At 41.8% G+C, this 144,179-nt stretch overlaps 1 protein-coding gene and 1 long non-coding RNA gene across 4 annotated transcripts; both read left to right on the forward strand.

Annotated features, from left to right (window-relative positions):
• The first annotated feature begins 19,484 nt into the window (after positions 1-19,484).
• On the forward strand, positions 19,485-113,336 carry CACUL1 (CDK2 associated cullin domain 1). 3 transcript variants are annotated; one of them, XR_012160069.1, is made up of 10 exons: positions 19,485-20,015; positions 32,593-32,719; positions 41,060-41,162; positions 64,471-64,566; positions 80,995-81,097; positions 93,470-93,559; positions 101,187-101,325; positions 106,780-106,823; positions 107,926-108,380; positions 113,130-113,336. XR_012160069.1 is itself a non-coding variant. In XM_073354238.1 (9 exons), the coding sequence occupies exons 1-9, from the start codon at positions 19,694-19,696 to the stop codon at positions 107,964-107,966; spliced, it is 1,065 nt and encodes a 354-aa protein (XP_073210339.1). In that variant the 5' UTR covers positions 19,485-19,693; the 3' UTR covers positions 107,967-111,554. The 3 variants fall into 3 exon arrangements, 2 of the variants coding, with proteins under 2 accessions (XP_073210339.1, XP_073210340.1); XM_073354238.1 differs by lacking the exon at positions 113,130-113,336 and having other exon boundaries at positions 107,926-111,554; XM_073354239.1 differs by lacking the exons at positions 93,470-93,559; positions 113,130-113,336 and having other exon boundaries at positions 107,926-111,554.
• On the forward strand, positions 49,706-53,125 carry LOC140915003 (uncharacterized). Its single transcript, XR_012160070.1, has 2 exons — positions 49,706-50,120; positions 52,791-53,125. It is a non-coding gene; the product is annotated as an uncharacterized lncRNA (long non-coding RNA).
• Positions 113,337-144,179: the final 30,843 nt, after the last annotated feature.

Here is a 144,179-nt window from a genome sequence, read left to right on the forward strand (position 1 = left end):
ACCTGTCTGCCTTTGTTTCAACTACCTCTGAAAGCAGAATAGTAAAACTTAGTTCACAGTAATGTGGTAAGGGGTAATGCTTTGGAAAGGTGCTAACTGTTATGGTAGAAGGCCCCAGTTCAGCAAAGCATTTAAGAACATGATTAACTGTAAGCACAGGAGTAGTCTCATTGAAGTTGCCCCCTGGATAAATTTGGCTCATTATATGGGTGGCCAAGGTCTGGAGGACCTGAGTCTCAGATCTGAGCCACATTGGACAGGTGAATGCAGTAGACACAATGGGTGTTTTAGTCTGTGCAGAGAATGGGTGGGGTAGACCTGGTTCTCTGAGATACAGTGGATAGAGTATTGTAACTGTTGATACTACGTGAGGCGTGATCTCTGGCCCATATCAGAAAGATGAACTGTGGAAGGTTGGCTTCAGATGCAAATACTTTACAGTCTTTCTGGATTGTATAAACAGTAGGTATTCCACATTTAAATGAGATCAGAATCTGACTCATTTACTTTATTCTTCAGGTCTATTCTTTACATATTTTGCTTATCCAAATAATCCAGAAGAAACCTAGAGACACTTTTGTATTTGAAGCCATTCCAGCAGGCTGGGTAAAGGCTGCTTTTATTAAGTAAATACTTTATTAATAGTGTTTGGTTAAATTCTGAGAAACAAATTAAACCCACGATAGTGATTTTCGCAGAGCACTTAACTTATTGTATAAAGCAGAGTGTAGAAGTTCATTTACACAGTATGATACTCCACATTTCACCTCTGTGAAGAACATTTTAAGAAAGCCACATTAAAGATAATTAGATTTAATTTAGATTTCCTGCTACTACAGTAAGTAGCCTGTAAGCTTTTTTTGTATCCACTCCATCAGTTGCAGCAGTTTTCATGCAAAATTGTCATACATCTTATGCCAAATGGGTAATAGTATTTTATTTTTACTGCATTTTTCCAGGTGTCCAGTTGTTCATAGTAAATAGGGCCTTGGTGTCAGAACAGGTTTTCTTTTGTTTTTATTGCCCTTACATTGTTTTCCATTTACTCTATTATTCTGCAGCACCTTAATCCCAATATTATATCTTCAGTGATACCAACTGTGGTCCTGTTCTTGAGCCACATCCTCAGGTGGTGTAAATGATTTTCAGTGAAGCACCAGTGAAATCAATGGCTTTTCACTAACTTACACCAGCTAAGAAGCTTCTTGAGTCTTCAGTGCTTTGCCTTCCAGAAAGTTAACACTATTGATGCTCTGTAATTTAGCCAGCAAAGGTTGCTTTAGAAAAAGAGTGCTGGTTTGAATAGTCGCATTAAAATAAACTTGTTCTCAAACCGAAAACCACAAACTTCCACCATATATATGCAAAATGGATTATTTCTGCTGATTGAATTGTGCTCTGGCATCAGATGACGCTTCTATAAAGCCAAGGTGATAGGATCCTAAATAAGAAACCACATGTGTGATGGTGAATGATTCTTGGAGCCCAGTATGTGGCCAGGATGGAGAGACATTCCAATTGTCCTACAGCATATTTTGCTAACACTGAATTGATTTATCAAACTATTGGTTACTAGTTTTAGAACTACAAGTCAAATTACTTGATGTCAAGTTGACTGACATATGGCCCTAAAGCTCATGCTCAAATAAATTGGTTAGTCTCTAAGGTGCCACAAGTACTCCTTTTCTTATGGCCCTAAAGTGTAACTTACTTTTTGTTATTTATGCTCTTTGTTGACATTTTGCATTTGTTAATCTTGGAAAATGAACTAGACTAATCAATTTCATCTCTTGCTCTCAGAAATTAGCACAGTACTGTAGTTTCAGCTCTGTGGCAGAAGTGTTTTAAATGGGGGAGGCGGGTAGCTGTTTTCAATGGGATAAAAATGAGGGTGACTGTTTTCAATGGGATATAAATGAGGGTTTTTTTCATATTGGGTTTTGTAATCTCTTCTGCCCCCCCAACCCAAAAGCATCTGAAAAATTTTAGGCTTAAACTTCTTGACATTGTCCCTTTAAATAAATCCTATTTACTATACTCCAAAATACTGTTGGAGTTAGTTGTATTGTAAATCCTTTCAGAATTTTTTTCTTTACATAACTTTAATTGTTTTGGCATCCAAAGCCCTTTTTATATTTTAATTATTAGATTCAGAGAAAAAAACAACCCCTGAATCCACAAAATAAAGAACCAAAATCATAGTGGTAAAGTGCTGGCAGATTCTCAGAAAGAAAATCTAACCTAATTTATTCCCTGATTAAACTTTATTTTACCAGAACCAAAGTTGTTAGTTAAATGCTCATGCAAATCCTTCAAATAAGTGAGAAAAAATGAAAAACGTAAAGATACAAGAAAAAAACCCCTGTGTTCCTGAGAAGGCTAGGGTTTCCTTTTTGCTTTTAGTCAAGAAGGACTTGAATGATAAATGGTGTGCTTTTAGAAAGCTTACAATAGACTGGACACACAAATGAAGGTTTAGTAATGGCAAGGGAGATTACTAGGAGATAATGGAGCAAGTCAAATTAGAAAACATGATGAAACAGCAGAAAATGTACATACTGTTTTGGTTGTCCCCCCTGGCAAAAATAAGACCACGGACATTATTATGTTTGTAGCATTATTATACATTAAAAAACTGTGTTACTAGTTTCCGGGTGCTAATGACCTACAGAGCAGTAGCCAACCCAGCAATCACTCTAGTGAAATATGTTTATGTTTAATGTAAGGCCATGAAAAACAAGGTCACTTGGAATTCTGAAATATCATCTGTGGTACATTACCACATAAAACCTGCCAAACTCTCATAAAGAATCTAAATATGTGATGCGAGCAAAAATAATATATATATATATAGAGAGAGAGAGAGAGAGGTTGGCCTTAATGAAAACACATTGGTGCCAATTCAGTTCCTCTGGAACACAGGTGGTGCATATTATGCAGTGAAATCAAGCCAACTCATTTTGATCAGGCAGGAGTGGGCCTAAGCCAAGCTTCTGACAGGCAGCTAGCCTTTCAGAATGGAAATCTGAATGAGAAACCTACAGCGCACTTGGTTTAAAGCTACTGATTTAAATAAAGTGTGTATGCAAGTTGCATAATGTAACCATTTTCATTGTGTATAAAGATGTTTCATTTTAGTTGTGAAACGTAATGGCCCCCTGGTGGCTATGATTGATAACAAAAAATATGGAGCATGCTTTACAGTATTCTAGTATTGCTCCACTGTCAATACGTTTGAGTTGAGTGTTTTCATGAAATATTTAAACCCGTTTTTAACATCCAGCATGTTAACAGATATATTTGATCTTATGTTTTAAAAGATGGTACTATAAAGGACTTTCACTTTGTCTGATTATGCAGAAACCAAAATGGACACTCTGCGTTCAGCTATGCGCAAGAAATTGGCACTTTCAAAAGCTTCCCATCTCCCCTCTTCACTTCAAAGCCCCAGAAGATCCCTGACCTATTACATATTCAAATCTTGGGCTCAGCAAGAAGGATCCCTGTGAGAGTAGCTTTAATTGTTTTTGTATTTTTTTATAATACATAAGCACTGATGTGCACAAGGTATCCTTTGAATATTAGGCTTTTCACATATTTGATAAGCACTCAGCTGCTTTTGTAATTTATTGAACGTGCCATGACTTTTCAATGAGTCCATGTTACTGCTTGTATTGGTCCAGTGCAGTGGAAAGATGGTATTTGTAATTGTTAATTATTATTAGGGTTTGTGGCAGTGGCTCTGTGTGTGGTTGATTAAGTGGCAGGATTTAAAAAGATCAGTTTGTAAGAAATTAAAGTGAGATTAACAGTGAATTAAATAACAAAATGTACTAACTATGGGCTCAATCCAAAGCTCCCACAAAATCAACCTATGGGACTGAATGACACAGGAACAGAGGGTGTGCAAAATATTTGCAGCAAAATAGCCTTTACTCAAAATATTAGAGCATTTCACATTCCATTATAAATAAGAAAATTCATAGCTTTTTCCTCCAAAAAAAGAATAATATTGAGTGGAAATTTAACTATTGGAGGGCGGGGAGAGCTAATTTTCAAGTGAAAATTGAGCTTCTTTTTGAACGAAGACAAATTTTGCAGTGAAAAAATCCTAACATCTTCCAAGGGGTTTGATATGAAAAATAACCATTTTGGTGAATTTTTACAGAGTAGCACAGTTCAGGAGTACCTGCCAGAAGTGTGAAAACCTAATGTATACATGGCTACAAAATTAGCCTGCAATGCAATGGCAAAAAAATTCACAAATATTTTTAACCTCTTATTCACACTTCTGCTCAGGAATCTGGCAAAAGGGATTCGTATTGGCCTGAATTCTCAGTTATTCTAAGGCCCCTTTACATTGATTTGGTGGTGTAATGGGCACCCAACTTTATACCAGTGAAAAGGGATTTTAAAGGCGCCTTAGAATAAGTGAGAATCAGGCCCATTATATTCATCTGAGCTTGGTTGTGAGCAAAATTGCCATCTGCTGGCATATGTGAAATGAATTTGTGCAGGTCAGGCATCCACATCATGAAGACTCACCAACACACTTTGCACCTCCTGCTGGCAGTCTCAGCAGAGAACTCAGAGCTACAGACTAAGGGCTTGTCTCCACTACAGGAGATTGATGCTGCTACAACTGATGCAGCAGGGGTCGAGTTAGCGGGTCTCCAAGAAGAGTAAGGGAAGTCGAGCGGAGAGCATCTCCCATCAACGCAGTGCAGTGAAGACACTAATTAAACTTTCACTAAGGACTTCTCTTCACTACCGGGGTAAGTCGATCTAAGTTACACTACTCCAGCTATGTGAATAACATAGCTGGAGTTGACATAGCTTAGGTCAATTTCCCTGGTGTCTTCTCTGTGTCAATGGGAGACGCTCTCTGGTTGACTTACCTTACTCTTCTGGGGGAGCTGGAGTACCGGAGTCGACCGAAGAGCGTTCTGCCATCAATTTAGTGGGTCTTCACCAGGGCTGGCCCACAACATTTTGTCACCTGAGGTGGGGAGCTCAAACGACGCCCCCATGCTCCCTTGCTTGGGCCAAAACTTTGAAAGGTCTCAATTCTGCCTTCTTCCTGTTCTCCTCCTCTCATGGTACTGCTCTGCTACTTACTTAACAACTTAAAATGCCTTGTTCAAAAATTTTAAGTAACACTTAACTTTTGAATGTCTGAACAGTAAATGTAACTTTTCTTGTCTGCATCGTAAACACTGGCATTTTTATCTGTTTGAATAATCAAAGTGGTGCTTTCCGTGCCTTCTTGGTTGCAAAGATTTGAACTGCTTCCTGAAGGTCCATAGTCTGGGCCAGCTCATGCTCTATTGAGATGGTTGCAAGGCCGACCAGCCTCTCTTGTGTCATTGTGGAGTGCAGATGTGTTTTTATTAACTTCAGCTTGGAGAAGCTGCGTTCTCCACTGGCAGCTGTTACAGGAAGTGTTAGAAGTATGCGCAGAGCAACAAAAGCATTTGGAAAGAGGATGGTCATCTTATTTGTGCACTAGGGTGACCAGATGTCCCGATTTTATAGGGACAGTCCCGATTTTGGGGGCTTTTTCTTATATAGGCACCTATTAACCCCCACCCCCGTCCCGATTTTTTACACTTGCAATCTGGTCACCATATTGTACACATATATTCCAGAACAGCCTTTGGAGTTGATCCTGCTGAAATGTATCTTGAAATGGCTTTCATTCATCACCTAAATCACTTGCATCAATATCATGCATGTCATCATGTGTCAACACTGTCTCTAGTGCCCTGCATTGCTGGTGTAGGTCTTCTTCAGGTATAGTGAGGAGTTTTGGAATATCATACAACATCCCAAATATACTGCTGTGTTCTTTGAGCTGCATGAAACGTTCTTCAACTGACTGTATTGACAATCTAGCATCTGGTTAAAGAATTCAACTTTGAATTGTTGTTTGGGGTCTCTTATGGGATTATCCCATGCCTCGTAATCAAAATGTCTTCTTCTTCGGTGACTCTTGTATTCTTGAATGGGTGGGGAAATAGCTTCAGTGTGAAGTTCCTCTGCCAACTTCTGTGCACTCTTCAGAATGTTCTGAAATCGTGCATCTGACTGGTAAAACTGTAGGTATGACTTTGCTTTGTCCAGTTGTTTCATTGCTCCAGATATATAAAGGTCAGCACCTTGGAGTCTTTTTCTTACATTAGTTCAAACAGTATGTCATGCCACAACACTAAGCCACACAGAAATTTGAAGTTCTGTATGTTTCTGGTGATTCCATTTCCCTCTGCCACTGTTCTCCCATGAACAGTTCCTATCATAGTATTATCCTCCATAATGGCAACTATGGCATCAACTATCTTCCCAATTTGGTGTTTGGTAGGCTTTATCGCTTCCACTCAACTTTCCCATCGTATGGCAGTCAGTGGTTTCAGTGTTAGAGAGGATGTTCCCAGATGTTGCTTCAAAATTTGCCATCGATGAGTTGATGCAGAGAAAAATACATAGATGCTTTGAATTACATTAAAAAATTCAGCAGCCTCACTAGAAGCTGATGCTGCATCACTGACCGCCAAGTTCAATGAATGAGAACTGCATGGGACAAAAAAAGCTTGAGGGTTTCACTCTTGGATCCGTGTCTGCACTCCTCTGTTCTTTCATCTCATGATGGCACCATTATCGTAGCCCTGACCTCTCATGTCAGCCATCGCAATTCCCATATCTTCCAGCTTTTTAAGAAGAACCTTTGTCATAACAGCTCCTGTAGTATCATCAATGTCAATCAATTCTAGAAAATGCTCTCTGACAGTCACCATTGCAGGGACATTTTCACTCGGTTCTGTTGTTGTTACAAAATGCACCATTAAAGTCATTTGTTCCGTATGGCTGATGTCAGGTGTGCAGTCCAGAATAACAGAGCAATATCTTGCAGACTTCAGATCTGCCAAAATCTTCTGTTTGACTTTTGTTGCCAGTAACTGTATGATCTCATTTTGAATTGTTTTTCCAAGGTAGTGGTGTGTATACATTTCTTGGGTGGTTTCAGAGTAGCAGCCGTGTTAAGTCTGTATTCGCAAAAAGAAAAGGAGTACTTGTGGCACATTAAAGACTTACAAATTGGGTGGTGACTCTTCTTAGATGCTCCTGGAGTATAGCATCAAACTCAACCATCAGCTCCACAATTTTAAGGACGTTTCCATTGTTTGGCACATACAGCTGATCTGAAGTGCCACACAGTGTTAGGTTTTGCGTAGCAAGCATTCTCACAATGGCAATGAGCCTTTTCAGAACATTTAGCCAGTAAAGAGACTCTGATGCAATCTTCTCTTGATGCTGATCATCTGTGGTGGCCTTTAACCTTAGTCTCATCTCAAGCTCTTTACACCTGTGGAATGCTCTCTGGTGATTTGTTGCCTTCTCATGGCATGCCAGATTTCTAGCCAGATTTTTCCAGTCCTTTGTTCCTGTAAAACCCAATGTGGCTGGAACATTAGACTGGAAGAGTTTGCAACAAAAAGAATATGCAGCATTCTGGGTTTTTGAGTACATAAGCCATGGCCTCTCCACTTTGTCACCATTGGGGATTTCACACCAGCAATGTGTTGGATGGAAACCTCTATTTTCATTGTCTTTGGGGAACATGAAGTTTTTCACTTGCTGTGGCCCATGCAGTACAAGGAAGTCCCTCAAGCTACTGCTCAACTGGGTCCACAGTTCTGGATCATCTAGACTTAAGGAACTAAACTCAGCAGCAGCTGTTTCTTGCACCTCCACCACACTCTTCTCTGATCTACACTTTTCTTCAGGAATGTGCATGGTTACATCCATTTGAGATGGAGATATGGATGCTGCAGTAGCTGCCAGGTCACTTGAACTCTGACTAACTGGAAGATCAGACATCTCCTCATCACTCACATGGGGCCAGAAGGCTCACCATGAACATTTGTGTCTATGTATCTCAGGAGAGCTCCTTCCTGCTTAGATAGAAAAGCTTCCTTTGCTTTCTTTTTTTTTCTGAATGCTGCCCCAGAGGGACATTTTCTTCTTTCACTCATGACTGCTGTTCCGTGCCAGCTATAGTGGCTCTCAACATGCAGTTGAAGGGGACAAATAAGCAGGCTGGTAACAGGGCTGGAGTGAGGGAAGACATCAGCATCTTAAGGGCCTAACGGGCTCCTACTACTTTGGTTGACTGCCTGTTTTCTTCAAGTGGGTTCAGGGAAGCAGCAGGAAACAGGAAGTTCCCTGAGAAGCTGGTGTTAATCAGTCCAGGCTCCTGGGGGTGCTAGAGTAGTACATAAGAGGCTCCTCCTCCTCTCTCTCCCTGCAGCTCCTGCTGCTTTCTGTTATTCCCTCTCACCTTTTCTCCTGCCTGCCTGTTATGTCTCTTGTACTCTCCTTCCTCCAGCACAGCACTCCACCATTTCTGTGCATCTAGAGCAGAGAGAATACATATGCACCAGCAGCAGACACAATTTTCTACACTCTGGGTCCTAGTGGCACCCCCCAGTCTAGCACCTCAGGTGGCCACCTCAGTTTGCCTCATGGTAAGGCCAGCCCTGGTCTTCACTAGACCCGCTAAATTGACACACACTTGCATCACTTGATCTCCCTGGTAGTGAAGACAAGTGAAGAGTGGGGGCACACTGGCAGGAGTGATGTGGGGAAACCTGCACTTCTACTGCCTTTGCTGTACTTATTCTATGGATGAATAGAGGGTTGCAGTCTCTAGGGCTGTCAGCGGGGCATCTTTCACCAAGGGCTCCATCCTCATCTTGAAAAGATTGGTGTAGTTCACCAGTACTAAATTAACCACTCTCCAACAAATCTGTCTCTCACACATATAGGTGAGGCTGGCAGCATCCCTTATTACTAAGATTGCCCAACACTTTTTATTATAAGACCCTGTTTTCCTGATTATTACTTTGCCATACTGTTTGGATTGAAATTTTTCAGGCTGGGTGTCTGCCCCAGGCTGAATGCTTTTGGAAAATTTCAGCCAAAACAGTCCAGCCATTTATGAGAACAAGGTTAGAGAAAAATATGTTGTTTTGCAATGATAAAAAAAATTCAGATGACCTTTTATTTTGAGATGCTTTAGTGCCCCCATGCTTTGGACCAGGGACTTGAAATTTCTTAGGGGAAGAGGATGACTTTGTATTAGGGATATGCCTTTTGCTGTTTCTGTGAAAAATTGGCCAAGTTATAAACCTTTGAAAAAAATCTCAGTTTGCACATGCTCAGGAGAGATCTCTTAGAGTTTAGCAGCTAAAATCTCCAAAGATTCCATCCTCACTGAGCATGCTCCATCCCCTCACAGCTCCTTTGTATGATCAAAGTGCAGGTGTACCACGTCCAAAGCGCTGAGTTAGCAAGCTCCAGACCAAGGCTATTGGTGTGAAGCTAGACTGTTGATGTGTGCCTCAGTTTTGCCACTTGTCAAATAGGAATAATTATCTGCTTCATAAAAGGAACATGTAGCTCAATTCTTTAATGTTTATGAAGTGCTAAATTACTGCTAAATCTTATTACTAATTCTTCTGTCACAGGGCTTGTCTTCACAAACACTTAGTTTGTGGGAAAACTGGGGTTTAAAGATATCCCGCAGTAGCCTGCTGCACACAAAATGTCTGTGTGGACCTGCTGCCATGTGCTAACACTTCCCTAGTGTGATTTAATTTACTCCCATTTCAAAGCAGGGTAACTCAAAGTGCATGAGGGAACTTTTAGTGTGAGGCAGCTGGGTCCATACAGCCACTTAGTGCATGGCAGGCTAGTGTTGGGTAGATTTACACCCTAGCTTGCAGCAAACTAAGTGGTTGTGTAGACAAGCCCTTACTAAGTCATAAACCAATTCCAAAATACAAATATTCCTTCATATTGGTGAATATAAGTAGACAGAGAAAATAATCGATATGATTGATTATGACTAAAATAGTAGGTTGCGATTGAAGTTGGAACTCAACTCTTACTGTAGGCTCATTTTCTGTTTGTGAATCATCCATAAATCTTGAAGGTAATTGCTATATACCTAGATGGAAACATAAATCCTAGGCCCATGGGACTGCCTAAGTGTGCTTAAGTGCTTTCTGGATCAGGGCCGCTGAGAAGAGAATAAATTTCTGCTGAATGAACCAGTCTCACTTTTGGACTAAGAGATTCAGTCACTCAGATATGATCTGACATTCTGGCCTGATGTCACTTGAAGTATTAAATAAAGTAAGCTCTTGGCACATCTCAATTGGGGATATGAGTGCTCTTTGTGCTCCTCTATCTCAAGGATGTCCTGCTGCCCCATCCATTCCAGTTATGGCAGTCAGAGATCGCTGTGGTACAAGAACTCCCATCCTGGCACATGATAATCCAGCCTCAGTTATTCACAGCTCTGTCACTTCTCACCCTATAACGATGGGATATAGCGAGGCATGCAGCCAACTCCATCTAGTACAGCACACTGCAATGTATCTCCTCAGCAATATAGGCTATCACAAGGACATCAGATCCATTCTCTGCTCTCTATACTGTCTTCCCATAGAATCTGAATCAAGCTCAAGGGCTCAATCCTTATTTTGAAGGTGTTCAATTGCCTAAGCCCAGGGTATCTAAAAGACTGCCTAAAGCTCCAGGATGAAGACTGTGGTCAACAACTACACTCCTCTGGCACAATGGAACTCTCTCTACAATAAAAGTGAAGTTCGTCGGTGTAGGAGAGAGAACTTTTTAAGGGACTCGTCTGAGACTGGAATGAACTTCCCCAGAAGCAAAGGACCGACTCAAACCTTACCACCTTCTGCTCAAAGTCCAAGGCACATTTCTTTGACCTTGCCTTCTCTACATAAATACATAGAAACATATATAATGAAACAAAATCACCTCTCCCCCCAAATCGTACCAAAATAAGATGTCCCACTACACATGCTTCTCCAGCTGGGGGAGACTATGAGAGAACAAACACCACATGACAGGTGTGTGGTTATGTTGCTTATAGTACTTCTGGAAGGCATTCAGATAGAATGGTGATGAGTGCAATAGAAGAACATATATAGAATAGACTATATTAATATTAGCTCTTAAGGACAAGACTAAATTTTCGTTATATAGAGCTAAACAAGCCCTAATATATCTATAGCTATCTATCTATCCATACACACACACACACACACACATACAGTCTGTCATATCAATTTGTCAACAATGACAAATATTTATTTTTAAATGCACTGTTCATCGTAAGTGATGTGGTTTCTAGCCAGCTGTTGAACTAACGTGTTAGTGTTTTCTCTTTATAAATTTGTGAATGGACTTTATTCCTGGAAGTAGTTCTTGGGGCAGGAGAGGTCCCAGGCTCTTTCTATTGTCTTTGTTTTGCTAAGTTTAGTTTGCTGAATATTTATCTTTCAATGGGATAATAAAGCTGACATTATCATCAAGGAAGAGTAAATTAACAAAAACATACATGAAAAGGAATACCGAATGGAAAGTACTCCCTCGAGTGGATACATGTATACATTGTAAGAAAATAATCTCCAAATGCAGCCTTGAATTATTTACTCTCTTTTAATCCTCTTAACTTCAAATCAAGATAATTCATATTGCTTTAAAGTCAAGCTTTCAATTGTGTGTTCACAAATAATTTCCTTGTCATTCACTGCATTGAACAAACTTGTAATCCACTCATGTTTTCAACATGGAATCATTTGTCTGTTTAGCCTACAGCCTAACAACTCTCATCTTCATCCCTACTTACTTACTCTTCTCAAAGTCATGTTTTCAAGTTCTCTGCCCAAATTTCTTTATGCATGAATAAAACTGTCAACAGTAAATAGGAAACTGAATGCATTGCTTCTGTTTTAACCACACCTGATATGAAACAGCTTTCAGGTTGTAACATGTTCAGAAAACAGCTAAGGAATTCAAAGTTGGATTTGACAGTCTACTTTAAGAAAAGAAGCATTTCAGGGATGGTTATAAATTTGTATTGCTTAGTACCTGACAGTCTGGAATAGCCCCAGAACTGTTCTTGTTCATTGGCTAAATATGTTTTGAGGGGGAAAAATTCCTCTTCGTGTCTGGGGATTTGCATGTATAATTCCTCACACATCCAAGATGAGAATATGCCCTTTTGGCAGTTTTTACTGATTATTATTTATCAGAGACTAGAGTCTTTGATTAAATATGTATTTTAACACTTTTAACTACATTAATCTTAGAATGATTCTGGATGGTTAAATATATGATTTTGCAAATACATACGGATTAACTGTTGAGTTATGCAAACGTAAGTACATAAAACAGGCAGTAGGTGTCCTAGGATTATACAAAAAAATCTCCTTATGTGACATAATTACATCTCACATATATAGCAGCCAGTTTTCAGACTGTTTGCTTTCCATTCCAAAAAGACCATATAATGTGTTTGCTTATCAAACAATGTATTCTTCAGCTGTGAAAAAAGCCCCTTGAATAAAGAGGTTTTAAAACACTCACATAACTCAGAAATGGCTAAACATAGGCTGTTTTTTAAATTTGGAAAAAAATCATTGGTACTGGTCTGAGACCTGATTGCTGTGTTTGGGGCTAACGTGAAATGCTGTATTCCATATATAAATCAGTTAGCTCACATCTAGTGCACAGCTGAGTGAGTCTCCATTTCCCAATAATTTCACTGGGAGTTGAGGACACCTAACACCTTGCAGGTTCTGAAGAAAAGAACCAACAGCCAGAGCATCCCAGCTGTTTTATGCTGCCATAGGGGGACATATAGTAAAAGATGGTTTCTTAGATAGTTGGGTTCTAAACTATTCAGGGCTTCACATAGAATCACCAATACACTGACTTGTCCCTGGAAATTAACAGAAAGGAAATATATATACTTGAGCACCAGTGCTCAGTTTATGCCAGCATATTAGAAGGAGGCAGGCACAAACTTTGAGGGGTTTTCAAACTCAGTTTTAAGTATAATGTATTGGAGTAGTATAGCATATAGGTACCAGGAATAAATAACCTTTGTGAAGTCTTCAGTAGAAAGGAATGGTAATACCACCTTGACAGCAGTAAACAATCAAAGGCATTATGGACCATTTTCACTACCTGAGAATCTAAGAACAGTGGTGGATCACTAGACTTGCATACCATTTGGGCAAAAGGAAGGCATACACCCTCAATAGTTGGTACATGTCCTCAATAGTTGGTACATGTCCTCTTTTAACTTCTTTATTAAATGCCTTCCTCTTCCTCCCACTTAGCAGTATTAAATCTTGGCCCATTTACTTTCCTTTAGATATCTTCCTTATTCAGTCATGGAGGAAGTAGACTGTAAAATCTGAGGAGTACTTGTGGCACCTTAGAGACTAACAAATGTATTTGGGCACAAGCTTTCGTGGGCTAAAACCCACTTCATCGGATGCATGCAGTGGAAAATACAGTAGGAAGATATATATACACAGAGAACATGAAAAAATGGGTGTTGCCATACCAACTGTAACGAGACTAATCAATTAAGGTGGGCTGTTATCAGCAGGAGAAAAAAAACTTCTGTCGTGATAATCAGAACTTAGAAAAGTTCTGCTGTTCTGCATTTTATAGATGACAAGGCTGAGGAGAAAGCTCTTTGCTTTGATCAAAACTGCTACAAAAAACAAAGAAATTCAATATGGAACAAAGTTTATCTTGCTTGTAGCAACGTTTTCTTCACCAGTACTCGAGGATTCTCCAACTGTGAACCATTGTGCCCAAGGATACAATGTGAGGGGGGAAACAGCATCCAGGTGCCACACTGTCAATGTCCCTATGCAACTAATATTTATAATGTTCCACTAGCAATTAAGATGTGCAAACATCATTTACATATCTTTGTGATTAGTAGAAAATAGACACACTAATCTAGTCTAAAAATTGTTTGCTGATTTAGATTTCACCATAACATTCATTATAAAGGGCTCTCTTCATATTAAATATTACACACCACCTGCTGCACAAAGAAAGCTGTGATACAGAGACACAGCTCAAGTTAACAACAAACAAAGTAAATGATCAGTCCTTCATCTTGTCATGGTCAAGACATAGCAACAGATCACCAAAATGGGATGGTGGGAGAAGGACCATTATCTATCAAAAACAACAAGGAGTCTGGTGGCACCTTAAAGAGTAACAGGTTGCATCTGAAGAAGTGGTTTTTTACCCACGAAAGCTTATGCCCAAATAATCTGTTAGTCTTTAAGATGCCACCAGACTCCTTGTTGTTTTTGTGGATACAGACTAACACAGCTACCCCCTGATACCTTACATCAGTGTTTCCCAAAGTTGGGACTCCGCTTGCTTAGGAAAAGCCCCTGGCAGGCTGGGCAGGTTTGTTTACCTGCCGTGTTTGCAGGTTTGGCCGATCGCGGCTCCTACTGGCCGTGGTTCACCGCTCCAGGCCAATGCGGGCTGCGGGAAGCCAGTGGGAGCCACGATCGGCCGAACCTGTGGACGTGGCAGGTAAACAAACCGGTCCGGCCCACCAGGGTCTTTCTCTGAACAAGCAGCTTCCCAAGTTTGGGAAACACTGCCTTACATTATCTATCAGTAATCTGAGCTCTACAAGAGATATGCCAAAGCCATGTTTGGCCTCTGAATCATTTAATGACTCTGTGGGAAACAGAGAAATTCCAGAAAGCTGCAAACTACAGCTTATTGAATTTTGGTCTGAACAAAGCCTGATGGAGTCGTTTTTATTTCTGCCAAACTGATTATACCTAGATCAGATATATAACAAAAAAACATAACGTGGCCAAATTGTTTTAATCACTGAATGCATCCAGGCCCCTCACAACAGGCCGGTTCCAATGGCCATTGTAGTCTAATGGTTTCAATAAGCATGGATCAGACCCAGTGTCATTTTGGCCAAAAAATGAATGGGCATGAATCCCGAAGTACCTTCACACCTCTCTAGAGATTAGGATTTACGTCAGTGACATGACAGTGCGGAGGTGTTTGCACTGCTGCTCTTCATGCTATAGTCATTTTGTACATAAATAGGGGGCTTGTGCTTTTCGTGTTGTCAGGACGGACAAGCATTTAAGCAACTAAAAACCAGCATTACTGAGGACTGGAGATCATTATAGCAGGTAGGTATACATTGTATGTAACATTATTAGTTAGAAGAATATTATAGAAGCTATTCTCCTCCATCCACACACAGTAAGACAATTCCGTCAAATAATACGATACAAATAAAGACAAAGTAGGTTTGTAATAGAGATGCTAGAAAAATGCCAATCGTTTTTTCATGGGAAATTTTGGAAAAAAAAAAAAAAAAGGTTCCTTTTTTGGTTTTGTCAAGCCTTCTCACAATTTTTTTGGTTGCTTTTTCAGTGAAAAAATCAAACCCATAACATCCGCAGCTTTTGATAAATTTTTTTTTTCCAGTTTTTCATTGAAAACCAGAAAATGTATTTGAAAATTTGTTTTCCATTCAAAGATTTTTTTTTGGCCAAAATTACTTTTTGACAATTTTGTTTTTACCCCTTCTAGTTTTAGTTCAATCTTCAAAGAAAAGTTCCAGGGTCCTCTATGATTCGAGTGCAAATACAGATGATTTTATGTACAATCTTTCTGTCTCATTTGTCTGATGTTGACTGAAGCCGACAAGGATCTGAACTGCAATTATGCATAAGCTGGTAGCAAAAGACACTACCTCACACTTCACCATGGGAAACCAGCTTGTCAAGTATATCCTGAGAGATTCTAACAGAGATAAGTCAGTGGCAAGTTCAGCCATGTCAGTAAAGTGAGTTTGGAGTCAGACACAACAACTAACAGCATCATGCGCTCACTCATTCGCAAAGGCCCTCACCCTGTCTCAGGTCGGTGGCACAATTTGAATGACAGAGATTGAAATTTTAAAAGGACTCGATCAACATAACATGACAATTCTGTCTGAAATGTTTTACCTACTATCATTATTATGGCCATGTCTTCACATACAGCGCTGCAGCGCATCTGGTGAAGACGCTCTATGCCGATGGGAGAGAGCTCTCCTGTCAGCATAACCCCCCACCCCGCCTCCCATGAGCAGCAGAAGCTATGTCAGTGGGAGAAGCTTTCCTATTGGCATAAAAAACATACCCCTGCGAGCGGCAGAAGCTGTGCCAGTGGGAGAAGCTCTCCTGCTGACATAGCACTGTGCATGCTAGCGCTTATGCTGGTGTAACTTATGTCACTCCGGGGGTGGAATATTCACACCCTGAACGACATAAATTTTGCCGACATAGGTGGTAGTGCAGACATAGCCTTAGATTATAAACTCGTTGGGGGCAGGGACTGTCTTTCTGTTCTGTGTTCGTACAGCACCTAGCACACTGGGCTTCTGGACCATGACTGGTGCTCCTAAGCACTAAAATAATATAAATAAATAATAATAATTGCAAGTAACGCCTAAGATTACTGTTTTGCATTGGTCAGCACTCTGCACATAGTCAGCGTCACTGTATCACTATAATCAGTTCCCCCTGTTATTTGTGTGGGTTTTTTTTTTATATTGTAATATGGGAGCGGGGAAGAAAACATTTAAAAATGGGAATATTTTGAAGAAATTTTAAAATCACAAAAATTAGGAGGGAGACAAGGTGGGTGAGGTAATATTTTTTATTGGACCAACTTGGTCCAGTAAAAGTTATTACCTCACCCACCTTGTCTCTAACATCCTAAGACTGACATGGCTAGAACAACACTGCACACAATAAAACGGCAGGGGCTGCCTAAGGCTGGTATAGTGCCTGAAACTACTTTAAACTCAGTTTTTAAAATGGACTAGATTTCAATCTGATGATGTTCTTTTACTGTCTCATTTCAACACTGACCTAGAAATCACATGCCAGCAGAGGGCGACCTTTCCAAATTGCCTGAAACTGAATGTGTCTTTTTGCTTCTAAATAAATGGGTTTCTGCAGGCCTTGAACTGATAAATACGGCTGGATGCTAGTGGGTGGTATTGAAAGAGAACTCCTGAAATTTGCTCTTTCCTCACCTTTGTTAAAAATATACTTTCTTAGTTACAGGAGAAATATTACTCCCCCTCCCTCACCCAATAACTAGAGAAAACTTCTGAAGACTAAAATTCCCTCCCCCCTTTGCAGTGATAAAACAGATCAGTTTTAACTCTGCCGCAGCTTGGAAAGGCTCTGAGCAGCAGCAGGGGCACTAAGACTGTTTGTAGTCTCTTTAAGACAGTCTGCAAGCATAGGTGCCGACTTCTTCTTCCGCTGGTGGGTGCTCGACTCTCCTCTGCTCCCCAGCCCCGCCCTGACTCCACCCTTGCTCCACCCCCTCCTGCCCCTGCCCCACCCCCATTCAAACCCCTTCCCCAAAGTCCCTACCCCAAATCCACCCCCCTCCCTGCCCCTATTCTGACTCCTTCCCCAAATCCTTGCCCTGGCCCCGCCTCTTCCCCACCTCCTCCCCTGAGCGCGCCATGTTCCCACTCCTCCCCCTCCCTCCAAACGCGCTGCCAAACAGCTGTTTGGTGGCGGCAAGGCGGGAAGCGCTGGGAGGTAAGCAGAGGAGCGGGGATGCGGCGCGCACAGGGGAGGAGGCGGAGGAGGAGGTGGGGCGTGGGGATAGGGGAGCTTGGCTGCCAATGGGTGCAGAGCACCCACTAATTCTTCTCCGTGGGTGCTACAGGGCTGGAGTCGGGGCCTATGTCAGCAAGTAGGGTTGCCAACTTTCTAACTGCACAAAACCGAATACCCTTGCCCTGCCCCCGGCCCTGCCCCTTCCCTGAGGCCCCGCCCTGCCCAGCGCCTTCTCCAAGCCCCCCCTTACTTACTCCACCCCCCCCTTCATTGCTTGCTCTCCTCACTCACTTTCATCATGCTGGGGCAGAGGATTGGGATGCGGGAGGGGGTGAGGGCTCCGACTGGGGGTGTGGGCTCTGGGGTGGGCCCATGGATGATGGGTTTGGGGTGCAGGAGGGGGCTCCTGGCTGTGAATGAAGGGTTTGGGGTGCAGGAGGGGGATCAGGGCTGGGGCAGGGGGTTGGGGTATGCGCTCAGGGAGGGAGTTGGGATGTGGGAAGGGGTCCCGAACTGGGGCAGGGGGTTGGGGTGCAGGAGAGGATTATGGGTTGTGGGCTCCGGCTGGGCGGCACTTATCTCAGGTGGCTCCCAGTCAGCGGCGCAGCAGGGTTAAAACAGGCTCCCTGTCTGCCCTGGCCCTGCGCGGCTCCCGGAAGCGGCTGGCATGTCTGGCTCCTAGGCGGAGGGATCAGGGGGCTCTGCATGCTGCCTGCAGCCACTGCCCCTGCAGCTCCCATTGGCCACGGTTCTGGGCCAATGGGAGCTGCAGAGCTGGCACTCGGGGCGGGGTCAGTGCATGGAGCCCTCGTGCCAGACCCTGCACCTAGGAGCCGGGCATGCCTGATGCCTGGCAACCCTATCTACAAGGGGTAGGCAGATAATGAGCTGAGACTCTGCTCATTATGCATAAAAGTACTTTTTAACTGTTACCTCTTCCTTCCCTCTATTTGCCTCAGTACTGCCAAACCCAAGTGTTCAAAAATCACGCGAGTGGCTTAAAAATCATGAGATTTTCATTTTAAAAAACTACCATTTGAGGTTCTTTGTATTTGCCTTTTGGGTTTGACCTTTTTTGGGGGGTGATACAGTCAGATCACTTTTTCAAACTTTTCATCCACAACCATGAGGGCGTTTTAAAATGAGAGCCGCTTGTCTCACAGTCACGTGATTACAGGAGCTGGGACTTTAAGAAAACCACCAAATATGGTGAGAGGTGTGGTGAAATTGAGAGTGGGCTACACTGCGTCTGTTTCATTGTGTCTTGTCATGAAGCTAGGTTTGTATGGTCTCTGAAGCAGAGCACAATGGGGACCTGATCCTTGACTGGGCCCACTAGGCACGACTGCAATCCAAGTTACTAATAATTGGGTTACACTCAGTTCATATTTGGAAGGTTTTCTTTGCCGCTAGGGAGGGCTCAAAACCCTTTTTATATGACAGCTGAAATTCTGCAGAGGTTAATAGCCCTGGCCCAGCACTTCCTCCTCCCGCGGATTTTTCAAGCCCTGTCTCAGGGGAAATCACAAAGCCAAGCCCTTCCCTGCCAGAGAGCCCACCAGCAGATGGCAAACAGGGAGTCTCCCCCAGAGTAACAATGTCCCCATTTGGAAAAAAAGGGGGCACCTTCCCCAAAGAAAAGGGGGTTCCCTCCCCAGAAATGAGTCTCCCTTCCCCACCCCTCACAACAGGAAGAATGAATTTCCCTGACATGCGGGGGTCTTTTCTCCTGCACAGGGTCTGTCCCTCAATTCACAGCGAGGGTACCGCCCGCACCACCCCCGATGTGAGGCTGAGCAACTCGCCCGCCCCACGCCTTGGCCCTTTGCCTATGGTGTCATGGCGTCGGGAACAATGGCCGCGGGCCACGTCACGTGACACAGCCTACCGCCTCCCTGGCCCGGTAAACTACGATCCCCATAGCGCTCCGCGGCGGCACTGGGCGGAGGGTCCGCTTGAGCCACCGCCGCAAAGTGCCGCGGCTTTGGAGCGGCGTCCTTTACGGCTGAAGCTTGAGCTTGCTTTTCCGCAGCTTTGCCCTGCCCTCCTGAGCCGGAGGTTCCGAGCCCTGGGATGTAACGTGCAGGATGGGAGGTCGGTCTTGAGCTTCCCCCCGCCTCGCCGCCCCCCGCCGGACCGAGCGGGGCCCCCCTCCCCCGGGCAGGATGGAGGAGGAGAGCATGGAGGAGGAGGGGGGCAGCAGCTATGAGGCCATGATGGACGATCAGAACCATAACAACTGGGAGGCCGGTGTGGATGGCTACAGGCAGCAGCGCCCTGCGGGCCATGCCCAGGCCCCCCTCGGGGACAGGGCCCTGCAGCTGCCCGCGGATAGGAAGGGCCACCGGGGGCAGCCGCAGGAGGAGGAAGAGGCCCAGATGGTGCCCGAAGCCAATGGCCTGATGAAGGGCTGTGACTCTGCAGGGGCTGCTGGCAAGGGAGGAGCCGTCGCTGCTGCCACCATCAACACCTCCACCTCCAAGTTCTGTGAGTGACAGAGCCTGGCCTGGCCTGGCCCGGCCCGGAGAGGCCTGCACCCCACCCCGAGAATGCCCTGGGTCCCACCAGCTTCCCACACATACACCCTGTGACCAGGCGGCCCTGGCCTGGAGTCTGTCCCTGTGTCGCCCCTGGCATACTCTCACTCTGCGCCTGGGGTCCCCAGCCTGCCCTTGTGTTACACGTGCTGTGTCCGGGGCCTGGGAGTCTACCCTAACTGCCACTGCCCCACCCCTTCTGTAAAACGGGGCTGAAGCTGGGACTTCGCTTGTGTGTCTGAGCTATGCTTCCCTCCACTTCCTGGAGTCTAGGCTGAAACTGTCCTCTCACCCACCATGTGTTTGCCCTTCTCATCCTGCTGCTTAGCTAAAACTGTCACTGTCTTTCGCGCCTCCTTCCCTTTGAACACTCTCTTTCCCCCACATGCCTGTATGGGCCTTGAGTCCGTTCTCAAACTGGTCCACTTCCCTGATTATCTCAGCCCTTGCCTGTATCTGAACTAAGAACAAAAATATTTGAATGGTTGACTGAGTTGGAAGTAGAAAGCATCCCTTCGCCCTCATGCTTCCCACTTGCCTCAGAGCTGGGACTTCCCATGCTGCTTGGCTACTCACCTGGTGGGCTCCAGGTAGTTTGGTATCAAGTATCAGGTTAGCCGTGTTAGTCTGTGTCCACCAAAACAATGAGGAGTCCAGTGGCACCTTAAAGACTAACAGATTTATTTGGGCATAAGCTTTCGTGGTTAAAAAATCCAGATGCAGTTGCATCTGAAGAAGTGGCTTTTTACCCACGAAAGCTTATGCCCAAATAAATCTGTTAGTCTTTAAGGTAGTTTGGTAGATTCAGAAATATTTCAGAAAGGTCACAATGGAATGGTCATTTCAGCTTCTTCTGAATGAAATTTATGAATTCTGCAAGAAATCTTGAAATTTAATTTTTCATTCTGTTTTGGAACAATTTTGTTAAAAACAAAATTTCAGAATTTTCTGTGTAATGTGAATTCCAGTTTTCAGACAACTCTGTTTTTTAGGTTTGAGGGTGAAGGAACTGCTGTGTTTGCTTTTGTGTTGTGTGGGTCTCCTAAAATATAGATCTGTCATTAAAATGGCAGATTTCTTTTTTTAAGCATATTTGAGCATTTGTTCTCAGAGCTCCCATGAAATAGCTATGTACTAGTAGGTATGCAGACCTTCACTTATCTTCAGAATTCCCTTATCCAGTACTGCTATGTAAAAACTAGTAAAATGGTTTAATCAAAATATTTATGAAATCACGAACAAATGTTTGGTTTATTAGAACTCCTCAATGTGATCATCAGTGGTTCTCAACCAGGGGTCTGAGGCCCCGTGGGAGGCCATGAGCAGGTTTCAGGTGGTCCTTCAAGCAGGGACAGCTTTAGACTTGCTGGGCTCCATGGCAGAAACCTGAAGCTCCACCACATGGGACTGAAGCCTGGTGCCTTGAGCCCTGCTATCCGGGGCTGAAGCCGAAGTCTGAGCAGTGTAGCTTTGTCGGGGGCCCCTGTGGTGTGGGGCCAGGTAATTGCCCTGCTTGCTACCCCATAACGTTGGCCCTTGCTTTTATATGCAGAAAAACAGTTGTTGTGGCACAGGTGGGCTGGGGAGTTCTTATAGCATGAGGGGGCTCAGAAAGAAAAAGGTTGAGAACCCTGTGATAGATCATCTTGGCCTATGACAGATAAACGTTGGTGGTATGTGTACATGAGCAACATAGATCTTAGCTTCTGCAACTGCTGCTCAAATGGCATAGTCTATAGAGGCACTGTGATCTGAATGCAGGGCCAGGAACTCCTTTTGTTTTAATTTTGGCTCTGACACTGACTCTATTCTTGGTCTTGGATAAACCATTTAATCTCTCTGCCTTAGTTTCCACATCTGAAAAATGGGGATAATAATTACTCCACAGGTATGTTCTGAGGATGTTTTGAAGAGATAAGTGTGTGGGAGTGAGGAGATGGAAGAGGAGGGACAACCCAACAATTTCTCTCCTGCCTTCCCCACCTCAGCAGCAGCTTACTGTCTAAACCAGGGGTTCTCACAACAAATGTTTTGGTGGCCTCAGAGTGTGGCCACTAACTCTTGCTGGTGGCCACTCTGACAATTTTTCCTAAAATATTTTAGGAAAAACAAATAAATATGCACATATACACGTCCAAATCATTGTAATTTATTTATGCAGTAGGAAGGTGGTAGGAAATAGAGCTCCCCATTCAGTACACCCAGACTTTGCTTCTATTCTTGTGCTCAGTGTGTGTCATGGAACAGGAGTCCCTCACCTTGCTGGGGAGCTGCCAGGCCTGTTGAACAGCTGTGGTATCTAAGGCAACTGTAAACAGCAGGTGCGGCCCCAGGCAGGGAAAGTGCCAATCCATCTCTCTGTTCCTGCCTCCTCTGGTGCTTCAGCGAGAGCCCTCCGTGGGGAAGGTGGGCTGGGAACTCACCAGCCACCGGTGGAGTCCCAGGCTTCCTGTGCCCCAGCTGGGTGGGAGCAGGGGAGATGCCCAGGGGAGCGCCCCAGTGACCGAGTGCCACAGCTGCCTCCACTGACAGGAGCTGCCTCCGACACTGGCCCCACTTGTTTCCAGAGGTGCTGCCCAGAGCCCCCAAGGAGGTTGTGCAATGCAGGGCACCGATCCCCACTGGCAGCGCCAGCGTAAACACCAAAGCAGTACATCTCGCTGCCCTTGGTAACAGCTACTCAGGAGCAACAGCTGGATGCTGCAGGGAGGGGCTGCTGCTTTGCCAGCACCTCCTCTCCCCCCCCCCCCGCCCCCATCCCACTCTGCCCGTGCTTTAGAGGCTGTCATGGCTGCAAAAAAATCCACCTTTGGCAGCATTTGAGAAATGCTGGTCTAAACTACTCTTCAATCTTGCAGTTTTAAAATACATACAGGAGGTCAAATCTATTTTAATATATAAATGATATTCTGGTAAGGTTGGTAGACCTAAAACTAGATAGACTTGATGTTGCATATTTAATTTCACATTGTCCTCCTTTTGTTCCTATAAAAGACTTAAAAGAAGTTACTTCTCTGTTGCGAGTTTTGTTGTACATCGCCAGATAGATGATTCTAAACCTAATATTTATAGAAGCTGTTCATTTTATAGTGTTTTTTTCCTAAGGTCATTAGAGAGTCAGTTCATGTTGTTTTACTTAAAATATTGAGAACTTATCGATTGTGTTTGTAATCAGATCGTAGGATAATTGTAGAGAAAATGGGTAAAGCGCAGTTTGCATCAACGCACAATGCGGCTGTAAACTGTTTTAAGTTTGGCTTTAGCTCTGCTTGCAAACATGGCTAATATGGATTTGTTGCTCAGCTTAATAAATCCTTGTTTGGCAGTGCAGATAGCAGCAGGATGATTGAGATATGCTGATGTATGTTTACCCAAATTATGTAAGAACTTAATTATAAAGCATTCTGTGTTCATTTTTCTGTGTAAGAAATCCATTGATGTAGACAAAAGTTTGAAATTTACTCTTGGTAAGCATTTTGAGTAGTGAGTGGGAAGTAGTGGTGTGTAATGCAGCCACAGAATGGATTCATAATTTTGCTACGTTATGCCAGGGTATAGCTGGGGAAAAATGCCATTGGACATTCTTTTAACATTCTGTACTACTTTGTTTAAAAACAAAGGACAATGGGGAATGGTCATCATATGAAGAGCAGCAATTTCTACAGGTAAACTCTTCATACAGTATATGACAGAATGTTTTCCAAAAGCATTCATTCTTAGAACTAATTTGTTATAGTTGTGAATGGTGATTGCAAGAGGAATACTAGAGTTATTTTTATTCATACAACAATAAAAGAAAAGTATGAGATGCAAGGTGTGCTTGGATACAGGTGAGTCGCATCATACGTGCATTTAACTTAAGCAAATTCAACTATATGCGCTCTGCAAAAAAAAAACAAACAAAAAAAACAAGATACCTGTAAATAGTGTGGGCGATTCCGCCCACCATTCCACTCAATGAGCTTATGCCCTGGAGTGAGCGTGAGATGGGAAACTTGAATCTGCTGTTCCCTCAGTCAGTCTCAGTTCCCGCATGCCTCTCATAGTGTGAGCATCTCGCCACGCTGAGTGTGATTCTAGTGTTTAAAGATACTGTACGTATTTTTCGTACAACATGGCCCCTAAACGCAAGCCAACTACTTCATCTGGTGCTCAGCTGAAGAAACAGCGATCTGCTCCAGTGCTGGAGGAAAAACTGGCTGTGTTCGACTTAGAGACGGTATGTCGGTCTCCAACATGGCACGTAAATATGGCCGCAAAGAATCTAGCATCAAGATTAGAGAGAGAGAAATTCGTCATGCTGTGGCATCAAGTGCTCCAAAAACTGCTAAGATGACAAGCCAGATGCATGATAAGACTTCAGTGAAGACTGAAAAGGCATTAAACTTATGGCTGGAAGACATGAACTGTAAACGTGTTCCTATCGATGGCAACACGTTGCGAGAAGAGGCTCTTAGCCTCTGTGTGCTGTTCAAACCTCCCACCAAAGAGGGACAGCCTTCTGATGAGAAGGAATTCAAAGCCAGCCAAGGCTGGCTTAACAGTTTTAGGAACTGCTTCAACGCAAAAACGTACAGACTACCGGTGAAGCTGCATCTGCCAGTGAAGAGGCAGCAAAAGCCTACCCTGAATAATTAAAGAAAAATCGTAGAAGAAAAGAGCTATCTTCCGGAACAAGTTTTTAATGCTGATGAGACTGGGCTCTTCTGAAAAAAAATGCCCAACAGCACTTACACTTCGAAATCAGAAAGACAAGCCCCTGGCTTCAAAGCAGCTAAAGACCGTGTGACTGTGTTGTTTTGTGGTAATGTGGCTGGGCTTACTCTACAGGGCTGCAAATCGCCGTGCCCTAAAAGACAAGAACAAAAATCTACTGCCAGTGTCCTGGCAATTAAATAAAAAGGCTTGGGTGACGTCAGCAGTATTTTTGGATTGGTTCCACAAGTGTTTCATTCCAGAGGTCAAGCTGTACCTCGAAGAGAAAGGACTTGACTTTAAAGTGTTGCTGATTGTAGACAATGCTCTTGGCCACCCTGTGGCACTCTGGTTTGCGCATAACGATGTTGAAGTCGTCTTTCCCTCCCCCAATATCACCTCCAACCAAGGCGTGATTCGCTGTTTCATGGCCACGTACATGAGGTTTACGTTCTCACGGATACGTAGCGCTATGGATGCCGGTCCCAATCTTAATGTGATGGAGTGTTGGAAGTCCTTCAACATTGCCAATTGCATCACTTATATTAAACAGGCAATGGATGCAATCAAGCCTGAAACAGTCAATTTATGTTGGCAAAACCTATGGAAAGAATGTGTGAATGATTTTAAGGGTTTCCCGACCATTGACAAAGAAGTGAAACTCATTTTTCAGGTGGCCAGGCAAGTGTGTGGTGATGGCTTCGTCGACATCCTTGAGGAAGAAATTGAAGAATTATTTGAGAGCCACAGAGAAACGTTGACTAACGAAGAGTTAGAGGAACTGATAAAATCGTCTACAGAAGATGAAGATGATGATGATGACCAGGAAGAGCCAGCAAGTTGGAATCTTCATAAATTTTCTGAAGTGCTCCAAGCAGCGAAACACTTGAATGATTTAATTTCTGAATATGATCCCTCTATGGAACAAAGCCTCAAAATCACACATAGTATTATGGACGATTTGAGACCATATCAAGAAATGTTTGAGCAGCTCAAGAGACAACAGCGACAGTTGCCGATCACCATGTTTTTCAAGAGAAAAACAACCAGCAGCAGATGAGACTATGCAATCAACTTCTCGAGCTGAACCAGAGCCAACCACTTCGTCTATGACTCTCCATCACCTCTGTCTCCTGGGCTGACATCAAGCCCTGATGACCCCCTGTAATTACCCACTGTAATTAAAAATACAGTACTGTAAAATTATATTTTGCATATATACTCTTTATTATTTACTGTCTACATTATACATGTATACATATTACTGTACAGGGTTGTATACACAAGACCATGTACAGTATACTGTACTTTATGGGTGATTTAAGGGATTTTTAAGGGTAATTTTGACTATATACGTGATTTTCGCCTTATGTGCTAACTTTAGAACCTAACCCCCGGGTAAGATGTGACTCCACTGTGTATTGGTATATTTGAATGACACTATCTAGCAGGCTTTGCTAGTTTAGTTGGAATTCTCTCAACTATGCTTTGCAATTGCCTAGAATGCAGTTTCTTCCAACTGGCTCTTCCTGATCTGAATTACCTAAGACCTATTAAATAGGACTTGCACTGTAGTTAAGAATAAAGATTTACATTACTCTTGGAGGCCCTGTGCAAACCAGTTTCAGTCAAGCTTTCACCTCTCTCATTTAACACTGCTGATTAATCTTTCTGCATTTTCAGCTTTCCCCCTCTCCTCTTATGCTGACTTTGTTTTGGAATAATGCACTTCACAAATCCACATGGACTGTGAGACCTTTGTGAACATCAAAAGACCCAGAACATATGATTTAGCATTTAGCCATCATGATAGTTTGCAACCACTGTTTGGATGCTCTTTCTGAGAAGGAGTGGGTCCCCATAGGTGATTTAGAAACTGTAATCACCTTGCATTCATGTCCATGTTAACTCTTTCAGTTTTTCCTTTTAAAATTTCTTCACTTGCAGGATCTATTAGTGGATCTGTGAATTTAAATCTGTCTGGAGGACAGTGTTTAGGGACAAAGTGCTTCAGTCTTTTTTTAATTTGTCACTTTGTGCTATACAGGAAGTGAGGTTAGCATAAAAAGAACTTTGCAGATTTCTTATCAATTTCAAGTTTATTTTATGACAATTAGTGATTGCTCTTTGCTGCTTCTTGGCATTTGGACTGCTTCTGAATGAAGTTGATGTGAAAGAGTTCATGGAAGGCCTGGAACGTGAATATTTTTTGGCAGTATTTCAGTTATGACCGTGACATTGAAAATGCTTGTTGCAGTATAAAACTCATCAGCATTCTGCTTTTCCACTTTAATAGACAACATTTAATTCACTGGCACATTTGACTTTAGGCTCTGAAGAAACTGAATGCTCATCTCAAAAAGTGTAGAAAAATTCCTTTTATCTTGCTACTTTTCAAATCTTGGCAAAGTTTACAATTTACCTGGGAGGAATTGTTTGGTTTACTTCTGTCCCTTTAATCACCAGTTTTCTATCACTTGTTTCAACAGTAGTCATAGTGTGTCAGATAAAATCATACAGTGATAGCTGGTAATCAGTAATTTGCAGTATTGATCAGCAGTTTTCACATTTAGTATGGTTTGAATGTGAAATAGCCCCGGGATGAATACAACACTGAAAAATAAATAAAAGGTTGCCAGATTTATGTAGAACCACGTTATCAGCTGCCCTTTGGAGAATTGTATAGCTCATACCACACCAGAATTTTCTTCTGATATTTTAGAATGTTTTCACTTACAGATTGAAACTGGAGCCTAATGATGGTGGTGGTTTAAAAACAAAATAAAAAGCAAAAAACACTTACTTTCAAATATGTGCGATATTCATAAACAAATGGAAAAAATACAAATTATTACCCTAAAAACTCACTGAGTTGATCTTCCCACCCCCATCCTGCCCTTGCTCTCGATAAAACCGTTTGTGCAAAATCTTGATGTTACCCCTACGGAACTGATCATCAGGCAGTATTGTGCTAATTCAGCATTTATTTGGTGTGAGTAGATATGGGTGGGAAGAAAGGGATGTGATGTATATGAGAGCAAGAGTTCTTAGAATTCTGGAGAAACTTATTTTTTTTAAGGGAAAGAATAAAATTAGCAGGAATTGGACAGTGCACAGTCCTTGGACCGTTTGATATATAAACATTTTGGTTGGCTTCAGTTGAAAGCTGTGTGGTGGCAATCAAGTGCACTTTACTCCTGAATGGACTAAATAGGGTTTGTAATAGCTTTCTAATTAAAATCTACTACACAATACTCCCAGAATCTATAGGTTCTAGCCAGTTAGTACACTGCAACCGCTACCTCTGTCAGAGGGTTATTCATAAAAGTGTCACTTTACCCCTGCCCTCTTAAAGACTGAAACGGAATAGGTTTTCAGGTTTCTAGTGCTTAATTCTTTGTGGTGCCACAAAAAAGTTGATAGGACTTATCACTCCATTTAAAAATTGATTCCATGTAGTTCCAAATTAGTTCTTAGGTCACTCGATCTCTTTGTCAGGGTAGCATAGTTAATTACACTCAAATCTACACGAGGATTTGGACTAATATTTAGTGTTGGCTGCATGGAGGCATTATTTTTTGGATGAGACTTTAAATGAAAGTCTCTTCTTTCTCTGGTGACCAAACCATTCTTTTTAATACAAGCAGATTAGGCTGTCCAAAGCTACATGTAAGGTTTTGTTGAGAACAGCTACCCAGATACTAGACTATTATGAGTCTTAGGGCTAGATCCATAAAGCAGTTTAGGTACCTAATTGCCACTTTGAGCACCTAAATCCAGAAATTAAATCCTCAACCCCCCTAGTCAGCTGCCACCTAACTATGTAGGTGCCTAAATTCCCACCTGTAAAGTTCCCATGACACCTAAATTTCTGTTGCTGGCCATGTACACAGCTGCCTTGGTCCTGACACCACTGAGCAGTTTGGTGATTAAGCCTTGGAGGATGCTCAGACTAAATATTTCCCTGCCTGTCTCTCCTGCAGGGCCAAATCCTGTAGACATGTTCCCAGGCATCCTACTGGATCAGGCCATGCATAAAAATCCAAGGAGAAGGAGGTGGTCTCTCTGTTATGCACAATAACCCAGGGGTTAGAGCATTCACCTTGGATGTGAGAGACCTGGGTTCAGGTCCCCCCCCTGTCTGATTTGGATCAGGCTCTTGAACCCAGGTCTCCCACCTCCCAAGTGAGCTCCCTAAACACTGGTGTGGGTATTATTCTGTCAGGTTGAAGCTGTTCCATTTTGTATAAATTACTTAAATAGTCCTTGTGCCAGAGAGAGCGAGACTGATTCTCTAGCGCAGTGGTGGAGGCGTTCACCTAGGAGGTGGGGATTTGAACTTGGGTCTTATATTCCAATGACTATTTAATTATTTATATTGCTCTCCTCAGTGTTTGCTGTTGGCTAGCTTAGGCGGCTCCCCACTCAGCTTGCTGGCTTTTGTGGATCCCATTCTTAGATGCCTCACGTTCCCCATGCATTGCATAGGGAGCTTGGGTGCCCAGCTTGGGGCCGTGGATTCCACTAAGTGACAGGGCACCTAAATGTTACATATTGTAATGCTGAGTTTGTCCCCTTTGTGGCTCTAGTCCTTAATGTCATAGATAACTTTTACTTCATTGATTTGCTGGAGTAGAGTGGCGTGCTGTCAGAACGAAGGTTTAGCTGTGGCTAAGGCAGGCTACAATACTCGATAGGCATGCTATGTACACTGCTGAGTGTCCTAAAGCCTCTGGTGTCCATCCATTTGCAATGAACAGAATGTATAACAAATATTAAGCAAGGGTGAACAAATAGTTTTGCCAAGATGGGCTGGCAGTATAGCATTTTAGTGTTATACAGTCAGCAAAACTGCTGAATCTGAACTAAATGTTATAAGAAGAAATATGTAAAGTACCATTCTACTGAGAAATCTTTTCAATTCAGTTCTGCTTTTGATGCTGCTATTCAGACACTTGCTTGACTCGCACCTCTTTCCATGCCCTTTGTATCTTTCTTTTCTTGTGTTTGTCTTCTTTCATGTTGCAAGTTTTGCCTGAAATCCTCTCCCTCTTGTTGCATTAAGCTACCATGCTCCCTTCATTCAAATCCCAAACTCAAACATGTTTAGTTCACTAATCCCATCAATGTTAATCCACCAAAGAGAGTAGTGATGCTATATTTAGAAAAGTATTTAAAATATCTTCATGGTTTCTGACTATATCCCTCTCCAAAATGTTGTTTGAATTTATATTGTCCATTTAGAATGTGAGCTATTTGGAACTGAAGCAGTCTCTTCTTGTGTTCTGAGGAGCATAGAATATCAGGGTTGGAAGGGACCTCAGGAGGTCATCTAGTCCAACCCCCTGCTCAAAGCAGGATCAATCCCCAACTAAATCATCCCAGTCAGGGCTTTGTCAAGCCTGACCTTAAAAACTTCTAAGGAAGGAGATTCCACCACCTCCCTAGGAAACGCATTCCAGTGTTTCACCACCCTCCTAGTGAAAAGGTTTTTCCTAATATCCAACCTAAACCTCCCCCACTGCTACTTGAGACCATTACTCCTTGTCCTGTCCTCTTCTACCACTGAGAATAGTCTAGAACCATCCTCTCTGGAACCACCTCTCAGGTAGTTGAAAGCAGCTATCAAATCCCCCCTCATTCTTCTCTTCTGCCGACTAAACAATCCCAGTTCCCTCAGCCTCTCCTCATAACTCATGTGTTCCAGTCCCCTAATCATTTTTGTTGCCCTTCGCTGGACTCTCTCCAATTTATCCACATCCTTCTTGTAGTGTGGGGCCCAAAACTGGACACAGTACTCCAGATGAGGCCTCACCAATGTCGAATAGAGGGGAACGATCACGTCCCTCCATCTGCTTGCTATGCCCCTACTTATACATCCCAAAATGCCATTGGCCTTCTTGGCAACAAGGGCACACTGCTGACTCATATCCAGCTTCTCGTCCACTGTCACCCCTAGGTCGTTTTCCGCAGAACTGCTGCCTAGCCATTCGGTCCCTAGTCTGTAGCGGTGCATTGGGTTCTTCCGTCCTAAGTGCAGGACCCTGCACTTATCCTTATTGAACGTCATCAGATTTCTTTTGGCCCAATCCTCCAATTTGTCTAGGTCCCTCTGTATCCTATCCCTGCCCTCCAGCGTATTTACCACTCCTCCTAGTTTAGTATCATCCGCAAATTTGCTGAGAGTGCAATCCACACCATCCTCCAGATCATTTATGAAGATATTGCACCAAGCTTCCTGCTCAGATAATAATACAATTTTGAACAGATCAGTTCAGATTTGGTAAAAAACGTGCTATGTATTGTATTGACTATTTGTGTCTTTGGGCTAGTTGGAACTTGCGTTCAAGCTCCCTGTGAGCAAGAGCTAGCAAAGTGGTTCTACTAATGCAATACACTATGCATTTTTGAGGGAAAAGGTGTTGTTCATTCTAGAACAGCTGGAATTGTTCCATGGGCAGTTAATCAAGCTTCCTTGTCTGAGAAGAGAGAGCTTTAATTTCAGATGTTAGGGGCTTGACTGTGCCTGTGTGGATGCCCAAAGTGTGTGGGGAAAAGGACACAAGGAACAAAAGTGGGATGGTGGTTGAGCTCAGTAGTATATATAGTCCTAGGTACTTCTGTCCCCCATTACCATAATATCTGAGTGCATTACAATCTTTAATGTATTGCTTCCTGCAACATCCCTGCTAGGTATGGGTGTACTATGCTTCTCTTATAGAAGGAGAACTAAGGCACTGAAAGATATAGGGGTTGTCTACATGGTGCCTTATTTTACACCCCAGCCAGTGTAGACTAATATTCACTGGTGTGTTGTGCACTAACTGGCTCATATGGCCCCTTGCTGGCATGCACAAAAAGTTGCCTAGTGCGTGTTAATGGTCTACATCAACACACACTAGGGAACTTTTAGGATATGTCTACACTGTTTTAAAACTGGTGGCAGTGAGTGTAGAGACTTGAGCTCAGGCTATGGCACTAAAATCAGTTGCATAGATGTTCAGGCTTGGGCTGGAACTCAGGCTCTGAAGCCTGGGGAAGGGGTGGGTTTCAGATCTGGAGCTCCAGTCTGAGCCCAAATGTCTACACAGCTTATATTTAGTGCTGTAGCATGAGTCAGTGTTTAGATTTGGGGTCAGAGACTTGCCACAGATTTTGAAACACAGAATGGACATGAGTATGAGTATGCACCAGCAGGATCCACAGTGGCCAATTAATACACAATATGCTGGCACACATTGGAATTTACACTACAGTTAGTGTGGACTAATGCACCATGTAGACAAGTCCTAAATTGTCGCTGCATTGACCCATGAACCTTGTAGTCAAGAGTGTTGATGGTCCATTGTAAGATGGTGTGGTTCGCATACCAGTTGAGAGGGAGTGTTCTGGGAAACTGATGCTCCCAGCCTACCCTTGTTCTTCTGGTGTGGGAGAGCTTAGTGTTAATCTTTAATTCTGGTTTCCCACACAGTTACATAATTTGTCATATGCTAAGTCACTGAGCCACTTTCTGTTTTTTTCATTTTGTCATTATTGGAGCTTCCAGGATGGTGATTTTCCCTTTCACAGCAGAATTGGTAACTCTTTTCTGGGGCCACAAAACACTGACTTAGCAACTTTTTCATTTGTAAACCTCAGATACAAATTAGGGCATAACCTCTATTGTGCAAGATGGGTGTATCCTGACAAAAATTAAATGCAGTTATTCATAGGGAGTTCTCTGCCTGCTTATCAGTTGTGATCTTAAATTGCTGACAGTTCACCAGCCTCTGAGTACCTCAGCTAAAAGTGCAGTAAAACACAGTTTTGTCTTTTTTTTTTCCTTACAGTAATGAATGTTATAACCATTGAAGATTATAAGAGCACATATTGGCCAAAGTTGGACGGTGCCATAGATCAGCTTTTAACTCAGAGTCCTGGTGACTACATCCCTATCTCCTATGAACAAATATACAGGTAAGGAACCCTTTAAGTACTACGTAACTTCCTTTCAGTTGAACTTATGTGTAAAATCCTCCCTTACAAGCTACATATGTTATTGATTTTGTTTATTATATAAAATGCAATCCATTTACTACTCATGTGGTTAGAATGGGAAAAAATAAGCTGTAAAAATATCCTTGCATCTTCTGTCAGGGAATACATGCATTTATGCTTGATCTACGTAGAGCAAAACCATGATCATCTTGAATAAGTGAAAACTATAAAAATAAAATACGGTGCCCCTACAGAATTTTGGTATAATACACCCAGAAGTGTGTAACGCACCATTAATTATGGCAGTTGAGGGAGGCATCATGGTAAGAAGTTGAGTGAATGCCTCAAGTAACCTTTTAGGGTATGGTTACACAGCAAAAAAATCCCCATCTTAACAAGTCTTGGGGCCTCTGTCAACTGACTTGAGCTCGCCCTTCAAGGCTAAAAGTAGCAGTGTAAACATTCAAGCTTGGGCTGGACCCAGGCTCTGAGACCCTCTTCCCTCACCAGGCTTCAGAACCCAGGCTCCAGCATGAGCCGAAATGCTTACATTGCTATTTTTGGCCCTGCAGCATGAACCTGAGTCTTTTGACCCAGGTCCTGAGTCTCACTGCTGTGGGTGTTTTTTTGCTGTGTAGACATACCCTTAGAAGCCTGATCCTGCAAGGTGCTAAGAGTCTCCTCTAGAAAAGGATTAGTGATTTATATTTCTAAATTTGGGATGAAAGGGAGTTTTTGCCCTGTGGGTGGCAGCTATTCAGGGAGTCGGAGAAAAGCTGGTGAGGAGAGATGCAGCTGCTTTTATTGGGTAAGGGGCTGACTCTTGCTAGTGACACCAGCAGATTAAAGCCACCTTCCATGTTCCTTAGCAGAGGACTGGGTTCTAAGCATGGGTGCCAGGAATGCAGTCCTATTTCAGCTCTATTTCATGAGGCTTATGGCCTCTCAGCTCTTGTCTACTGCCCCCGCTTGGACATAGCCTTCCACTTCTCCATCCCCATTTCCCCAAGCTGGATCCTTAGAAAAAAGAGCCAGATGGGGAAAATTAAATTACCTGCCACATTGCATCTAGGGCACTGCCTGTTGCTGCCTTACTGTTTAATAAAAGTATTTATAATTTTTCAATAATTACAAAATTAATCACCTCTACCCTGCTCTTCTCTCCCGCTGCCCTGCTCTTAGAAAATGCTCTCCTCAGTCTCTGGACTGCAACATCTGTATCAAAAATTAAGAGGGATAAGTTCACTTTAATTCATTAGATGGTAACTGAATCTTCATTCTTTAGAAGTAACAGGTGTTCTCCCCATCTAGAAGTCTCAAATGAGCACAAAGCCAACAATAAAGACAAGCTTAGCACCTACCAGCATTGACCTATGATAAACAATAAACACAGCAAATCCAGACCATTTTTTCCCCCAGATAATTAGACTAACTCTTTACTCCTTTAGAAATAAAAATAATTGGTTTATTGTTTATAGATTTGGAGAGGAAAAACGGTCTTCTGGTTAAGGCACTGGACTGGAACACTTCTGAATGAATGATATATTTTCATGAGAAACTAATCATAAGGATAAATAATTTTAAATTGCTCCCAAAGGATTTTAGTCTCAGAAGCAACAATTAGTATTCAGATTGTGATGGTGCCTACAGGTCCCAACAGAGATCAAAGCCTTAGTGTTCTAGCCCCCATACAAACACATAGTAAGAGACAATTCTTATCTCACAGAGTTTACAAGCTAAATAGACAGGGTAGATCAAGCATAGGGGAAAGAATATATATATAATATTTTTTATACTGACACACAGAAAAATGAAGAGACAAAGTGTTGCAGGAATTCAGTAAGAGAGCCAGGACTTGAAAGCACATCTCTTGTTCCAGTCCAGTGCCTTAACCAGAAGACTGTTTTTCCTCTCCAAATCTATAAACAGCTACGCATCTTTATCTTTCTCGCTGTCTGAGAAAGAGATGGGAAAAACAAAGACCTTCTGGACCTTAAAACCTAAGTTGTACTAAATAAAGTAGCCAATCCTTCTCTCACACACAAAGTACTTACATAAAGTCTGCCTATACACTGAATATTTTTCCTGTATCCCTGAGGAGTTAAAAATAAGACACAATCTGTAGAGAGCATCTCTCAGAGGAAGAAAATCTGAGGTAGACGGATCAGTTGTACTTCTAGTACTTTTTATAAGCTCTCTTTAAATCTAATTAAAAATTAGAATTTCAATCACCATTATTCAACAGTAGAAAATTTACAAATCTCAGATTATTTTCCATTCAGTTATCTTCTAATTGTTCTATTTGGGGAGTTGATAATCTCTCATTGAAGTGTGGGACTGTGCTAAAAGGAACATCAGTCTGGTAAAATTCTCTTTCAGCTTCCTTAGAGTGATATCAGAGCAGTGGTGACTCAGACTCAGTCTGCACTTGGGAAGTGAGAACAGGATCTGAAAATGGGAAATAAGTTCTAAAATAGAAGTCTTCAAATAAAAACTTAAACACACACACCTATATTCATATACTAACATTGTCTAACTATAGCTGTTTAACTACATAAAGGATTGCAGAAATTCAGGGCAGGAGTAGATATAGCAGCAATTCAAAGTACATTCCTGCAAAATGTCACGTAGAACTTTGTAAAATTACGTACTATTTCAAATGAATCAGTCCACTTCACTTATTGTGGGAGTGGCCACATATTGTGCTGTGTCTGAACAAATAAACCCCACAGCCATGTGCTGTCTTTATCTAAATGTCAGTTTGACACAACCAATCTCATCTGCCTTATTCTGTCTCCATTTCTCTTCATCCAAATTACAGAAATGTTGTTTCTGACATTAATGTATTATATGATATGTTTCTACCTGGTCATTCCTTCTTTAGACTTTATGCTAGAAGATTGAACTCCTCGGTATGGAGGAGTAAACATGAGAAACTATAGGGAGTTGAGTTGAAAACCAAGTATATGTAAGAGGAGGAGGAGCAGTTTTTAAGAGACCTGTTGGATAGGGAAGTTGCAGTGTAGGTGGCCACTGGAGGAGCCCTAGAAGGGGATGGACAGATGTGTTCTATAGTAAAAATTGTTGTCATACTTTGTAATGTTCTGAAGGAGCTATTAGTCTGTCATGACAATTCTACCAAAATGCGTCTTCAGTGGCCTGAGAGCATGACATAGTTACTGAGTGGGCTTCCCTTTTTTCACCTGTGAAACTGTGGGGTTAATTCCTGACATTTCACCAGTGTTATTGAGTTCTTGGAGATCTTATCCTATGATTCATTGTGTGATCCATATTGCATGTTTATTGGCATTGTTAGCCTCTGCTGAGGGGGGACGGATGGGACGACGACAAAGAAAGGAATTGGAGAGTTGTATACTCCTGAGGGCATTCTGTGCCAAAAAATTAAATTCTGCAACAAAAATAAAAATAAAAATTCTGCGCACAACACCCTAGGGCCCTGCCCCTCCTTGCCAGGTGCACCAGGTGTGGACGGGCAGGCTCAGCAAAGCAGGATCCAAGTGTGGAGGGGCTTGGTGTGGGGGGATCCAGGTGTGGGTTGAGCAGGTTCTGCGTGGGGCAGTCTGGGTGTGGGTGGCTCAGTGGGGTATCCGTGTGTGTCTGTGGGGATCTGGATGCACAGGAGCTTGTTGTGGGGTTCTGGGTACAACAGTAATGGGACGCTGCAGGGGGGTCCAGGTGAAAGTGGTTGGGGCTCAGCAGGGGGGATCTGGGTGTGGGGGGGATAGAGCTTGAGTATGGGTATGGAGGGCTCAGTGGGGGGGCCAGATGCTGGAGCAGTGGGGCTCAGTGGGGTAGGGATCCAGGTGCAGCTTCTTGGGGCTCGGTGGGGTGGGGATCAGGATCTGGGTGTGGGTGGCTCGTCGGGTGATCCAGGTGCGGGGGGGGTCATTGTGGGGATTCTGAATTCGGGAGGGGGTGAGGCTCGGTGGGAGGGTCTGGGTATGAGGGTGTCTGGATGCCTGGTGTCATGGGCATTGGGTGGATGGGGGAACAGCTCCCTGTACAAAGATCCCTCCACCTGCAGATGAGGAGCGATGGGCGCAGGAAGCCCGGGAGGGGGAGAGGGGGTTGGCAGAGCTTTCTGCAGTCGGGGGAGAAATCTGGGGGTGGGTCTGACTCGGCTCCGGATGCTGTGCAAGGGAAGAAGAAGTCCCTTCCTCCCCAGCCCAGCCGGGACTAGCAGTTGAACCTGGCGCAGGGTAGGAGCCACCAGCCGGGTCTTTTCCAGTCTCTCCCTCTGCCCCACAGTGATTTACCTCTCTGCTGGCTGCCCTGGGCCCCCGAAACATACTGCTGGGGAGGGTCACATGACTGCTCTTGTGGCTTCCCCGTGAGAAAGGAATTTTTCTGTGGGGAAGCAAAGAAATCTGCAGGGGACATAAATTCTGTGCATGCGCAGTGGTTCAGAATTCCCCCAGGAGTAGTTGTAGTCAAGATTTTGGGTACTTCAGCAGAGGTGTACAGAAGGTCGTTTATAGTTTGGCTTTAGTTCGTTATAAATTTGTATTGTAGTAGCACCTAGAGGCCTCAAATAGGATCAGAACCCCATTGTGCTAGGCACTGTGCAGACACACAATAAGAGGCAGTCCCTACTGCAAATTGTGTGCATTCTAAATGGATAAGATGGACCAAATGTGGGGAGGAGAAACAAGGGCACAGAGAGGTAGTGACTTGCCCAAGATCATACAGCAGGTCAGTGGCAGAGACAGGAGTAGGAACCAGATTTCCAATCTGCTGCTCTATCCATTAGTCCATGTTGCCTCTCACTACTAGAAGGATTAGTAGTAGTATTAACTTTCAAAAGAGCCAAATTCACATAATTAAAAAAATACGCAAATTGTATTAATACAACAGCAAAAGTTTTTGGTAGGGTGGATTGATTTTTAAATCATCGATTTAAATCAAGTAGAAAGCCTTGATTAAAATCAATTATTTAAACCAACTTTTCCATTTGTATGTTAATTATTTTCTAGAGAGAGGTGCATTCTTATTAGTTAATATAACCATTAAAACATGTTTGTTTACAACTAAATGAGCCTTTGTGCTAGAATTGATACATCTTTTTGCTACCGAGGAAGCAAAACTGTATACATTTATAACTATATACATATTTAAGCAAACATATAGTTTAATATGTTCAGATTAATAATTGTACATTTTTAGTTTGTTAGAAAATGGAGAATGACATACTGATTTACTAGATAATTAACTTTGTGCTCATGATTTGTGTCAAGTTATATTAAGATGGTAACTGAAATTTAATTAAACACATGAATTAGAGTAGAAAACTTACTTTGATTAAACAAAACAACCTTAAATGTTTTGGATATATAAACTTCTCTTATCAAAACATGTTTTAAGTTTACAGCTAAATGATTTATTAAACAGAGGGATAAACTGTAGTAAGTGAATTAAACTGATTATTTTCAGGTAAGCCTGGGAAAATTTTCAAATATGCCTAAATGAAAGTGGCTGAAGCTTATGTTCCTACTCTCATAGGTCTCTTGAAAATGACAGTCTCGGAAGTTACATAGGCTTGACCTATTGTGCCATTTTTTTAAAAGCTTGACCTCAAAAGTTAGATATTTCCCCCCTGATTCTTTCATAATATAGAAAACCAGCCTTTAACTCAAAGTTTGATAGAGGCTCATGGGTTCAGTATATTTTATTTATTTATTTAAATGTTTTAGGAGATTATAATAAGTTTAGCCCTTAACGTATTTTGTATTAAATTCAAATTTCATTTTAAACAGGTTTATTTTTAGAAAGTAAGAACTTATAATTTAAATAACAAACTAAAAATATCCCATTTAAATTAAAAACCTGATTTTTAATTAAAAAAAAATTAGGACTGTTAAGCAATTAAAAAAAATAATTGTGATTAACTGCACGATAAAAAATTAATTGCAATTTATCACACTGTTAAACAATAATAGATTACAATTTATATAAATATTTTGACTTTTTTCTACATTTTCAAATATATTGATTTCAATTACAACACGATAGAGTATACAGTGCTCATTTTATATTTTTGATTACAAGTATTTGCACTGTAAAAAAGCAAAAGAAATAGTATTTTTCAGTTCACCTAATACAAGTACTGTAGTGCAATCTCTTTATCATGAAAGTTGAACTTAGAAATGTAGAATTATATACAAAAAAACCCCCTGCATTCAAAAACAAAACAATGTAAAACTTTAGAGCCTAAAAGTCCACTCAGTCCTACTTCTTGTTCATCCAGTTGCTCAGGCAAACAAGTTTGTTTACATTTTCAGGTGATAATACTGTCCACTTCTTGTTTACAATGTCCCCTGGAAGTGAGAAGAGCCATTCACATGGCACTGTTGTAGCCAGTGTTGCAAGATATTTACATGCCAGATGCGCTAAAGATTCATGTGTCCCTTCATGCTTCAACTACCATTCCAGGGGACATGCGCCCATGCTGATGACAGGTTCTGCTTGATAACGATCCAAAGCAATGTGGACCGTAGCATGTTCATGAGTCAGATGCCACCAGCAGAAAATTGATTTTCTTTTTTGGTGGTTCGGGTTCTATAGTTTCCACATCAGAGAGTTGCTCTTTTAAGACTTTTGAAAGCATGCTCCACACCTTGTCCCTCTCAGATTTTGGAAAGTACTTCAGATTCTTAAACCTTGGGTCTAGTGCTGTAGCTATCTTTAGAAATGTCACATTGGTACCTTCTTTGTGTTTTGTCAGATCTGCAGTGAAAGAGTTCTTAAAATGAACAACACATGCTGAGTCATCATCTGAGACTGCTATAACATGAAATATATGGCAGAATGTGGGTAAAACAGAGCAGGGGACATACAGTTCTCCCCCAAGGAGTTCAGTCACAAATTTAATTAACACATTTTTTTCACGAGCCTTGTCGGCTTGGAAGCATGTCCTCTGGAATGGTGGCCGAAGCATCAAGGGGCATACGAATGTTTAGCATATTTGGCACGTAAATACCTTGCAATGCCGGCTACAAAAGTGCCATGCAAATGCATGTTCTCACTTTCTGGTGAGGTTGTAAATAAGAAGAGGGCAGCATTATCTCCTGTAAATGTAAACAAACTTGTTTGGCTTAGCAATTGGCTGAACAAGAAGTAGGACTGAGTGGACTTGTAGGCTCTGAAGCTTTACATTGTATTGTTTTTTTGAGTGCAGTTATGTAACACAAAATCTACATTTGTAAGTTGCACTTTCACAACAAAGAGATTGCACTACAGTACTTGTATGAGGTGAATTGAAAAATACTTTTTTTGTTTATAATTTTTACGGTGAAAATATTTGTAATAAAAATAATATACGCTTTGATTTCAATTACAACAAAGAATACAATAGATATGAAAATGTAGAAAACATCCAAAATATTTAATAAATGTCAATTGGTATTCTTTTGTTTAACCGTGCAATTTAAACGGCAATTAATTATGATTAATTTTTTTTGAGTTAAGTGCATGAGTTAACTGCGATTAATCGACATCGCTAAAAAAGGTCAATTTTTAATCCACCCTATATTATGGCAAAGGTAAGCTGTGTCTAATCTTCGACGTTTCTGATTAGCTTAGGGCATGTTCTTGCTGCACGTATTGTAAGTATTTGTTTTATTACTGCTTACGTATATTTCTAATCTGTAGTTTTGTTGCCATGGGGGAAAATAAAATCTTTTAAAAGAACTAATGGTGATGATTTGACTTAAACCAACCAAATCCTAAAATGAGCAATTAAGGTACCATTTATGGTCTCTTGACTTCACGTTTCTGTGAAGATGTGGTTTTATGTCAAAAGTCTTAGACCAATGGACGGCGAATTGTAATATGCTCTAATTCTGAGGCACTCAGCCAAGTTTTATCTGTGGCAATAAATTTTATGTCTTTTGATGGTTTAAAACCAATTGTTTTGCTATTTTTATTTTTATGACTGGTTGCAGTGCTGTATATCTTATATACTTAATGTGGTAACTTTAATGCTGTGTATGGAAGGAGAAACATACAAAGTGTACTCCTGACAGAATTACCAATGTACTTAGAAGTGCAACCTTACTTCCTAGACAGCATTAGGTTCTGATCCTGTCCTGAGCTCCATTATGGTGGGTCTTCATTGAGGTCAATGGGGATCCATGCTGAGATTTCAAGATTGGGGCCTTGGTCATTGGCTTAGTGTACAAACTGTTAAAGCTTCATCTTGTTGCCCTCTAAGTTGAGATTTAAAGCAATATTTTAAATGTTCACTGCCCTCCATTGCAAACTGTTGTAAATTCATCATTGTTCCTATATTTGTTTCTGCAGTTGTGTGTATAAATGTGTATGCCAGCAGCATTCGGAACAGATGTATAGTGACCTAATAAAAAAGATAACTAACCACTTAGAGAGAGTCTCAAAGGAGCTGCAGGTAAGAAGCTGCACAATCTAATTTTGTTGTTTTCCTGGGATCTGCCATTGTACTGGAACCAGCATTTAGAAGGGGTTGCTATCAAGACTAGTGCCTGCAATTCAGTAAATTGATGCATAATTAACAGACTGCGATTTAGACAATAACGCAATTGTAGGTAAGGTTAGATTGTACAGCACTGGTTTACACTTGGGAATCTGAACATAATATAGACCACAAATGCATCAAGCAGTCAGGATCTGGCCCATGTGACATAGGTGCTTGACTCCGCTTTGCTAACTTAAAGCACACAAGGTCACTTACAATCCACGTAGGTCAGAAATTGGAGACAACTGTGCATATTAAAGGAAAAAACTTGGTGAGTTATGTATGAGATGGTAAAAAGTAGGTGAATATTATGTGCCATTAAATATGAATTCTTTGAGTTAGAGACAAATGTGCATTTTTCTTACCCATCCCTAGATGTCAGTGGTTTACAGCAATCATAATACAGCTTGTATGTTCCTGTCCCACTCTGCATTTCTGATATTTGTACAGTGTCTTTCGTCTATTTCTTTTGTGTGTTGTGTTCTGGAATTTCTAACATGAAAATTATAACCTAGCATTCTCCAAATTGTCATCACTTGGTCAACTGGAAGTCGAGGGCATCCTGAAAGTTTTCAGGCAGCAGGCTGAAAATGGAAAACTATAGCTGTACTTTTATTGCTATACTGTAGGTAGTTCTGTTCATGTTTATTTCGAGTGAATGTTGCACTGACGTTAGTTGTTAACAATTAAACTAAAATTACAACAAAGTCATGTAATTGACTTTAATCACTTTTGAAAACTGATATTATAGTCACTTGCTGACTTAAAAGTCAAGCAGTAACACAAAACATCTAGGAGTCTTCAAATACAGCAGTTTTTTGTTTTCACTTGGTGAAAATATAGTACCTTGACTATAAACCTCACTTTTTTTCACAGTGCTTGAAATTAACAACAGTTTGTTTTACTGCTTTTATCTTAGATCTGTTTTTGGTTTTTAAATATAAATACACACATCAAAATATGTAATAATGTGCTTATGCTGATGTTACTCTCATCTAAATTTAGGCTGTAAGCATTTTGGGGCAGGGACTCATTCTTTGTCTACTGTGAAGTGCCAAGTAACCAAGAAATAAGAATAATTCCCTTACAATGTCTTACATCCCCACATAACAGCCATCCCAGCTGTTCTACAAGCATTACTTATAGTAGCTGGTTGCAACATCTAGAATTAAGTCTTCAGCTCAGGTCCTGCTGAACTGGTGCTTTATACACTTTTTTTCCTCCATTTGTATGAGAATTGACAATCATTGCACTGGTTCAACTAGTCCTCCTAATTCCATCCTACGATGCAATGCTTCGTGTTTGGAAATTTCCCAAAATCCCTTGCTCCCTGCTGTAGTGCTGGATTCTGAGATAGTTCCTTCAGGAATTTAAGAATTTATTGTTTTTAAAGGCATCTGTGCATGGATGCACTAAAATTCTTCTGAAAATATCTGCTATAACCTATTGCAAGAATAAGTGAGACAACTATTTTGTGCAGCCCCTGTCTTTGCAACAGCTTCCTTGCTTAGATTGAACCCACCTTACGACAGGTGATAGAATTATTATGGTATGATATAATGACATGACCTTTGACTTCAGTTACAATATTTTGTTTCATATACAACAAATCATATAATTTGAAATGTGCATATGTAAAGATCCCTCACTTAGCCTGGTTTCCTACAAGAAATCTCTGTAGGACAAAGAATGGCCATAGTGGGTCAGACCACTGGTCTATCTAGCCTAGTATCGGGTCTTCTAATGGTGGCCAGTGCCAGGTGCTTCAGAGGGAATGAAAGAACAGGGCAATTATTGAGTGATCCATTCCCTGCCTTCCAGTCTCAGCTTCTGGCAGAAAAACTAATTGGCAATAATCCTAGCAGGCAGTTTTGTCCATGTCTACCAGGCCCATACTTGCACACTGGCATTTTGGAGAACGCTAAATTCTGTTGCTAAAACAATTCATTCTTTTTTTATGTACTCACAATGAGGGAGGTGGGACATTTTTGATATTTTAATCATGCCTGTTTATTTTCACAATTAAACTCCATCAGTTTATACTTGCATGTCTTCAATATGATATCTCTTTATACTCTCTAATGTAGAACTATACGCTCAGTAAGTGATCAAGAACCAGTGTAAAGACGTATTATGAAATAAAACTGAGCATCCTGGTTTCTTGTTAGGACAACAGTCTTTTGTTTTTTCAGCTATTTTTATACTTTCCAAAGTATTAATTGCAAAACTGACTCTTGGGGAATGACACTTCTGCTGCTTACTCTAAACTCTCTTATTTAACTGAACAAATTCTGGCTTAACGTAACATAAATCATTGTCAATGTCTTATTATTTTGGTTTAGTTTCATGCATTAAGGAGCTGACTTAAATTAAAACAATGTAATCCAGCTTTAAATTGGTTTTAAGAATGTCTATACCGGAATTTGCACAAAGTTTGACTAAATTCACTTTTTAAAAAGACATTCAGTTTAAACCACTGCAACTCTGTTTAGAACAGGCCTTAAGTGTTAGATTCTTTGTCAGGTATCTATCTCTGAACCTGTCTGGGAAATCACTAGCATGCCATTAATACTATACAAATAATTAAAAATTATTACTGTTTAAATCTCAAGATTATGGACTGTACTATTCATAAATATAGTTCTAGCTTTAACTTCAGTGGATAGAACTCCCTGGTGTGGAATGGTTACCTGTGGTTCCACTCATGCATAAAAGATTTCATACTGTAAAGTGATGAAGTATGTGTGAAAGGATTCTAACTCTCTCATCTTGAGGTGATGTTAAACAATTTGCACTGTGGGTCTGATTGTACAAGTTATCTACAGGTGAACTCACACTGAATTCATGAGAGCTTTGCTCATAAAATGCTTGAAAGTGGTTTTAGTAAGTAGAGGATTTTGTGCTATAAGACTGTCTTGGGTTCCCAATTTTAGCATAGTAAGCTAGTAGCGTTGTACCAAGATTTTTGCCTGCATCAGCCAATTTCAACTGCCTCTCCTTCAGTTTTGCTTGCTGTAATCTGCACTGGAGTTTGAGTTACTTCAAATGACAGTTTCACAAAGCAAGTTAGACTGTGTACAACTCAACTGTAGGTGGGTATCAGCAGAGTACTGGGTCCAGAGCAGACTCATCATAAAAGGTCCACTTTAACACCTATTGAAATAAATGAAAAAACCCCTACTGATTTTAGTGGGGGCTTGCTTGTCTCAGAGTGCAGATCAAAGCCTGAAATTGTATCTACTAATGGGTACCAGATGTGTGAGTGGGACAGGATTTGGTGTGGCATTTATAAAGGGAGAGATGGTTGCGGGTATTTGTAGCTGCTGCATAGCAGGTAAACGTTGTTCTAAAATACTAAGCAAGATGGTTAAGTCTTAAAGTAGTATCAGTTTTTGGCAATTTTTTGTTGTTGGCTACCAGTCTGACACCAATCCTCCTCTTTTTCAATTGGGCTTGGAATCAGCTATAGCAGACTCTGGCAAATGAGTAGGAGCAAATGATACCTGGAGGAATACAAGGATGTAAAGAAATTGGCCAGGAATGTACTTGCAAAATGTACTTGTATATTCAAGGAACTTTACACAAGACTAGGAACAAAGACTTGGCACAAGCATGGGACAAAGGACTAAAGATATAAAGGAAGTGAGGTTCATCAAAGATAAACCTGGTGTGGTGTTGACTGATGGTAGTTGCATAAAGATAAATGGAGACTGTATTCTGAACAGCTTTTAAATGAAGAAAACCCAAGAGAGCAATGCAACTTTGAAATGGTGAACTTAGGTGTAGTGGAGCCTATCACACCAGATGAAGTGGCAAATGCTGTAAAAGAAATGAAAAATTATAAGGCCGTGGGCCCAGAAGGAATCCCTGTTGAGGCACAAAAAAGGTTGGAGTAGAAGGAATAAGCTTGGAATAGAATCTTCTGACATCTCTGTAATCAAATAAATTATGAGACGGGAAAAAATGTCTAACACGTGGAGGAAAAGTTTGTTGGTGCTGATATACATGGCAAAAGGTGACCTTGGCAACTGTACTAATTATAGAGGTTGTCATAAATATAAAGGGAAGGGTAAACCCCTTTGAAATCCCTCCTGGCCAGGGGAAAGCTCCTCTCACCTGTAAAGGGTTAAGAAGCTAAAGGTAACCTCGCTGGCACCTGACCAAAATGACCAATGAGGAGACAAGATACTTTCAAAAGCTGGGAGGAGGGAGAGAAACAAAGGGTCTGTGTCTGTCTGTAGTCGTCTTGGCCGGGGACAGAACAGGAATGGAGTCTTAGAACTTTTAGTAAGTAATCTAGCTAGGTATGTGTTAGATTATGATTTCTTTAAATGGCTGAGAAAAGAATTGTGCTGAATAGAATAACTATTTCTGTCTGTGTATCTTTTTTTGTAACTTAAGGTTTTGCCTAGAGGGGTTCTCTATGTTTTTGAATCTAATTACCCTGTAAGATATCTACCATCCTGATTTTACAAGGGGGATTTCTTTATTTCTATTTACTTCTATTTTTTATTAAAAGTCTTCTTGTAAAACACTGAATGCTTTTTCATTGTTCTCAGATCCAAGGGTTTGGGTCTGTGGTCACCTATGCAAATTGGTGAGGCTTTTTATCCAACATTTCCCAGGAAAGGGGGGGTGCAAGTGTTGGGAGGATTGTTCATTGTTCTTAAGATCCAAGGGTCTGGGTCTGTAGTCACCTAGGCAAATTGGTGAGGCTTTTTACCAAACCTTGTCCAGGAAGTGGGGTGCAAGGTTTTGGGAAGTATTTTGGGGGGAAGGACGCGTCCAAACAGCTCTTCCCCAGTAACCAGTATTAGTTTGGTGGTGGTAGCGGCCAGCCCAAGGTGTAATATTTTGTACCTTGGGGAAGTTCTGACCTAAGCTGGTAAAGATAAGCTTAGGAGGTTTTTCATGCAGGTCCCCACATCTGTACCCTAGAGTTCAGAGTGGGGGAGGAACCTTGACATGGTGGCACAGTGGTGGGATTAACCTGAAATCATTTTGAGATCCAGTTGAGATTTTTTGAACTAGAAATACAGATTTTAAAAAGGAATTTTTAGGAAGTCCAGAAGCAGCTTTGAAACTGAAAGCAGCTTGGTTTCTCTCTGCTTTGTGGCCAAGCAGAGACAAAAGGGGATTATCTTGTGAATTGCAGGTTTTCTTTGCTTGGAGGCAGGGTACTTAACTCCTGCAGGGAAATTCACAGTCTTCCAACCCAGAGGTTTTTTTTTTTTTCTTTTCTTCCTAAAAGTAAATAGGGGGTGTGTGCTCTACCCATTTGCCTGGAGACAAAAGTGGCAGGGCTTTTTTTTAGGATTTTGATTTTTTTTTTTGTTTTACAAGGAGCACAGGTTTGAAAAGAAATTTTTTTTTTTCTTTGGGCTGGGTAAGCAGGTTTCCAAGTAGTTGGAGGGTTTTTGCTTTAATTTGGGCCCAGAGCAGAGACAAGGGAATTGTCTTTTTCTGTAGGCTGACAATCACTATCAGAGAATAGGTATTCTATTCCAGCACAGCAAAATTTTACAGCCAAGTTTTGTTTGTTTATTTCTAAACCTCGGGTGTAAAGTTAGTTAAAAACAGAGAGGTTAGAATGGCCAAATCCTCGGCTCGACTACAGCTGGAATTAGCCAAATTTCAGGCTGAGGAAAAACAAAGGGAACATGAAAGACAGATAGAACTCATGCGGCTGGAGAAGGAGGTACAGGAGGCTGCCCACAAGAGGGAAATGGAGGCAAGGAAGCATGTGGAGGAGATGGAGAGGATAAAGGGCCAGCAGAATATACCAACAAACCCTAGCAATCCTTCTCCAGGTACCACTTCCCATCCCAGAAAGTTCCCCACCTACAAGGCAGGTGATGATACTGAGGCCTTCTTAGAAAACTTCGAAAGGGCCTGCCTTGGGTACAACATCTCTACTGACCAATACATGGTAGAGCTGAGGCCGCAGCTCAGTGGACCCTTAGCTGAGGTGGCAGCTGAAATGCCTAAAGAACATATGAACAAGTATGAACTGTTTAAATCCAAGGCGAGAGTCAGAATGGGGATAACACCCGAGCAGTCTCGTCGGAGGTTCCGAGCCCTAAGGTGGAAACCAGACATGTCATTTACCCGACATGCCTACCACATTGTGAAACATTGGGATGCCTGGATATCAGGAGCAAGTGTTGAATCTCCAGTAAATTTGCCCTTCCTAATGCAAATGGAACAATTCTTAGAGGGTGTTCCTGAGGAAATAGAAAGATACATCCTAGATGGGAAACCCAAAACTGTAATCGAGGCAGGAGAGATTGGAGCCAGATGGGTGGAGGTGGCAGAGAAGAAGAAAACTGGTCGCAGTTGGAGCGGAGACCAGAAGGGACCACCCCAGACCACACCCTATTACCGGGGGCCGCCCAAAGCCCCACCTACCTCCCAAAGAACCCTCCAGACCCCTTATCGTCCCACCACCCCGTTCTCCAGCAACCCACCTCGCCCCGGTGACCCGTCAGCTGGACGATGTTTTAAATGTAACGAGCTGGGGCATGTAAAGGCCAACTGCCCCAAGAACCCCAACAGATTACAGTTCATTGCACCGGAATCACACCAGAGGTCCACAGGCCCAGATACCTCCCAGATACCCTTGGAGCGGAGGGAAACTGTGAGTGTGGGTGGGAAGAAGGTCACCGCGTGGAGGGACACCGGAGCACAAGTGTCAGCTATCCATGCTTCCTTAGTGGACCCCAATTTAATCAACCCAGAGATCCAAGTGATGATTCAACCCTTCAAGTCCAACTCTTTCAATTTGCCTACAGCCAAGTTGCCTGTCCAGTACAAGGGCTGGTCAGGAATGTGGACTTTTGCAGTCTATGATGATTATCCCATCCCCATGCTGTTGGGGGAAGACTTGGCCAATCATGTGAAGCAGGCCAAGAGGGTGGGAATGGTCACCCGCAACCAGGCTAAACAAGCCGTGAGGCCTAGCTCTGTTCCGGAAACTTCTATCAGGACCCAGTCAGAGGTGATGGACCTGGACCCCAGGCCAATGTCTGCAACAGCAGTAGTGGATCCAGTCCCAGAGACCCAGACGGAACCAGTCCCAGAACCGGAACCAGCCAAACAACCAACACCAGACCCCGTGCCAGCACTGAATCCAGTACTTGCAACCTCAACACCAGAGGGCCCCACCGAACCTGAACTGGCAGCAGCCAATAACCCTACACAAGAGGCTCAGCCGGAGCCTGAATCCCAACATAGTGCACCAGCGGAGAGCGGTTCACAGTCAACAGAAACAGCTCCATCCCCTATATCGCTTCCAGAGGGACCAAGCCTATGTCCCCAATCCAATGAGGAACTGATGTCTCCAGCATCAAGGGAACAGTTCCAGACCGAACAGGAAGCAGATGAAAGCCTCCAGAGAGCGTGGACGGCGGCACGGAGCAACCCACCGCCTCTCAGCTCTTCTAATCGATCCAGGTTTGTTGTAGAAAGAGGACTTTTATACAAGGAAACTCTTCCTGGGGGACACCAGGAAGACTGGCATCCTCAGAGACAGTTGGTAGTTCCAACTAAATACCGGGCCAAGCTCTTGAGCTTAGCCCATGATCACCCTAGTGGCCATGCTGGGGTGAACAGGACCAAAGACCGTTTGGGGGGGGTCATTCCACTGGGAGGGAATGGGCAAGGATGTTTCTACCTATGTCCAGTCTTGTGAGGTGTGCCAAAGAGTGGGAAAACCCCAAGACCAGGTCAAAGCTCCTCTCCAGCCACTCCCCATCATTGAAGTTCCATTTCAGCGAGTAGCTGTGGATATTCTGGGTCCTTTTCCGAAAAAGACACCCAGAGGAAAGCAGTACATACTGACTTTCATGGATTTTGCCACCCGATGGCCGGAAGCAGTAGCTCTAAGCAACACCAGGGCTAAAAGTGTGTGCCAGGCACTAGCAGACATTTTTGCCAGGGTAGGTTGGCCCTCCGACATCCTCACAGATGCAGGGACTAATTTCCTGGCAGGAACTATGAAAAACCTTTGGGAAGCTCATGGGGTAAATCACTTGGTTGCCACTCCTTACCATCATCAAACAAATGGCATGGTGGAGAAGTTTAATGGAACTTTGGGGGCCATGATACGTAAATTCGTAAATGAGCACTCCAATGATTGGGACCTAGTATTGCAGCAGTTGCTCTTTGCCTACAGAGCTGTACCACATCCCAGTTTAGGGTTTTCCCCATTTGAACTTGTATATGGCCGTGAGGTTAAGGGGCCATTGCAGTTGGTGAAGCAGCAATGGGAGGGATTTACACCTTCTCCAGGAACTAACATTCTGGACTTTGTAACCAACCTACAAAACACCCTCCGAACCTCTTTAGCCCTTGCTAGAGAAAACTTACAGGATGCTCAAAAAGAGCAAAAAGCCTGGTATGATAAACATGCCAGAGAGCGTTCCTTCAAAGTAGGAGACCAGGTCATGGTCTTAAAGGCGCTCCAGGCCCATAAAATGGAAGCATCGTGGGAAGGGCCATTCGTGGTCCAGGACATCGTGGTCCAGGATTCGTGGTCCAGGTCCAGTAACAGCCTGGGAGCTGTTAATTATCTCATAGCATTCCCCACCTCCAACCGAAAGCCTAAGGTGTATCATATTAATTCTCTAAAGCCCTTTTATTCCAGAGAATTAAAGGTTTGTCAGTTTACAGCCCAGGGAGGAGACGACGCTGAGTGGCCTGAAGGTGTCTATTACGAAGGGAAATGTGCTGGTGGTGTGGAAGAGGTGAACCTCTCCATGACCCTTGGGCGTATGCAGCGACAGCAGATCCAGGAGCTGTGCACTAGCTACGCGCCAACGTTCTCAGCCACCCCAGGACTGACCGAACGGGCATACCACTCCATTGACACAGGTAATGCTCACCCAATTAGGGTCCACCCTTACCGGGTGTCTCCTCAAGCTAAAACTGCTATAGAACGGGAGATCCAGGATATGTTACAGATGGGTGTAATCCGCCCCTCTGAAAGTGCATGGGCATCTCCAGTGGTTCTAGTTCCCAAACCAGATGGGGAAATACGTTTTTGCGTGGACTACCGTAAGCTAAATGCTGTAACTCGCCCAGACAACTATCCAATGCCACGCACTGATGAACTATTAGAGAAACTGGGACGGGCCCAGTTCATCTCTACCTTGGACTTAACCAAGGGGTACTGGCAGGTACCGCTAGATGAATCTGCCAAGGAAAGGTCAGCCTTCATCACACATCTCGGGCTGTATGAATTTAATGTACTCCCTTTCGGGCTGCGAAATGCACCCGCCACTTTCCAAAGACTTGTAGATGGTCTCCTAGCGGGATTAGGAGAATATGCAGTCGCCTACCTTGACGATGTGGCCATATTTTCGGATTCCTGGGCAGACCACCTGGAACATCTACAAAAAGTCCTTGAGCGCATAAGGGAGGCAGGACTAACTGTTAAGGCTAAGAAGTGTCAAATAGGCCTAAACAGAGTGACTTACCTTGGACACCAGGTGGGTCAAGGAACTATCAGCCCCCTACAGGCCAAAGTGGATGCTATCCAAAAGTGGCCTGTCCCAAAGTCAAAGAAACAGGTTCAATCCTTCTTAGGCTTGGCCGGTTATTACAGACGATTTGTACCGCACTACAGCCAAATCGCTGCCCCACTGACAGACCTAACCAAAAAGAAACAGCCAAATGCTGTTCAGTGGACCGGAAAGTGTCAGAAGGCCTTTAACAAGCTTAAAGCGACACTCATGTCTGACCCTGTACTAAGGGCCCCAGACTTTGACAAACCGTTCCTAGTAACCACAGATGCATCCGAGCGTGGTGTGGGAGCAGTTTTAATGCAGAAAGGACCTGATCAAGAATTCCACCCTGTAGTGTTTCTCAGCAAAAAACTGTCTGAGAGGGAAAGCAACTGGTCAGTCACTGAAAAAGAATGTTATGCCATTGTCTATGCTCTGGAAAAGCTACGCCCATATGTTTGGGGACGGCGTTTCCACCTGCAAACCGACCATGCTGCACTAAAGTGGCTTCACACTGTCAAAGAAACTAACAAAAAACTTCTTCGGTGGAGTTTAGCTCTCCAAGATTTTGATTTCGACATCCAACACATCTCAGGAGCTTCTAACAAAGTGGCTGATGCACTCTCCCGTGAAAGTTTCCCAGAATCAACTGGTTAAAATCGTCCTTGAGATGTGGAAAATATTGTTAGTCTTTATGTACTTGGTAGTATATTTAGAGATGCATGTGTCTTATTAACTCTGTTTTCCTAGAGCTCCAGGAAGAAATCCCAGCCAGTGTTTCACCCTAGCTGAGATTTGGGGGGCGTGTCATAAATATAAAGGGAAGGGTAAACCCCTTTGAAATCCCTCCTGGCCAGGGGAAAGCTCCTCTCACCTGTAAAGGGTTAAGAAGCTAAAGGTAACCTCGCTGGCACCTGACCAAAATGACCAATGAGGAGACAAGATACTTTCAAAAGCTGGGAGGAGGGAGAGAAACAAAGGGTCTGTGTCTGTCTGTAGTCGTCTTGGCCGGGGACAGAACAGGAATGGAGTCTTAGAACTTTTAGTAAGTAATCTAGCTAGGTATGTGTTAGATTATGATTTCTTTAAATGGCTGAGAAAAGAATTGTGCTGAATAGAATAACTATTTCTGTCTGTGTATCTTTTTTGTAACTTAAGGTTTTGCCTAGAGGGGTTCTCTATGTTTTTGAATCTAATTACCCTGTAAGATATCTACCATCCTGATTTTACAAGGGGGATTTCTTTATTTCTATTTACTTCTATTTTTTATTAAAAGTCTTCTTGTAAAACACTGAATGCTTTTTCATTGTTCTCAGATCCAAGGGTTTGGGTCTGTGGTCACCTATGCAAATTGGTGAGGCTTTTTATCCAACATTTCCCAGGAAAGGGGGGGTGCAAGTGTTGGGAGGATTGTTCATTGTTCTTAAGATCCAAGGGTCTGGGTCTGTAGTCACCTAGGCAAATTGGTGAGGCTTTTTACCAAACCTTGTCCAGGAAGTGGGGTGCAAGGTTTTGGGAAGTATTTTGGGGGGAAGGACGCGTCCAAACAGCTCTTCCCCAGTAACCAGTATTAGTTTGGTGGTGGTAGCGGCCAGCCCAAGGTGTAATATTTTGTACCTTGGGGAAGTTTTGACCTAAGCTGGTAAAGATAAGCTTAGGAGGTTTTTCATGCAGGTCCCCACATCTGTACCCTAGAGTTCAGAGTGGGGGAGGAACCGTGACAGAGGTATAAAGCTGATGAGTTATACATAAAACTGTGGGAGAGAGTCACTGATAAGAGACTAAGAAAATAAGCCGATATTAATGCAAATCAGTGCGACTTCGTGCCAGGAAAAGATCTGTAATTGAGTTCCAAGAAAAGTCACCTGGTGATGTATGAGGGAGAAAAATTGTACCACAACTTTATGTGCAGCATGTTAAAGCCATGTGTGTAGGTGTAATGTCAACAGTTAGAACGTCTAGTAGTGAAAACCCTTCATCAGTAAAGGTGTGAGTGCATCAGGGATCAGCATTGAATTCTTGTTTATCCTCATGCTAGATATCCTGACAAGGAACGTATAGAAGGAATCACGTTGGTGCATGTTGTTTGCAGCTGATGTCATTCTGCATAGTGAGGAGAAAGATGATCTAGAAGAAGATCTTGAAAAATTGACAGATGTGTTGGAGAGACATGGTCTAAAAACAAGCAGAGGAAAAACAGAGTACACGATATGTAATTTCAGTAATGTGAACACGGGAGTATTATCCTTGAAACTAGATGGCCAGACAGTACTGAAAACAGTTTCAAGTATTTGGGTTCCAGAATCCAGAAAAGTGGGGGAAATGGAGGATGAAATTGGAGCTGGGATAATAAATGCGTGGCTTAAATGGAGAGGGAGAAGTGGTGTAGTATGCGACAAGAAGATACCAGTAAGATTAAAAGGGAAAGTTCACTTTTACAGTCTGGCGCTGAATGTTGGGCAATGAAGATAATGATCTGTTCCACAGAAATGCGCATATTAAGATGGTTGAATGGTGTAAGCATAAAGGGGTAAGTGAGGAATGTGTATGTTGGAGACATGCTCAAATGGTTTGGTCATGGAAAGTGCAGTCCTGACAACTATGTGGGTAAGAGAGTCCAGTTGATCAAGACTAAAGGAAAAAGACGGAGGCCAACCCAAGAAGTAGTGGTGGAATCTCATAAAGGAAGACATTGGGATATGGTCTGACAGAAGATACAGCTTTGAACAGAGCACTTTGGAGGGAGGGGACTCGTAGAGTGGACCCCATTTAATGGGATTAATGCAAGGAAAAAAAAGTCTTAATATTTTTAAGCAATTGACTTTGTTCTAGCTAGAGGACTCCATGTCAGGAATTTATCTTCCTTTTTACACCGGCAAAATTTTTTAAGTTGTCCTATGGTTCCCATGTCTCTTTTTTAATCTACTATGATTAGAAAACATTTTCCATGCCTGACTGAAGAGAACACATTTACATTTTCTATAAAAGGGGGGTATTTAAAGTTTTTAAAGAACTACATATCATTTAAATCAGAGCAGGACAGATTGTAGTCTGGAAACTACCTATTACTCTCTAGCACTTAAAAATTCTTAAAACATGTAGTATTTCAGTGCATATTTCACATGTGTGGCCCACAACACGGTAGCCGTTCTACAGTGCTGTAGTTGAGCAGACAAACACTTACCTAACTGGTATGATTTAATAGGAATGGATACAGAAGATGGGGTCTAGTACAAGGTGATGGTATTATAATTTTGTGTCAAAAGAGAGTGGGTGATAAAAATTGCAATGGCAGGCATGCAAAATGTCATCTCCTCAGCAAGCAGAGTACTTAGCAGCGGTTGTGTAACAGCTGCATTACAGAGCATCTGTGTACAACCAGTATGTCAGAATAATCTGGTTATCCTCACGCTGAAATTTCCTAGTGGGAACACTGAACCAAAGAAGTTGTAGAATTGTCAAATATCTGAACATAATGCTTGAGCATTTGATATCTCTAGACAGGCTTTTTAGTCTTGCTGGTTTCTAGTCTTATTAAAACCTATCCTCTGTCTGTAGTGGGTTCATCACAGAGATACTTTTACTTACAAATTTATTAGAGCATAAGTTTTCGTGAGCTCTAATAAATTTGTTAGTCTCTAAGGTGCCGCAAGTACTCCTTTTCTTTTTGCGAATACAGACTAGCACGGCTGCTACTCTGATACTTTTACTTGACACTATTCTTTCTAGACTAGAGAATATTTGTCCCATGTACGTATTCTTTTGAACACTGCATTAAGGAACTTCCACTGAAGTCAATAGAAAGACTTAATGATTTCAGAGGGGTTGAATAGAGCCCTAAAAAAGCAAGAGCAAATGGTGTTTATAGATTTAGAATCTTTAGCTGTCCTAATGTCCAATATTACTCATGGTTATCGATTTGAGATTTATAACTTGTACTGTAGGTGGCAGTAGAATGCAAATAAAAGTTTTCTTCTTTGCACTGTAGCTTCGACTTTGCAGAGGGCTATATTTTAATTTTGACACAAGCAGCAGTTCTGTCTAGAAAGAATACTGCTATATTAATTGCAAACTAAAAAAAAAGACCAATTAACTTTTCTTAACATTAATGGATCACAGCCGCTTCTACACCCCCATTAAAGTTACAAAACATACAAAGTATAATGTATTGCTTCTGTATTCATTGGCTACCGCCTCCTCTGTTCCAAATTGGTTGCCAGGCCTACTTAATACATTCTTTGCTGGAGAAACTACAGTGTAAAGGGTGGATGTAAAATGAATCTACAGGGCTGAATAACGCTTCTTTAGGTGGCACTGAAAAGTTGACAAACAGAATAGGAAAATATTGCTTAGCTTGAAAGAGTATATTCTTGGATATCAGTAGTAGGGTGGGCTGGTGAGCAGCCCAAACCACAAACAGAAGCCAATGTATATTTAATTAAAATATGTAATGTATGTGTCACTTGTTGTCATAGATCATAAACTTTATAAGGCAGGAACTGTCCTCCTGTTTGTGGAAAGTGCCTACGTTTTGGAAATTCAAATAATATTTCTTAATATTGATGTATTGGGAGGAGAGAGTTGAGCAGGGGATGGCTTCCTGGCTTCTTATACTGCCATTCTCACCTCTCTGATCACCATTTATTAGAGTGAGTGGGTCTGTTGAATGGCCCTTCTCTTTCGGGTCCTCTCTGTTGCATCTGTGAAGAGACTTTTTGAACAAGGATTTCTTTGTCTCATCCCCTCTCCCATCCAGCAAATAGGCAGAGAAGGTGACTGTGTGCCTCAGTAAAATTGGGGTATGCTTATTGAACCCTTTTCTGAAGAGCCAGATTGCCATGTGTGTGGTGAGTGGGCTGAGCAGAATTTCAGAAATGAGGCAGCTTAAAAATGGCTACTTCGGCATTCGTTAGGCATTAATAGAGATTTCCCTCCTGGCTATCTAGGCAGAAGGCTTGTGGGGTTCCTTTGGCATGGCAGCCCTAGGTTCAGTTTTCTGAAGGACTTAGTCCCAAAAAGCTGAAAGCACTAAATAAAATCGTATAATTTTCAGTGGATATTTTGTTGGAAAAAGTGTAATCTGTAATGGTCGTGGCCATGATAAAAAAATAAACAAGACATCTATTTCTGTTGTAGAGGCTTGACAGATTAATTTTCCCAATGTGAAAAACAGCAAAAATTATTTATTGCACTTGTGGATGTGTCTAATTAGACCGTGACAGTGAGAGAAGTGATCATTCCTGGTATTGCACTTACATAAGTTGCTCTAGTTGGGGCATTATTTGTTACGCTTTCCTTTTTCAAATAAGTAGTCAAAATTGTATTAAATATGAACATCTCACTTTAAACTCACTAATTTGCAGTTATGATGGTCATTACTTTTTATCATGATTCTCTGTAACACAGAATCACCCCTACTTCTTATCAAAATGGGTTTATTTAGTAATTTTTTGGTAATGTTTTATCATGTTGCTCTAATGGCTTGCACCAGGTTTTAAAACTGCATGGAAATAGATGTGTGGTATTCTAGCAGTTAACTGTTTCCCTGTGGTAAGTGTGCAAACATCTTTAGCCATGACATGTCTGTCAAGCAACTAGCTGTCAAACTTGGAAACACTCTAGGCATTCCTCTTACTTTGAATGTCCATTTAGTATCTCAGTTTAATGAAGAGCCATATAAATAAGAAGCTAAATTCTTAAAACTACCAAATAATGTATTGTTAGTGTTTGTGTGGAGTCGGACACTGATTATTAAATTATAAAATTTAGTTAAAGAACTTTCTTTCTGCAAATATTGGACCTTTAAAATTCTAAAGTGCAACAAAACCATCTCAAAATAGTATGACTACGTAATGTTCATATGAAAAGGTCATTGCTTCTATCATTTCAGTTACAGCTGTATACATTTCTAAAAATGGTCAGAATTACTTTTAGTGCTAGGAAACCAAACCTGGCATAGTGTTGTACCAATAAAATAAAAACCAGCAGGATCTTATTAAAGGGAAAAAGGCAAAATACCACATTTATTGTAAATACAGAAAGAATCATAGTAAGCAGTTAGTTATAGCTATAACATTCCATTCAATCTCATATTTAGTCACACATTCATTCATACAAACACACACACACACACACACACACAGGTTCTGCAAGGATGTTATCATAGTTACCAGCCTTAGAGTTGCTCATGCCAAGCCACTGGCCAGGTGGCCTGGACATGAGGAGGGAGCAGGGCCTTGTCAGATGCTCATCTGATGCTCCTGGAAGTTGGTTTGCAGAATCAGACCCCAAAGTTCTCACTTTTTAGAGTCTATTTTTATAGGAATTTCTTCCTATGCCAGTCTATGGGAATTGCTTCATCATGCTGTTGCTGAATCAATCAGCAGATAGCACATTCCTGACGGCTCCAAGATGTTATCTTGTTCTTTGGTTCTCCCATTCTTGAGGCTGTTGGGTGGATTCCAGTCTGCACTCCGGGAGGGGGTGGGGGGGGGCGCTCTGGTTATTTCCACTTGACGCCTTCTTCAGCCGATGGACACTGGATTCTTAGGCTGGCACCTCCCTGATCATTCAGTTATTATCCACACCAAGCATCCATCCACATACATCCTCTATCTCTATTTTAATCACAATTGTTAATACAACAAAAGGGCGGGGAGTCTCTGGGTGCTGTTTCTGTTGTTAGAGAGGGAGAGAAACAGTACCAAAAACCAAGAGACTTCTTAATTAGTAATTTAAACTCTGGGGAATCAAACTCATTTGTGATTTTAATACAGAACTTCTTTAATATGATCCAACAATAGCACAGAATTATGCCAATGAAATTTTAGCTGTTGTATGTCTTCTGCTTTCAAAGCGTCTATGCTCCATCCCTACCACAATTTCAGAACAAGTCTCCATACGCTGCCCCAAACCAGTCTTTTCAATCCATGAAAACGGGTTTAATCATTAACGCCATTGAAAATCAATTAAAATTAGCGGGAGGTAGGTGTCTAAATAGCTTTTGAGGATCTCTGGCTAAGGCCTTGTCTACACTGGCAAGTTTATGCTCAGTAAAGCATCTTTCTGCTAAGCATCTAACTCCCGGGGTGTACACACTGCCAAACCAATTAGTGCGCAGAAACGGCGCAGATGCAGCGCTCTAAAAAAACCCACCCTGACGAGAGGCGTACAGCTTTCTGCGCTGGGGTTACAGCGCTATGGTGCCAGTGTAGACACCCTGGTCGATTGCAGCGCTGCGATAGGCCTCCGGGAGCTGTCCCACAATGCCTGTTCTCACCTCTCTGGTCATTGGTTTGAACTCTAGTGCCCTGCCCTCAGGGGAGAGGATGCTGTGCAGTCCCAGCTGCGCTCCAGCCATAGGAATTATGATATCTACGGACAGATTTCACGATGCATGACAGAAAGGGGCCATGACCAGACACATTGCAGTGTAGGGTAAAAGTGAAGGAGCTGTGGAAAGCATACCACAAGGTGTGGGAGGCAAACTGCTGCTCCAGTGCTGCGCCCACGAGCTGCTGGTTCTACAAAGAGCTGGACGCAATACTCAGTGGCAACCTCACCTCTACTGTGAAGGCCCCTGTGGATACTTTGTTGGCTTGCATGCCAGTCGAGAGTGGATTGAGTCAGGAGGAGGAAATCTTGGACGAAAAGGGGGAGGGGGACCCAGAGGCAGAGGATGACTCAGAGGCCAGAGATGCATGCAGCCAGGAGCTCTTTTCTACCCTGGAGGAACCTAGCCAGTCACGGCAGTTGGATCTTGGCGAAGCGCAAACAGGAGAGGAGGCCCCTAATAAGTGGATCTGATTTTGGGAATCGCTGAAGCGAGTTGTCGGGGGCAGGAGGGTTGCAGAAAGCAGGCTTGTCTCCCACTGCATGCCTAGTCTGAGCGGCGGAACAGGCTGTTGATAGACTCCCTCACTTCGTGGGAATGTCCCTCAGAGATCTCCAGGAAACTCTCGTGGAGATACTGGGCAATCTGCTGCCGCAGGTTCCTTGGCAGAGTTGTGTTGTTTCTTGCCCCATTAATGGTAATTTTCCCTTGCCACTTTGCTCCAAGATGGGGAATGATCATTAGGTCCCCACTACAGTGCTGGCTCTCCCCAAGAGCACACCAGCAGGTTCCGGGAAGAGTGATTTACCCTGCCCCTGTGGCTACTCACCATTTTGCGGATCTTATGGCTCATGTGTGCTTGCCTGGGGTCAGCCAGTTAGTGAAAGGTGTGTGAGTACTGGCTGTGTTTTAAAGCACTGAATCAGTGTTGTCTGTGTTGCAAACAATACTGCTTCTGTAAAATGTTGCATTTAAACTTCACAGAGATGACCTTGGGAGCCCAGCCTCCCTCTTTATCGGCGGAAGAATGGCTGCGCAGAATTAGAAAGCGGCCAAGAGCAACTAAGGAGGATTTTCTGCGTGAGGTTATGATACACTCTGCCGCCAAGAAACAGGAATTGAAGGAGTGGCTGGACAGTGAGAAGAGGGACCGAAAGGAGAACGCGGCACACCAGAAAGAAGCTACAGAGCGGCTCTTAAACGTTATGGAGCGCCAAGTGGACATGCTCCAGGCGATACTAGCTCTTCGAACCGAGCAGCTCCCTCCTTTGTTTTTGGACCATTTGTCGCCTTTCTGTCCGGCATGGTCCTATTTAACATTGGACCGTTGGATCCTGAGTACAGTAACAGTTTGTTACACCCTCTAGTTTTTATGCACCCCTCCCTCCCTCCCACCCACCATCCCGTCCCTCTTCAGGGACCTTTCTCACGAGCAACTCCTTGCCCAGAGGTGCAATTCCTCCTACGTGTGGGGGCTGTAGAGGAAGTTTCCCGGGACTCGAGAGGGAAGGGATTTTACTTCACATCCATGAACTCGGAGCCCACCTCCAGGGGTCCTGCTTGTGAATCACCTAGCGTGGAATGGACGTGAGCAAGAACTCTAAAAAGAAAAAACGGTTGTTCTTCGAGATGCATTGCTCATGTCCATTCCATGACCCACGATCCTACCCCTCTGTTGGAGTTACTGGCAAGAAGGAACTGAGAGGCTGCGAGGCCCCTTACATCGGCGCATATGCGTGTGACTCCAGAGGTGCACTGGAGCTGGCCCTGCGGATACCACTAAGGGAAAAATTTCTGGTAACAGTGCACGCAATGCGCGCACACCAAGATGTGTTGCTCATGTCCATTCCATGCTAGAAGAACAACAGTTATGCAAGGTTAGTAACAGTTTTTTACTTGAATGAATTAGATTAGTGATTTTTTTTTATGAAGTATTAGATACTGAGGGTCAGAGAGTTGTATCTTTCTTCCTCCGCATATGAATAAAGAATATTGATCTGCAAGTGCTCTGCAACAAAAAATGGGGCACATCTGTGCTGGATATCATACTATTGAATTAGCAGCATGGTTATTGCTATTCAGTTGGGTGATAAAGATGACAGCCTAAAGCGGCACAGTTGCCAACAGTTTTATTGCAGAAGGAAGAGGAAAAGACTTTTTGTATCTGTAGATGAAAATGTGAAATGTCCACCCTGTAATGAATCTTATTTTGATTGATAAATAATTTTAAAAAAGATTGCTATTCTATACTCTAGATGGCTTTGACAAAAATTTACATAATACATATACAAAATCAGCAGCTTAATCTTCTCCTTTCTCTTAAAATACCCACCCAAAGCAAGTTAACGTAAAAATACCTCACCTTCTTCAAGTATACCAGCCTATAGCTATTTAATCCCTAAGAAAATAGATTAATTTCCAATATGCTCTGAACAAAGTTAGGTTATTTCAAGTGAAGGGAGTGAATTCCAAACTTGAGAGACGCTCATAGATAATGACTTTCCAGTAGTCCTCTCTTCTTAAAACAAGGGAGTTCTAGCTCAAGTACCTCCACTGGTTACATCCAGAGGCAAATCCAAGGTGTGCATCCTGGCAAACTGTAGCCTCCAAAAAATATGAAAGCTCCCAAGAGGGAAAGACTTCCATTGTAATTGAATGCCCAGACTTATTGTCTGGGGAGAGTTCAAAACCTCTGATGCAACACTTCCAGATGTCTTTGCTACACTTTTACGGCCTTGGTTTTGCACAAATAATTTGTGAATCTCTACCCACAGCCAGTCACACTGTAGACAGTGTGGACAGGGCACAGATCTAGGGAGAGAGGAAATGCCTTGTGGCAAAGAAACTACCCGTGAGTCAGTGGAACTGAGAATGCAGAATCATTAAGTACCTTTCTGTTAAGAAAAATGAACAAAAACGAAGACCAATTATTCCATAAACAAACCCCAGCTGTCCAAAAGCCTTTTAACAAAACAAGAGGAGGCAGGAGCCATGTTCACATTCTTTAGTGGTGTACTCAGTCTTTCCTTTATCCTGAATGGTCTGGAGGTTTCAAATATTTTTTTTTTCCTGGTTCTTGATATTTTTCAACTTTCCTGTAATGATCTTACCCAAGCAGTTGAAACAATTTCGGTAGATATTTTGCATGGTTTTTCATTTCCCTTGCATACAGATATTTGTGTGAAATCTTTAACTTTTTTTTCTCAGTATCTCACTTTTCTATTTAGCATGTTTCTTCTATTACAGTTCATTAGTTAAAGGGCAATCAGAGTTTAAAGTCTTTCATAATTGCCTCACCTAGCTGTAAAAAGGTAGTTGTCGTACTTCACTATTTCTTCCATGATTTAAATGGCTGAATGGATTTTTTTGTTAATATTTTCAATAATAATTTGCTTCTGGACTGAGACCAAGAATGAGAAATTTCAGCCAGAGCAGACAGTATCTTTTATGATAGTTATAACCGACTGAAAATAGGGATTTAAAATAGAAGTGACATTTCTACTAGAGCCCCTGTAGAGAATCATTTTAATGAAGTCTGATTACTTGACTGTCTGAATAAGTCCAAGATCCATTTCTTCTTCTTAATTTGCAAAGTCTATGCAGTTATTTAGACAAATAGTCCCACTAGAGTCGTTGGGGCTATTCGTGTGAAGAAGGACTTACTGCGTAGAGTCCTTACTTTGAAACAAGTAGCTCATTGCAGTCCAACAGTTAGGAACAACCCTACAGTAAAATACCATTGAACTGAAAATTTAAGGAAAGGAGGGAAAAATTTAATGAGGCTATGGACTTCCTTTTAGGTACCTAAAGAATTGTTGTGAATCACTGTGGGGAGGAAATGCTTTTAAAATTATGAAATACTCTTCATAGTGATTTTTTTTGTTTACAGTAGTTTACAGGGGAAAGGAGGGGGGATATTGTTTGATAAAGAGAGTGAAATATTGTCACTTTAAAGATAGCTTTTTGGAGGTGAATGGGATTTAGCTGTTCAGTGCTTTACTGTCAGACACCCACGAAAGCTTATGCCCAAATAAATCTGTAAGTCTTTAAGGTGCCACCAGACTCCTTGTTGTTACTGTCAGACACTGGCTGCCATCAACTGTATAAGGGCCAATGTGAAATACCAGAAGAATAAAAATGAAGATAGGCAGCTTGGCTTCGTTAATTTACTCGGCATTAATTATTTGACGCTGGCAGTTACTATGCAAGTTAAGGAAACTTAAGGCTCCTATCCAACAAAACCTTAAACACGTACATATTCAAGCACATAAATATTCCCACTGAAGTCAATTGGCCTTCTTTGTACTTAAAATTAGATGTGCTTTAGGGCTTTGGATCAGTACCTAACACAACAGTTTCTTCCTTTATTATAAGGAGATGATGGTCACAGTTCTTTACTCTGCTCATTTTTGTGTATTCATTGTATCAGAGGAACTCCAGAGACACCATAATCAGGTGGAGTTTTATGACACTTGGGTTGTAGTCAGTATTCGTCATGGGAATTCTTAGAGCCCTATATGACTGTTTCATTAGGTGAAATTAAGGTATATTTTAATCTTTGTGGGAGAAATAAGCATTAAATAAAACTCCAGGACACACATTAATGGGAGATCAGATATAATGTATTGGGCAGAGTGTTCAAATATGGTAAAACAATTTATTATGTCTTTGACTTTTCTCTCTTTTTTATGAAAGTCTTATGTGAACTTCGCATGGCCAGATAAGGATAGAGATGTCCAGTGTGAGATTGTCTCCTGTTTGACACATCCTTTGAAGTGGAAGTTTCCTTTTAAAAAACTTTACTTAGGTTACAACAAATCTTTAAAAACTGGAAATGATCTCAATAATAAAATAGCACAGACAGACACAAAAATGTACCTTGGAGACCATAGTTTGGGGTGGAGAAGTGGAAGGGAACATATTTTAGAGGAAGCAGAAATACTGTCTGCTTGGAAAATGAGATTTGATGGCACACTACTTTCAGCAAATATGTTTTTGTGCATAAATGTCTTCTAAACACTGTGTATGAAAAAGGAGTCTTCCGAGCTCATAGCCACCTCTACATACCCTCTCCTCATTTGCATTTTGTTCCAAGAGTGGGTTGGCTGGGCCTGAGAATTGGTCCCATAATCTGTTTTTAATCATACATTTGTTACACTTGTTCAATTTGATCCTATATAACTCTGTCACTTTTATTACAATGTATCCAAAAAATCTCTTTTATTCTTTTGTGGCTTTTGATTTGCCTTTTTAATGTCTTTACTTCTGTTTCCATGTAACTGGGTTCCGACTGTGAAAATTAACACTTTTTACGAATTTACTAGCTATATTAAGAAAAAAAAGATTGCTGGAAAACCTTGCCTTGTATGGAATGATTGGTTTTGAACATATTAGAAGTAGTGTTAGTATGTCTTTATGAAAATACTGGTAACAGTGAAATCACCTAGAAGATAAGAATTCTGGCTTGTGAAGATGAGGCAATATTTCAGGTGTAGCTAAATAACCGCACACCTACCCACGGGAATTAATATAATGCGAACCATTCTGAATGAGCATTAAGAGTCAGTGTGGCAGACCCGCTTGAGAAATGTGCATCTCTCTCACTGCCACTGCACAGGGTTCAACCACTGTTGCAGTCTTCACATTTGTCTGAGCATAAGAACTACCTGCTCCTACTCGCACTGTGGGAAGGAGATGGGGCAGGGGAAGGCACGTTCCCTGTTAAAGTTTAATAGCAAACTTGACTGGCCTTGGAGAGTAGCAAACCCCTTAAGAGTGGTGCTGTTGCTTCTGCCCTAGGAGCTTCATAAGGCATTATGCCTCACATCACCTCCAACTAAATGTCTGATCATACTTCCCTCACACTGAAAAACTCAGCAAAACCCAGAGACACAGTTTCTTATATGCCGAGCAGTGGCTTAATGTCACCATAATGTCTAAGAGGTAGATCCTAAAAATGGAAACATGCAGGCACACTTCAATACCCATACAGATTCATTGTCAGGATCTAGCCCTGACAGACTAAACCTTTCAAAAGAATGTTTGGATGCTTAGTTAAATGTATATACTTGGTTGTGCTAAATACTGGTTTATGCTACAGGCATGCTGGTGGTATCATTGGACATATTTGTCAGAGTAATGACAGATTTCTGGGGGGGAACTGGGTGTTGTAGCCTAAGTTTTTGCTGGGTGTCTTGGTGGAGGTTGTTCTAATTCTAATTGGAAATAGGAATTCTGGATTAATATGTGACTTGCTCCTCTTGGACTAAGTGTCGCATCCTTTATAGCCTTGGGAGTTTTGAGTTGAAAGTTTAGTCCATGGTGTCCTACATTTGTGTTTTCCTTTGTGTTAAAATTACTCCTTCCCTTTTACTGTTTCTTGCAGGCCAGCCCTCCAGATCTGTATATTGAAAGATTTAACATAGCTCTTGGACAATATATGGGAGCATTGCAGAGCATTGTGCCTCTTTTCATATATATGGTAAGTTTAGAACATTCTTTTTTTTGAATAGACTATGTCCATGCACATTGAGATGTTAACTGAAAGTGGAAAGAGATAAGTGCAACTTTAATGACTTACGGAATATAGTATTCATTGTTGCTTTTGCTGCTGGTATCACACTTACAATCAAATCTAGGAAAATAAGAAAAGCAATGCACTTAAATTGAGAGTTGTTTGCTATTTTTCTGCCTTGCCAGTGTCTTCATAGCAGAAAGATTGATATTTTTTTGTATCGACAGCAAAAAAATCAACTTTTGTGTAACTTTTTAAATGTATTGCGAGTTTGGCCAGCTCATAGGCTTGTTGTACGTTGGCCTGGTAGTTTGGGTGCATTATGGAAAAGGTGATTTCTCTCTTTAGGTTGCATGAGTTCTCTAGGCCTACAATGGCTTCTTGAAGTCAAGTGGGAGAAACCACACAAACAAAAAAAGCTAAAAACCCCACCATACGGTCTTGGAAGTATAATTAGCCATAACGATAATGGAATTCGGAGCATCAGTTGCACCAAATGATTGTTTGCAAAGCTTACGGTTCGCAAGTATTTTTGCAGAAGTTCTAAACTCATTGAACTGTAACTATTGGTTTTATTGATTTTTCTAAATTCCTGCCTGTGGAGTTTTTAAGCTCTTTGATACCTATGCAGAAGATTATAATAATTCTGTGGGAACCTGTTAGAGCTCCAAGATGTATATTTTTGTAATAAATAACTAAAAACAAAAATTGCATGTGATCTTATCAAAAATAGTTTATGCATTGGACTTCACTCAAGAATATGAATAGAAGGAATATTTCATATCTAGATCAAGAAAAAACTTAAATAAGATTTTAAAAAATGTCTTATACTTTTAATTTTATCTGTTTTAAAAAAATTCTTTGCTAGATGCAAAAAAACTTTGTTAGAAGGGGGAGTGCATATGCATATGCGTGTGTTTAATTCACTTGTCGCAATTTTAGCTAAGGGGTCACTCCTGTATCTTTATTATAATCCTCCAAATTATAAAAGGAGATGGGGATTCTTCAGTCCCCTCCACGTGGACCAGTGAATAGTGGAGCCAGGGACCATGATGAGGAGGTGAGGATTCTCCAGTCCTCTCCTTGGGAGCAGGTACTGTCTATTTTGCCCAGCGTAATCTCTTGTACCAACCCCATTGGCCTGCCCAAAAAAAACCCCAACAGCGCCCTCCCCCAGATTCCCCAGAGATCTACTTGCTGGTGAAGGGATGAGTCAGTTCAGTCCCTTGAGATGGGATATGAATAACTAGGCAGAGATGGCTATACTTCTTGATTTACCAATCTTTGTTGCAATGAGTTGGCTCTCAAGAGTGTGCAATGCTTCCTTTCTGCGTGCTACATGAGAATCCGTTGCATTATCTGTATATGCTTTGAGCTGTCCTTTGTTCATGATTTAGAGCCCATAGCTAAAATAATATATTCTTAATGTTCAAGTACATGCTTTTATCACAGGTTTATTGTGTAAAATCCTGGTCAAAAGCTGTATTTAGCAGATTACATTTGGGCATTGCAGTAATTTTATTCTCTTATTCAGTATACTAACTTTTATGTAATCACAGGTTCTAATTGCTCCATAGGTTTCCCCATCCCATCTTTGTCATAACAGTGTTATTTCAGTTGGTGTTCATTTCTTCTTGATGTGAGGGGAAACGTCTTTAATTCTGTTAGTTTCTTGATAGAGTTTTTGAGAGTACAGAAAATAGTGAAAACAAGAAACTGTAATTGTAAATCAAACGGTCAGAACTTACTGATTAGACACTATAGATGAGGGCTGTGTAAGTAGTAAACAGGCAGATGGTAACAGAATCTGCTTTTAACTCTGTTTAAAAAGAAAAATATAGATTCTTCTTCGAGTAGTGTCCTTGTGGGTGCTCCACTCTAGGTGTGCTTGCATCTCTGGGCTGCTAATCTGAGAACTTCAATAGCAGTGTCCATTGTGCCCGCACATACATTGTCTCTCCTCGTGCTCTGCCAGGAGGCTAGCCAGCATGTATGGCCTCCTCAGTTCCTTCTCAACCGCCCCTGGCTAGAGATGGAGCCATTAGCAGTCCATTAAGACTATCATCTTAATTTACATACCTATGATTAGTTAGTTTCCTAGTTGTAGTTCTAGTTGTTTTTCTACTTTTATTTTATCCTTAAAAATAAAATTTAAAGAAGACTTTATTTTTTCTTCCGGCCTTTTCTCCCCCAATGGGGACCTTTTCCCCCAGTGGGGTATGCCCAGTTCGCTGAGCTTCAAGAATTGCCTCACTTGTAAAGAGGTGATCCCAATTGTGGATAAGCATTCTCAGTGCATTCACTGCCTCAGAGAAGGCCACGTTTAACAAAAGTGTTACCTTCGCCAACAACTCTGGCGAAGATCCTGCAAAGACAGAGGACTCCGCCAGAAGATTATCTTCATGGAGGCAGCTCTCTGACCCCAGTTTCCTGGTAGATGTGAGTCTTTCCCACAGCCTTCTACATCTAAGGGGTGTGGACCCCTCTCACAAATCATCTAAGAAGACAGCAGGAAGCCTCCATAGTGAGCGCCGAGATAGCTGCAAGCGATCACCGTCTCGCTCAGTATCTTCGGCACTGAGGCAATCTCAGTCCGGCACCATGGCTCATGGAAACCGACTGCAACTGGTACTGCTGACAGGCCCACGGACCCAATGGGTATGGGCACTGACTCATTGGCACTGAAAGACAGGAGTAAGCACTGTTCTAAAAAGATGCTTCTAGTATGCAAGTCTGCATCGGTACCACCAGTGATGGCTCGCCAGGCACCAGAGCAATTGGTGCGGGAAAGATCTGTCCCCGCTGGCACCACCACTCCTTTTTATATAGCAGTCATAACAATGTTATGACTTCCGCATCACAAGTCCCCTCCTTTGAGTACTGAGACCTCTGCACCAAGCCTCTACCAAGCATGGGGAGTATCCCTGCTGCCATGCCATTCCCCTCTGCTCTCTAGCGAGGGTTCAAACAGTGAGCCTGAGGAAGTGGTGTTGCAGTACTCCTCCCAAGCTCCATATGGTGCTCTTTACCAACAGAGCCCCAGGATATACCCACAGATGGTCCCATCATCACCATCCTGGTATGGCTATCCATGGGTGCCACTACCAGGTTCTATGCCACCACCACCTCAAAGGCCATATTGGGATCCTTGGGTGCGCACTGCCATCATGCCTCTCGACCTCTGAGCCTCGTCCGAGAACCCTTGAGGCACACTTCCCTCGGCCACACTATCCAGGGCTTCTGAATTGCCTCAAGACTTAGAGGAACAGGAAGCCAGTACTGAAGAGGAAGTGATACCAAGGACCATATCATCCTCCTCCTCTTCAGACAAAGCTGTCATGGCTTCTCCACCATCTTTGGCAGATGACTTTCGTCCCTTCGGGAGCTAACAAAGAAGGTGGCTGACGTGCTCTAGATTCCATTGGAGGAAGTCAAGGATACCCACCATCAACTCCTTGGTACTTCATTCTTCAGCCTCCTCAAAGATCACCCTCCTGATTGAGGCCATTTTAGACCTGGCAAGGGACTGTGTGGCACACCCTGGCATCAATGGCCCCAACCTGTCAGCGAGCGGACAAAAAAAAATACTATAGCCCTGCCAAGAAAGCTGAATTCCTATTCTCCCATCCACCACCCAACTCCATCACACCGTCAACTCCTGTGGTCGACAACACCAGTCAAGAGCTTCTCCTATGACAAGGATTGGAAGTGCCTTGATCTGTTCGGTAGAAAAGCTTACTCAGCTACTCTACAATTTCGTATTGCCAACTACCAGGCCTTCATGGCAAAATCAGATTTCATAAATTACTCAAAACGGAATGACTTTATTGAAAAGATGCCAAAGCACATTGTGACTCATTCAAGGCCATTATCCAGGAAGGCCAATTAATGGCAAAGACGTCACTGCAATCTGCCCTCAGTGCAGCCAACACGGCAGCTAGCTCTATCTCTACGGCTTTGGTGATGCGACGAGTGTCATGGATCCATTTGTCGGGCTTTCCGAAAGTCCACGTGCGAGGACCTTTCCTTTGAGGGCATGAAGCTCTTTGCCAAGAAGACTAACGCTTCCCTTCACACTCTGACAGACTCCAGGGTTACCGGGAGTAACCCTCCTCTGGTCATTGGGTATCTATATACAGGGACAAAAGAGACTATTTAGTTCCCTGTCCCAACATAGACCACAGGCATCTCAGTACCAACTTCACTGCCACTACGAGTCACAAAGAAAGAAAGGGAAATCCTCTAAATGCAAACCACCTGGCCCACAATCTTCTTCATAGCCCTCTATGTCTAAGCACCACTTTTGATGGGCAGGTTGAGGCACCGTTAGACCACTCCCCCTGACTGACTGACTTAGCCGATGGCCAAGGATGTTTGGTGAGGTGCCAGCTATGCCCGTTTTATACCATCCGTGACTTTAACCGCTAGGACGCACTGTCCCTTCGCGGCGGGCAGCCCGGGCTCGGCTGACGGATGCCCCAAGGTCCTAAACACCCGTGACTTTAACTGCTAGAGCTCAGAGCTCCTTCGCAGTGGGCAGTCAGGATTGACTGACAGGCACCCCAAGAGTTTGCCCTGTGGAGGCGGCACAACTCAATGCTAGGCTCTTAGTACTCTCACCTAATGGCCAGGCTTTATAGCCAAAACGGCTGAGGTTCTTTAATTGTGTTGGCTGCTTTACAGTAAACCAGAGAAACAAGTCAGGCTTATGCACAAATGGTTACCAAAATTTATTAAACTAGATTCTAATCATGTGGTTACAAAATTGCTAGTGCCTACTTATTTAAATGTAGAGATGTTACACACACACAAACAAGTTAGAAAACTGAAGCCACAATCCCAAAGAAAGAAAACAAAGTATAAAGCTCTATTTCAAAATATGTGTACACTAAAGATAGGAGATCAGGTGTGGGTGCTTCTTACCCTCCTTGCACGATTCCAGCGGTGCCAAGCCAGGATCTTTCACTCAATTCCGCGGAAAGACGAATAAGGGACAAGGCTTAGGGACCCTTTTAGCTGCAGAAGCCTTGGGAGGCTGTCACTTATCTGACCAGCAGATAGATAGTGAAAAGCACTCAAAAATCCTGGTGCTGTAGGTCCCATACTTAAACCTCTGTACTCCTTTATTCTCTTTCTCCTTTCTTATGCCAAATTGGGGCTGGTCTGTCTAGGCGACGCCAGCTCTCGCAAGAGTAGTTTACACTTGCAAGGGAGAGAAACAATAAGTTTCGACTACTGGACATTCCTTTTATTAGGGTAAATATTTTCCCACCTAGGATGTTGGGGTGTGTGCATCACGCTATTTAGTAGGGGCTAAGAGCCATGTCTGTCACAGCTTCTCTGTCTGCTGTGAGCCTAATCGTTGTATATGTTCCCAGAGGTACATTGTAGCAGCACACCTGTGCTTCTCACAGCTTCAAAGGCTGTGCTGGAATTTATGTTAAGTGCCCTGTTGTTTTGGCTCCCTTGTGTTCCCAGCAATGCTGGTCTGAGAGGGGGGGCTGGCTGTCTGGCTACACTGACACAGCTGACCATCATTCTATCCCCGTTTGGCCACCAATTGGAAGCATTCCACAGTGCCTAGGAATGCATGACATTGGACCGATGAGTCCTAGAGATCATTCGAACTGGGTACTCCATCCATTTTTACCTCCCCATTCCTCTCCACAACACCCTTCCCCATCCATCTTCAGGGACCCTTCTCACGAGAGTTTACTATGACAGAAGATAGATCTCCTCCTCCGGTTAGGATCCATAGGACCAGTACCTAACATCTACGAGGCAAGGGGTTCTACTCTCGTTATTTCCTAATACGCAAAAGGAAGGGAGGTTGGAGACCCGTACTAAATCTCAGAGCTGTCAACAAATTTGTCAAGGCTCAAAAATTCAAGATGGTCACTTTAGCAACGACAGGAATAGGGAGACTGGTTTTCAGCCCTCAACCTCCAGTACACCTATTTTTATATCTCAAACCTACCAGCTCACAGACGATTCCTCTGGTTCGCTCTGGGTCACAACCGCTACCAATAATGAGTGCTCTCCTTCGGGCTATCATCAGCCCACAGAGTATTCTCCAAGGTTCTCAGTGGTTGCCGCTCATTTACATTCTCAAGGGATAGTGATCTACCTCTCGCTGGACGATTGTCCTCTCAGAGCCCAATCTCTTTGAGAGGCTCATCAAGTCACTAAAGCTACAATACACTTTACAGAACTGGGCCTACAGATCAACACCCAGAAGACAATTCTCGCTCCAGTGCAAAGCCTGGCATATATAGGGGCTGACCTTGACTCGTCATGGGTCAAAGCCCTCTTATTCCAACACAAGTTCCTATCCCTAGTCACACTCATAGACACTATTCAAAGCAGCCCACAAATACCAGCTAGAGTCTGCCTCCAACTCTTGGGGCATATGACAGCAGGCACAGCAGTCGTATCACATGTCAGGCTTCACATGCGATGTCTCCAAATGTGATTCATCTCAGTTTACAGACCAATCAAGGACAGACTGGACAAATCCCTGTTGCTACCCACCAGGATCAAAAACTCCTTAAACTGGTGGAAGGACCTAGACAATATTTGCAAAGGGATCCCCTTCTCACAAACATCACTGTTATTGCTCCTCATCACCAATGCTTCACTCATAGGGTGGGCCGTGCATCAAAACGGCCTCACAATGCAAGGCAAATGGTCGCCTTCAGAGATATCCCTCCACATCAGTGAGCTGAGAGCGGTCAGGAAAACCTGCACCCATTTTCTCCCGCTGCTCACAGGATCACACACAGGCCAAGTTATCTGTCAGGATCTTTATGTATTACGTCAATTGGCAGGGGGGAGCTAGATAGCCCTACCTATGCACAAAAGTGATGAGCTTATGGAATTGGGACATCTCCCACAACATTATACTGTCTGCACCGTACCTCCTGGATACAGAAAACTTGATAGTGGACAGTCTCAGTTGCAAATTCCCACATGACCATGAGTAGGAGATACACCCAACAGTACTTCACAACCAGTTCAAGTGATGGGGAGACATACCACCCAGTCTACACACCTGTTCGCCACTCACCTGAAAAAGAAATGTTCACACTACTGCTCCAGAGCGGGGATGGGACAGCACTTGTTGGGCGATGCTTTCCTCTTCCCTTGGCATAGGGACCTTCTCTACCTCTTCCCTCCATTTCCCCTACTGTTGAAGGTTCTGCTGAAAATAAAAAGGGATGGAGTTCATGTCATTCTGATTGCACCTAGTTGGCTGAGTCAGACCTAGTACCCTTACGTGTGTCAGCTCACAACGTACTCACCAGTCTCTCTCCCGACCATTCCGCACCGCTTGTCATAGAACAAAGAACATACCCTGCATTCCAACTTGGGGATTCTCCACCTCAAGGCATGACTCCTGCTTGGTTCTAACACCTAAAAAGCTCCTCCTGTTCAAGAGAGATACAAGAGTTCTGTTACACAGTAGAATATCCTTGACATGTTGTACTTGTACTTGAGGGGAGGGATAGCTCAGTGGTTTGAGCATGGGCCTGCTAAACCCAGGGTTGTGAGTTCAATCCTTGAGGGGGTTATTTGGGATCTGGGGCAAAAATTAGGGATTGGTCTTGCTTTGAGCAGGAGGTTGGACTAGATGACCTCCTGAGGTCCCTTCCAACCCTGATATTCTATGATTCGATTCTATGATACCTGCAGAAATGGTCCAGGTTTCATATTTCGTGCATGTCCCAACACATCTCTCCAAATGCCATTCATACACACTCCACAAAGTCGATCTCCTCATCCATCACCTTCCTCAAGAATGTCCCTATCTTCTAGATCTGTACAGCGGTGACGTGAGCATCAGTCTAAACTTTCGCAGAACACAGGGTGATCACTGGGACTCTGCCTCCTATGCCATCTTCGGCTCCACAGGACTGTTATCTGTAACTGACCCAACTCCGCAGTCCCAGCCCTCGAGAAGGAATACTGCTTGGGAGTCGCCTACAGTGGAGCACCCATAGGGACACGACTCGAAGAAGACGAAGAAGTTACCTTGTGCAGTAACCAGGATTCTTCGAGATGTGTCCCCCTATGGGTGCTCCACAATCCACCCTGCTCCCTCTACTTCAGAATTTTTGTCTTGACTCTGCAGTGGAGAGAGAACCGGGGAGGGTTAGCCTGTGTGCACTGGCTAGCCTCATGGCGCAGCATGTCTGGGCCCAGTGGACGCTGCACTGAAGTTCTCCAGTCAGCAGTGCAGAGGAGAGGCGCAAGCACACCTACAGTGGGGCACCCAGAGGGAAAAACACATTAAAGAACCATCACTGCATAAATAGGGCCCTACCAAATTCACTATCCATTTTGGTCCATTTCACGGTCATTGGATTTTTAAAATAATAAATTTAATGGTTTCAGCTATTTAAATCTGAAATTTCACGGTATTGTAATTGTAGGGATCCTGGCCCAAAAAGGAGTTTGTGGAGGGGTCACAGGGTTCTTCTTGGGGGGAGTTGTGGTACTTCTGTCCTTACTTCTGCGTTTCTGCTGGTGGCAGCGGCTCTGCCTTCAGAGCTGGGCAGCTGGAGAGCGGTGGCTGCAGGCTGGGATCCCGGCTCTGAAGACAGAGCCGCTGCCAGCGGCAGCACAGAAGTAGGGGTGGCCTGGTATGGTATTGCCACCCTTACTTCTGCGCTGCTGCTGGCAGGGCTCTGCCTTCAGAGCTGGGTGCGCAGCCAACAGCCGCCACTCTCTTGCTGCCCAGCTCTGAAGGCAGCAGAGACATAAGGGTGGCAATACTGCAACCCCCCTAAAATAACCTTGTGACCCCCTCCTGCAACTCCCTTTTGGCTCAGGACCTCCAATTTGAGAAATGCTGGTCTCCCTTGTGAAATCTGTATAGTATGGATAAAAGCACACAAGAGACCAGATTTCACAGTCCATGATGCTTTTTCATGGCTGTGAATTTGGTAGGACCCCATGCATAAAATGACATAGCTTCGCTTCCTAATTATGACAGGTTTCCGAGTAGCAGCCGTGTTAGTCTGTATCCGCAAAAAGAACAGGAGTACTTGTGGCACCTTAGAGACTAACAGATTTATTTGAGCATAAGCTTTTGTGGGCTACAGCCCACTTTATTGGATGCATAGAATGGAACATATAGTAAGAAGATAGATATAATATACATACAGAGAACATGAAAAGGTGGAGTAAGAGGCTAATTAATTAAGATAAGCTATTAGCAGGAGGAAAAACAAAAAAAAACTTTTGTAGTAATAATCAAGATGACCCATTTAGACAGTTGACAAGAAGGTGTGGGGATACTTAACATGGGGAAATAGTCAATATGTGTAATGACCCAGCCACTCCCCGTCTCTATTCAAACCCAAGTTAATGGTATCTAGTTTGCATATTAATTCAAGCTCAGCAGTTTCTCCTTGGATTCTGTTTTTGAAGCTTTTCTGTTGCAAAATTGCCACCTTTAAATCTGTTACTGAGTTGCCAGAGAGGTTGAAGTGTTCTCCTACCGGTTTTTGAATGTTATGATTCCTGATGTCAGATTTGTGTCCATTTATTCTTTTGCATAGAGACTGTCGGGCCAGCTTATTATCACTACAAAAGTTTTTTTCCTCCTGCTGCTAATAGCTCATCTTAATTAATTAACCTCTTACTCCACCTTTTCGTGTTCTCTGTGTGTGTGTGTGTGTGTGTGTATGTATATCTATCTATCTATCTATATCTTCTTACTATATGTTACATTCTATGCATCCGATGAAGTGGGCTTTTTCCTAGTTATGATTTTCTTCAAATATTTGCATCATGGGCCATGATTCTATAATCTGATCTGTATGGGAATGTTCTAGCACCCGGGCAGGACTTCAGTAAAAAGAAAAGGAGTACTTGTGGCACCTTAGAGACTAACCAATTTATTTGAGCATAAGCTTTTGTGAGCTACAGCTCACTTCATCGGATGCATACTGTGGAAAGTGTAGAAGATCTTATTATATACACACAAAGCATGAAAAAATACCTCCTCCCATCCCACTCTCTTGCTGGTAATAGCTTATCTAAAGTGATCTCCTGTAAGGAGAGTGATCACTTTAGATAAGCTATTACCAGCAGGAGAGTGGGGTGGGAGGAGGTATTTTTTCCGATGAAGTGAGCTGTAGCTCACGAAAGCTTATGCTCAAATAAATTGGTTAGTATCTAAGGTGCCACAAGTCCTCCTTTTCTTTTTGCGAATATAGATTAACACGGCTGTTACTCTGAAAAGTGACTTCAATGGGACTCTGCATGGATGGAAGGGCCCACTTGGATGGATCAGATTGTGGGACTGGGGCCACACCCAGTGGCCAGTGTTTAAAAGAAGGTACTTGTAACTTAAAACAGGAATAAACTAATGCTTAGAAAGCTTCATATGTATAGTATGAACCTAAGTTACTATTTAGCTTTTCAGAGTAACAGCCGTGTTAGTCTGTATTCGCAAAAAGAAAAGGAGTACTTGTGGCACCATAGAGACAAACCAATTTATTGAGCATGAGCTTTCGTGAGCTACAGCTCACTTCATCGGATGCATACTGTGGAAACATCTGATGAAGTGAGCTGTAGCTCACGAAAGCTTATGCTCAAATAAATTGGTTAGTATCTAAGGTGCCACAAGTCCTCCTTTTCTTTTTGCGAATATAGATTAACACGGCTGTTACTCTGAAAAGTGACTTCAATGGGACTCTGCATGGATGGAAGGGCCCACTTGGATGGATCAGATTGTGGGACTGGGGCCACACCCAGTGGCCAGTGTTTAAAAGAAGGTACTTGTAACTTAAAACAGGAATAAACTAATGCTTAGAAAGCTTCATATGTATAGTATGAACCTAAGTTACTATTTAGCTTTTCAGAGTAACAGCCGTGTTAGTCTGTATTCGCAAAAAGAAAAGGAGTACTTGTGGCACCATAGAGACAAACCAATTTATTGAGCATGAGCTTTCGTGAGCTACAGCTCACTTCATCGGATGCATACTGTGGAAACATCTGATGAAGTGAGCTGTAGCTCACGAAAGCTCATGCTCAAATAAATTGGTTAATCTCTAAGGTGCCACAAGTACTCCTTTTCTTTTTGAAAAATTTAATTATTACCATGAATGGCCTTTTCTGTATTGTCAAGTTGCATTCAAGTAATGTATTTTGTAAGGATAACAGTATTCGTATTTAACCCCCGCTTCCCCCATGAAGGAGTCAAACAACCTTTTTTCCTGAGAAATCTGTGGTACATATTGAACGTGTTTTTGTTCCTGAGCTCCTTGGCTTGTCTCAGCTTGTCTCCTCAGTATGGCCTAACAGTGTATTTTGCTGTGGTTTGAATGTGTGTACCCACTGAAGTCAATAGCAAAACTCCTATTGACTCCAGTAGTACAGGATCAGGTCCCATGACATGTATGGGAGCATTGAAAATGTAGGAAGTATGTATGCTTGATCAGCTCAGTGTGTTTTCCCGCATATCCTGTAAGGCTCATCTTTATGAGGTGGTGGTGGTAGATTTCCGGAGAAGGGATTGTTGCAGGAGAAGGAATTCTCATTTCTTCCTTTTGCGAAGAGCTGTCATTTATGGTTTTAAGGTTGCTGTTGGTTTACTCTTTGTTTAGGTGTGCTTTTAGGCTGGGCTTTTCTAAGGATCTTAAAGAAGCTAAGCACCTAACTTCCACTGAAATTCGGTGGACTTGGAGTCCTCTGAAATCCCAGCCTTCTTGCACAACTAAACAAAGATCTAGCCAGCAGCAGCCTACATCTGAACTCTTTTGGCTCCTTTGAAAATCCCAGCTTTAAATAATTATCCAGGACACCTAGAACTTAGGTGCATCTTTTTTTAATAAATCCAAATAAAAATAGGATTCACTTCTGGATGCTTACTAAGGGTTTACTACACAACATGCTGTGGGACATAAACTGTGGAATTCAAGTTAAACAAACAAAACATTTCCTATTACTCCCTTAAATTTATAATTTTGGAATATTCTCCTATTTTTGTCTAGACTTTGATTATTCCTTTCTTACATGGATTTGTCCAAATTATGTCATGGCTGAGTCCCAGCAGTTGAAACCCCGTTACATCTCATGTCATGAAGTCAGTCTGAACAAAAGTGTTGGCCCTTCTAGTTTTGACTGCTGAATTTCATCACCACTACAATTCTTCTCAAATATTAGCATTCTTATTTTGGCACCTCCACAAACATTGATGCTCGCTGGATGGAGAATATATTGCATGGATGGTAGTAAAAGTGCTTTTCTTTCACATTTCCTGGTTCACCTTATTAGCACTAACTCAGGTTCACATTTGACATTTTAGTTGCAGTTAACTTTTACAAAAAATCTGCTGGTCTCTTCACTAAAGGGGGTAGGGGGGAGAAAACCCTCCTCCTTGGCCTTTCTGTACTGAAATATTTATCACTTACAGCATAACTACATTTGTGAGAAACAGAAAGTGGATATAGCATGTAAACAGCATTTCCAAGTAAACAAATAGATCATTTATATTCTGTAATATTGCCTGTATGATAGGATACATACGGTAATGTTTTCTGTCACAGCATTATAGAAATTAGAGATACAAAAGCCATCTAATCTTTCCCCCTTGTTGTTTCAGCAGTATTCCCTACTCCCCCCTCCCCCATATTCTGTGTTGCTTTTCCAGTTATAAAACTTAAGTAATGGCATTTCCACCACTTTCCACCATTTCACCACCAAAGAGCGAGAGAGCATGTTGTCTAATTTGTTTAATCATGGCCGAGACAGACTTATTAGAATGCTTTGACTATCTTTCCCCCGCTGTCCCAGTCAGATCTGTTGTTTTCTCAGCTCGGTGTCTCACCCCACCCAGACAAAAATAGTTACTGCTGTGCTTGTTTCTGGCTGTCAGACATCAGCTGTCCGAGTTGGCATGGAAGGGAGACTCTGTATAGATAAATCACTTTAACTGGCTCTAGTCAGCTGGCGAAAAAGATAGGTAAATCTGACATTGCAAATACCATTAATGTAGTACTTTGGGTCTAGCTAGAGTTAGAGTTTACAGTGGCCTAGCTAGCTGATGGCTCCTATACCCGAAAAAACTATATGTTGCATCATTGGCTCCATGCAACTATTTATTGGGAAATTTCAGGGAACAAGGAAATAAGGTCTGACAAAGGGCACACTTGTTAGAACATGAATGTACCAATCTCTTTTAAAGTTCAGCAAAGGGTACATATGAATCTGATTTATGCATAATTTCTGTACTGTAATGCCATGACTAATATTAATTCCACCAGTTTGCATTATTAATTAATGTATTTAGGAATGTTGTACAAGATGTGTCAAATCATCTCTCTGAAGTTATCAATTTGAGCCATGAATGTGATTTGATAAATACCTAGATGGTACTAAACCACCTTGTACTGTAAAAGACATCACTGGAACACTGCATCATTTTTCAAAACTAATTGGGACACCTACTAAAATTATAAAAATAATGGGATCAGATTAAAGTCATAACACCTTTTCTAATGAAGTATAAAAGACGTGTGATCTCTTATCATTGCTATCCTAATTAAAAAGAATGAAAATGCCAATAGCTATAGAGAAATTCTGAGTGTTTTCCTTAGGAAAACTGTAGAACATAATTCATAGTCCAAATCAAATGCAGTATCTTCATGCAGTAAGAAGACCAAAAAAATAAAAAAATAAAAAAAAATGCCACCATGGCTAAATAGCACAGTAAAAGAGGCATTTAGAGGCAAAAAGGCATCCTTTAAAAATTGGAAGTCAAATCCTACTGAGGCAAATAGAAAGGAGCATACTCTCTGGAAAGTCAAGTGTGAAAGTATAAGAAGGCAAGCCAAGAAAGAATTTTGAAGAACAATTAGCTAAGGACACACAAACTAACAACGCATCGTTTTTTTCAATGCATCGGAAGCAGGAAGCCTACCAAAAAGACATTAGGGTGATTGGATGATAGAAGTGCTAAAGGAGTATTCAAGGAAGACAAGGCCATTGTGGAGAAGCTAAATTAATTATTTGCATAGGTCTTCACTGCAGAGGATGTGAGGAAGATTCACACACCAACCATTTTTAGGTAACAAGTTTGAGGAACAGTCGCAGATTGAGGTGTCAGTAGAGGAGGTTTTGGAACAAATTGATAAATTAAACAGTAGTAAATCACTAGGACCAGATAGTGTTCACCCAGGAGTTCTGAAGGAATTCAAATATAAATTGCAGAACTGCTAACTGTGGTGTGTAACCTCTCACGTAAATCAGCTTGTGTACCAGATGACTGGATGGTAGGTAATGTATTGTCAATTTTTAAATTTTAAATTTAAAGGAGATCCTGGCAATTACAGGCCAATAAGCCTAACTTCAGTACCGGGCAAATTGGTTGAAACTATAGTTATGAACAGAATTATCAGACATGTAGATCAGTGGTTTTCAAACTTTTTTCAGTTGTGAACCTCTAAAAAATTTAAAATGGAGGTGTGGACCCCTTTGGAAATTCAACCTGTGGTCTATTGACTCATACCATAGATGTCTTGGACTGAAAACTGACTGAACAGAATTTAGCTATAAATGTTGCACGTGCTCAGCACAGCATTTGACACGGCATGAGAAAGGACGCTAAACTGTGGGTTTCTATGGTTCTAAATGTTTGTTGCCTTTATCAAAATCAATTGGATTTAGGTATTTTTGCAAACTTTACCAGCATCGTTTGAGCAAGGAACCAAGGTGCTTTAAAACACTTAATTGTGGTAAATTAAATCAAAACAAACACTTCAACATTTCAGGTTTTTTTTCCTAAACTCATTTCAAATTTAGGACTGCTATTAACATAAATTACTAAACAAAATTGAACAGGAGTGTTTGTGGCACCTTAAAGACTAACACATTTATCTGAGCATAAGTTAGTCTCTAAGGTGCCACAAGTATTCCTGTTCTTTTTGCGGATACAGATTAACATGGCTGCTACTCTGAAACCTAAACAAAATTGGTGTTTCTGAAATATGGATTTGTGGTGGAAATGGCCCACCTTGATTTTCATACACATTGTAAGGAGAGTGGTCACTTTGGATAAGCTATTACCAGCAGGAGAGTGAGTTTGGGGGGGTGGGGGGGGGCGGAGGGTGAGAAAACCTGGATTTGTGCTGGAAATGGCCCAACTTGATTATCATACACATTGTAAGGAGAGTGATCACTTTAGATAAGCTATTACCAGCAGGAGAGTGGGGTGGGAGGAGGTATTGTTTCATGGTCTCTGTGTATAGAATGTCTTCTGCAGTTTCCACAGTATGCATCCGATGAAGTGAGCTGTAGCTCACGAAATCTCATGCTCAAATAAATTGGTTAGTCTCTAAGGTGCCACAAGTATTCCTTTTCTTTTTGCGAATACAGACTAACACGGCTGTTACTCTGAAACCTGTCAAAATAAATCTGTTTCTGGTCTATTTAATGTATTGCAGATTATGATTAGAGAATAGCAAGTGTATTCTGCTGTAGTATTTCACATTTCCTTTCCTCCGTGGTTCTACTGGGATGGTTGGTTTAAACTCCTAGTTATCTGCAGTGAGATTTATTCCTGGGAATAGGGTGTGTTGATTGGTGCTCCTTTTTTTGCTTGCTAACTGACTCTGTGGCAGCAAAGCAAAAATATTGTAAGGTTAAGTGTAAATAGTGGTTGTGTAGTGGTGGTTTTCTCTTGGAGTAGTTGAATTAAAAACAGTTTACGAAAAAGACTAAGCCAAAAACTTAAATCTGCAGGACCTCCCAACCAGATCATAATTTCAAAGTCAGTCAGTTTTGTTCATAAACTATTTGGCAGTCTTTCATGAAGACTTGTATAATCCTCATGAAACTACCCGTGCTAGCACAAAATCTGCTAACACTCCCTTGCCATGAAGCTGATGAAAAACACTTCAGATGTTTTTTATACACATGCACCCCCCCACCTCACTCCTGTCCTTCAAAAACAAGTAAGTGAGTAGAATTTCGCAGATAACAAATCACATCTTAAACATTTTGATGCCTTTGATAAACACATTATTGCTATAAACATGATATCGACTCCTACTTGGGTATTGTAGTCTGTTCAAAACTATCATTAAAATAAAATGTATTTTGCAGATGCAAACCCCAATTCTGCAAACATGCATGTGCTTAACCTTAAGGATGTCTCATTGGCTTCAGTGGTGCTACTCATGTGCTTAACTTTAAGCATGTTGCATGTTTGTAGAATCAGGGCTCGTTTGTGTAATATGAATCAGATTAGCAAGTAATCTGTTTAGAATTCAAACAATAGCATTATTACAGTTTTTAAATTTGGACTCCATTCGGTGGTAAAGTATATTTGCTTAGTCTGCCATTGTAAAGTCAAATATAAAAACCTTTGTCTGTATTGTTTTCCAGAATAAATTTTACATAGAAACCAAGCTTAACAGAGACTTAAAAGATGACCTTATAAAGCTGTTTACGGAACATGTTGCAGAAAAGCACATTTACAGCCTAATGCGTAAGTAAATTTATTGGACTTTTCTTAAAATGGGGGGCAATCAGATTCTGTCGCAATTCTGGGAAACTATAATATTTTCAAGTGTAGGTTTTAGGAGAAAAAGCAGAATAGGTAGGAATAAAATGGCAAAGAACTAGAGGATTTAAATACAGATTCCAAGAACAGTACTTAAAATAAGATTTAAAGATAAGGGAATGGGTGCCATACTGTGGGGTTTTTTTGGGTCTCCCAGTAAAAATGCAGTGTAATAAGGTTGGTTATTTATAAAGGTATAAATTTAGTAATGTTCTAGGACAGTGATTCCCAAACTTGTTCTGCCGCTTGTTCAGGGAAAGCCCCTGGCGGGCCGGGCCGGTTTGTTTACCTGCTGCGTCCGCAGGTTCGGCTGATCGTGGCTCCCAGTGACTGCGGTTCGCTGCTCCAGGCCAATGGGAGCTGCTGGAAGTGGCGGCCAGTACGTCCCTCGGCCCGCGCCGCTTCCAGCAGCTCCCATTGGCCTGGAGCAGCGAACCGCGGCCACTGGGAGTCGTGATCGGCTGAATCTGTGGTAAACAAACTGGCCCAACCCGCCAGGAGCTTTCCCCGCACAAGCGGGGAACCACTGTTCTAGGAGGAAGAATGAGGCATATTAGTGCCAAAACAACAATTACGCTTTCACAAACATCATTTTGTGTAGATGTCACTGTTCTCTAAGTACTTCATGCTAAAGATGTCCATCTTACGATTATGAGGACATAATATTTTATTGTCCAGCTGCCTATGCTCTTTTCTAGTTTCAATATCAAAATGCTAAGTAAAATGTGACTGGTGTGGTGTGGTTGGAGGAATCAAGTGCCCAGGTGTTAAAGAGGGTGTACAGCAAGAGGAGAACCACATCTCCCTTCCCACCCCACCAATTAAGAAAAAGTTGGGGGATGGACAAAGTAGTGGCTAGTGTAGCCTTAGTGTACCCACATAAATCTCCAAGCACAGCCCCTCTTCCCACCAGATACAAATCAAGACATCCACCCACACAACACAATCAGCATACCAAATAACCTCAAACACACACAGTCCCTTATGTTAATACAGATCACTCATTTGCCACATGCACAAATCCACACAACTCTCCGGGCATAACACAACCAGCACACCCAGTGTAACCAAACATCACTCTGAAGCATAAAATGTCTGAATCAGTATGTAGCATAGAAAGATTTACAAGCATGGTTGACCGTTCTTTTTGTTCAGAATATCACCGGGTTCAATGATCACTGGGATTCATGGTCTGTTACAATCCGGTTTTTAAGTTCTCAGCCTCTTTTGGCTCTCTTATCACACATTACTTTACAAATTACACCCATACGACAGCATGGGCTTTCAGCTACTAGTGTGATTTAATTTAGTATGACCTTCTGTAAGGCAATAAGCTCTGTAGCACACTAGTTAACATTTTTAGAAAATAAATTTCTGATCTCTCTTGCCATATAATTTTTCTGTGAATTATAATTGCAATATCAAAAGCAATGTACAAATAACAGAAAAAAGAATTTACCAGGTAACACACGTGACTTTTTCCTTTGATTACCATAGGGTCTCTCTGTCTTTCTTCGCTACTGCTTTGTGATGAGTTGCAGAAATCAAATTAAAAGAAAATATTGGAAAAAGATAAAAAAAATAAAAAACTGCAGGAAGTAGAGAAACCTACTGTATGGCTTTGTGTGAAGTAGGGTTGCCAACCCTGAAAGATTGTCCTGGAGTCTCCAGGAATTAAGGGAAGCAGTGGGGGCAAAAGATCTATCTGGCTTTAAGATTAAACTTGATAAATTTATGGAGGAGATGGTATGATAGGATAACATGATTTTGGTAATTAAATATTCATGGTAAATAGGCCTAATGGCCTGTGATGGGATATTAGATGGGGTGGGATCTGAGTTACCCAGGAAAGAATTTTCTGTAGTATCTGGCTGGTGAATCTTGCCCATATGCTCAGGGTTTAGCTGATCGCCATATTTGGGGTCGGGAAGGAATTTTTCTCCAGGGCAGATTGGAAGAGGCCCTGGAGGTTTTTCGCCTTCCTCTGTAGCATGGGGCATGAGTCACTTGCTGGAGGATTCTGTGCTCCTTGAAGTCTTTAAACCACAATTTGAGGATTTCAATAGCTCAGACATAGGTGAGAGGTTTTTCGCAGGAGTGGGTGGGTGAAATTCTGTGGCCTGCGTTGTGCAGGAGGTCAGACTAGATGATCATAATGGTCCCTTCTGACCTTTGTATCTATGAATTAAAGGTTAATCTTTAATTAAAGATTGTCATGTGATGAAATCTCCAGGAATACATCCAGCCAAAATTGGCAACCCTAGTGTGAGGTGCACTGTTAATGGACTGCATTTATTTAGTCTCACCACTCAGCTTATTAGAACTAGGCCATTTAACATCTTGTGTTATATTTTTAAACCTTTGACAAACTTCTTACTGTGATCTGACTTTCTTATATCCTGACTGTAGTAGTGGTTTTTTTTTAAAATCAAAGATTAAAAAGTGGTATCTTGACAAAATTTTAAACTTCCTACAGTATCCCTGGAAGTAACTGAGTACATGCATACAGTAGGGAAATTGAGAAACATCTTGCAGTAACCTTCACAAATATTTTCCAGTCATTCTAAAATTTAATGCCAGAATAAAGGAATTACCCCTTTATATTTTAAAGACTGTGTAACAAAAACAATATTATATCGTACCTCAGTGACTACCTACGGTTTGACTCAATATCTTTACATAAATTGCATTTTTTAATTTAAAAAAATAATTTGGATGTCCGATTACCTGCTACTACAGTTCAGCAAGACAATTCATGAGAATAAATGTTCAAAATAGGCATCTACTTAGGGAAATAAGGTAACTTTAATTTGAGGCCCTCTTGGAAGATTTAATTTTCTAATATATTTGAAAAAGTTTTGATAAGACGTTGAAGCTGTCATTTTTTTTAACACTTCTCCCCTCCCTCCCCCACCTCCCCAAACACACACGCACACGGCCAATCTATCAATATGAAAAATGCTTGGAGATTATATATTCTAAGCTCAACACAAAGGAATAACTTTTATTTTTACTTTTAAAATTTGTTCATCTTTTTAATGCATTTTTGTTGATGGTATCTTGTCATCCTATTGAAGGCTAAAAGTTGAAATTTCTATTTCAAATCCCATTCAAGAGGGGAAATGAGTGTAGTTTAAGTTTAATTGATTTGTAAAGTGCTCCTGCACAAAGGCACTGTTTAAAAAAAAAAAAAAAAAAAAGGGATAAATGGTGTGGAGCTTTCTGCCTTTAATATGCTGTGAAGGCAAAAGTCCCATTGACTGAGGCTTTGTCTACACTAGCACTGTCGTTGGTCAGGGGTATGAAAAAACATACCCCTGACAGTGGGCTGCTGGTGAACCGGCTGTTGGGGGAGGCTAACTCCCAGCCCATCCCGTTCTGACTGAGGCCCCACCAATCATCCTTCCCTTCTGCCTCCCCTCCCCCACAGGAACCCAGAGCAACCCCGTGGCCTCACCGCAACAGCCCCAAGCACCCGCAGCTCCAGACGGGCCCTCAAACCCAGCCTCGGAGCGCCCCCAGCCCCAGAGCTCCGGGTGGCATGGCTGCAGCCCCCTCATTCCTGAGCTCTGGGCGGCACACCAGCCACCCCAGCCCTAACCAGCCTGGGCTATGGAAGAGCAGGAACTGGGAAGGAACTGCAGGAAGGGGTGGACCGTGGGCAGGGTCACACCAGGCTGTTTGGGGAGGCACAGCCTCTCCCAGACTATGATACCCACTGCCCATGCCCCTGTCGGATATAAGTTTCACAGACAAAAGCGCTGGTGTGGACAGCGCTATGCCGACGTAGCTAACACCGCTTGTAGGGGTTGGTTTAATTATGCCTGCAGGAGAGCTCTCTCCTGCCGGCAAAGAGGGGCTATACAGGAGACCTTACAGCCCAATAGCAGTACAGTTCCACAGTGTAGACATAGCCTAAAATAGGGCCTGCTTCTGAACCCATATAGTTGGAGGTGAGAAGAGAATAATTAGAACTCTGATCTTACTTGGAATCCTCTAACACACCTAGGCAGTTGGGGGTGCAATGGGTTCTGAGTTAAAGCCTGTAGTTGAGCCAGGGGTTGAACTTGAGCTGCTAACTAGTGTTAAAAGCTGAATTGATGTGTCTTCGCTGCTATTTTGATCAGAGTTAAGAACACGCTTTTTATGTAGTGTAGGCATACCCTGAGTTGTTGTTTGTGGTGGGTCTGAATTGAGAGTCACTGAAGGAAAAAGGAAACACCTGCATATGGGACACAGTCTTTTATGATCAGTGCAGGATGGGGCCTACACTCATCCTTGCTTTGCAGAAAAAGCATAAAATAAATGAGCTTTATGCAGATTTCTGGCCATGTTTTGCCTGTGCTCATACCCGTTCAACCTGATTGTCTTCGCAAAAATACATGGGTGTAACTGGTTGCAGACTTTGGCCCTTAGTGTGCTATTTCTGGACATAGTATCATAATTTAAAAAAATACTATATAGATGCGCATACACAGCTGTGTACCTATGTATAAGTATATGAAATTACACAAACAGAAATAATTGTCATGTCAGAGCTCTTTAAAGTAGAGCCACATAAACTGAGTGAATAGAACCATATTATTTTTCTTATGCGAGCTAAAGCTGGCTTCATTTGATAAGGCCGCTATATTAAATGATTAATGGAGCATTTACTAAATGCAAAACTACTTACCTGGGTATAACAAGGAGAGATGAAACATCTTATTTACACAAAGCTTTGGTGGTAATGAGTGATGCAGATAATTTGTTCTCTTTTTATTTCATGAAAAAATCTTGTTTGTTGTTGATGGCATTTATGCATGAGATTATTATAAGTAACAAAATCCAGAAATGAGTAATAGTCACTAATCTAAACCACAATCACTTTCTTTATACTGTAAACCCAAATACAGGTCATTTGAAAGGCTTACTGTTGTCATTCTTTTCAAACGCACTAATAAACAAATCTCCAGTCCTTCACTTTACAATAAATTGAGATAGAAGATCGTCTTGTTCCTTCATGCGCTGTGTGAGTGATATGTCCCATTTGAAATGATAGGAATAAAATGTTTTCTGATAATAGAACACCTATTATCCCTCCCAGTTTGGTCACTGACATTTTAAAGTGGATTGTAGTTCAGGAAGCCAGGCTTTTCTACAGGTTTAATTGGAAACCTCTCCAGACAGTCATGGCTTACAGCTATGCCTTGTGTCCAGAAGAATCTTTAAAAGTTATTACTTTGTTGGGTGACATCACTGTTGACTGATGGCATAATAGGTACCTGAAAATCTATGGTCCATTTGCAACTTCTTATATCTGCAAACATATCCAGCTGCCGCCTTCAGTGGCAAAAAAAGTTTTTTTAAGTGACAATTGAGGGTTCTCATCTTTGATGTGAACAACTCCTTGGCACCTCCAGGAGGAGCTCACTGCAACCCTAAAGTAGAAAGCTCAGCTGTACTAATTTCAGTTGGTCTACTAAAGAACAAGCTAATAAGGAACAAACTGGATTTGGAAGAGTATCTAAGGCAAAATAATTCTGATTATTCTCAGTCTGGAGCAGTGCTGCTCACTAACTTGTTTGGCTGGGGTATGTTAGATTCTATTCTTGGGGCACCACCAAGAGCCTCTGTAAGTGTTGGCATCGTACACTGTCTTGCTGACTTTCACCATTCCTGTTTTCATGTGCATATTCTCCCCTTCCCTTCGTGTCTGTATCTGAGCTGAAGAATTTTCAGAGAGTTAATTGTATTTGGGAGAAACCTACCCTTGTAAAACATGTGATAATGCCTGCCATTTGGTGCAGTCTGGTGATTTCCAAAGACAAAAAGATTTCCCTTCAAACACATCATTTTGATCCAAAGATAAAGCACTCCCGTCTTGAGGAATCATTTAGCTGTAACTAGAGGAGGAGATCTGCTCCACCAGAGGAAAGAAATTAATTTCTTCCACATAGCTTCCCAGTTGCTACTTCCCTTTTCCACGGGTGCGGGGGTCAGGGGGGATTGGACGGAGGCTGAATCTTCATGTTTTCCCTTCACTCACCTGTCCTCTTATATAAATGGATGAGAAAGGGAAACATCCAGCTGGCTGTTAATATAGGTGTGTGACAGAGTGTACCACTCATGCTGAGGAAGTACTATAAGGAAAGAGAAACGTTGGCTGCAATCACTCTTTTACTGATATAAAACTCTTTAGTCAGATTTCAAACCAGAAGTGCAAGATCTGAATAAAGATGGACCCCAGAAACAGAGAATCAGAGTCTAGGCATGAAAATACGTGCACAAAATTATACTAATTGTTTACAATATAGTTCAACACTGATTTTTATCTAGCCCCACACTTCTTTAGTCTGTGCTTTCCCAAGTCATAACATATACCTAGACAGTCATACGATTAGCTAATCAAAAGCTACTCATTTATTTGACAGATTTGTTATCTACAGGCTGACTCACTATAATAGCAAGCAGGCATTTGTTTTATGTAGTACTCAGGTTCAAGATTTAATTTACTTGAGTGCATTGAAAGTAAATATTTACCTGAAAAGACACATCTTGATCAAAAGCCAAAGCCAATATTTCTGTCATTGGTTGTCACAAAAATAACTGTGGCATGGATTTGTGTGATTTACATTTTGAAGTCTGAGAGTCTGACATTTCGCTCTCAGGGGTCTGTGGTTCTTTTGCCCTGACACTGGAACCCCTCCCCATCTCCAAGAATTCTTACTTGTGAAACATTTAATTGATCCTATGATATATTTTAGTCAGAGTTGTCTTTTACGTCGGACAGTGTTATTTCTTTTTCCCAGTCATGTTCCCCCAGACTCAGAAAGGGGTGGATTTAAAGCTGTTCACCTTTTCATTTTTAAAAAGGGCAGGAGTTCTTTCATAATCGCATATGAGAAAAGAGTTCGTTTTAAAAGGTCTCCTATGACGAACATAGGGGGAAAGTGCTTCAACTGTAAAAATTTCAAAGAGGAAGCAGAAAAATTGACCTAGAAGCTGAATAAGTTCAGCGATGGCTCTTTGCAAAAGAAATCCACTCAGATCATCCCTTCTTGCTTCTGATATGGAATTAAAAAGCATAAACGCCATATGAAAATACAGAAAAAACTAAGGCAGTTGGAGGCTGGTACATGTTGCAGGGAAAGGGGTTTTTCACTTTTTGATACCTCAGTTAATGGACAGGCAGGAAAGGGTGTGTTACTTGATTTGCACTCCAGCGAATTACTAACAGATGTGTAACTCTATACTGTCATCAGCGAGCTCATTAATGTTGGTGGAACAAAATGTACTGATTTGTTCTTAGTTAACTAAGAAAGAAGGCAGTAGAGTGACTCACTGTCTTACAGTGATATGTCCCATGCTCAGCTTTTATATATGGGAAGAGGGACTATGCAAAATACTCGGAGAAAACTGGACAGTACTTAATGTCAAGATCAATGCCTGAATGGGCTGCTATGGCAGAGAAGCTGGTATCTTCCCCCACCTCACCTTTTGGAACAGGCAGGCAGAACTCAAAATTAATCAGATGGAAGGATCTTGCTATCTTCCAGTGATGACCTCTCTTTTTTCTCCAGTTTGACTCTTCCCTCTCAAGGGGTCAGCTATGGGAAAGCTACCTGCAGCTGCGCTGGCAGAGCAAACTAGAAAAAGGGCCTGAAAAGAATATCTACGTTTTTGGTTTCCAGGCTGCCAAGAGGGATGGGGAATGCACAACAGTCTCATGGGTGCCCCCATGTAAAGCCCTGCAAATCCATGGATATCCACTTTATATTCGGGGATATCCGCATCCATAGATGCAGATGCGGATGTCCACGAACCATTTTTGTGGATCGGACGTGGATATAAATTTTGTATCTGCGCAAGGCTATAAATATAGGATCTCAAAGGCGGGGAAGCAGCTGTCAGCCTATATTCCATCACTCTTTCCCCCTCCTCCCCCCATCTACTTACTTTACAGAAGCAGCTGCCTCCCTCTAAACTTCCGTGATACGGCAAAAATGAAGTCGGGAGAGGTTTCCTAGATAGCTTGGCTGCTTAAACCATGGTGATAGGCGCATGGGGGATTTTGCTGCCTCTCTTGATCTATCACCCCCCCCCCCCTTCTGTGTATATTTGCGGGGAGAGAGAATATAGGCTGCTTCCCTGTCTTCCAGATCCCACTCTTCCCACCACCACCCCTTCCCCCCCCCCCCCGCCCCTGGCATACAGAGAAAGGGGAGGTGATAGGTCAAGAAGCAGTTGTCTACAGCTCATAACCTATGAGGCTGCTTTCCTGCCTTCCAGATCCTCATAGACTATGAGCTGCAGACAGTGGCTTCTTGATCTATTATTTCCCCTTTCTCTGTATGGGGGGTGATGGATATAGGATCTCAAAGATAGGGAGGCAGCCTCATAGGCTTTGAGCTGCAGACTGCTGCTTCCCTGCCTTTGAGATCCTACAGTACACACACACACGCACAGATGGTCCTCTGAGAGGCACTGTCAGCGTGCTGCTGCGGAGGCGGTGCGGATGCAGATAGAAATAAAAGATGAAGTGCAGGTCGCAGGTTGGATGCAAGTTGATTCTTGCTGATGCGGATCGGATGCGGATCCACATTTTTGTATCTGCACAGGGCACTACCCCCAAGCTTGCTTTACCTTTAAGATAGGGTTGGTACTGCTCCCACTTTCCTTTTCACTCCTACCTCAATGCGGAAATTAATCTCTTGTAAGAAAGGAACTATTTTTATTCTTCATTTAGATGACTTGGGCCCAGCAGCTGTGCTGTCTCAAAATCAGTACAGTTTGAGTTAATAATCCAGAAAAGCTTTCTTAGTGAGCTATTTTGTAGCTTTAAAGGCTGGTGCAATCTGCCTACCAAAAACAAGTGGTAAAAAATATTTGACTAGTCAAGGTGTAATAAGGTTTGGGGAGGAAAGCACAAATTCACTTCTGTTAATGAGAGGATTGATCTCCAGGTGAACTTGCTAATGAAATTCCTTTATAAAAAGGCGGGTGCAGTAATCAATAAACCAGCACAGAGATTACTGTTCACTTTTCTTGCCACGTATTGTGGATGCATCTGGTTAAATCTTCAAATACTACATATTGTGGAACAGAATTATACCTCAATTTGAAAAAGAAATGTTTTTATGGGAAAATATCTAAACTAGTATGGAAATACTGTAGTCAGCAACTAAAATCATGTTTAAGTCTAAACATCTCCAAGCTATGGGTTAGTCATGCAAACAGTCCTAAGTTTCAGGACTAATTCCATTGACTTCAGTGCAAGTTAAGCACCACTAGTGTAAGTTTGCAGGTTGATTCATGAGCTGTCATCTCGTATGACGGTGGGGTCCCACCTGTGGTCCAGTGTCCATTTGTGCACCTCAAGTGTCTAAGCTGTGCCCTTAGGCAACTGTGTCACTGAGGAAAAAAATTGTATTTTGTGTGTTCTATAAGCTGTACCCCATGATTTTTAAACAGTGTTTGAATCAGCCCTATCATTGCAGGGGGCCTGTAGGGGATAGCACTTCTCTAGCTGCCTCCCATTGTTTCCTCAGCAGCCCCAGGATTAGCTCTAATGAGAACTGGGAGCACTTTGAGCAGTTACTATCCCTTTGTTAGCTTCTCTGCTGGCTTCTTGCTGCATTGTAGGGGTTGAGGAATGAGGTGCATACTCACTTACCAAATTGTGAGAGCCCCAGGGAGAACACAGCAGTTTGACTCTGCCGTATCTAAGGGAAGGAATGCCTGTTGATGGATGGCTCCCCTTTCTCCTCCTCCTACAGCCATGCAGGGTAGCCCAGGAGAGGGAGGGGAAAAAAGCTGAGAACAAGCAACCAATTATATCTCCCTTATTCTCTGCCCCAGCCCTATCACAGATGAAAGCAGCTTGGGGGGCTGTTCTGACTTGCACCTGGTGGAGTGTAATGTGATCCAGCCATGCTTCCTCTCTCGTTCCCCCCCAACATGCCTTCTGTACCATGGTCAGAGAGCTGTAATAGCCAACATTGTTGGCTCTACATCTGTTAGAGACCCACCCATACAGCGTTTTGCTTGGATCAGATGTGCCTTAAGAAAAAGATGTTTTGTGTCTCTGGGCACTTTTTGTTTTCCATAATGTGAAAGCAAATATATAAAAGGTATGATGGGATGAACTCTGAAACAAATTTATAAACCAGAGATTTAGTATCTGACTAGGGTGACAAGACAGCAAGTGTGAAAAATCAGGACGGGGTGGGGCGTGCGGGGTGGGGTGGGTAATAGGAGCATATATAAGAGAAAGACCCAAAAATCAGGACCGTCCCTATAAAATCGGGACGTCTGGTCACCCTATATTCGACTCTGATTTTATTTTATGTGATCAGAGGCATCTAAGTAATTTGCAGCTTGAAGAATGTTTTATGCACCTGTTTAGGGAGCTTGCTTTCCTGACTTCTCTCTGATTGATAGGAACATAACATTTGGCGATACCATTTTTCTCTGTAATAATATTCTGTCTGTCCTCCCCCATTGTGTAAAATTGCCTGTGATGAGTGTTAGTCCTGCTCAAGTATGTTTAAATATCTCTAGCTGTTGCAGCCTATGTGGGATATAAGATCAAACACTACTACAAAGCAAGATTGGCTATTGGGTTTCCTTTAATGAAGTCAGTGAATTATGTCCAAATGGTTTGAAGATACTGTCAGATGCCATGTATTCAGCTGCTTTTAGCTGTGAATGTTCTGGCTTTTGTTGAGTTTATGTTCATTTTAATGTTTAAATGTTTACCTTTGATGTGATTATTCTTTTTAAATAGTCTTCTCAAAAGTTTTAAGGAGGAACTGAAAAAGCCATTTAAAACTAAATCCAGTACACATACGTTGGTTCCATTTTAGATAGAATCATTTTACAATTGCACCTAAACGTCTGATGGCTAGGCTTGTGTTTTAGATGCATGATATATCTATAGCTTAATCTCTTCTAGATCATATTTAGATATTGCTACACATTGTAATAAAGTCTTGTTCCCTAGGTGACATCACTTTAGGCAGCTTTCCTGACTAGCCTAGGTACTGCTGCAGGGAAAATCTGTTGAGGAAAGGTTTCAAATGTCTCATTGAATGCAAGTCACAGTCCTTTCAAAACTTCCAGATTTAAAGGGACACTGTTCTTTTTAAAATCACACTTCTGTCAGAGACAAATTTACCTATAATAGTTACAAATAGCACTTTGGATTACTGTAATTGAAAGATTAAAGAAAGAGATTTCTCTTGTCAGTTTCCACTGTTTTATACAGGTCTTTTATACCACAGAAGAAGGAAGAACTTTAAAAAAAAAAAAAAAAAAGCAGTGGTTATAAGTATGGTGACTGCCATCTTGACCAATATTGGGTATTGAACTGGGGACGCTCTACAGCTAAAAACATATGTTTCCAAAGTGTGAGCTAAAGGGACAGGACCGTGCGCTGTGGATCGGGCAGAGAGAGGAGTGTGTAACACATGCTGACCAGTGGCTTCTGGAAACATACAAACATGGCAGGAAGGGCTTGGGGCAGATGTAGCTCTTTAACAAAATGAATTACAAGTAGTTCATGTTGTAGTTTATACAGGTACAACATTAATCAAATCCACCTCATGTTAAAAACTGATGCCGCATAATATGCTTAATAATAACAGTACCAAATCAACTATCCAAAGAAAAAATGCAGTTATTGATAGTGTCTCTCGGTTACATATTAAGCCAATAAGTGCATCAAGAATGAAAGATAAATATTCTCTCCTATTTAAAAAAAAAAGAAAAAAAAGAAAGAAAGTACTCTTGCTTATAGCTGATTTTTAAAAAAAACTTTGTTTCAGGGTGAGTGTTCATGTTTGGACTTCAAATCCAGAGCAGATATTGTTGCCAGGATGGTAAATGTCTTAAAACAGTTATTAGTGGAAATTCTTATGCTTACCATAGCACTGTGAATGTTACCGCTAAAAATAAGTTGCATTTACTTCAGTTCTGTTGCAGAGTCATTGAAACACAGTTACTTGCCTGTTTTCCCTTACAAGTCCTATATGCTTAGCTGTAACAGGAGAAAGATAAAGTATTATTTCACATTTTTGCCACACATAACTTTATATCGTATATTGCACTTTAATTAAAAGGTTATACAGTACTTACATCTGTAAGAATACAGTTCTCACTCATTTGTCTCTCACTTGGTTTCCTCATTATGAACATCAGGTGACAGACAGAGCAGGAAAAAATAACTTACTTTCTTTTAACTGCCAAAAATATATGCAGAGAACCTAAAGTATTTGATCAAGAAAATGGCTAATCAGGCTTCTCTTTTCATTTCAGCTTTACTTTTAGAAGCTCAGTCAACACCGTTTCAAATAACCCCTTCAACCATGGCAAATATTGTGAAAGGCCTGTATACACTTAGACCAGGTAAATATTCATTGCTTCCTTTTGGAATCTCCCATCATTCTATAGTGCCAAAACATTCCACAAACTGGAATATTATGTATCTTTAAAAAGGTAGTTTCATGATCTTATCTGTCAGCCAGTGTTCAGCTGTGTTGTGTAATGTCCCAGCAAAGCCTTTGTTATGAATGCAGTAGATCTATATTGTGAACTGCAGGAGGACTAATTCTTGCATTGGGCTCCCACCTTCACTTAAATAGTTTAAAATAAGAGAGGGGAAACTGAAGCAAGAGCACTGTGCTTCTTTGTATTACTATAAGGGGATGAGGCTGCTCAATGGGACAATCATGACAAATATTCAAAAACAAGATAGATAAAACAGTGGGAATGATATGGCCTTTCCATCTATGATGCTGTGGTGATTACAGAAGTAATTTTGCTAAAACAAATAAATAATTCATTTATTTCATTGTAAAGTTTTATTTTGCCCTTGGGTAAAATGTATATAATGTGGGCTTCAAGTCCAACATTAGTTATCTCAACAAGCCTAGAAAAGTGTGGTGTGTGAGGGTATGTCTACACTGCGATAAAAGACCTTTGGCACTGTTGCAGATGGCCTGGGTCAGCTGTCTTGGGGCTGTGGCGGCAGGGCTATCAAATTGCAGTGTAGATGTTTCCATGAGTGGAGAGGGTCTCAGGGCCTGGGCTCCAGCCCAAGTGTCTAAACTGCAATTTTCAGCCCTGCAGCCCGGGCTCTGTGAGTCGTAAGTCAGCTACCCAGGCTCTGAGACTCGGTGCCAGAGGTTTTTTATGGGAGTGTAGACGTACTCTGAGATTTTTCATGGCATTAGAAATTTAATATGAAATTGAGAAGGTACTGTAAAGTATAATTTGGAAACTGAAGGGAGCCCTGGTCAAGGGACAGTATTCCCAAGGAGTTTAACAGTACAGCAGCAGGTAATTTAAAATAACCATTAGTCACTGGTATGTGTAGTTTGCCATGTGGTGAGCTCTGCAGTTGTTATAAGACTTAATAGGCATATAATAAAATATGTAATTCTAACAATATTGTAATGAACGTGTATTCATATGCTTTAGTTAGTGACCAGGTATAGTCTCTGCTGTAAATCTCTACTGTCAACAGCATCTAACTGGCGATGAGGAGAGGAAATGTTTTGGGCATTCTGTGAAGTTCCCGGAATGAACATCGGTCATGCTCCTTTATTTTTCTGCTTCAAAAACACAAATACCAAAATGGGCCTGGTTTTCCTCTTACCTACAATGCCAGTTTTAGCTCCATGGAGTTATTCTATTGTTTTGTACTGGTGTAACTGCGAAGAGGATCGTATCCAGGTGCCATCACATCTTCTTTTCTATGGAATTGCCACTCAAAGAACCAGACATGACAAAGAGGAAGCTTTATGAAAACTTCAGTCTGGCGTGTATGAGGGCCAGTATTGTGGTGGTCAGACTATCTACAGAATTCACACAGTTAACACTCTTCGCAGGCATGTCTTATTTTTATCAAACATTAAAAAATATAAGGAGGTAGGGGAAGGAAACTGGTGATGACTTTCATCTTTACCCTCTTTTACTTTTCAGTGCTGGAGAAGGAAAATGTATTTAAAAAGAGCACAAAGCATGATTTCATTCTAAGTTGAGCCGATCTGTAAGATTTTGATATTACTATCCTATTTTATATCCCAAAAGACAAGAGTATTGAAAACCTTACAAAGCCTGTCAAGATTAAATGGAACTTGCCTTGCCTTTTCCTTCACAGACAAAGTTTAGTTTGGTTCGGTACTGTCATTTCCCTCTCAGATTTTCAGTATTCTTACTGTGTTCCAAAGGCTATTTAAATAAGATTGTTACCAGGTCATGAAAAATCACCTGGCTAGTGTTGAGTAGGAAGACCTAAGCCATTGATTTCTGCAGAATTTAAGTTTTCCCTTAAAAATGGTAAAGCTGTCAGTTACCAGCTGCTCCAACATCTGTGGAAGTCCTCTTGCAAGCCCCAACCTCAGTCCTCATATGACAGATTGCTCAAGCCATTCCATTATTTGACCAAAATAACTGACAACCAGACGGGACTGTACAAACCGCCCTCTCTCTGCACCATCCTAACATGAAGTGATTGGATTTTGTATTGCCAGATGTTTAAAAATCACGAGTTGTTGTCTCGGAGTCACCGGGCGATGCTCTGGAACTACTCCGTATAAAGCCAGTCAGGACTCTGGGGGAGCATGTCTCCTCTCTCTGAGCATACTGTTGCCAGGGGAAGACACCTACACAGCTTCGACCTTCCTTGATCTGACCTTGGAGCATTCAGCATCCCCTTCCATGCCGTGCGCTTCCTGCAGCGAGTCCGCCCGGGCGGGACTCCTGGGGAAGCCAGAGGGCCCTGCACCCCAACTTTGCAGTCAGATGTGACTCTCAGCCAGTGTAAAACAGAAGGTTTATTAGTCAACAGGAACACAGCATAGAACAGAACTTGTTAGCATGGAAATTAGTGACTTTCGGCCAAGTCCAAGTTGGGGAGTCCTGGGCCCGGAAGCCCTGGACTCCCCCTTTTCCAGTCTCCTCAAGCAGACTGCCAGCTTCCAGCAACCTGACCTCAGACACCTCCGTTGCTGCTGCTTGTCTTTGTCTCGCTTCTTGGGCAAAGAGTCATCTGGTCGTTACCTGGTTGCATCCCCTCCTGGGTTTCAGGTTGTGAAGGGCACCGGTCATAGCATATGTGCAGGCAGCTGGAGCAGCCTCACCTGCCTCAGAGGTCTCAGCCATAGTCAGACACCCCTATTCTCACCACCGAGGTATTGGTGCAGCACATGGGAAACTGAGGCACACACAGTATTCATGCAAAACAGTAAAACTCACATAGGCTGAACAGTAAGACTCACATCCATCATAACAAGGGAAAATCCCCACTTCATCACAGTCATGTCCACAAAAATTAGATTTTAAAAAATGATAAATTTGAGGTTCTTTTTATTTGCATTCTGGTGTTTGAGCTTTTGAGTTTAACATTTTCAATCCCGTCTTCACAATCTTGAGGGATAGAAAAATGAAAGCTGAGATTGTCCTGTAATTGCATGACTCCAGAAGTGTAGGCTTTAAGAAAAACACCAAACAGCACAAGACTTGCAATAAAATCATGAGTTGGCAGCACTATAATTATAACGTTGAATATCTCTTATTCTAAATTCTCAAGTCATATACCCGGTGAGCTGCATACCTATTAACTTTGAGTAGAAGTGCATAGTTGTCTGAGTAATCCTGCTGGATGCTTCATAAGTAAGCATTCAGAGACAGTTGTAATGTTTAGAGTGAGATAGTTAGAGTTCACAGTGTCCACTTAGCCAATCTGTGAACAATGCTTATGCTATGGAAGAGAACAGAATCTTTGGTTAGCAATTAAGGATATGCATTTCCACGATATGCATCTGAGGAAGTGAGCTGTAGCTCACGAAAGCTTATGCTCTAATAAATTGGTTAGTCTCTAAGGTGCCACAAGTCCTCCTTTTCTTTTTGCGAATACAGACTAACACGGCTGTTACTCTGAAACCAATTAAGGAAAGAATATTGAGTTTGTGGTATACAACACATCAAATTCTTAAGCTCAATCTGTCAAACATTCACCTTGTCATGGCTTTAGTCAATAGCAACATAGTAAAATTAATTGAAAAGATGAAGATAAGGATACTAGATGAAGATAAGGATACTATATGAATGCTGTTCTAGCTGGACTGGAAGTGCTCTAAGTTTGTACCAAGAATAATTCCTCTGTATTGAAAGATGTTCCTTAGTAGAGTCAGTCCTTGGTGATTTAGATTCTACCGTGTTCAGAAGAGCAGGCCCCTGGGAGGCTGTGAGACTGCCCCAAAGGTGAGAAGCTGTTCCAGTTGTACACGATTGTTGATGCCACTCAGTCTCCACTGCTGGCACTGGAAATACAAAGGAAGGGAATATGAGCTTCAAGAGCTATCTCTTCTCCACGCTCTATCTCCAAATGGTTCTCTGAGACTAGGCGATTGACAGAGTAATAGGAGAGGCTGGCAAAGGGAGGAGAAGAAGAGTAGTGCGATTGGAGAAACTTGCCATGCACTTAAGTACTCTGATCTGGGCTGAAGTCAGGGAGCAAAATGTGTCCAGCACCTAAGTTCCCTGTAAGCTGTGCAGCAGCCTGTTTAGCGCTATGCATGTGCTTAGGGAACCCGCCCGGCCAGGTCCTGCCAGGGGAGGGGCGGCCCAAACCCAGCCCCGGCTTGGACCTGCTGTGGCCGAGGCACCCCGCCCCTAGCCCAGACCTGCCAGGGAAGGGGTGCCTATCCCGTGGCCCCAGCCCTGAAGCTGCTGTGTGGAGAGAGGCTCATCTCCCACCCCAGCCCAGGTGCTGTTGCGGGGAGAGAGAGCTGGGGAGTCCATTCTCTCCATACCGAAGCCCTGGAGCACCCTCTGCACCCCAAACTCCTCATCCACAGCTCCACCCCAGAGCCCACACCCCAGCCGGAGCCCTCAGCCCCTCCCCTCCCCCCACACACACCCCAAGCCTCTGCTCCAGCCCTGAGCCCCTCATCCGTGGCCCCAGCCCAGAACCCGCCGGCCCCAGCCCAGAACCCGCCTCACCCAGCTGAAGCCCTCACACCCCTGCACCCCAACCTTCTGCCTCAGCACTGAGCCCCCTCCCACACTCCGAATGCCTCGGCCCCACCACATGAATTTTGTTAAATGCACCAATATGAAGGTGATGCGTCACACATCACCTCCATATTGGTGCACATAACAAAATTCATTCCATAGATTTGTGGGGAAAAATTAGAGGGAACACTGTCCAGTAGCTCTCCTTAAGCAGCTCAATCTGCTTCTTTTTCCTTCTCTCTTCTCTACCTACTCTAGCATGCCTTTTCTGGAGGAACACAGAGACACTAGTAGACTCCTCTCCAGATCTCCCGCAGCAAAATTTGTTCTGATTAATGTTGGGGATGGGGAGGGTAAAGGGTAGAGAAAGGAAGCCACATAGTGGAAGGAAGGAGACAGAAGAAGGAAAGAGAATAGGGGTTGGGAAAGAGAGGAAGAAGGAGAACTGAAGGATGACACTAAACTGGGAGGAGTGGTAGATATGCTGGAGGGGAGGGATAGGATACAGAAGGACCTAGACCAATTGGAAGATTGGGCCAAAAGGAATCTGATGAGGTTCAATAAGGATAAGTGCAGGGTCCTGCACTTAGGACGGAAGAACCCAATGCACAGCTACAGACTAGGGACCGAATGGCTAGGCAGCAGTTCTGCGGAAAAGGACCTAGGGGTGACAGTGGACGAGAAGCTGGATATGAGTCAGCAGTGTGCCCTTGTTGCCAAGAAGGCCAATGGCATTTTGTGATGTATAAGTAGGGGCATAGCGAGCAGATCGAGGGACGTGATCGTTCCCCTCTATTCGACATTGGTGAGGCCTCATCTGGAGTACTGTGTCCAGTTTTGGGCCCCACACTTCAAGAAGGATGTGGATAAATTGGAGAGAGTCCAGCGAAGGGCAACAAAAATGATTAGGGGACTGGAACACATGAGTTATGAGGAGAGGCTGAGGGAGCTGGGATTGTTTAGCCTGCAGAAGAGAAGAATGAGGGGGGATTTGATAGCTGCTTTCAACTACCTGAAAGGGGGTTCCAAAGAGGATGGCTCTAGACTGTTCTCAATGGTAGCAGATGACAGAACGAGGAGTAATGGTCTCAAGTTGCAGTGGGGGAGGTTTAGATTGGATATTAGGAAAAACTTTTTCACTAAGAGGGTGGTGAAACACTGGAATGCGTTACCTAGGGAGGTGGTAGAATCTCCTTCCTTAGAGGTTTTTAAGGTCAGGCTTGACAAAGCCCTGGCTGGGATGATTTAACTGGGAATTGGTCCTGCTTTGAGCAGGGGGTTGGACTAGATGACCTTCTGGGGTCCCTTCCAACCCTGATATTCTATGAAAGAGGTGACCATATGAATGAGCAACATTCACAGACAAAAGAGATGAGGGGGTGAAAAAAAATAACAAAATGAAAATGGCAGGGGTGGGGGCAGGGAAGAGAGGATGGAGAAAAACAGGTCAGATGCAGTGACCAGCCACGGCATGGGGTTGAGGTAACCCAGACTTGAAGGTCTTGAAGATGGGGGGTGGGGGGGTAAATGTGGGTTTAATCCTTTGTTCTAAGAAAATATGTAGACATTTACACAGTGCATTTGGCTGCTGTCCATAACTTTCCTTCATTGGTAAAGAATGTGTAAGATACTGATCTCTCTGACTCACGTCACCATTAGAGGATTTATTGTTTATAGGTTTAAACACTTTTTATTTCACATGGTCAGTGTCAATGGCAATGGCACAGAAGAGCTTGTCAACAGTATTTAATGTTAAGAAATTAGCTTGGGCTAACTTGTCCAATGCTGATAGTTTAATGGGATATTTGTGTGTACTCATTAAATGGCACAGTACCTTTAACTTACTGTGTAATGTGCAAGGTGGTATTGCTTTGTGTATAAATTATCAGTGAACCTTACTACAGTGATGAAGGTATTGGTTTATGCACTGGTGTTCATGTGTAAGGCCATGTCTACGCTAGGAACATGGTGTATTTTTAACACATTAGCTAAGGCATGTTCAGTAGTCAGGTAAACCCTATGAGGGAGCCAAGGGTTTACCTTAACCAATGAGTACAACTTGCCTTGTCTACACTAGAATTGCAACAGTTGTTAGCAAACATTCTCTTCTTCTCCAAGCAAGCTCAGCTATAGATACTTGCACTGTTACTCTGTGGTACCTCTCTGTTTCTCCATGTTTCTAAGGCAGTTGCTATATGCTACATTATCTTTGCTTTGTCACTTCTGAGAGTCTATGGAATCAGTCTGGAGGCATGGTTGCTTCAGTGAAGAGACCCTGTCTGTGGAGCTGCCTCCTGGAGGATGTATACCATTCTGACTTTGTATGCAGTGTAGTTGTTTAAAAGCTTGTCTCTTTCACTACCAGAAGCTGGTCCAATAAGACATTACCTTATCCACCTTGTCATTGGGTATCTGGCTGGTGAATCTTGCCCATATGCTCAGGGTTTAGCCTTCCTCTGTAGCATGGGGCACGGGTCACTTGCTGGAGGATTCTGTGCTCCTTGAAGTCTTTAAACCACGATTTGAGGACTTCAGTAGCTCAGACATAGGTGAGAGGTTTTTCGCAGGAGTGGGTGGGTGAGATTCTGTGGCCTGCGTTGTGCAGGAGGTCGGACTGGATGATCATAATGGTCCCTTCTGACCTTAATATCTATGAATCTATTCTGACTTAATAGCATTTTACACCCTCTTGCTCTGGTGTAAAGGATTACAGAAGGTACAGGGCAATGAAGTATAAGATTCGTACTGTTTACAGCAGTAAGTGTCTATCGTGCCATTGGCTCTTGATGGAGAAGCACTGACTCTTGGGCCAAAAATGTGTGAGACTTTAAGAATATCTAGTCTTTTAATTCAAGCTATTTAAACAATTTGTATTATTTTTTTAAAAACCTTCAGTCCTTCCTCAAAATAATCATTGCTAATTCTTAAAGAAAAAATTACCGCTCATAAGGTTTTTTTTTTTTTTCTATTCTGCATGTTTCATCATTTTTTTTATTTTTCCCTTTTCACACAGAGTGGGTTCAGATGGCACCAGCTTTGTTTTCTAAATTCATCCCAAACATTCTCCCCCCTGCTGTGGAATCTGAGCTTCAGGAATATGCTGCTCAAGACCAGAAACTTCAAAGAGAGCTTATGCAGAATGGATTTACCAGGTAATAATTATTAGCCTTCAATGGCAGTTGCACACACTAGACAGCACTGATACTACTAAAATGCATATACTTAAAAAAACCCCATAAAAATGTAAATATTGTATTCAATAGAATATTAAATATTATTCTAAAGACTTGAACCAGAATGTTCAAATCTGGGTATTTAGGCACCTAAATCCATATTTAAGCACCTAACAATGTGGCCTGAGTTTTCAGACGTTCCGAGCACCCACAAATTCCATTGAAAGCAATAAGAAGTAATAGGTGATCAGCAGCTCTCAAATACTTTCCGATAAAATTGAGATGTTTCTGATTATTTTTATACCCTCGTGGTATTTTGATTTATTTATTAGTGGGTGGTCATCTTCACTGTCAGTTCCCATTCAGCATTGTCCTTTGAACATAGCTTTTCCCTAAAGTAGTAAAAGGACACCATCAGTTTGAATTTTTGTTAGTTTTTAAAAATGCGCTGGGGTCTGCTGTGCTCCTCTTCTCCTCCCACTCCAGTCCGTGCTCTCACATCTTACCGGCCGATTGTCTTTCAGTGAACTTGGCAGGCTGCAGCACGTGACTGCCACTGCTGCCTCTCCTGACCCCCTCTGCAGGAGCCAGAAACGCTAAGGTTAGGCTGAGGAAGTTAGCAAGCCCAGATCCTTTCAGAGGAGCATCTCTCCAGAGTAGAGCAGCTAGTGCATGAGGCAGGAAGTGAAAGTGACCCTCAACAAAGCATTGAAACTGATAATACACAAAGTACTATCAAATGCACAAAGTAAACAAACTGAGTAAAAGAGAATTTTATTTTTCTCTAAATGTTAATTATCCTAATCTTAGTGGCTGCTTATAGCAATAGTGCATATACAATATTCTCACAGAAATGGGAATTTATAGATAGTCTTTCTTAAGGCCTTCAGTTTTCACTTAGATCAATATTATAATTATAATATTTCAGTTGATGATCAGTATTTCTGAGAAGCACATTCTTTTATCTCCTAACTAGAATAACATCATGTGTTGTATGTTGGCTGTCAGGAGACCTAGAACTGTGTTCTCTCCAATCATAAAGAATACACATAAAACAAAAGGTCAGGTCGGTCTTAACACATTGGTGTTGACCTTCAGATCGCCTTGTGATCTGTAGCTGAGCACGTCTGAGCTCCTTTGAAATATCCCCCAAGTGAGAGTTCCAGTTACTAAAGTAGAAAAGTTATTAGTAAATATTCTGCTGTTCAAAGCACCAGTGCTAAGGAATAATCATCTGCCTATCTTTTGACACAAAACCAGCACTCTGTATTTAATACTGGCTTCTATCAATGGGCAGCATCCTGGTGTTAAGATTAATGGGAGTAAGATCGGGTAATATTTTAAGTATTTCTTATGTGCCATTGCCTTGGTATTTAAGTGGTAATTTGAAGACTCGCATGTTTTCTACTGTGCTTGTATATATTGAATAGCCTAAGAAAAGGAGAGGGTGTTTATACTAACTTGGAAATTTAGTCAAGCCTTTTAAATTTTGACACACTCCATTTCAAAGACCATAGATAGAGCAGAATGTATTGAAGTTGTTTTTGAGAAAAATTGAAGTTATTAAAAGAAACCCCCTATTGGTCTCTTGAATTACAGTTTGTTCTCAGTTATGGGGTTGTTCTTTGGGAGTGGAGAAGCAGAGGGGAGATTGATATTGATCTTAGCAAAAGTTCTCGCTGCATTAAAACCCTCATTAAGAATGTGTGGTTTTAAAAAAAAAAAAAAAAAAAAAGAAAGATTAGAAAAGACTTTAAGGGCATTTAGCCACAAGATGACTTGAGATTTCTAAAGCATCATTTTTATCAGTAAACATATTTGAAATGATACAATTACATCTAATCACTTAAACCTGGAAATCTGATTATGAAATATGTCTATTTTTAATTGAGAAGTTAAACTATATTTCCTCAGAGACAATTCGTAAGCAAGCCTTGAGCTGAGCTTTTTAAACACTGGCAATATTCCAAGTGCTAATAAATTTGACCTGAAAGATCTTTTTCCATGATGCCATAGGTCAATAATTAATGATTCATAGTTTTATCGTAAAAGGTTTAACTCTTCCCATCGAACTATACTGACAGCACTTTGAGTGCAAGGAAAAACTGTGAAAACGTGTGTCCTGGTAGATAGCTATTTCAGCATCGTTTCTGACATCACCACTGCAACGCAGAGCCTTATTTAAAAACCTACATAAAAATTATTCAGATAAGCCAACCTTTCTTCTTATCTTATTGATTATTCATGTAAATCTGTGTTCCCAGAAAACTCTATATTTATTTTGTCAGAACAATTTGATAATTCTAGAGTGTATATTCAGTCTTGACTGCAGCAGTCTCTCTCTTTCTCTTTGATCCCCCAAATTGTCACTTTCCAATCCCCTCCAAAAAATGCTGCAAATTTCACCTCTTCTCACCATGCCACTCTCCTCTTCCTATCCCTTCACTGGCTTCATCTCACCTTCCACATCAAATTTTAACTTCTTGTCTATGTTTTCAAGTCTCTTTTCTGTTCTACCCTACCTTCTCTCTTATTTTCTTCTCCTTTTTGCTCTTCCCAAGATTTTTTTTTGCTCTTCCCAACGTTCTCTCATTGTTCTGCTTTTTTTCCCTATGCTGCTCCTTTTCCTGGAATCTTTGCCTAGGGTGTGGACTGTAACCTCCATAGCCCTGATCCTTCACTGGGATTTACATGGGTGCAAGAAAATACCTTTATCTGTTTGTAAAGGACTTAAAAAATAATTTGTGGGGCCCTTGGGCTTTAATATCTTTGTCTTAGTTTTGTATCTGCATATGTGATGTTGGATAACAATTCTTGGGTACGTCTGTCCCGATGTTTTCTGTGAAATAAAAAAAAACGTACTTTGCTATCTACCAAATGCTACCTGTGCCGGGTGAGGGGGGACGACAACAATTCTTTGAATAAGGAATACCCACTATTTGGGTTTAGTCTTTGAAGGTGTTTATAGGATAACTCTAATATAATGTAACTGATTTTATTCTGTAAATATCAATATGCTATATGGAAAAAAGAAGGTAAGGTCTGATTTGGGCATTTGGAATAAACATATCTAATATGCATGTTGTGCTTGAAAGAGCAGTATTAGAATATACTATATATGCTTAGATATTGTTCTGATGGCAAGCATTGGGGTTAATTTACAAAAAAAAAATAAAAAAATTCTTCTTTCCATTTTTAGCATTTAAAAGAGCCCATCACTGGCTCTGAGTGCCCTAGCAGTAATTTAAATTCACTTTACTTAAAAATGATTGACAATAATACTAATGTTACTCAACAGTATATTACTAGTCCAAAGATATAAAAATAAAGGCCTCCAGTTTTACCATCTACATATAATCATTACCTTCCTAAGTGCTTGAGAGAGGCTTTGCAATATATGACTGGAAAGTTCCCCAATCTATACGCTAGCAGACTAGTGCGGGGGGGAAGTATGTTCAAGAGTTAAGGGGCCCTTGTGGGGAACAACCTACCCTCCATCTAGTATGGACCCCACAGCAAGTGCTTTGAACCACCAGGGGTCCTTGAAACATAGTTTGTCAATTTCTGTTTTGTACAAAAATAAATAATTGCCTGTTCCTAATGTTACTGACCACTGTAGCCCAGTTCCAATTCACGTTGTCTCTATACATTACCTTTGGTAATGGTTGTTATTTGGCATGGGAATAACCAGGGTCTTCTGCTGCCAAGTTTTGATGTTCTACAGTGCTTAAATAGAGCCAAGCATTGATGGCTGGTTCCTTTGAAGAGCAGTATTTGTGTCTGCCTGCAAACAGGCTAACTAACTTGTTCTTTCTCTCACAGTTCTGTGACCTCATAGGAGTATAGAGGCAAGAGGTCATACAGAAAGGGGGATGGTAGAACCTAGAACAAAAAAAGTGGATGATCCTCAAGAACTCTTTTGTGCAGCCTTTGGTCAAATGCACTATGAGAAACCACACACACTCAGAACTATATACTAAATTAAAAAAATCAAGTTGTATTAGGCTTTTATACTGAGAACTATAGGCTTTTATTCAATTAGCAATTGAAGCTGCAAAGTTCCATATTAGTTCCTCTCTAATTTAATTGTATATATGGCTTGCTTATGTAATTGACATTCATGCTGATGAAACAGTTGTTTTGCTAAATTAATTCTAGAGTTGCTAAAAATCAGCTGAGTCAAAAGAATGTACACTGGGATGGAGATAATTTCCTGCAATTAGACTAAGATTCTGGTGTGCTGTTTAGTACTTAAAATTACAGATTAACTCATTTATTAAATATAGATTAAAAAGCCATCAATTTTAGCAGCCTGATATATAAATGATGAAGTCAAAACAACATTCCTATTTCCCAAATGAGACTTTCTGTACAAGCAGCAGATTGTTGACATCTTCACTGCTCCACATATCACACCAAAATTAACCACAAGGAGACTGAACATTGAAGAACTAATTACATGACTGGCACCCCTCTAGAAAGTTTTCAGCAGTGATAATCAAATGACTAGTGCAACTGAAGGTGGTGGGGAAGTTACCTAATCACTCCGTGGTGATTTTTGCATTAATGACCTTAAACAAAGTGCACACCACAGGCCACTCTCAAAGAGGATGGATTTATTAAAGTGGTTCACTACTTCCTGTTGTGTCACATGAACGCTTGATCTGGATTGCCTGCTAGCAGAGAAGTGAGAGATTCTGGCTAGCATGAAGAAAATAAATAACATTGAGACATCTCTCTTGCCTCATAGTCAGCTATTGCCATCTAGCTTCAAATAAAACTACAAAGCAGCTCAGTTTTCTGTACATACTAGTCAAGAAAGTCAAAGGGGTGAAGAAATCCTAACCCTTTTGAAGTGAATGAGAGTTTTGCTGTTGACTGCAGTGGAGCCAGGATTTCACCCAGAATTCTTTTAAAAAAAAAAAAATCCTCTGTTTAGAGGAATAGTATTTGGATTTAGTGGATCAGAAGAATAAGAAGATTTCGGCTACTGCTAAATCTAAAAATCTTTCAGATCTTCTAAAATAGCTTTATAAAACTGGTATAAGGAGTTTGTTTTAAGACAAATTGCTCAGCTATAGTCTGGTCTCAACTCATACATTAAATAGTTTCATTTAAATCCAGAGGGTGAGCTTTTTATTTATCATAAGAATTATTTTTAAAATCAATTTTAAAGAAAAGGATAGAGTAACTAAACTATATAATTGTCTGATTGCACTTTTTATTGTATGTGTATTGATTCTGCTGTGGTTTTTTCCCCAATCATATATTTCGACTGTTGTTGTCATTAGCATATTTGCATACTGTTTAATTTCTACTAAATGTCCCAGTATTTCTTTTACAAATTAAATATGATGACTTTGCTGTCATAGGTTTCCACACTGTTTTTTTGTTTGGTTCAATGACCATTCTTTTCTCCCCATTCTTTCCCAGAGGTGACCAGTCACGCAAGAGAGCTGGAGAAGAGTTAACTTATAGTAAGTAAGAATCCGCTATTGTTCATTGTTTAGTTTAAAAAAAAATAAAAAGAATAAAACTGTCTTTGATCTTCTGTGCTAGTTGGGTTATGGGTCTTTCAACCAGCAGGTGGAGACCATATCATTTTCTATGTATATAAAGGTGTAACTCTTCAGCAGGGGGAGGAATGATTCTTTTCCGAGTGGACTGCTTGAATACAGAGAAAAGGGTGGGTCTCTGAGGTCTGGGAGTGATCAGAACCTGCACTCCAATGTGTTGCTGTCTTCCACGTAACCACTGCTAATAGGACCAACTCTAACAAGGCCCCCAGTGTTGCCTCTGAGACAACAAGGTGTCCATGCAACTGTGGAGATGGGGGGCCAGATTCTCCACACAGTTACAGCCCTTTGCACCATTAAGCCCATGTAAAGAGGCCATAATTTGGCCAAAAAAATGACCAGCAGACAACTCTCTCTATTTATGCAAGTGTACCAGATCTGGGCCCTGTACCTGAGTTTCCCACCTTATTCCCTCCCCTGTATAAGGGATATATGAAAGGAAGGAGGGAGGAAATTGGAGCTCTGCTACAATTCTTTGCTGGCTACCCTATCCCAGAGGTACAAATTAGAGCTGCCCAACAGCTTGCTCTAACTTGTCAGGGCTGGAGCTGGTCAGCTGAATCAGGGATTGATAACTAGGTCTTTGGTGCCCTCACCTCAGTAGAGCTTTGGCACAGGAGAGAATCTAGTCCCATATCTTTTATGGTGAGATTTAAAAGCAAGGTCCTGATCACTTGACACTAAACATCCCCTGGATCTTTTGGTAACTATTAGTAGCATCAGCTCTCATTGAATTTTGACTGCATTCTCTCTACCCAATTTCTTCCAATAATATCAGTGGAATATGTCCTTCTTAATTTCCTTCTCTAGACTGATATGGAGCATTGCTCTGTGCTGCCATTCTTCTAGACAGAAGGGTGGTAGATGAAATGACTAAAGAGCTGGCGTATCAGATTCAGTTTGTACACAGTGCTTTAGGATCTGTCAGGATGAAAGGCGCTACAGAAGTGTAAGTTATTATAAGGATTTCTGATTAACCATGTCTCTTTTATGTATATTTCAGATGGCTCGTCAGCATGTGCAAGCTCCAGAGGGTACAGATAGTGAACATACCGGATGTGCTTTTATTCCTAGCCAGAACGACACTGGAGGAGCACAGATAATATCCAGCGCCTCAGCTGGGGTCTGCTGATATTCAGGAGCTCTGTCGCAAGCTATACCTGGAAGAGCAGTTTGGACTTTCTTCGTTATGTAATAAAATGTCAGTTGCTGCTACACTTGGGATAACTTTGAAAGACATGATGCTTCGGTTTGGTCTCTCAGCAAGTTCCTACTCTCTGATTCCGTGAGGAATGCGCCTTGAAAACCAGATAATTTCTAAGTGAAAATTGGCAGCCAAAATCAGCAGCTTCCTCCAAAAATGTTAAAATGGAAGAATCTTTTTTGCACTCTTGTTTTTTATTATGGACATTCTTTAAACTAATTAACACATCAGTGTATTAGTTTTAAAACTTCAAGGTATTTTCTGAAGCTTTTACTTAAATAATAAGAATAAAGATTTGTTACTTTGCAGTATTTATTATTCAGTACAAAGTGACAGCAGCTTTAAGAGTTGGTCCCTTCTAAATATAATTCTGACAATGAGGTTTTTGATTCCGAATTTGTTTCTTCCATTGGTTTTTTCCTTAATGTTTTTTTACTCTGTGCCTTCAGCTTGTGCACTTGGCAACTTTACAGACCATATTTGGTGAATGCAAAATGGGTTCTTAAGGGAAAGCTTGTGATGTTGTGAACAAATATGCTGCAAAGTCACAAGGTTCTCCTGCATTACTAGAATATGAATTTAGAAAGGAAGAAAACTTTTAACCTGACAGTGTCACTTATAGTGACTTGGCCTCCTTCCCACTTTTTGTTTTTCCTGTGTTTATTTAGTATTAATGCTGGGACCAATTCTTGTAGAAACATCCCTATGCCCCCTCCCTTTTCTGGTGACTTTGGTGGCCTCCATAGTAATTACAATAGATGAATGTGAACTCCAAAATGAATGCAATGCCATGTATTGTGTTGTGTGTTATTTTGGAAAGTTAGCTGAGAGTTGGATTATGAGCAAGATTCTCCAGTCTGTTGAATTATGCTATGGGCCACTCTGGCAGCAATGAGCAGACTTAAACCTGCCTTAGTTGGTCAGTGGATGACAGCACCCATGCAGGGCTGCCGGAGTGGCTCTCCCAGTGCTCCTCCTGGCTACCAGCATAGGGCGTGTGACTGGTGAAGAGGGATATGGCCCTGCAACCAAACAGCCAGAGTGTAAGATACACAGCATCGTTCAGGATCAGGGAGATACCATGTGTGCATATGTGCATGCATGCACCCTTCTAGACTTGTGCCAAGCTCAATTGGGCTGGTCCAGTAAATCTGGACCTGTAGTCTTAATTGTAATGGTTAGGAGATGAATTTCAGTTAGCAGTATGGGTAATCGAATCCAGTTAATTTAAAAAGGGAGAGAAATGTACTTGAAAAAGTAGCTTTGATTCCAGATTCCTTTTATCATCTTTAGTTAAGAAGGAAAAAACAAACAAACTAGTAATATCAAAAACCTTTCTGAGCTGAGGCACAAGTGTATCCACACTTCTGCCACACACAACTGTCCTACCTTTAGAGAAATTCTCTTAAGCTTGCATGAGTGGTCTATAGATTTCAGGAAGAAGCAAAATATACATGTGGCAGTGACAGAGAGTTCTTTTCCTTCCAACTTTGCTTTGTAAACAGACTCTATTCCCTTCATGTTTAAATTTACAGTGTCATAGATTCCAAGGCCAGAGGGGACTGTTGTGATCATCTAGTCTGACCTCCTGTATAAGACAGGCCATAGAACTTCCCCAAAATAATTCCCAGAGCATAGCTTTTAGAAAAACATCCAATCTTGATTTAAAAATTCAGAGATGGAGAATCCACCATGACCCTTGGTAAATTGTCCCAATACTTAGTTTCACTGTTAAAAATTTACTACTTATTTCCAGTCTGAATTTGTCTAGCTTCAACTTTCAGCCATTGGATGGTGGTGTACCTTTCTCTGCAAGATGAAAGAGCCCATATTTGTTCCCCATGTAGATACTCAGACTATAATCAAGTCATCCCTTGATCTTCCCTTTGTTAAGCTAAATAGTTATATCATTGTAAGGCATGTTTTCTAATCCTTTAATCGTTCCCGTGGCTCTTCTCTGAACCCCCTCCAATTTATCTATGTCCTTGAATTGCGGGCACCATAGCTGGACACAGTATTCCAGCAGCGGTCACAGCAGCGCCAAATACAAAGGTAAAATAACCTTTCTAGTTCTACTTGAGATTTATGCGTTCCAGGGTTTCATTAGCTCTTTTGGCCACAGTGTCACACTGGGAGCTCATGTTCAGCTGATTATCCACCATGACCCCCAAATCTTTTTCAGAATCACTGTTTCTCAGGATAGTCTCCCATCATGTAAGTATAGCCTACATGTTTACATTTAGCCATATTAAAACACACATTGTTTGCTTGCTCCCAGTTTACCAAGAGATCCAGATTACTCTGAATCAGTGATCAAAACCAAACCATCAAGGATAGGGTTTTCAAAAGCACTCAGCATTTGGTGTATCTCTGCTTCGACTGAAGTCAATAGGAGTTTTATCGTTGGAAGCAGAATTAGGCCAATGTTGATTGCTTTTGTAAATCCTACCTTGAATGAACACAGTGGAGAAAGTAACAAATGCTGATAGAGAATGGCTACTGATTTTAATTTTGCCACATTCCAAAATTTTATCAAAAACAGTTTAAAAAAAAATCAAATTTCAAAATTAAAACCATTTGACAGTGTCCTTAGTTGTACATTTACTCTGTATACGGTGACAGAAAATATTCTTGAATTAAGAATATACACATCAACTAGTTGATATACTACATCAGTTCCATTCTAGTTCATATGATAGTATGCAAGCTCTCAGCTTTATCATGCTGTTAAGGTTTTGCTCTTCTTTTTTTTTTTTTTTACAAAGGGTTTACTGATCTACAGTTTGTAAATAACTTGTAGGACTTAGGCCTCATATTTGAGGCAATGATTTTAATTTACTCCTTTATTGTTGCATTACACTTAGGACACAGACTTTTGAAACAATAATTCTATAAGAAGGTAAAATAAAACATTCCTCTTAGTGTGGACAATATTATATGCACTATAACAGTACTTGAATGCTTTTCACCGTGTGGCGTTCTCATTTGGCCAGCGGACATGAGAACTCTCCTTGTAAAGCATTGTATTATGTTGTAAATTGGCATTAAAATTTCTGTATGTTTTGGCATTATTAACCTAATGCTGAAGTATTGTTTATCTTGTCTTCTAGGGTTTTATCATTGTGAGCTGAGCATGAAATGGAGTATAGCATAATATGCTAAATTATTTTGTTTCTTTGTAAACTTGAATTTTACTTACAGTAAAACTAACTCAGCCAATTTGAGCATTGATACTGTAAAACCATGACTACAAGGCAGCATGGTCCTAGCTACACTAGTAACTCTAACCAAATAACTTTGTGGTAAATTTGCATCTGTTGCTTACCATGAGACTAAACAGTAAATTTGGTTATACATTGGGTGTCCTCTTCTATGTCTAAGTTCTCTAGGCAAACTTGCTATATTAAAGTATTTTTAGATGAATTTCATTTCTTGCTTCTGAAAGTTGAAATATTTATCTTACTTCTTTTGTGTTTGTAGGAAGTTCTTGACTAAACAATGTTTAGGGCAGTTTTCGACACAGAAATAGTCTGTGGTTCTGTATATGGCCCAGATTGTGCAGGTGCTGAGCACTCAACTCCTGTATAGACTTTGGACCTCACTCAACATCTTATGTAGACATTGTGAAAATGTAATGCAGCTAAATGGAAAAGGTGCAGAGAAGGGCAATGAAAACAATTAGGAGGATGGAACAGCTTCCATACCACGAGAAAGAGAAAAGACTGGAACTATTCAGTTTAGAAAAGAGATGACTTTGGGGAGTATGATAGAGTTTATAAAATCATGGTGTGGAGAAAGGGACTATAAGAAGCAGCAGGCTTGCAACAAACAAAAGGAAGTACTTCACACAACGCACAGTCAACCTGTGGGCCTCATTTCCAGGGATGTTGCGAAGGCCAAAAGTATAACTGGATTCAAACAACAATTTAAGTTCTTGGAGGACAGGTCCATCAATGGCTATTAGCCAAGATGGTCAGGGATACAACTCCAGTTTCTAGGTGTCCCAAAACCTCCAATTGCCAGAAGTTGGGAGTGGGCAATGGGGTGGATCACTCATGACAGCCCTGGTATGTTCATTCCTTCTGAAGCATCTGGCACTAGTCCCTGTCAGAGACAGGATACTGGGCTACATGGATCATTAGTCTGACTCAGTATGGTTGTTCTTATGTAAATATTTGGGTCTTTCTCTCTGGGATAATTACTGGCCAGAAATACAGTCTGCCAGATTCATCCTTCAGTGGAGTCAACCAGGGTGCATTTAGCCCAGTATTTCCTTTTCACACACCAAATAGAAGGCCCAGTTTTACAAGGTGCGGAATGCCTCCATCTCCTTTTAACTTGACCAGGCATGATTCTTCATCATCTTTCATGTTGAGAACTCCCTGACCCCAAAACAAATATTTACTTCCGAATGATTGAAAAATGATTCTCATGTATTCTGTGAAATTTTTCTTTGGAAAGAATAGGTTTTATAGGACTGACCTAACTTAAGTACTTGCAAGTGCACCCCTCTCTTCAGGTCTGACTGACTTGTGCTTGGTGTAGACTGCAGTAAGGAGAAAGATAAACAGCTTTACATCACCTTTGCACTCCCCCAGTGCTTGGGGCTGGTTCAGCCCCCAGTGCAAGTTGTAGCCGTCTCAGGGTTGTTCAGATTTCCCAGCAGTGGCTCCCCAGAGTCCATAGGTTGTCCTGGAGCGCTGTGTTTTCCCTCCAACATCCTCCTGGCATGTTCCTTACACCAGGGGCTTGTGAGGATAACGGTATATTTGTCTTCACTGACACTATGCCACCTGGGCATTGCCTTATGCTAGGGGAGGGTGCCCTGTTGGTCACATAGGCCAGGTTTAAGACTGCTTTTACCCACTGGAATAGTGTGAAAACAGTCTTATTGGAGCTGAGGATCTGGCCCATTCTGTCAGTGTTTTTTGTAGGTGTGGCTCTGTTGCTGTGTCACTGGGTTTCTTTGTCGGTGTTTGATTCAAGTCTGTTGTCTTCTTTAGCTGCTGAGAGGGAACGGCTTCTCCTGAGCTGTATCCCCCGCCCTTCCAACCTCTGCTTTCTCAATGCTGCAAGAGAGAAGATAGTGTTGTGTCTCCTCTGAAAACTCATGGTATTTTTTTTCTACTATACCAGGCAATGAGGAAGGATTAAATTGATCTTGTCCAGATTTGAATTCATAGTTTGAGGGAATCTAGAAATTTCATAGTTGATGTAAAAAGAAAAAAGAGTACTAGTGGCACCTTAGAGATTAACCAATTTATTTGAGCATAAGCTTTTGTGATGCATCCGATGAAGTGAGCTGTAGCTCACGAAAGCTTATGCTCAAATAAATTGGTTAGTCTCTAAGGTGCCACTAGTACTCTCTTTTTGCGAATACAGACTAACACGGCTGCTACTCTGAAACATAGCTGATGTGTAAACCATTGAGCCATCCCTCCTGGCTCTTCTTCCATCCATCTTTGGAATCCTGGTGGCTAACCCCCTGGTTCTGAGCTCCTGCTAAAGGATTTTAATTAGCATAACATTGGAAATGTTGAATCCTGTAATGATGGGATAAAAATGGTGGCAGCTACTTCCTCTCTAGTATTGTTTTGAACTTGTTGCTTGTAGACACAGATTATGTAATTTAGGTGAGGTGACTTGTGGGGGAATTTTGCCAGAAGTTCCTCCAATCTCTGTTAACAGACAAATGGTAATTTAATTGATAACATTGCAATCTCTCTCTGCATGCTATCAACAGGAGAGCTGCTGTTTGCACAAAGGGAACAACTCAAAATTGAAATGCACCAAATATTTAGTTGGCGTTATCTGAGTTGAGGACTTAGTGATGTGGGCTGCACAAGGGAGTAAGGAGGAATAAGAACCTCCCTTAACCCCCTGCTTCTGCCACCAGGCCTTGGATCTGGCCACACAGGAGTAAATAGAAATGCTGTGTGCCTGTTTACGACAGACCTGGAGCAGGTGAGAAAGGAAGGATGGGGAACAGGTGGACACTTGGTTTCAACCCTCCACCCCCACCCCTGACACACACTCACTGGCCAAAGTGAGGAAGAAGCAGAAGAGGGATTATGACTCGGGGGTATCTCTGAGGCACAGTGCTTTCCAGAGCTTCCCTACAGGGTTGGGGGTACAGTGTACACATCATCCCTTGCTCAGGTTTGTGCCTAAGGGCACAATCTAGCCCTTAGTAGCTGTTATTTAATGGTATTGTCCATGCTGTACATCTGAGGTCTGGTGAAGTTTGGAGGACCTATGTGTGTGGGGGTCCTATACACCACTCCGTTCTAAATGGCTACCCAGACACTCCTTGTGAAAAATGGTTCTGCCCGAGTTCCTTGTTATACTTCCCTAATCCTTTAACGCTGTTGTTTAGCTTTTGAACCCTTCCCTCATGCGAACACATTTCTCTCAAATCTCCTTTCAGACACCTTCAGTCATTTCAAAGCTGCCTCTCTTCCCAGCAAGAATAAGCTGAAGTCTTTCCTCATAATTTACAATCACTCTATCTGGTAACACTGAGCCGCATCATGCCCGGTGCAATCCTCTCTCGGTGACATGATGGCCAGCACTGAACACAGTACTCTAGTTAGAGTTAAGAAATTAATTTATTTCTTGGGATTACTCTGGGCTCATCCCTATAGAATCTCTGCCCCTTATAGTGTCTGTATAACTGTAACACCTTTATTTTCTTCTCTTCCCCTGCTAATAAGTTGTCGTCCCCCCCACCCGCTCCCCCTCAATGTTCTGGAGGATTGTTCTATTTAGCACATTTGGGCACTTTCCTCTCTGCTGCGCAGGAGGGAGCAAAAACACTGAAATTCAGCAGAAAAAGGAGTAGACAGGAAATGCAGCCACGCAACACGGCTCTCTCCTTAGATTTCTTCTATGCCTATAATGCAGAGTATATGGGCAGCTGGAGGGAGCAGTTGCCCTGAATGGCATAATCTTCTCTGACCTAAAAAGTGACTGGCTGCCCTGAACCAGCCATGCCCTCAGTATTCTGAGAGAGGAGCTAGATGGTACGTAGGAGGTTGGTTTTGCTTTTCTGGAGCTCGATCCTGCTCCATGTAAAGTCAATAGCACCAATTCCATTGACTTCAGTGGTGCAGCATCTAGCCAGCGACTGGAGATCCCCAAGGTTTGGGTATTGTGTTCCTGTGGATAGCCATCCAATGGGAACATTTGTAGGCCCTGCCTGTACTTCCTACCCTGCTTTGCTAAGGGGAGCTTGAGGTAGAACTTGCAAGGCATGACCTCTCTTCCTGTGCAGGAAGAGGAGGATGTGTGTTTTTTGGGTCCTTCTTCAGGACTAACTTGATTTATGTTGAGTCTCCACTGAAATGCATTTCCCATCTGCTGCGTGTGCAATCCAGCTCCTTTTAGAAACTGTCTGTATTGTTCCTCCACTATCTTTGCCTCTGCACACCTGAAGATACTGTTTAATTCTTTTGTCTGAATCACATGGGTAAGTATAGGAGGTGAATGTGTGTTTAATTAACATTTTGAGATGTCTCTTAGCCCTTTTATTGTTGCAGTTGCTATTATGGGGGACCAGTGCTCTTATGCTGGCAGCTTTCCAGTCTCCTGGAATCTGTCTCACTTAAGATTTCATAATCCTGCTTATTAATTTCCTTTAAAACATAAGAATCTACAATTTCTGGTGCTTAAACTATTTATAATGTACACAATCTTATAGTATTTGTTCACTCAATTACAGCTCTTCAGAGAGCTTTCTAAGAATCAGAGAAGCAACTGCAAAGCACACAGCTTGCTACTTCATGGCCACTGAGAGTTACAGGGAATATTGTGTTGAACACACGCAGTTATATTTATGATGACCTCTACATTGAAAATGCATTCACCACAGATTTCTGTGCTCGGTGTACCTATTAATTAGTTTTATGCGGTAGGGGTGGTCGAGGGAACATTAAGCACAAAAAATAAGTTAGAGCTTTATTAATATTATTTTCCTAAATTATTTTCTATTTGTGTTACAGTGGTGCCTAAGGGCACAGCCATAGTTTGGGGCCTACTTGTGACTGACACTGTATAAACCCATAAGAGATGGTCCCCGCCCTGAAAAGCTTCCAATCTAAAATAGCCAAAGACTGGAAAAGAATCAGAGGAAACAGAGGCAATTTACCTAAGATCACACAACAAGCCTGCAGCCAACTTGGGAATAGAACCCCAGTCTCCTGACTGTCACTCAAGTTTCCTACCTGTGCAGCCATGTGAGTCGACATTTTCAAAGGGGACTAGTGATTTTTGGGTGCTCAATCTGAGACAACATGAAGGGCCTGACTTTCAAAGAATAGGTGCTCAGCTGTTTCTGAGAAGCAGACCCCTTTAAGATGTGTCAAATTTGGTACCTGAAAACAGCCTTCAAACTACTAGTCACTCTGGAAACCTACACCCTCGTTACTCTAGTTCTAATGTATTAACTGCAGCATCTAGGGATCAATGAAGAGACTCCAGAATTCACCATTGTGACATCACAAGCAGCATGAATGGTAATGAGAATTGCTGTTTGTCATGTCACACTCTGGGATATTGTTAGTGAACCAAGAAATACTAGGATTATTTCCCAAGAGAAAACAAAGTGAACGAGTTACTTTTTGTGCTCACATGTGCTGAATGCTTAGTTAGTGAGGGAGCCAAGAAATTTGTGCTTCTCAGTTTTCTGCTTGTTCTTTAAGTAGGAAGTAATTATCCTTTGAACTGTAATCTGGCAGTAGTAGTGTGGGAAGAGGTGGGTTGAGAGCTCTCCTTCACTACTCTGTCTCTTGCTAGTTTGCTGCCAACAAAACCAACTCCCCTTCAATCACAATTATAATTCAAGACCCAATCAAAACCAAGTAGACTGAGTTTAGGCAGAATTAAACTGCCATAATTCAGCTTTTATATCTGTGACCATTGCTTCAGAATTCTTCTTTCATACAAAATAAATGTTGAAATAATTATTGAATTAGCCCTCTACCATATTTTTTGTCTGAGTTGATTTTAACCTATTTAATTTCTTAACATCTGATCTTTCAAAAGAAATCTTTATTCTGGCTGTCTAACCCTGAGGTTTGTGCAATACTGAAGAAGCTACTGTCCTGCTAATCTGTGATGGGCAGCTAGACTGTGCCCTGGCCTCACTTAACTGAGTAGGGAAGCAAGGCCTCCCTGCTTGCCAGTCTCTTACTTGATTAAATCTACTTGGTTCTGGTTTAGAGGAGTAAAATCCTTGCTGTACAGATGTTCCCTGCTTTGGGGAATGGAATGTGAGTGCTGGCTCAGGCATGGAGGGGAAGAAGTAAACTGCATCCTCTAAGGAAGGAATTATGCGTCAGACACCCTTGTGAGTCCCCATGCCCTCAGTACTACTTTTGGGCTGGTGCATTTACACCCCAGTCCTTACTCAGGGCAATGCCCACAGGGATGGTCAAGCCCCAACTAATGAGCTAACCTACGGCAGATTATTTTTCATGAGCTGGGGGAAAGATGAAAATCTCAAAGCAGAGAGGTGGTGACCTGGGTCAAAGCCATATGCAAAATTCTACATCAACACTGATATTTTAGTCACAGCTACAGCATGAAATTCAGAAGATTAGATCCCCACAGTGGCAAGGTCTCCCTTGTACATACAATAATGGTCTGTTTGTAATTAACCTGACCATGCAATGTATAGACAGTAATACAAATTGCAGATAAAATGTGACGTTTAAACCTAAATCATGAATATCTGTTTACACCAATTTTACAGGGGTGGGGAATCAGTATTAAAATTCAGCTTAAAATGTAATTATAAAAAATGAGTGGTATCTGCTTACTATTAGGTGACTTACAGATGCACACATTTCACCAGTTTAATCATTTTCTAAATTGATTTAAACTGCTGCAAGTCACTGGTGTGGGCATTTTTAAACTGGTTTAAAAGTAATGTTGATTTTTACGCTTAATTTATCACCACAAATTACTTTTTACAGCGGTAACTCCTTGTTGAAACGAACTCCGCTATGTATTTCTACAGCAATACGTGATTTATTTCAAACCCCACAGCTACCTCCCCTGATCATGGTGAAACTCACTAACTGAATAAAAAAAATGCCCTGACCACCAGTAAAAATTATTTTGTCACCCTTTTCTTCCCCCCTGCCCCGCCCATCTCGATATGCAAAATAAAACAGACCTGATCTGCTGTTAGTTGGGACTGTTAGGACTAACTCATCTCTATTGTCACAGCAGTGCGCTATGGACCATGGAATCATTTTTAATTTTTTTTTTTAAGCGAAAGTTGTTCTCCTAAACAGGTAACAAGATAAATTCCGAGGAATAACTGGCTAACAGTTCAGTTCTTTACTATCATGAAGAACTAATTCATAATTTAAAACCAAAGAAGGGCACATTAATATGCCAATTCATGATGAGATTTGATGTTTAAGGAGCACTCCTTCCTGGGGGTGAACTTGTCACTGACTGAATCCTGAGTGTGGCTAATGCTGTTGTAAATGTATGCTCTGATCAGCCACGATTTCCACATTCTCCCCCTCAAGGAGCTGGTAGAATAGGAGCAGAGCCCCCAAGCATGGCAGGAAACTGAAGCAAAAGCTTTCCTGCTTGGGTGCCAAATCGTAGGCTCCTAGTTACTGTTCTAAATAAGTGACCTTAGTCTCAGAAGTACTGAGCACGCATACAGATTCCACTGACTTCATGTGCCTAGGCCAGCATTTTCATGGGCTAGTGGCTAATGCTGAAGTTGGACTATCCCTCAATGGGCTACCTGGACCTGGGTCCAGAGGTAGTAAGTGAGTGCTTACAGGGGATGGATCACTTGATGATTACTTGTCCTGTTCATTTCCTCTGGGGCACCTGGCCTTGGCCCCTGTCAGAAGACAGGATACTGGGGCTGGATGAACCTTTGGTCTGACCCAGCATGGCTGTTCTTATGCAACTACTTTCCTCTCCCTCCCCCCCCAACCCCAGCAAGGAAGGGAGGAGAATGGAATAGGTGGAGTCTTGTCTCAGACCTTTCCCCATGCCTTCCCCCATCCCCATGACCTGAGGCTTTCTCTGTGTCCCAGCAATCCTTGGCTGCCTTTATAACCCCTTGATAACCTGTGTAATTTAGTTGCCCTAACTTACTTTGTGGGGAGAGCAAATGTGCATTAAAGCTACTTTTGCAATCCTCTTTTTGAGTTGCACGCCTTGGCCGCAGTCGAAGATATAGGGCCCAGACCTTGGGCAGTACCCTGGCCGCAGCACGTGAGTTAAGGATGGTGTGGCAGCTTTAATTCTGATCACCTTTGGCTGACTTAAAACAATTGCCAACACATTTGGGTGCTCGATTTAATTTTTGTTACTGGGTGCTAAAGCAGCAAAGATGAAAATATTGATGCCTTGAAAGTGTCAAAATAGCGCTAGATACTTCCTGTGTAGACATAGGGCTCTCTGAGGTGGTGGTGAAGGGGAATTAATTTAAATGTATTAAAATCTTCCATAGTCAGGGCTGGTTCATGATTCCCTAGGTGTTACTATACTGTCATTCAAATACTCATGATTCACTGATTCTTACAATATATGAGATTCTGCCATTGATCTCCTTTCATAATTCACTGTAATGCATGTCTGATGTCAGTGACTCAGATAAAAAGGAACTGAGCAGAGGTGGGTTTGCAGCAGTACCATGATTCAAAGTGAAATACCTAGACTTTTTTTTATTTAAGCTGAATTTCTTCAAAAGCCTTTAAAACCCATAACCTCTTTTATCTTTTATTCTGAGCCAGAGCTTTTCAAAAAGGCCTGTTTTAGTGCATGGTAAATCCCTGGATTTATTGAAATAGAAACAACTAACTGTTAAGTGCAGGAGCCTTTGGCCATAGCTGCAATATCACCACAAGTGAAGAAAAAATACGAAAACAATCATGTGAGTGGAACAAGTAAATGAAAATCTGCACATGGCCCATTAACGAGCTGGGTTAGCAGCCAGTGCTTAAAGATTTTGAAGGCTTGGTGCACCCAGCTTCTGTAGTGGTATGATTATGCTGCTTCAGGGTGTTTGCCACAATAGTTCTACCAGCGTGGGGATGTTGTGGATGTATACTAGTGTGGATGCTGACTGGGCCTTATGAGCACAGTGATTTTGAGTGATAGTTCTGGCATGTTCTCTTAGTGAATGGAAAGTTCCCCCCACTTTAATGTGTTTGACGAGTTTAGACACACAGGACTAAACTCAAGACTGGCTTTTAGTTGCCTCTTTCTGTCACAGCTTTCCAGCAGTGTTGCAAAATATGCAGTCTTGGCCAGCTAAGCCAGACTCTTATTAGACAAAATGGAAAAGGAGAGGGATAGGTAGGGCCGTCCCTGGCTATTCTGGGGCCCTATGCAGTCCCCCCCCCCCCATACACACAGGGGGTGGGGGTGGGCCCTAGGCCTGTGCGGGGAGGAGCAGGGGTGTGTGTGGGGCCCCAGGCCTCCATGGGGGGCTGGCTTGGGGGGCGGGGGGAACCACCCCCCAGCATTTACCAGCAGCGCAGCTGGGGCCAGGTCGCTGCACTTCCTGCTGCCGGTGAGTGCAGCCCTGGCTCTGCCGCAGAGCTCAGGGGAGTGGGGACAAGATGGGAAGAGGTGGGGCTGGAGGGGGAGCAGGGGCGGGGGCCCTGGGGAAGAGGCAGAGCAGCCACTGGGGCAGCACGCAGGGGGCATCAGGAAATTTGGTGCCCCACACAGTTGCGTGCTTTGCATATGGGTAAGGATAGCCCTGGGGAGAGGAAGGAAAAGAAATGAGGTGGGGAATGAAAAGGACACCTAGGGGGCACAAGGGGAGAGAAACAAAGTCTCAGATCCCAGATGGTATTTGGGATTTAACGCCAATCTTTAAAAAAAGGGAAGGAGGAGGATCCTGGGAACTACAGGCCAGTCAGTCTCCCCTCAGTCCCTGGAAAAATCATGGAGCAGGTCCTCAAGGAATCAATCCTGAGGCACTTAGAGGAGAGGAAAGTGATCAGGAACAGTCAGCATGGATTCACCAAGGGCCAGTCATGCCTGACTAATCTAATGACCTTCTATGACGAGATAACTGGCTCTGTGGATGAGGGGAAAGCAGTGGACGTGCTGTTCCTGGACTTTAGCAAAGCTTTTGACACAGTCTCCCACAGTATTCTTGCCAGCAAGTTAAAGAAGTTGGGCTGGATGAATGGACTATAAGGTGGGTAGAAAGTTGGCTAGATTGTCGGGCTCAACAGGTAGTGATCAATGGCTCCATGTCTAGTTGGCAGCCGGTATCAAGTGGAGTACTCCAAGGGTCAGTCCTGGGGCCAGTTTTGTTCAATATCTTCATTAATGATCTGGAGGATGGTGTGCATTGCACTCTCAGCAAGTTTGCAGATGACACTAAACTGGGAGAAGAGGTAGATACGCTGGAGGGTAGGGATAGGATACAGAGGGACCTAGACAAATTAGAGGAGTGGGCCAAAAGAAATCTGATGAGGTTCAACAAGGACAAGTGCAGAGTCCTGCACTTAGGATGGAAGAATCCCATGCACCGCTACAGACTAGGGTCCGAATGGCTAGGCAGCAGTTCTGCAGAAAAGGACTTAGGGGTTACAGTGGATGAGAAGCTGGATATGAATCAACAGTGTGCCGTTGTTGCCAAGAAGGCCAATGGCATTTTGGACTGTATAAGTAGGGGCATTGCCAGCAGATTGAGGGACGTGATCGTTCCCCTCTATTCGACATTGGTGAGGCCTCATCTGGAGTACTGTGTCCAGTTTTGGGCCCCACACTACAAGAAGGATGTGGAAAAATTGGAAAGAGTCCAGCGGAGGGCAACAAAAATGATTAGGGGACTGGAACACATGACTTATGAGGAGAGGCTGAGGGAATTGGGTGGTGAAACACTGGAATGCGTTACCTAGGGAGGTGGTAGAATCTCCTTCCTTAGAGGTTTTTAAGGTCAGGCTTGACAAAGCCCTGGCTGGGATGATTTAACTGGGAATTGGTCCTGCTTTGAGCAGGGGGTTGGACTAGATGACCTTCTGGGGTCCCTTCCAACCCTGATATTCTATGATTCTATGAATTGGGATTGTTTAGTCTGCGGAAGAGAAGAATGAGGGGGGGTTGATAGCTGCTTTCGACTACCTGAAAGGGGGTTCCAAAGAGGATGGATCTAGACTGTTCTCAGTGGTAGCAGATGACAGAACAAGGAGTAATGGTCTCAAGTTGCCGTGGGGGAGGTTTAGGTTGAATATTAGGAAAAACTTTTTCACTAAGAGGGTGGTGAAACACTAGAATGCATTACCTAGGGAGGTAGTGGAATCTCCTTCCTTCGAAGTTTTTAAGGTCAGGCTTGACAAAGCCCTGGCTGGGATGATTTAATTGGGGATGGGTCCTGCTTTGAGCAGGGGGTTGGAGTAGACGACCTCCTGAGGTCCCTTCCAACCCTGATATTCTAGGATTCTACGGAGCTGGTAAAGGTGGTAGTGTTATCTTGGTCCCTCTGCCTGTGCCGGTCTGGGGAGGACATCTCTTCGGATTCGGACGGAGAAAGTCTAGGATGCCAGGAGATGGTGGTGTGGCAGCCATGATGGTGAAGCTCACTCCTTCCCGTTCTCTGTCTTTCAGTCAGCCAACATCACGGTAGCCTCCAGCTGTTTGTCCATATTCCCCAGAGTGAGAGAGAGAGAGAGAGAGAGTGTGTTAAAGACAAAGACACCCAAAGGAGTAATGGGCGGAATAGTCTAGCCTCTCCTTAGGTGGTCTGCCAGTCAGCCTAATTTCTAACACACAAATTTTCTTACATTGACTTTTGGTCTCATGTTGTCTTGTTTATCAGGCATGATCTTAACACAGTCCTTGTGTTATAGCAGTAGGCCTTTTTGTTTTTACTAATTCAGTCTTTGTCTCCATCTTGCAACTTTTCCCATCAAGATTTATTGTTATAGGTTATTGTGACACTTTATGAACTTTCATTCAGTTTTCACAATTGAGCTCACAATTTGGGTAAATTTGTAGGCCCAATGATCGCAACAGGCATTTTAAAATAAATGTGAAGGTGTTGATCCTTTGGTTTTATGTTTTGCTTTTCCAGGCCGAATTTTCCATTGCAACAACTGCATCCTCTTCATTCTTCAGCTGTACTTCCCCCTTTTCCTGTGCCAACAGCCATCAATGTCAGCTTTTGAGTGATATTAAATTGAATAGTATTGGGAGCTGATTTATGCTCAGCCCTTTTATCCTGTTTGAATGCAGATGCTTTTCCAAAACCAGTTGTGTTTACAAAGCTGATATCCATCACTGTGCAGCTCTCAAATGTAATAATACAGCATGCATTTGACTTCTCTCCTCAAGGTCTGTTGTTCTCTTATAAAAATCACATTTTGTGTACATGAACTGGCAAAGGCTTTATTAAAAAACAGCTGGGCAGTGTGTCAAGTTTTTCTTACTCTAATGTTATACCTATTTCCCCATAGACTAAATTTTAAAAAATAATAAAATATTACTCTGCTGCCTTAAATGATTGGCCAAGGTCTGTGACCTGCCTTCGACTACTACATCTGGCTTCAGTAGCTAGCTGACCTATGAATCCAGCATTAAGCTAGGCTATGAAAGCCATTTCTTCTCCTTTGGCCTGATCCAAAATCCATTCAGGACTATGGAAAGATGCACGCTGACTTTAGTGGGCTTTGAGTCAGGGCCTTAATAATATTCAAGGCCAAACAGAACCTAAAGCCCCAATTCTGTGGTTGTTGAGAACCCTCAGCTCTCACGGGAGTTTCTAAAGTGAAGGTTTTGTTTTAGATCAGTTATCTGCTTAATGCACTGGGTTGAGACTGACGAGATCTGGATTCAGTTCTATACTCCGCTACAAACTTTCAGTGTTACCTTGGATAAGACAGTTTCTCTTTTGTAAAATGGGGATGATATTTCACTACTTCGGGCCTATGGTGAGGAGAAATTTAATATTTAGATGCTGCTTAGATACTGTAGTGAAGAGGCCCATACCGGTAGATTGATAGATCGGACAGCCTACTGGGTGCCTCAGAGTTGGATAAACACATGTGCTCTTCTGAATGCCTCTCTAAATTAGCTATCAAAAAGGCTTTAACTACATTCAAAGAACAGATAAAGGGAATGGTGATTGAAGGAAGCCAAGGTGTCCTAAACAGCTCTGTTACCACTGTAGTACACTTAAAAATGAAATCAGCAGTTTGACTAATTACCCCTTCATCTAAGCAAATATTTAAAAACAATTCAAAACTGTTTGTTCCATGCTTTTCCCTTTGGTACTTTGGTGGCCTCATTATTACAGTGCCTCACAATCTTTAATGTTTGTAGCGTCACTGTGCTACTCTGAGGTAGGGGAGTACTGTTACGCTATTTTAGAGACGGGGAACCGAGGCACAGAAAGACTAAGTGACTTGCTCAGGGTCACGCAGGAAGTCTGTAGTAAAGTAGAGAACTGAACGCCCACATTTCCTAAGTCCAAGGCTCATGCCCTACCCACTGGACCATCTTTGCTCCCCTTGTTCAAGCGCCATCTTCTCCCCCGTGGGATCAGCTATGATGTCTCGTCAGCTTGGAAAAGGGAGAAAATACTGAGAGCTACACACATAGGAGTCAAAATGTGGTAGTCCCAACCTTCATGGAAATAGCTGTGGAAACACTGTACTCCTATGTGTAGACACTCCTCTAAAATAGCCAGGGAAGACCTCTGCAGTCCCTGGGGAGGGTAGCGATCCTGGGGTCAGTAACCTATCCTTACAATACCTGTCTCTTTAAGCTTTATTTACATTGCTCATAGACAAGCCTCCACTGAGGCAGCCACGATATCAAATCTTTTGAAATAGGCAGCTTTGAAGACGTCACTGGAAAAATGTAATGTGCATGTAACACCCCTGTTGTGAGGCAGGAAAGGCCAACTCCTCAGCTGGTGTAAATTGACATGCTTTAGATTTCAGTGGAGCTATGTCAATTCCTATCAGCTGAAGACTTGCTCCAAGTGGCTGTAGGTGCTGCTGTGTATTAAACAGATGTCTAGGCAGAATCATTGTAACGACTTTTTACCTCGTATTCAGCACCAATGATGTTACCATATGCTGCTGCATTCATGCTCCAGGAGCTGGCAAGCCAATGTAGTTCACTGCTGTTCTTGGGTAGGTTCTCTGGTCCATATGTCCCCATTAATTCCTTGCTGCACCTATGCTGTGGGTTCTCTGTTAACCTCTAGATTGCCAGCCATAAACATATATCTGTTTCTGAAAAATCCAAAGTTGTTTCTTTACAAGTTTAATTTCATAAGCAGGTTGTTGTCTGACTCCAGTAGACTTGTTAAAGGGGAACTCAAATAGTCAGGCTGATGATTTCACCCGCTTCACAATAATAAGAACATGGTGGGAAAGATCTTCTGGATTCTCAAGGCCTGATTTTTAAAGGATCCTCGAGCCAGCCTCCTTTTGGGAGGACACAGGCACAGATCCTCACAGGTATTTAGGCTCCAAACTTCAACTGGAGCAACAGAAATTTTGTCCTTAAGTGCCTTTTTGGCTCTGGGCCACATGTCTACTGATGGCTGTCTAATTACCCAATTTGCAGGTGCAATAAGGTGAGCATGGTTAATTGCAGGCACGCACACAAAAGAAAGAGATTAATGGTGAAACCCAAACTCCAAATTTATAGGTCAAGATTTTTAAAGATGGGTGCTTAAAGTTAGGCTCCTCATTGGCCTTATTTTATAAAGCATTGAGCACCCAGCAGCACCCTTAAAAAAAAAATCTCTGCCTTGCTTTCTCAGATCCATCAATCCGTTGATAATTGTGTTTGAAGCAAAGTGTAATCACCATTTTTATATATGGGTGACAATAACTGTTCAGCTGCTTGCAAATCCCACTAGGAAGCAGATGGAGTACAAATTAACTCAAACAATCCCAAGGCCCTCATGCTGCCAGTATTGTTGTTAAGTCACAGTTGAACCCTGGCAGCTCATGAATAAATTCTAATAGTTCAGAGAAGAAATGTTTGTTATGGTCATCAGGCTCATAGCCCCAGAACCTGTGCAAGTTCTTGTTCAGCTCCTGTTTTGCTGGCATCCTATAGTCTGCTGAGATGTGTCAGGTTTGTACTCTAACACTGACAAAGGACTTATGAAGAATATCAAAGCTCTTCTCACCTCCTGGGTATTAAATTCCTCTCTGCCTGTAGCGCTTGCAGAGTTGTGAGGCTATCAGCATCAATGAAGCCGTTTAATTCCTTCGGTCAAAGAGTCCAGCGTGCTGGCTTGTGCGCTCTCAGAAATGGGGAAATAGAATGGCAGGGGTGGTGGAGTGAGTGTAAGCCATTCTTTGCATTTAATCCTTGCAGGTCAGTGGTGGTACAACCTGGCCTGTTACTCTGCTGCGCCATCACCGGGCTGTTGCAAGTGGAGCCAGTTGTGAGGTCCCACATGTATCTGAGCCAGTGGGGTCTGGGTAGAGTCTAGTTTCTAGCTCTGGAATTCTAGGGCATGCTCCATGCTCAGACCTTTTGTCTGACGCCATACCTGTGTCTAACACCTCCTGCAGCCCCCTCGCCAGTCACTTACACACACATTCCCTCAGAGTTCCACCTAGCTGTGGTCAGTTTGGGCTTCTAGTTAAAACCCTTTGGTGACAATGTGGCAGAAAAGCAAGTGACACAGGCTTAGCAATGGAATTTCTTAACGATTATCATCATGACAAATCCTTAGGGATGTAGCCTCCTTGCAGGCTGAGCACCACCCGTATCAATCTCTAGCTGAGTTCTTAGGATTCGTCCCCCTGCCTACCTGCATCACCTCCATCTTCTGTAGATTGAGCCTCTAGCAGCCTCTCCCATCCATGCCCCAGCTCCTACCACACACAGAGAGGAACTCAGCAACACTCTTTGGATCAAGGAAGATGGAGGGAGAGAGAACTGAATATCATCAGCGAACTGAAAGGACTTTAGCCCACACCTTCCCACTGGCCCCAGATATACATTGAAGAAGTGGTAAATCTGGGCTATTTCAGCCCAAGGCATGGAGAGGGCACTTCAGAGTTGTGGGCTTCCCCTCACATATTCCACTCTCAGTGGAACAAAATGGGAGATAGCCCTTGGGGTAGAAAAATAATGATCCAAAAACCACCTACTAGGGTAAGTCTACGAGAGAAAAAAAAAAAACTAACTTCAGGTCAGCAAGCCAGTCATCACCTCATGATCAATGATATCTAAGGCTCCTGCTAGTCTGAAGGTAAGATTTAAGGGCATCATGATTCAATTGCCAAGTTTTTAGAAAGCCGACACACAATTTAGCAATTCCATATTTATACAGTTCTGATGATTCTCTGAAAGCAGAAGAGAGAACTCAGCAAGTCTAACTGAAAAAATGGATTGATTGTGAGGTGTTGAAGATGTTTGGTCCTTTTTTCTAGATGTCTGACCTACACTGCAGAAGGAAATTTTTTTAAACTTTTTACTAGTCTTTTCATCACTCCCATCTCCATTTCCTACTTCACACTATATGCTTATGAAGTAATAATCCATCAAAAATTCAGCTGAAGGCAAATTAAAAAGATCTACTAATTTTCTTTTCCAGTAATTGAGCTCATTTTCATCATGTTACACTGGATTTGTTTTTGTAACATGATTCTTTAATGAGTTATTAATGAGTCTATGTAAATGAAAGGTAATGTATATCATAGGACTGCACTGAATTAAAAGAGACTGCAGTCAGAGAATACTAAAAAAAATTCCAGGAATTTAGTTCCTTTCCTTCCTTTCTAGACTATTTTGAAAGTAATAAATTTTACATTAAATTTTCTGTTTTGTTCCAATGACAATTATTTTAGACAGACTCAAACATTTTGCATGAAGGGAAAACAGAACAAACTGGTAAAAATTACAAGGCTAAGAGTAAAATCTTCCCAATGCAGTAGATAAGGAAGTACAGTGTAATCAGATCTTTATCTGACGTGACCCACATGGCTCCATTGAAATCAATGGAGCTACACCAATTACATCAGCTGAAGATTTAGTTTCCTTTAGAGAATATACACTTACCTTAACAATTCTGGTCCCAAACACTTATGCATGGGAGTACCATGCTACTAAAATTACATTACTTAGCCCACAAACTAGAAAATGATCAAGTCATACTTAAGTATGTGCATCAATTGAAATGTCACTGATGGTTTTTAGAGGGGAAGGGGACTGTAAACTGTACTTCCCTCACCTACCCCCTTGAATTGGCTCTACCATTCTCCTCCCTGTTACAAAGAAAACATTGTAACTGTGCTAGAAACGACTGAAAATTTCTAAGTGAGAAAAAAAAATCACACCAGAAAGTAGATTTCCTATAAAAGGAGCACAATGGAATGCCTGCCTCCCTGCCTCTGGAGACACTGGCTTAGATGAAATTGCTGGGACAACAGGTAACTCACTGATTTTCCAGAGGAGCTATGCCGTGTCATTTAACACAGCTAAAATGTGTGCCTGGGGCATACAGAGAGGTGTGAGGATGAAGGACATGGCTTCAGACCCACTTTCTTTCCTCCTCTTCCTCCAAGCTTATGTGGCTCTGCAGACATATTCACTTCATTTTCAAGTGCACAGACTCTGTTGAGGGGTGTGACCTGGAACAGGTGTACCACTCAGCCCTCTATCTTACCATCCTGGGCTCCTTCTCATACTGTGCTGCCATGACCAGCTGCAGACCGCTCCTGATTCTGCACTCCCATCAGCATTCACACACCCACCTGGAAGTTACATGAAAGCTCTGCCAGCCTCTGCATGAGCCAACGATAGAGAGATTCTAGCCAAAATACCCCCCAGCTCCTTGGACCTGTACCTTTCTGCCCTGGTCAAAAGCCTGACCAGTAAAGATTATTACAATTACCCAGTCTGCCCCTCCCTTGATGTGGAGGGGAATATGCATAAACTTTTGTTAACTGAGCTGAGATTTTTCCCCAAACACTTCACTTACACCACACTGTTTTAGGTAAAAATATAAAACAGATTTATGAGCTACAGAAAGATAGATTTTAAATGATTATAAGTGATAGCAAACAGATCAAAGTAGATTACTTAAGAAATAAACAAAACACAATCTAAATCTTCTACACTACACAGGATTTGAATCAAACAGCATCTCACCATATTAGATAGTACAAGCAGTTTGTAGATGTTTCATACACAGGCACGGCTTTCTTCTTTCTTGCGTAGGACCAGCACTTTCCTCCATTCACTCTTTGTTTCTCAGGTGTTAAGCTGTAGAGGGAGCGAGGACTCTTGGTGATGTCACATCCCTCTTTTATAACTTATTCCATAGGGTGGGACCCCCTTTGTTCCAAGCCAAGTTCCCAGGCCAGTTTGTGGAAAAATACAGGTACCAAAATGGAGTTCAGTATCATGTGGTCTAGTCTCATTCCCTTGCATGCTTCACTGAGTCATAGCAGGGGCCATTACCCATATTCTAGCAAGAACATCCCCAGGAAGGCCCATCAGGTGTGGATAGGAGTCTTCCATGGTCCATTGTGAGTTAAGTGTTCCTTGTTGGCCATTCAACTTGAATAGTTCCTTCTTAATGTGCTGGCCAGACTAAAAGTAAAGCTTTGTGGGTGTTACCCAGAGCAAGCACATTTGAAATACAGATACATAGCTTTGAAGTGAATAGTGCCTTGTGTTTTTAAAATATATGGTGATGTGCTGTAAGCACTCAACTTCCATGGACCCACTTGAGCCCTTGGACTGAAAGCACATTTGGGGCCTGGATTATGCTTGAGACAGTCATTTAAGTTAATGGAAATTGTGTGGCTAAACCCCTTAGCTTTGAAAATCTCATCTTCTGCGGTCAACATTCATGTTCTGTTGTGCTTCATAAATAATACAATCCCAGGCATGTTACCGAAAAGGAAATAGGAAGGGGCGAAACCCCAAAGCCCCTCATCCCACAGTTACCACAACGGCAGTAAGGATTTTCTCTCTCTTTGTCTTCCCCCCTGTGATGAGGCTCAGACTGTTTAGTGCTAAGAGCTGACCCATGCTTTGATATCGAAAAGACGACATGGCTAAACAGAACATGGCTTGGGGCAATCAATGTCTCCAGTCATACTCCACTCTGTATGGTCTAATAACCATTTCATTCTTGGGTAGATTTAATTTTTTTTCTTCAGATTAACCCTCTTCTTTTTCTTTTAGAGATTACTTTTCACATGTCTGTTTAATAATAACAATAAACTATTACCTTCATAGTGTTATTTTAACCCCAAACCCACCCCCCCCCACTATGTTTAACACTGAAAACACAGCTTCCTTAGGGGAAGCAGTTGCTTAAAGAAAACAGCAAAACTAACCACAATTTAGGACATGAAATATCTACTAGAGAATAAGTCAGTAGGAGCTTTACTACTGACTTATGGGGCCAAGGTTTCACCCTGAGCCTCCAATTCAGCAACGTTTAAGCATGCGCATAAGTCCATCCATATTCAACAAACTAAGTGGGAGTTAAACACATATCTAACACTGAGCACAGGCAAAGTATTTTGCTGAATAGGGACAGTCTACTGAGTCATGGTCTCAGTGAAGAATTGAGATGGACAGAACATAATTAGTCAATCTGGCAAGGGCACTGGGGATTCTGTCAGAGGTCTTTAAATGGGTGGCAGTTAACTATTTTTCTTAGTAGCTGGGAGGTTGAGTAAATGCTACCACAAACCAGTGAAAGGTACATGCAATACAACAGAACTCTGCTGCACCCTAAGAGTATTATGAAAACTATACAGTGACTATGAAGGAAAAAGAGAAGAAGGGAGAATGATTCTAGGGAAGAGGTGATTTGTGGGATGCTGATCAATTCTGCTATTTTGTTAGCTGTAATGATTACAGTCACATGAATCCTTCCTTCATGCTTGGTCAGCCAATTGAAATAAGAGGACATGGAAGCAGAGAGTTAGTCTCCTAAACTGCTGTGTGTATAGTCACGGGTATCAGATAGCAGCTCTGATGTCCACAGAGGATGAAATTTACCCATTACCTTGGGGGCTGTGGATCCATAACAGTTCTGAAGGGCTGGAGTAATTGATTGTTAACAATTACACAAAGGATTACACAAACAGTTACACAATTGTACACAAAGGAGACTTGATAGCCCCTGCCAAGTGCACACAACCCTCCCTAGAGGGGACTTTAGGGACAAATTGGGCATCGCTGCTAAGTCCATGACATCACTGAGCCAATAGCCGTGAAAAGGGATCACTTCTTTGCCTGGCCCTCCAGGTGAATTTCATCCCATGCATAGTTCCCAGCACAAACCTAATTTACTTGGGCTGTGCACAGGTGCACGTGTTTAACTCAAAGCTCCTTGCAGGCTGTTGATTTCCCAGATTAATGCAAAGTGTACCCTTTATTTCCCAAATGGCTTGTAGCATGGAGAAGTTAGACCACTTTGACTCTATCATCACTTTGCTGCCCTATACCTAAGATTTAATGTGTTTCCATCAAGCACAATTAATACAAGCAGCTGGATGATAACAAGAACATTTTTAGTGCAGGAGCAGGTACAGGAGGGATTGGCACTTTGGTTGATTAAAAATCAAACCTCTCAAAAAGGCTGGCAGAAAATAGAATGACATTTGTCATCAGAAAACAACTGCAAAGAAATAAAAGTTATAGAGACATAGCTTCAGCTAGTTTATATTGGTAGTGCTCCAGTGAAGTCAGGGGAAAAATTCTGATGTACTCCAGCTGAGCTGTTGGCCATAGGCTATAAGAAGCCTGAAAATGACGTTTCCATTTAAATGATGGCGTATCCATCAGGGATCCATGAGGGTTAGGTTGTATAAGATGACTTTATCCTAAACACCTAGCTGCTTCTGCTCAACCAGTGCCAAGCAATCAAACAGCAGGTGAGTAGTAAGTTAGAATTGAAATGCATTGGAACTGTTGCGTGAGACTTCTCCAGCATCTGGCTGGATTCTGTGTCTCTCTAACTATTGCAATTAATCCAGATTTTTTTTCCAAATGAAAGCTTGCTTTATGAAGGGATAAACAAGCTCAGCATGAGCATAATAAATGTGACTTAGTGTTGTGCTGGGGTTTTAGCTCATGAAAAATGATAACAGTGAGTTGAAATAAAAATTAATTATTTGGCAATATAAACAGTCAATGTGCTATATCTGCAGGATACATGGTACATTTGGTTACTAGGGGCTTGTGGCCTATTTGTTGTGTCTTGACAAGTGCTGTCTTGCAGAGGAATAAATGCACAATTGGTTTATTGGTACTGTTTGCTATTTCAGCCCAAATCCTGTGAGGAACCTCAGTTCCATAGTGTATTGATTTCCTTCTCAGACAACAGAGCTGTCTATTGTTAGGGAAAGCATAGCCGAAGCTGGTGACTTGCTGATTTGATTGACTGGCAATAGTACAAAGTTAAGTCTTATCTAATATAGGAACATAATGTAGCACTGAAATCTGTGCAAGTGACTGCTGGGGCATGCTAGACCTGTCATAATATTGGAGGAATACAGAGAGTGACATGCTTTAAACCAGATAATGCTTTTGACAATTCATCATTAGTGAATATCTCAGATTCACACAACCTGAAAAACTTGGCTTCTCTTGTTTTAGTTAACAGAAACCACAAGGATAAGTACACCGAACAGCTATTTAAATACTCACCTGACTGTGCTTTTATGTTATTGGGGGGTAGGCAGTCATGCTTTTCACAAATCTGATGCTGCTTTCATAGATTATAAGGCCAGAAGAGACTATTGTGATCATCTAGTTTGACCTCCTGTATAACACTACCCATAGGACTTCCATGAGTCAATTCCTGTTGGATCTACAGCATTTCTTTTAGAGAAACAACCAAGCTTAATTTAAAAATTCCCAGTGATGAAGAATCCATCATGGCCCTTGGTTAGTTCTTCCAATGGTTGATTAAAAATAGGGCACAAGTGTTTACTCGGAATTTGTCTAGCTTCAGCTTCCAGCCATTGGATCTTGTCATACCTTTTTTGCTAGATTGAAGAACCCTCTGTTATCAAATTTTTGTTCCCTGTGTCATAGCTATAGACTTACTTGAGCGTTGATGAGGTGATAAACTGCCCTGCTTTTATGGCTTTTTCTAAAGCGGGTGGCTGTTTGAAGTTCTTTCCTTTTAATCACAAGCACAATACTAAATGTGTGCACTTTAACAGGACATCCAAATCCTTCATTCGGATGCTCAAACCAGCACTTGGAACCCAGAATCAGGACCCTAATATTCTCATAGTACACATCTATGTTTCAGTCTGAGCATCTAAAGGAGGAGTTTGGACATCAACTTAAAATATGAAGGTTGGGCCCACAATGTATATAACTAATATTTCCATTTATATGAACATAAAGAATGTTTTTGGTTTTTCTTCTTGCCAAGAGATGGCAGGTACTAGTGTTGAGAACAAAGACTGGGTGGGAGGATGTAAAATATAAACTTAGGTGTAAAATGTCCAAGGAAAATGAAATGAGAAATTGTGTAATTCCTGTTTCCCTACCTGCCAGTGCCCAAATGTGGAGCACATCATGTGAGAGGGAATGGGGGGGAGGGGGGAAAGAGAACAAATTATTCAAGAATTAAACTTAAAATGCTGCTGGATTATCCCTTCAGTGTAAAGAACTTTCTATAAACTTAGCTTCGTGATTCTTTATATCTGATTTTTACCATGATGTGAGGGGGATACAAAAAACATTTGGTACTAACTGAGTGATGTCCATTGAAATGAGGTACATTGTAGAGCTTGGCACTTTACACCCAATCTACTACTTATGGTTCAAATTGAAGGGATGAGGAAGAGTATTTCTGTTTCCAGTGTTGTTCTATCCATCTTAGGTACTTTTTTGGCCCCCATTACTGAGGTATCTGAGCACTACACAATCTTTGATCTTTATTTAATCTCACAACACCCCTCGCAAGGTGGGGATGTAAAATTGTCTCTATTGTACACAGATGGGGAGCTGAAGCCAAGAGACTTGCCCAAAGGCCACAGGAAGCATGGACTTGACCCAAGATCTCTAGAGTCTAATGCTCTAACCATGGGACCATCCTTCTTCTCTTTAGCCTGCTAGATTATCTCAGAGGGGGATAAATTTATCCCCAGCTCACAAAATTACCTCTGATCAATTTTTTTTGGTCTTAGGAGTATACCAGGTTACACCAAACAGCAGGTATTCTAACAAAAATGGGTTTAGGGTTAGATACAACTGTATCTCCTAATGTGGGTTTTATCCCACTTTGCTATTTACTCAATTTCAACACTGCATCAACGATTTCTCTCTGATCTTTGCTCATCCTCTACTGTGCATTTGCTTGAGAATCTGAATGTTCTGTGGGTAGCTTGACATACAGTTAAGTAATGACAATGCCAATTGTTCAGATTACCATCTCCAAATTGATTGTGTTATTAACAAATTCTCATATAATGGTGCTAACAGAACATTTCCATGGCACTCAAAGGCCTCTCAACTTAGAACTTTATAGCTTTTACAAAAAGCTTCTTCTCTGATTATGAATTTAAATCTAATTTTGTGGTCTTCTTAACATAAGGTGGAGGGAGATATTTTATCCTGGTCAAATTATCCGTTCCTTCTTTGAAAATCAAATCTTACTCAGTATAAATTTATTAAACTATGAAAGGCAAACTGCCTCACTAGCATCAAAATAAAATTAACAATAGAGTAATGCAATTTTATGATGAACTGTGTTACAAAAATCTGCATGTATGATAATTCCTCGCTGTAATATATATTGCTTTGGAAAAAGTAGATATGTTTGTTTTTTTTCCTTCACCTATAGATCAGTTTTATAACAATGCTGTGTATGAGAACTCTACTCAGATCTTCCAGAACAAAACACACAGTAACACCTTGATCTTGTGAAGATTAATTTTACACGCTATACAGTCAATGGGACTTCTCACTGTGCCTAAATGAAGCACCTGTGTAAATATTTACATAATTTGGGGATACGAATTAATTAGTATCAACTGTAATGTACTGGATATTTTCATAAATTCACAGATTAAAAGGCCAAAAGGGACCATTGTGATAATCTAGTCTGACCTCCTGTATCACAGAAGCTATAGAACTTTCCTGAATTAATTCCTGTCTGAAATAGAGCACATCTTTTAGAAAAATATCCACTCGTATTTTTAAAATTGCCAGTGATGGGGAATCCATGGGTAAGTTGTTCCAATGGCTGATTGCCCTAACTGTTAAACATTTGTATGTGCACCGTCAACTAGATGGAATGAAATTTGCTCAAGTGTCTCCTTCTAAGAGCTGAAGTTTACAGAGGTGTGACACTCTGTACCTCTAAATAGCACCCTTGAAACCTCACATTAACCACTGAGATGATTTATATGTTTTTTTAATACAAAGTATGCCTTGTAAGGTATCATTTAAAAAGTCTTTATCTGTTGAACATTACTATCTTGTTGAGTTGTATGCAAAGTTATGAAGTATTACTATATATTTGTTACTGAAATATGTGGTAAGTGGGAAACGCTCACAGCTAATCTTTCAGTGGCAACAAAGGAGTAACAAACAGTGACAAGACAAATTTATTTCAGGACCAACCACACGTGTTGATGGCCTATCAAGAAGAATCCACTCTCCCAGAGACCTCACGCATGTGCAAAATGGGGGCTGCCTAATGCCCATGTCACAGCAAGGATCTTTTTAGCACCTGGAGAGAAAGTATAAATGAGGGTCAATGACATCACCACTGGGCCTCTCTCCCCCCACAGCTCAACATCTTTTCAAGGCAATAAAAATTAGTCACCCCACAGCACAAGGGATTATGAACAAATGGCTGATGTTTCCTGAGTGTTCTGCACAACCTAGCAGGTTAACAAGATATCATCTAATTCAGACATTTAAGTCTTTATGTTAAATACACAACATGCTGTCAGATTTAGCACAGCTAGGTCAGGCCATTAGCATAAGCAACACAAGTGCTTGAGGCAACACATAGACAATCAATTTGTGGGCCAATTTAGTCTCCCCTACAACAGCAAGACTGGAAGGAGAAGGGATTTACAGCTAACTTCCCTTCCCAAGTCCTTAAAATGTCTGACACCCAGCAACAGCACCAGTGTCAGAGGCATCTCATCCCCTGATCTTCACCTTGATCAGCTTGGGGGCCTAGCCAAATCACAGGTCTCACCTGAGCCCAATTTGATGTTAGTGGAGGGGACACAGTATCAGCGGGTATAAATCAGCATAGCTCTGATCTTGCATAGAGAAGCACCAATGTGCACTAGCTGAGTAGGATCTGGGTTGGAGCATTTCTCCCCTGCATAAGGAAGAACATGTTAGTAGTGTTCTGAGAAGACACAAAAGCCTTTGTTTATAGTAATGTTAACACACAAGCTACAGAAACATCATGAAGCCAGGGAACCTTTGTTTTATTTCTCCAGGTGGTTGCAGTTCCCATTTTTAAAAAAGTACATTCCTCTAATTTCCTCTATCACTGGGCTGCTGAGCAAAGCAGAGATTTTTGTGTGGATATACTTCTGGAGCTTTAAGAATAATGTCATGGAAAATATTTAATCTGGCATTAGTCCCACTTCTCCATCCCCTACCACCCAATTACACACTGTCCTACTGAGGCTGCCAACAAGATGAAGGGTGCTAATTAGTGCCATCTGAAATGGTTTGCGGTTGGCTGAGATTCTTTTGGGGGGAGGGACATGAGCAATAATAAAATAATTCTCTAGACTATTTTCTTCCCTGTTGAGAAGAGATGGACAAATATAAATGTCCCTATTCTGTAGACAATGAAACTGTCTATAAATTTAGTCACTTGCCTAAGATAACCCAGAGGGAGATCAAGGCAGAACAACCTGGCTCTCCTAATGCCTAAGCCTATGGACCTTGCTACCTCTCAGATGTTATTGAAGTTGTCTGTTAATGATGATGTTTATATCAGATTGATCTAGGTCAATTCAAAGTGATGGCCTAGAAGCAGAAGGCTGCTTATCTACTTGTCAGTCACTGGAGTCATCTAGTTGCCGTCTGTAACAACAACAAGCTGTGTTTAAGCAAGCACTCTGAACATGGAGAGGGCCTTTCTACTAAACCACTTCCTTTCAGAGAAGGAAAAAAACTGTTGTTCTGATTAAGAAAGGTACAATGTTTCCATTTACATAATTTGTTTGGGTCATCATTCATTACTTTTGTTTTAAACAAAATGCTTCTAACTTGAATTCCCTCACACATGGACTAAGAGGTTGAAAAGGCAAGAGAAAAATACCATAGCGTGCAGTTTATTTTCCATCCATAGAAGTAATTTAGTAGTAGTATCAAGGACAATCTTCATACATGGCTGTATTTGCTTTTCACAATCAACTCTCTAAATAACTTTTTCCATAAGTGATGTACCTGAATATTTGGATGCTAATAACTAGACTATCTTTAAATTTATTAATCTGAATTTGGGTTATTGTGGATGATGTACTAGATGTATTGTATGGCTTTTAAACAAATCTTTGTCCTTCTGGATAATTTAAGCACTATACCCAGATGTACAGACACTCTTTTCTTAACCTGTGTGCCATATAATTTTAACAGTAGCTTTAATAATTTTTTAAAATTATTAATACTACTGCCAGTTTACAAAACACAGGCCTTGACATTCAGTTTCCTTTAAAATCTTTCCATGATCCTCCTCATTGCTGGGTTCCGGTAGCCCCCAGAATTATAATTTAAATAAGGATGGCCAAACTACCTAATACATTTGTTCCTTGTATCCTCTTCTATTCAGCTGTTGAATTCACCACTAAACTTTAGTCTCTGTCTCCTGACAGTGCTATCCATTTATAATTATCTCTCCATGGTTATACACTTTAAACAGTTCGTTGTCTATGTGATGCAATGCAACAGTATCTTAACCTATTTTCCTTTACCTTTTGTTTAATTTTATATTAGGGAGTCACAAAATGAAGTTAAACTTTAATCTCAGCTACACAGTTTAGCAATAACTATCCAAATCATCAAAAGTTTTAGGGTAAGAATGGATCCTAGAAATGGTAATCTTTGGTTTCCGCTGTAGAGTGATCCAGCGATCCACCCAAGAACTGTGCAAAATTGTTAGTGTAAGCCCTATAAAATAACGTTTTGGAGCATTTGGTTTTCTGTTTGGTTTTTTTCTTCCACCAAATAATCCTTATCTCCCCTCAGAATTTTTCCCCACCGTTGTTTTCATTAAATCACTGTAAACGAAAACTCCAAACAGATCTCTCTATTTATTAAACAGTAGGTGTCACGACTGTATCAGATGGGCTTTTTAAAAAAAACTGGTTTGCATAACAATGTTAAGTGATGTCTGTCTATTATGATTGGTACAGTGTGTAATTGTCTGAGGTCTCTCCAAGGTCTCTTTGGAAATGTGGTCTGTGACAATTATTGTCTTGGTGTAAAATATTTCTAGAAAATGACGCTGTTGGTTACCCTCTGTTCAAGGTTGTTTGTTTTATTCTTGAAATGAAATGTCACTCATATAAAGATTCGGGCAGCAAGTATTTACCTACTAGAATGATTTTGTGATTGATCCTTATATATGATTACATATCTATAAAAGCTTTCATCTTTTCTTGACTGCAAGGTTATTCAAATGTGAGATTTTCAAACATGACTAGTGATTTTTTTTCACATTAAGAAAAGGAGGACTTGTGGCACCTTAGAGACTAACCAATTTATTTGAGTATAAGCATCCGATGAAGTGAGCTGTAGCTCACGAAAGCTTATGCTCAAATAAATTGGTTAGTCGCTAAGGTGCCACAAGTCCTCCTTTTCTTTTTGCGAATACAGACTAACACGGCTGCTACTCTGAAACCTTTTTTCACACTGATTTTCAGAATCTTTTAAGGTATCTCTAGTTGGACATCCAAATACTGACCTCCCCCCAATTACTAGTTATTATTGAAAATGATTTTGGACTAACTTGGTCACAGCTCTTCTGCTGCCACTTTTTAAAAAGGATAGTGTGATTTTTTTCAAGCTCATTTCATACCAGTTTATATCATTTATACATCTTTAATTAATCTCTTATGATGATTGTTAGGATATAGATATTCAGGCCTGCCTGGAAAGGCCTGTACTCTAAGAATGTAGGTCTATGTTTATCATTTAGCTAGTAATAGAGGTATACAAGAGAGAATCTGTGTAAGGGCCTTCTCTCACTGTGACAGTCTGAGGCCCTGTTCTTAGGCCAAGGCCTTTGGATAAGCAGCAGAGGCAGCCGTAAGCTGGGAAGCGACCGATCACATCCTCCCATCCCAAACTAGTCAATATGGGGCTGTTAGGAAGGTGATCCGATCTATCACCTCCAGAAAAAGGGAAGAGCCTAGAAGATGTAAAAGGAAATTTAGATTGATAGTTTTCTGCCTGGTAAGAACTCACTTATCAATAGACACAGTTGGGAAACCCTTATGTCATTATAGATGTAGTTGTGAAATCCTCACTTCTGTATTGTTTTGTCATTATAGTTCCCACTTTGCTATTGTTTATTTGCGTGGTCTCTGTCTGGTTCTGTGAAGGTGGTGGGATATAATTGGTTAGCTAAGCATGTTACAATGTGTTAGAATTGGTTAGGTAAATTTCAGTAGAACGATTGGTTAAGGTATAACTAAGAATATTACTGTATAAATTAGGGGCAAACAGGAAGTAAGTTGGGATTCAAAAATAAGGAAAAAGGAACTTGGATTTAAGCTTGCTGGAAGTTCACCCCAATAAACATTGAATTGTTTGCATCTTCGGACTTCAGGTATTGTTGCTCTCTGTTCATGCGAGAAGGACCAGGGAAGTGGGAGAGTGAAGGAATAAGCTCTCTAACAGTGATGAAAGAGGAGACTTAAATGATCTTCTACAATACATGTGGGGTAGAATATATTGATTATACACAATTGTACACCTCTTTCCATGTGGACTCTATTAGCATGGCATATCCCCTTTACAGTTGCTCGGATGACACTATTGGTTGAATGAATGTATCACAGCTGCCTTGATTACAACCCAGGAAAAACTGAAACCTGGATGGTAGGTAGGGGTTATTAGCAGGATAAACTTTCTCTTCTTGGCTGTTCTGGCACATGGAGAGGGCAAATTCTGAAGTAGCAACAAGTTAAGGAACTTAGTGTTCTCAGAATTATTTTGCCACTTCCCAACCAATCTTACCCAGCAAGTAGGATTTAAGTCTGCAACAAGTTAGAAGGAAGTGTAATTGCCACAGCCTTGCATTTGTACATGCAGTCCATTTGTGTAACACATTTTCATTGCTGCTACTCCTCCAGCTCCAGTGCTTGCCCCTTTTTGATGGTTCTCCAAAGCTAGTAGCTGTCTCAGCGTCATGGTTAGCCTACACAGGATCAGGAAGGTGTCATTTCCAGCTTGGGGAAAGGTAACTGGTCTGGTTCTGATCTAAAAATAGAAGTGTAGCTGAAGTGGTGGGAGGATCATGTGTGAGCCTTTCTGAGGCCCTAGGTGCATGCTCAGGGTAAGGTACTCCCTAGTGCCGTGGTGGCTGCACTTCCATTTTTAGCATGCTAGCTATATGAGAGCTAGTTCAGCTACGTCTCCTCTACCTGGAAATTACACATTCCAGCTCCATTGTACATAGATCCACAGAAAGGCAAGTGAATGAAACAAGGGTAGCATCAGGATATTTCTGCTCACCACTGGCTCCTCTCCCTCAGCCTGAATTGACTATCCTTCCATGTCCTCCCCTCCCTGAGTTGATTTCCTCCCCCCCCCCCCCAAGTAGATCCTCAGATGCAGGAACAAAACATAGTGCTATTATTTTTCTTCCCCTCCTTACTAGTGCCACTTTGAGTTACAGGAAGACAATATTTTCTTGTTTAAAAGCGACTGTTCTGAGTTCCTTGGTGCAAGAGCTGGTCAGATTCCATTCCCCCGCCCCCCGGGGAAAATATCAACTTCTTGTTGAAAAATGGGTTGGTTGGTTTGTTTTGCTTTGCCTGAAACTGAAACTTCTTGGTTTGGGGACAGAAATTTTTGGTTTTCAGGTTTCTGTACTGTCAATAAAAAGTCAAAAAATTCTGCAGAAAGCAAGTGCTTTTAGCAAAAAACTTAGGTTTGTTGAAAACCCAATTTTCCATTGAGAAACAGTTTCAATGGAAAAGTGTATCATGGCCTACTCAATATGTTATTTTCCTCTCAAGAAAACTTTTGATTTAAAAGAAAGCAGTGAGGCTATTAGCACTTGTCATGCTATCAGTTAGTTTGAAATGTATTTCCAAAAGATCCCATTACTCCATTATTGCCTGGATCTTCAGAAGATGTGCTAACAATGTGATCCAAAGCCCACTGAAATGAGTAGAAAGATTTTTACTTCACTGGGGTTTGGATCAGGCCCTTAGTCTTGTTGGCAGTCCAATTTGCTTCGCTGAAGGCAAGACATTTTGTCCTAGTCTTAGTCTGTTGGAAAATAGTTTAATGAAGTGGAAATAAAGCTTCTGAGAATGTGGAAGCTCTGTCAAAGATTGTCACAATCTACTCTAGACACTGCACAGCCTTTCACAGTTTTTAAAAGGAAGTTTAATAAGATTAATTGAAAATGAAAGTTGCTTTTTTGTATGAGCTGTAAGTGTAGGGAACTATGCAGAGCCACAGCCAGCAGTAGGTTTTGTATCATTACATTGCTGGGTGTTTTATGGACAAATATAGAGATACACCTTTTCCCCAAAAGCCAGATGTAAGGGTCAGACATCAGTGGGAGTTTTGTAGTTCACTTAAATGGGATCAGGTTCTATATACAATATGTACAGCTGACAGTATGTGACATTAGCACACAAACTAACAGTGGAACTGGTGTGTGTCTTGTTAGTTCTGTGTTTTTGACTTAGACTCTTTAATGAATTCATAAATCAACCTTACATATTTAACACCTAACATGGGGAGGACTAGGATTTTCAGACCCGTTAGAAGAGATGCATACTTCAGGAGAGGCTTGAAGGAAGGAGAGGTTGATACCAAGCTGGGAGGGGTTGCGAGCACTTTGAGAACAGGATTAGAATTCAAAATGATCTTGACAAACTGGAGAAATGGCCTAGAATAAAAAGGATGAAATTCAATAAAGACAAATGAACTTTGGAAGGAAAAATCAATTGCACAACTACAAAATGGGAAATGACAGCCTAGAGAGGATACTGGGTGATCCTAGCTTTCCAGAGAAATGTGACATAGCCATACCAAACATCATAACTGTATAAGAACACCACATGAAGTTCTGCCTGGAGATTGGCCTGCCTGTGTATATGACTACTATTTGATTTATTGCACCAAATCCCATCTTTGCTTCCTAACACCAGTGACTGTACCCTGAATCTCATATAGTGCTTACTGTGAATTCTTCTTCTTTCTCCCTCTGTTTACATTTTCGGCAGGGGCTTTATGCTGAACAGCCAGATCCACTTACTGTCACTGTTTTAATGAAGGCATTTTAAAATGGAATGATTATAAAGTGCTTGAAGTTTCAGCTTTGGATATGAAGTCGCTTTCCCATTAAAAAATATCTGCTTCCAAATCACTGTCGCCTTTACTCAATTCTAGTTATGTGCACTGTTCTGAAAGGCTTGCAAGGTTGATTGGCAGTCTCAGAACAGTCTGCATTCACTCTAAGGACATGTCATGGTAATGAGACTTCCGCTGTTACAATAAACATCTTATTAAAACCTAATTAAGGGCCCAATTCTGCAAGGTGTCATTGCAGCCGACATATCGCTGGGTACCCACAAATGCCAATTTGGGAACTTTAATTGAAAACATTAACCCAAAAGGACATCATGTACACTGAATGCCTCAACATAAGAGCCCTAGTCTGTTTCTGTAGTGTCTGTGTATTCCAGATGAATTGATCTTGGTGATATCCATTGGCATGAAATAGCTATTGCCCCCTGGCCACAATGGAGACTAGCATCCATTTCATTGTTATACTGTGCCATGATTCATGCTGCAGCTAGGTATATTAGCCAATAAATGATGTGTTTCAGCTTAACAGTCTTTTGAGAGAGAAAGTTTTCCTCATATTTATGTGCCACTGAAGTTGCTTTAAAACAGGACGGTTCATCTAGACCAATTGTGTGGAAATTTGACATTAGCTAGATCTGTTTCATTCTGAAAAACAATTCAATTTCTTCCTCCAAAGGCTGGGAAACACTAGTTCCTTCAGAATTTAATCTCTAGATGACCTTATTGCTGCTGCATTTCTATCCAGGGGAGTTCAGCTGCTCATGAGAGTGGAAGGGACTTGTTTGTTTAGAACTGATAATGCAGCATGGAGCCTTTACCCCTAAATCAGTGGTTTGAGGACAGAGGCTGCTGAAGGGATGCAGTGCTGCCCTGACGATGCCCCCTTCCTGGCCATCAACACCCAAGTCTGGGTCTATGCTGGACCCCATGAACAAGCTCCCCAGTAACCAGAATGCTGTGTTTGCTTCCTCCCCTCCCCCCGCACAGTGAACTGTCCATCATGAAAGGTCTCTGTCAGGCTTGTCTGATCTATCTCACAGGGATGCTGTGAAGGTTAATTAAAGAGTCTGTACAGTGCTGTGCAACTGTAAAGCACTCTGCAGGTGCTAAGCAGTGCCAGCATTATTATCATTCATGTTATTCTGCTCTGATTTATATCCTCCACAGCTCCATACCAATTGCGTTTTCCTTATGTTACATGCTTGCTTACCTAGAACAAGATCATAGAAATGTAGGGCTGGAAGGACCCTTGAGAGGACAGAGTCCAGCCCCTGCTCTGAGACAGGACCAGGTAAACCTAGACTATCTCTGACAGTTTGTCCAACCTCCAATGATGGAGATTCCACAAACTCCCTTGAAAGCCTCTTCCAGAGCTTAACTACCCTTATAGTTAGGAATTTTTCCTAATATCTAACCTAAATCTCCCTGGCTGTAGGTTAAGCCCATTATTTCTTCTCCTATCTTCAGTGGACATGGAAAACAATTGTTCGCTATCCTCTTTATATGTTAATGGCTGTTACTGTTACCAGGTGTTCCCCCCCCCCCCCCCT

This window comes from Lepidochelys kempii, chromosome 7, assembly GCF_965140265.1.
Source record: "Lepidochelys kempii isolate rLepKem1 chromosome 7, rLepKem1.hap2, whole genome shotgun sequence".
Lineage (NCBI taxonomy): Eukaryota > Metazoa > Chordata > Testudines > Cheloniidae > Lepidochelys > Lepidochelys kempii.

Excerpts from the sequence above, each read along its gene's own strand:
- CACUL1 (XM_073354238.1), top strand. The coding sequence starts at position 19,694 with ATGGAGGAGGAGAGCATGGAGGAGGAGGGGGGCAGCAGCTATGAGGCC. Across the intron at positions 20,016-32,592 it reads CACCTCCACCTCCAAGTTCT|TAATGAATGTTATAACCATT; the intron begins GTGAGTGACAGA and ends TTTTCCTTACAG. Across the intron at positions 64,567-80,994 it reads TGCCTCTTTTCATATATATG|AATAAATTTTACATAGAAAC; the intron begins GTAAGTTTAGAA and ends ATTGTTTTCCAG.